The sequence below is a fragment of the Myotis yumanensis genome, unplaced genomic scaffold, assembly GCF_028538775.1.
Source record: "Myotis yumanensis isolate MYYU_CA2020_CCGP unplaced genomic scaffold, mMyoYum1.0.hap1 SCAF_9, whole genome shotgun sequence".
Classification (NCBI taxonomy): domain Eukaryota; kingdom Metazoa; phylum Chordata; class Mammalia; order Chiroptera; family Vespertilionidae; genus Myotis; species Myotis yumanensis.
The window spans coordinates 61601909-61746087 of record NW_027223760.1 but is presented as its reverse complement, the minus strand read 5'-3'; the positions used below and the strand labels follow the sequence as shown (position 1 = coordinate 61746087).

At 40.1% G+C, this 144179-nt stretch overlaps 1 protein-coding gene across 2 annotated transcripts; it reads right to left on the bottom strand.

Moving 5' to 3' along the window:
- Positions 1-77796: 77796 nt before the first annotated feature.
- STK31 (serine/threonine kinase 31) lies at positions 77797-143420 on the bottom strand. 2 transcript variants are annotated; one of them, XM_070425162.1, is made up of 23 exons: positions 143339-143420; positions 143198-143250; positions 137283-137381; positions 128217-128291; positions 126731-126889; positions 124634-124992; positions 122209-122383; positions 115921-116036; positions 113353-113512; positions 111280-111402; positions 110047-110226; positions 104980-105096; positions 103863-103982; positions 101565-101696; positions 100269-100370; positions 92870-92950; positions 91039-91164; positions 88674-88799; positions 88407-88493; positions 87597-87746; positions 85936-86058; positions 81553-81621; positions 77797-78026 (listed from the first exon to the last, which is right to left on the bottom strand). In XM_070425162.1, the coding sequence occupies exons 1-23, from the start codon at positions 143364-143366 to the stop codon at positions 77799-77801; spliced, it is 2988 nt and encodes a 995-aa protein (XP_070281263.1). In that variant the 5' UTR covers positions 143367-143420; the 3' UTR covers positions 77797-77798. The 2 variants fall into 2 exon arrangements, with proteins under 2 accessions (XP_070281263.1, XP_070281264.1); XM_070425163.1 differs by lacking the exon at positions 81553-81621 and having other exon boundaries at positions 143339-143378.
- Between the last annotated feature and the right edge of the window lie 759 nt (positions 143421-144179).

The window sequence follows — 144179 nt, the reverse complement described above, 5'->3', positions numbered from 1 at the left end:
GGTGTTAAACCGGTCACAGAGTCACGCTTGGTGACAAGTAAGAACATAATAATTATTGTTGCTTTTGAACCCCTCAAGGCTTTCTGCACCAGGGTTCACCTCTTCAATGAACATGAAATGTCTGGGTTTGCCCCGGTGTTGGGTGAAGTTACTGAGTTGCACTTTAGTTCCCAATGCTTTGAACAGAGAAATACATTTAAAATACGTTTTCCCCTTCCTTTCTCTGTACTTCTTATGGTTCCTCTATTCCTGAGAATTTTACCATATCTGTGAAGCTGAATATTATTCTTTTTATTTTTCAGGGTGGTCTCAAGGTCTCAGTTCTCATTAGCTATTAAAACAATTCATTCTTATGCCTGTTGACCATTTAGCAACACTAAATCTTGCTAGGTACTTCATATTATATTAGCATTCTGTACTGCATATAGGACAGGAAACTCATATATGCAAGGTACTGAACCAAGACACCTAACATTGTACAGAGCAAAATTAAAAACGCATTGTTGCACCAAAAACAAAAAGGCAATAAATGCTAATTGCAGTTTAAGCTCAGTTTTATAAGCTCCGACAACTGCTAAGTTGATAACTTTGATACAGATGAAAGAAAGGAAGTGTTTTCTCCTCTCCATGGAGAGGAAAATGCATTATCTTGTCTTTACAGCTTTCATGCATCTGACAGCTAAACTTGGCCTTGGTCCAGTGAGCACCTCACTTGTTCGGTTAATGTCACTGTAATGAAAGGATCTTCTGCCCCATCGGCTGCAAGTTTTTGTCAAGATATTGGACAGAAGGGGGCGTTGTCACCCCTACCACTGGATTGAACATGTGTGAGTCTGAGGGGGTGTCCTATGCAACAGGTTCAGAAGAGCCAGAGGGCAGGACACTAGGTATGTGTCACAAGCCTGCAGTGTGGTAAAATTCCAGATGGAGCCCGGATGGTGTGGCTCAGTGGTTGAGCATCAACCTAGGAACCAGGAGGTTAAAGTTCAATTTCTGGTCAGGGCTCCATCCCCAGTGTGGAGTGTGCAGGAGGCAGCTAATCAATGATTCTCTCTCATCATTGATATTCCTATCTCTCTCTCCCTCTCCCTTCCTCTCTGACATCAATAAAAATATATTTTTTAAAAGTTGAAATCAATATAAGAGCTTAAGACTCCATTAGGTGCAATCACTACAAAGAAATATGACTGCATTTATAAAACAATGGATGTGATTTTCCAAAGGTGTACATAGACAAGGAAAATTATTTTGTCCTAAAGTTCAATCCTATAAGAATGTGAAAAGTAACAGAAAAAAAATGAGAGTATACAATGAGTTGTAGAAGGTCAGAGGGGAAATAAATTATATTATCTTTTGTTTTATAATGAGTTTGAAAGAAGTACTAAGAAGTATTAAAATGCTAACCAAAGTTGACTTAATTTTTATAGATTTATTTATAAGGTAGAATTCAGGGACTGGCAACTTTTTCCATAAAGAGCCACATAGTAAATATTTCCATTTGTGTGGGCCACTGGTCTTTGTTTCAACTATTTAATTCCTCTGTTGTAGCTTCAAAAACAGCCACAACCACAGGTAAGAGGCCATATTTGACCCATGGGTCCTAGCTTGTAGTCCCCAGGGACAGATACAAGGCTATGAATTCTTAAAAAAAAAAAAAATGTTACACAGGTGGCACAGAAAAAGAGTAGAACTAGAGTTTAGTTTTCTTCCTGTGAAAATGAAAAATTGATCTTTGAGTCACCGTCTGCTGTTAACAAGAAAAAGTAAAGATCATTCTATACCTTCTCTATACTCAGCAGCCTCTTAACTCCCTATACTTGATTTGTTTGTGAAATCAATTTTAACAAAAGTCCACTTTTGGAAAAGCTAGCATTTCTAATCATACAGTTATAGGTCACTGTGGTTATTTTCTTTCTTGTCTGAGACTTAATCTTTTCTTGCCTTTAGGCACCTTTGACTTTAGCTCATACCTTATTTCCTTTGACAAATATTTTGGATATTGCCTTTCCCAATTTAGGCCCTACATTCAACATAATTCATCCTTTATCATCTAATTTGGGGGATTTCCAGATTGGATAAATCAGAGATTTCTCCCCCCTCTTTATAAAAGAATAATTACTAAAAGCAATTGGATATATTGAAAAGTCTTCCCTTTTTTCCATACCTCCACATTGTAAAGCCCACAATAATGAAAGAGCTGGCATATCAGAAGGGAAGCTCCTCATCCCTAAGTTAATTACATACAAGTAAAATCTTGTTAACATGAATATGTTTTAGAATTGAACATCGTTCAGACTGGACAGAAATATACTGATGGCCATGTACAAAGACTGGCACAATAACTCCCAACAAATGAATTGTTTTCATTGACATTTTGTTTCTGGTTTTAAATACCCTTGCCAATTAGGAACAATGATAACACTCGTATTATGGTATGACTTCAAAGGCCCTGAAAACTTGTCAATGCCCACCTTGTCCACAATATATTTTTGCTCTAGGGGGAATTAATAACGCCTTGTAAATTCTATAATGTTTACAGATCAAGAAAGGAGTCTACCATCCCCCTTTCTGATGTTGTTATTTGTTAAAATAAATTAACTTGAGGCATTCAATCTTATCACTGACAGGTGTTTTCTGCTCTTCCCTCAAAATTGCCTAAAGATTCCTGCTAATAAACTACAGATCATAAATGTGAGTCTTCTAGAAGAAATATCAAAAGAGCCTCAGTAAGTCCCAGGTTCTCTTAACTAGTAACATCAAAGGAATAGATTAAGGGTGTAGGCTTGCCAGGGTCAGCTGGCACTGCCATCACCAACAAACACCTGTCAGTCTGTACCAGGGGCCTGCGGCAGTAATTCCACAACTCTTAGTCCAGAATCAGATGAACTCATGAAAATAGGCTGCTAACTAACCTAAGATCAGCAAAACAAGAAGTAATTGCCTAGGAACAAAATAAAACTGACTCAGGTGTATTAATGGTGTATTTTTAATGGGCATATGAGAAAATCCTTTTATTTCTTCTTGATCTGTCTGTAAACCTCAATATAATAGGTTGTGCATATATTACATTAGAATGAAATACTCTTAAGTGGTAGCTTGTTTCAACTGAATTCTCAAAATTCGGATGGGAGGGGGGAAATCTATTAAAGATCTTAATAAAATTATAAGTTAAGCCCGGCCGGTGTGGCTCAGTGGTTGAATGTCAACCTATGAACCAGGAGGTCATGGTTCGATTCCCGGTCAGGGCACATGCCCGGGTTGCAGGCTCTATCCCCAGTGTGGGGCATGCAGGAGGCAGTCGATCCATGATTCTCTCTCATCATGGATGTTTCTCTCTCTCTCTCCCTCTCCCTTCCTCTCTGAAATCAATAAAAATATTTTTTTTAATTATAAGCTAATAAATAAAAATCTAAGATATATGATTCCGGGAAAAGTGATATAAATAGAACAGCCTTTTCTAACAAAATAACTCAAAATAACCATGATTAAATATTATGCAAAGTGCTTTAATAAATCTTTTACTTTCCAAGACCATATTATTTACATAGATTTAGTAAGAATTTGTCCTCCTTTTCCCCAGAATATAATTGGAATATTCAAATTCATAACCTTGACCATGCTAGAAATGTCACATAGAAAAACAAATCTCATTTAATTGGCTATGATAAATGTATGATTAGGGAGCAGGAACTATACATCACATATGATAATGATGCCTATAAATTTTGTACCAAGAAAAATTGGCTTGGCACCTGCTTAATGGCTTATGAAACCCTAGCTTTGTGGGTGGCAAAGAATGCCATGTCCTGCCTGGTCAGCAACAGTGAGAACTGTAGGAGCCCCTGTGGTTACAGTACTGCAGGTGAAACCTGGGCGATCCCTGAAGGCTTTCTATAACTTTCAGACAGAAACCAACTCTCAAGCCTAGTATCCTAAGGCTCTGGCTTTATTAACCCCATCAGAAGGAGGTATTTGTGCATTAACCAATATCCCTTGTTATACCTATGTTTGTAAAACCAGCCAAATAAAAAGAAAATATCAAATTAATGATATGAGTCATAAAAGTGACTGAACCTGCACCTTTGTGGATAAGTAAGCACAAGGAGGGTCTGTGAAAGCAAAACTGACACCTTGCTCTGCCTCGTTTACGAGCAAACTGTGCCCCTCGCCAGCAGGCACTGTGCCCCTGAGAACAATAAAAACAAAACTAGAAATGAACCATGATTGCCTTGTCTAGTTCTGATTCTCAAAGTAAATAAGACCTTGAGCCATTAGATGATGATCTTAAAAAAAATAACAAAAAAATAGCCCAGCCGGCGTGGTTCAGCATCAACCTATGTACCAGGAAGTCAGGGTTCAATTCCTGGTCAGGGCACATGCCCGGGTTGCGGGCTCAATCCCCAGTCGGGGGTGTGCAGGAGGCAGCTGATCAATTATTCCCCCTCACCATTGATGTTTCTATCTCTCTCTCCCTCTCCCTTCCTCTCAGAAACAACAAAAAAAAATTAATAAAATAAAATAAAAGTACTTTATTACTAAGTTCTTTAGTCCTGATATCTCCAAATATAGAATCCCCTCTGAGTATAAGACAATGGAGTGAGAAAACTGCTGTTTTCCCACCATGAACATACAGTAGTCTTGGAAACTCTTCTTTCTTTTCTTTCAATGACTATGTATTTTATTTCGAGTGGAGTCTTGAAAAGCCTGGACCTCCTTGCGAAAATCTCTTTGCAAGTAAGCTCCCTTTTGTTCTCAGTGCCCTTGTCTCTGTGGCTTCCTTCCACATGTACAACCCTGCCTTCTACATGCAGCCCCTGCAAAGTAGCTTGGACAAATTCCTTAAGAACCTGTTTGACATACCCTGACCCTGGCTCCGATGCACCTGGCAGGCAGCTGCCCTTTTACTGCCCACAGGGATGTCGCCCTCAATGTCCTAAAAAGCCTTGAACAGCTCTGAGCCTCTGTTGTTTGCAGCTGGCAGTGACATGCAGCCATCTCTCTGGCACCACCAGGTTATCATCCGTTTTCAGCCCCACGGGCTTCCTTCAACATAAGTGCTCCCCCTCCAGCTCAACAATGACCCTGTGAGGGAGCAAAGAGAAGCAGGCTCAGAGGAGGTCTCTGGATATTAAATGAGCCCAAGCGTGGAGAATCCGCAGCGGATTCATCTATTTCCTTTCCATTAAGAGCCTGTCTATATGAACAGAGTCACCCTGCCTCTCAGCTGTTACCTGCCTCTTCAAAAAGTTAATGCAGCTTCCAATTAGATTTTTTTTTTCTCTCCTGTTAATCTTGGTTCTGAAACCAGATGACTGCTCTACCTCGGCTGTCAATCCAGTAAGCCAAGTCTCAATTAGCCAGCCTGGAGGTGATTGCCATCTTGTCGTTTCACTCTCCAGACATTCTGCAATTTCCTGGGCATGCCAGCCCCCTTCCTCCCCTCTTCCCTCCATCCAAAGTGCTTTTGCTAAAACTGCAGCCCACGAGGTCTCAATGTGTATTATTCTGCAGAGGTCACAGGGCTGACAGGACATCTCTCCTGTAGGTCCGGACACGTGAATGTTAGGAATCTTAGTAGATGAGAGTCTTCTGCTGGTGCCACCAGGAGTCTACAACTCACCCTGTGAGACCCTCTTGTGAACTGTGGGCCACAGGAGTTTAGATGGAACTGGAAAGCCCCAATGCAGACTTTCATTTTAAAAATAAAATTTTAAAAAGAAGGAAGAGGAATCTGTTTCCCTCTTGTAATAATGAGAGATGAATGGTTGAACTCTCTTTTCAGTAAACCTCACCTAAGAAGTTAACTCAAACTTTTGGAGAGGGTGGATAGGTAGGAAGAGATCAACCAAAGAACTTATATGCATATATGCATAACCCATGGACACAGGGAAGAGGGTGGTGAAGGCCTGGGGCAGGAGGTGGGGGTGGGCTAGAAGAGGTCGGTGGGGGATGAGAGAGGACATATGCAATACTTTCAACAATAAAGATTTTATTTTAAAAATAATAATTAATTAATTAATTAAAACTATTATAGTTCTAATAAGATAATGTAGATGAATATACAGTGAAATCATAAGGTACAATATAAACATATGTTAAAATTTTAAAAAGAAACTTTTAGAGTTCTATTCCAGGTCTGCCAGTAACTGGGTGACCTTGAGTAGAACCAGTGTGACCATTGTTGGCTTATAAGATTGGGGATTTTCTGTTAGACTTGGAGTTAAAAGATATAAATTTATTCTCCTTATTCTATTCTAAAACCAGACTAAAATGGATACAGGAGAGAAAAGACCAAAAAAAAAATAGGGGATGGGCAGGTATATTTTGGGATGGCCTCTATGATACTCTAGATAAACCATAAAATGATCCATAAGTGCTGAGTATTTGGGTTTCCCAAAGAGATAGCCAATCATTCCACATGAATCTATCAAATGACAAGTACACATACACACAGCTTTCAGTCAACTTTTTAGCTCGTTGCTACCAAATATGAATACATCAAAAACATCCTCAGATAATTGAGGAGAGCCTCACACACAAGTTTAAGAACCAAACATACAAAGAGAAGAAACTCAAAGAACACAGACATACTGTAGGCAATAGCCAAAAAACTAAAAATAAATAACAAAGCAACATAAAATATAATTAATATCATCATCAGTAAGAGACGATATTGTACCCTAAAACAAGATCAGTATATGGAAGGAAAAGAAAGAGGGAGGGAAGGAAGTGGAGGAAGGTAAATATAGGAGAGAAGAACAGCCAAGAATAAAAAAGAGCTCTGGCAAAAATAATAATAACAATTATTATTATTAAAATTCAAAAGAAGAGCTGATAAATGAAGTGGGGAAAATCTCCAAGAAAGTAGACCCAAAAGGCAAAGAAAAGGAAAAGGAGACAGAAAAGATTAGAAAATCAGAGAATTATTCCCATGACTGAATCTGATTAATCATTCTCAAAAGAGAAAATGAAATTGTTATTACATAAATAATACAAAGCAAGAACTAAAGAACATGAATGTCCAGCTATGAAAGAAAGATCCTCCTAAGAATCAGAATGGCACTGGGCTTCCCAACAGAAGCAGTAATGTTCGACGGTAATGACACACCTTCAGAAGTCTTGCAGAGAGTGATTTCTACGACTCATGCCTACGCAAACCATCAGTCAGTTTGCACAGGGAAGTAAAATCATTCAGACATACAATATCTGTAAAAGGCTATCTCAATGCTCCTTTTCTCAGGAAGCAATTTTATCCATTAGGAATTGTATAGTTACAGAGCCAATTGAAGTCAGCTTAAACACGTGAATGTCTATTCTTTGTCTCTCTAGTAATAATAAGCCTAGAGGTAGGGCATCAAGGCAGCACGTGGCTCCAAGAAATCCTCAGGGACATAGTTCATCCTATGCTCTGATTGCTGTTATTAGTACATTCATCCTCATGGTCACGGTAGAGCTTTCAGAGGACCAGCCACCACATCCATATTTCATGCAGAAGAGAGGGAGAAAGAAGAAAGCACAGCGGGCAAAAGAGCTCTCTGAACTCCCATGCATTTATACACCATTGACCACGTCTTTCCACAAAGGAGCCTAGGAAGCATAGCTTTTATTTGCTGGCCCAATAATAGAATGATTCCAATAAGTAGGAAGAAGAGGATAATGGCTATTGGTTAGGCAAGTAGCTGTGTAATGAAAGATGTGCTCCACCAAAACAAGGGGACAAACCAAGACAAAAGGCGACAGGTTATATGAGATGGAGATGAGCTAACACAGGGGGGGTGGGAGGGGGGCGGTGGAGAGTCCTGCACAGCAGGCTCACAGGCCCATCTAGATAGAGGCCTCCTAGAGAGATGTGGCTACAGTGACTGGAATTTCTGATGTGTCTAACCAGGCATAAGAAGCTTTAAAGGTTTTAAATTCTGTTAGATAATGTGCTAGAAAGCCAAGTACAGAGGAAAATAAAGTTGCACAAGGAAAGAAATGTAATCGTAGCATATACCTTGGTTCATCAGTAAACAATACATTTTCATACTAAGATATTCAATAAATATAATTTTAAAAAACTAGGATGAAAGGCGGGACAGATGACACAGATGGAGCTGCCAGTCTTGAAGGGCCCTGTGGGAAGGAGGAACCGGTGGTCATTCGGTCCCAAATGTCGAGGCTGGGTTCGCCCTGAGCCCAGGCCCCTCTTCTTTCAACCCCTGGAGGGTTGGAGGAGAAGGGTCAGAGCACAGCACTTAATTCTTTTCTTCAGTCCAAACTTTGTCTTCCTCTCCGAGTCGCGATCCCTCTCCTCCAGACCTCAGAGTACACCCACCACCAGTCTCCTGTCTGTCTGTCCGTGCTGGTGAGTAAATGCATATTGTTCTACATCAAAGAGAAGGGCTTATTTTTTAACTTTAAAGCTAATGGATTAAGTGTCCTTGCCCCTGCTGTAAGCTGTAAACTTCCTGGAGTCAGTGTCCTCCAGCCAAAGACCACCAGGGATACACTTGTAGTGAAACAGCTGAGTTTATTGCTTGTTGCAATTTAAAAAAAAAAAAAAAAAAAAAAAAAAAAAAAAAAAAAGCCACTCTGTGAGGAACTGGAGTGCCTCTCAGTAAAAGGAGTTATAGAGAATTTAGTATAAGATTGTGGCTTGTGTTAGGTGATTAGGGGAAGGGTTTAAAGAAGCAGAGTTTTGCTCTGAATCGGCTGCTGCAGGAAGAAACAGTGAGTTAATTCTAACTTTGGGTGTCTTAACAACTCTTGTCTGGAAGGAGGGAAGACTACACCAATGCCAAAGCCGTACTTGGTAAAGAACAGCCATCACTCACATTAGCCAGGAGAGGGGATGGTGGATGTTTGGTGGTCTGGACACTGTTCACATTTTACCAGGAGGCAGGTTTTACCAGGAGGCAGACATGGTTGTAGAGTGGTCTCAGTTTTGTCTTGGTCCATCACGACCAGAGTGGGCTGGCCCAAGTAGATGTCCTGTGACATTGCTCACATTCAGCAAGCAACAAGGGCCCAGCCTGTGAGGTGTCATGCTCTCTGTGAAGCAGCAGCAGCTGGGGCTTCGTGCACCTTTGGGCCCCTCTGGTCCTGGGGACTGTGGCTCTGGTACTGCAATCTCAGCCAATCAGGTGTATTCCTGGGAGAGAGTTTCTTCATTCCAGGGAAGGCTTGCCTCCAAACAGGCAAAGCTTTAATAAACGGGCTTTTTAGCTGTAGGTACATGGAATAATTTTTTGCAACTAGGGCAAGTTTTCTTTCCTTTAAGTGTGCCTTAACCAGACCTACTAGAAATTACAAAGAGCATCTAAGCTCCGCATGAGCCACAGATCCCTAAACCCTCTGTGCTGGGCATCATAGGAAGCACTAGACCAGCTGCCCCAAATTAGGTTCCTCTGTGTTAGTTCCCGGAGGTCTACTACAAGTGGCAGCTTTTATCAATGAGCAAACACAGAGGAAGCGGGTGGCTAGCATGAGAACGGTGGAGTGGTTTGTCACAGAGGAAATGCAGTCACCTTCTTAGAATGAAAATCAGAAAAAAATGTCCATGCAATTTATTTTAAAGCCAGTCTTAGAAAGGAATTAAAAGGACTTTAGCAGGAGCATGCTGTCTCTACAAATTAGGTTTCCTCAGTGACTTGAGGGAGAGCAGACCAGCTTAAGAAACGCATTTTAGTCTTTCAGTCAGAACCCTCGCAGTGGGAAAGGAAAGGAAAACAAAAAATAAATAAACAAGACATACTCATTGAACTCCTGGGATAAATGCTTGTCTTAGGAGAAAAGTCAGGGGTCACAAAGATTAGAGAGCTGATGAGGCCAAGCTGATCCAACAGAGGGAGACGGGAGACACAGAGAGTGAGGGAATGATGGCCCGTGGACCCAGGGCTCAGAAACTCTCAGGGCCTCCCTCTCGCAGTGGCAGGTGGCAAGGTAATGAGAACAATGAGGAAACTACCCTTGGATGACAGGACACTTGCAGGAAATGTGCAGAACATTTGCAGTGATTTAGAAGGGAAGACCAGGAAAACCTGGATGGAACACTTCAGGAATTAGGAAGTGAACCTGCAGCTTTGCAGGCAGATATAGCCTCCCAGTGAGCAATGTGTCCGGGGTGTGAAGACGATTAGGGGTCGGGAAGGAAAGATGCCGGGATAAGGCTTGGCCTGGCGGGAAAGGACAGATTGCCTCCTGGCTTGGGTGAGAGGGGGGATGCCCTGACATGGGGAGGGAGTGTGGTAGGACTTGCTTAAACAGCGGAGAACCCAGTGGGGCCCCGGGAGGCCGAAACTGAGCCCACCTGAAAGGAGAGAAGTTCTTGTTGGCAGAAAGAGAAGTTTCAGCTCCTGTGTATGTTTCCTTGGCCTGATGAGCTTAGGGGTGGGGCCATGAGAATGTGTGAGTCCTACCGCCCAGGAATAGGTCAGTTCTGAGGAGGATGGGGCACTCTATGTGCCCAGGGTGTTGGGGTGCAGAGGGAAGCCAGACGTCACAGAAGGAGGCCCTCTTACTATAGAGAGAGCAAAACATGAAAGGGAGAATTGGGGCTTTAATCTTTGAACTCCAATGAACAAGCCATAGGTTTCAGTTTTGAAGTCTTTTTGGATTTTAAGAAAGTCTTGTTGGCCTGGGGCAGAAGGCAAGGCGGGCTAGATGGGGTCAATGGGGGTGGGGGGAGGGGGGGGAGGGACATATGTAATAGTACTTTCAACAATAAAGAATTTTTTACTATGTTTTAACCAAAAAAAGGAATAAGGGAAAGTGCATGTTCACATTTAAAGACACTGGCATATAGCTGGCACTGTGTGATTTGAGCTATGGTTCAGTTGGCTGACGTTTAAGTCATTTAATCATCTCTGGTGAGTTATGCTGAACTGCGTGGCTGGTCATAAGTGGATTTATGATATAGAAAAGGGAATACGTTTTGGACTTAGGGTACAGTATGGCCTTGGAGCCACTTTAAGTGAAGTCCCATCCCCCTTGCTGGTGTTTTCTACACCTTCAAATCCCTGCTTCCTGGGTCTGGTTGTTTGTTTGTTTTTTCAGAAACCTACTTAAGACAGCCACCGTGCTCAGAGCTGCTAGGAAACCAACTCAATGAGATTTGCCTACTAATTGACTAGCTGTCTTAGCAGAACTGCTTCTTTCCACCGAGAGAGAAGAAAATATTTGAGAGCCTGAGCGGAGTTGGAGAGGCCTTTGAAATGAGAATGCAAACTTACAGAGCACTGGATAGTCTATTTTTAATGTGTATTCAATTCTAACCTAGAAACCCTGGAGTTTATAAGATCTTGTGGGGAAGGAGGGGTTTCTAAATAGTTTATAATCAAAATTTTCTCGCCTTTGCCCTCTCCTCTCTTTCCTTCTTAGTCCCTTCTTCCAGAAAAAAGAGGATTTCTCCCTTTTCCTGTGAGCAAAGCAGCCACTCCTCTGAGGAAATGGCACCTGTGCCCTTATGAACTTCATGGAGTTCAAACTCAAGGACCTTTTTTTGACATCAGAGAGAGCCTGAATGTAAATGGTCTCAGTGTGCCTATCTGAGGGGCGGCTTTCCTGAGTTGCAGGCTTGAGTTTGAAGGCAAAAAAAGATACATTAATTAGCATAAATACTTGCTTCAGCTTTTCCCCCATTTATTCTACCTGAACAGGTGCACAGTTCTTTAATCATAGCTGTCAAGAACGGAAAGCTTGCAATTTCCACCCTTTAAAAAGAGAGAAAGATGAAAGAGAGAGAGGAAGCAAAGAAGAGGGAGGGTGTGAGAAACAGACACATACACTGAAAGACAGGGAGTGAGGGACAGAGTGAGGCGGGGGGAAATTAACACAAGATTTTACATTTTTCTCTGGGCTTTTTGTGAATAATTGAGAACTCTTGTTGAGTAGAAAAAGGTAGTTTTTAAAAGATTTATCTTACAAGTGGGGTGAGAAGCTAAAGACCTTTCAGAATTTCAAAAAATAAAGGAAGAACATTCAGGGGATAGAATTAAATTACATTACTAATTATTTGCATTTATCCTTCCTCACCTTCCTAGGGAGAGGAATATTGTAGAGAGGATTTTTTGAATGAGCACATATAGGGAGAAATCCAGGAAGAGACAAATTGCTTTACTAAGAAAAGAAACAGAGGGATAGAAAGACCTAGAAAAAGAAATATAGAAAGAGGTACCTGGAAAAATACAGGAAGGTGTGGAGAAGGCATGGGAGAGGAAGCATGAAGAAAAGGTATATACATACGTTTATTTATAAATATACATATACACTCATATGTACACATACACACATATATACACATACACAGAACCTGAAAGAAAGAAACTGAAACCTCAAGGCAGACATGGGTAAAAGCATTCAGGGACAGGTACTTTGGGTGTGTAGGAGGAATAAAGTACAGAAACCCCCACACTCAATAAGTACAAAAACCCATAAAGACCTATAGGAAGATGTGCCAACACTTTCTCTTGTGTCACCATGCATAGGCTAGAGCATATTCTATCAGAACGAGGGGGCTAAGGAGCATCAGAGAGAAATCTGATCTCTTAGTGAGAAAGTAATTGTAATTTTCTGCTATGCTCACTCAAACCCTCAAGGCAGCTGAACAACCACTGGTTGGGTTGTCACGAGTTGTGAGCTTATCTAAACAATTATCAACATCAAAATTACAAAAATCACAATTTAGCCAATGAGTCATCCGTGGGTTAAGCAGCTGCCACTGAAAATTTAGCTCCATTCTTAACTCACTTCCTGTAGTTTGATAAAGAGGGGTTTCTACTTGACTCATTGAACACTTGAGCAATCAGAACTATATTAACCCTCTGATACCACAAGACATCTCCATTAAAAAAAAAAAATCAATGCACAGGAAAGTGACTCTCCATGTCAGTTACAATAGAAGGCAGCGCATCGTTGAGCCCAGGTGTTATTTGTTTGGCTCTCGGGACGAGTTAGTTTACGACGGCCCAGCTACTTGGTTCAACACACCAAAACCTTACCTGGCACCTGGCATCTCCACTAAAATGTCCTTAATACCCTTTGTTGTAACTTACAGCACTAAATCAAAAGGAATGAGGGTATTTTTAAAGTCCTTATGACTGATGCCTATATCAAATAACCTACTTGGAAATATAGTCACAAATGTTTCTCCCAACATTCAAAAGGAATCATGCTACAAATAAGAGAACATAAATATGACAAATTGCTACCAAAGTGAAATATATTAGAAACAAATACAAATACAGTAGAAAATTCTCTCTAGAAAACAGTGCCTGTGCCTATTTATTTATTTTACTTCTAAAAACTATGCCAAGGAGATTATAATAATAATCATACATACAAAAAATTGTGTAAAAAAGGAGATTAGTTAATATATTAAATGTATAATCTATTGCTAAACAATTCTGTTGAACATTACTAGACTTCTTATACCACACAAAAGGATAAACTCAAAATGGATTAAAGACTTAAATGTTAGACTAGAAACCATAAAAATCCTAGAGGAAAACATAGGCAGTAAAATCTCAGACATTCCTTGGAGCAAGATTTTTTCCTGATATATCTCCTCCAGCAAGGGAAACAAAATAAATAAATAAATAAATGAGATTACATCAAACTAAAAAGGTTTTGCACAGCAAAAGAAACCATCAACAAAATGAAAAGACAACCCACTGAATGGGAGAACATATTCTCCAATGATACATCTGATAAGAGGTTAATACCCAAAATTTATAAAGAACTGATAAAACTCAACATCAAATAAATTCAATTAAAATCAAATAATTCAATTTAAAAATGGGCAACGGGCTTGCCTGAATGGACACTTTTCCAAAGAGGACACTCCGATGGCCGATAGACATATGAAAAAATGCTCAATGTCACTAATCATCAGAAATGCAAATAAAAACCACAATGAGATATCACCTTAACCTGTCAGAATGGCTATCATCAATAAATCAATAAAGTGTTGTCGAGGATGTAGAGAAGAAGGACCCCTGTGCACTGTTGGTGGGAATGCAGACTGGTGCAGCCACTATGGAACAATATGGAGGTTCCTCAAAATCTTCAAAATGGAACTGCCTTATGATCCAGTGATTTCTTTTTTCTTTTTTTAAATACTCCTTCCTTTTTCTTTCTTTTTCTTTTTTTAAAATATATTTTATTGATTTTTTACAGAGAGGAAAGGAGAGGAATAGAGAGTTAGAAACATCGATGAGAGAGAAACATTGATCAGCTGCCTCCTGCACAACCCCTATTGGGGATGTGCCCGCAACCAAGGTACATGCCCTTGATCGGAATTGAACCCAGGACCCTTGAGTCCGCAGGCCGATGCTCTATCCACTGAGCCAAACTGATTAGGGCATGACCCAGTGATTTCACTTCTGGGAATTTATCTGAAGAAACCCAAAACACTAATTTGAAAAATTATATACACCCCTATGTTCATTGCACTGTTATTTACAATAACCAAGATTTGGAAGCAGCCCAAGTGCCCATCAGTAGATGAGTGGATAATAAAGCTATGGAACATTTACACAGTGGAATACTACTCAGCCATAAAAAAGAAGAAAATCTTATCTTTTGTGACAGCATGGATGGACCTGGAGAGTATAATGCTAAGTGAAATAAGCCAATCAGAAAAGACAAACACCATATGATTTCATTCATATGTGGAATCTAATGAAGAAAATAAACTAGTAAACTAAATAGAAACAGACTTGTAGATATAAAGAACAGACTGACAGCTGTCAGAGGGGAAAGGGGAGGGGACTGGGTGAAAAAAAAACCCTATTGACATATATATATATTTGTGTAAAAAAAAAGAGATAAATTAATATATTAAATATGTATTGCTAAACAATTCTGTTGAATATTACATATGATATTAATAGCAAAGGATAAAAGAGAATAAGATGGCTTACAAATGACTCACTTCCTAACACCAAAAAGAAAGTATTAAGTAAATAAATAAATAAATCTTTGCAAAAATAATATAAGATCCTCGGGAAGAGAGGCCATTTTCCTTGTGTAAAATCCTAAACGACATTTACCACATACATTCTCATACAAAGGCCATGAAACAACATAATATCTTCAACATCCATCTTACTGGATCCAATGTCTGGGGGGAGGGGCTTTGTCTATAAGAACAGTCATTACTACTGGGGCATAAAGAAAATTACTGAAATATTTATAACCCCCAAACTTCAGTTTGGGAAAATATGTCAAGTATCCTTTTTGCAACAATGAAATGCTCACAGGTTTCAAAAAAGAACTACCCCCCAGCTTTCCCTACATCTTCATAGAAGGATCTCAGTTGGTAGTGACATGGCTCACAAACTAGGGGGTAGGGTAGTGAGAGAAACAGCAGCAACACCAGGAGTCTAGGTGCTGCAAATACTAAAATCCATCCGCATAAAGTAAAAAATGAGCTAAACCTTCCCTACAGGAGCTTTCTAAGATCCTAGAAAATCAGTATTATACAAATAGTCAAATGAAGGTATTAGAGCTGATTTTCCTGGGGGTGGGCCGGGGGAGGTGGTAAGCAAGTGTTCGCTATCTTTTGCCATGGAGGTTCATTTGCTAGAGCACACACCTTTCATCTTTACCACTGCTCCATTCAGACACCGTTTAATTAGGTTAATAGAAACATTGAGAATTTTGATAGTCTTTCCATTCATCTGCACAAACAGAGACAGCTGGAATTCAATTTTTGGAAAGAATAATACAGCCATTTGAAAAAAGTTTCCCCTTTATTCTCTCCCTGAACACATTTTTGGTATCTTATTAACATTTTCCAAATTGAATGAATCTGTCTCTTTGTATTAGCAGATAACTGAAGAATAGGGAAAGGCCAGCAGTCATTAGCAATTTATCGTCCTTGCTGATAAATTGGAACCTGGGCTGCCCAGAACATTAAGTTATAAGGGCAGCAGAGCCATCCGAAGCGTCAGTGAGGCGACCCAAATGTCACACACACTACACTTCCTCCGAGTGCATCAGCCAGCTGAGTCTCCTTCCTCCCGTTCAACTCTGCACAAGTTGACAATCACATGCATTTTTCCCAACAGCTCTGCTAAGCCACCATGGTTGTAGTCTTAAATCATTAAAACAAAATAAGAAAGAAAAATAGCTATGAAAACCAACAAAGCAAAGGATCAAGAGAGGAATCACTTTCTCACACAAAATTCATTCACATGTACCAGAAAACAACTTGTCACACATATCTAGGAATCTCCTGGACATCTATTTATCAGTATGAGCCTTACCATGACCTTATTATCTCTCCAGTTTCATTTTATACCCCTTCCCCTTCCCATTGGTCACAGTGCTCCGATCACAATGGACTTCTTTCTGCTCCTCCAACATACCAGCCTCACTCTCTGCCCAGGGCCTTTGCACTCACTGTTCCCATACATGGAACATTATCTCTGCAGATCCCCACACAGGCTTCCTTCTCATCACTCCAGTCTCAGATCAAATGCCCACTTTTCAGAAAATCTATCCTTGACCCCTTCTCTCACCCCACCACCACCTCCTGCCACTATTTTGTTTTGTTTCCTTACAGGCACTTACAATTATACAAAATTATCTATGTTTACTTTTTAAAATTTGTCTTTACACATGTATTTTTAGATGTACAGAATTAGATTAGCCATATCATAATTTATGACACACCCTCATCATTGGTCCATGCACGACCAACTTTATTTCATTAATTGGTTTTTCCTAGTAGTGAGTTCTCTTATTTGTAGCATGATTCCTTCTGAATGGTGGGAGCAACATTTCCAAGTAGGTTATTGGATATAGGCATCAGTCATTAGCGAGAAGGTTCTATACCAGGCCTCACTAGGTGGTGTAAATGGCTACCTTCTCCTTCTCTTCACAGGGTCTTCCCTCTGTGTCTGCCTGCAAAGTTCCCCTTTTTATAAGGGCACTGGTCATAATGGATTAGGGCCACCCTAATGACCTCATTGTAACTTAGTTATCTCTGTAAAGACCTTACTTCCAAATAAGTCCCCATTCTGAGGTCCTGAGGGTTAGGACTTTAGCAGGTGAATTTTGTGAAGACACAATCTAATAATCTCAAGCATTTGAGGTCAACAATGTGTCTCAGTAAACAAAAGTTCCTACAGCTCCACATCCCTACCCATGTTTCACATTACCCACCTTTTAGTTATCGCCATCCTGTTACAAGTAAAGCAGTACCTCATTATTTTCCTTTGCTTTTCCCTAAATACTAGGTTTGAGCATCTCCTTGTGTTTCAGCCATTTGTGGTTCATCTTCTATGAATTACATGTTTATAATCTTTGTACCTCTGACCATTGAGATTACACTGTTTTTTCTTGTTAATTTACACAATTCTTTATTTCAGATAATAGTTCCTGTCACTTTTAGACATTGTAAATATCTTCACCAAATCTGTCACTTGTGAACATTGTCTTTATTTTTTAATATAACCAAACCTATGGAAACACTGCCTTGCCTTGAGCTTCCCCTCCTCCTTTGTCCTCCCTCCTCTAGACACAGGAAATAAGTCCCATTGGTTGAGTTCTTCATGACAGGCGCTGTACTAAGTCTTTAAACTTGTCATCTCCTATAGCAGCCCTGTACGATAGTCATTAATGTTCCACTGTGTCAAGAGAGGAAACTGAGGGTCAAAAAACTTGCCCCAAATCACAGAGCTGGTGAGTGGCCGCACTAGATTTCAAACCACTGAGCAGCACTGATTCTACTGCAACGTTGCAGTTTGTTGTGACAAAGACATAGAACTACATACAATGAGTACTGAAGAGCTGCTTACTTCTTTTACAAATATAATTGGTTTGCAAATGAAAACATACACTGTGCTCAAAGACGCCTGTAACTACGTGCTTGATTTTTCTATAACTGTACAGTACAGTGGAAATAGTACGGTTTTTGGAGTCAAAAACCTAAATTCAATCTCAGCTTTGCCACTTTCTGGAGAGCTGACTCTTAGACAAGTCACATACACCATCTAAGCCTCATTTCTTAATTTCCAAATAAGGATAATGATAGTATCTACCTCACAGAGTTCTTGCAAAAGCACATTTATGGGCATGTTTTTTTAAAGTATATATCTAGCCCTGACTGGTTTGGCTCAGTGGATAGAGCATCGACCTGCCAACTGAAGGGTCCCAGGTTCGATTCCGGTCAAGGGCATGTACTTTGGTTGCGGGCACATCCCCAGTGGGGGGTGTGCAGGAGGCAGCTGATCAATGTTTCTCTCTCATCGATGTTTCTAACTCTCTATCCCTCTCCCCTCCTCTCTGTAAAAAAATCAATAAAATGTATTAAAGAAAAAAAAAAGAATGAGATGGAGCCCGGCCGGCGTGACTCAATTGTTGAGCATCTACCTATGAACCAGGATGTCATGGTTGGATTCCCGGTCGGGGCACATGCCTGGGTTGCTGGCTCAATCCCCAGTGTGGGGTGAGTGCAGGAGGCAGCTGATCAATGATTCTGATCAATGTTTCCATCAATCCCTCTCCCTCTATAAAAATTAATAAAAACATGATTTTTTAAAAAAAGGATATATCTATTTAAAGCTTATCTATTTATTAAACTAAATGAAGCACCAAAAATATACATGAAGTCCTTGATATATTAGAAATATTGTTAGACTGACAATCAGAAAAAATATGGGTTTTAATTTTATTTTTGCCGTGGTGTCCTCGTCAAGTGAGGAAACTCAACCAGAGGATTCCTAAGGTCCCGTTAAATACAATCCTCTCTGAGTTACATGGATGATAGGACTGAAGCTGGCGTTGCAGGTTTGGTTTTGTGTTGTAACACCCAGAGAGAATATTTTTGGAGATGAATAAAAACAGTGGAAGGTTGCGTTTTTGTCCTATTTTCCTTGACATGAGAATAATAGCCACAGTGAAATATTATATTAAACTCTGTCATCAGGGCGCTGCCCACTGATCAGAGAGCAGCTCCTAGGAAAAGCACTGAGATGATGTGAGTTGAAATATTACCTTTTAGTTCAGCCAAACAAGGCAAGTGGAAGTGTCTTGCTTAAGTCTTCATTGCACTGAACTGCTGGTGCTTGTGTTCGCAGAAGCTACAACAAACCCAAAGCTAAGAGCCTCAATTGTAATCTTTAGAGCTGCATCAAATGGCACATGCAATATTATCATAACATATTAGGTCTGAAAAAATGAAAAACCTACTCTTTTTATAATAGAAACAATAGAATCTTCTTGGCAGGTGGGGAAGGGAGAGAGGGGGAGTGGTTCATATCAGATTTAGGTGGATGCAGGAGGAAGTAGTTTTTTATGATTATTACAAGGAAATATGAATTAAAAGGGTTGAGAAAACACTGCTTTCAAGAGAGAAAATAAACTATTTCTTAAAGAGTTTTATGCTTACTTAGGCTACGTCTTTCACCAACCACAGGTTCAAAACTGACAAACCAGAGACACGCAAAGTTGCGAGTCAGCTCACAAACATGAGAATCCGGGCTTGATTACTAACAACGCCACCCCTGCATCCACAGTCCATGAGCTCCCCCAGCATTTTTTTTTTATTTCCTGTGTTGGAAATTTATTTTCAATGTTCCCATCCTTTCAATGTTCCGAACAAGTCATACTAGGTACCTGAAGAAAGGCCATTTGCAAACATTCAATTTCCGTCTCCCTTCGTGGCAGGCCACAGCAGAACATCGCAACAAGCTGCTGGCTGGACCTGCACACAGTCTCTGCAGTAGCCACTTACCCGTGTGCTCACAGCATAACTGAGTGGGCCAACCGCTCTGTTCCTGTCCTACCCTTTGATGACAATAACGAATGCCACCCAAAGGTGAAGATAGTTATTCTTCTATCAGTGTTTACACCTGCTTTGGGCCACAGTGAACAGTTTGTTACTTCTCTGAGGGGGAAAAATGATTCTGCGCTCTGTTTGCCATCCCATGTTATGCTTTGATATTGAGCGGAACATGGTGATTTAGGCCTTTTGGACAATGTGTACCGTTTTGAGGCTCAGGGCATCCTTGCTGATCACTGTTTATCAAGCACGTGTGTCATGCCTGCCCAGGGGGGATTTCAGCTTGAGAGTGAGCTGACGTTTGTGAAGTGCCTTCTCCACGTCGGCACTTTTCTAAGCACTTTCACGATCAATTGTGGATCAATAATGGGACTGTTTGATGGTCAACTTAGTGGAGCTAGTTAGACCTGGAACCAGTCCAGGGAAGTGAGCCTTGTTTTTCTGTGTCGGTCCCAGGGCTTTTAAATGCACATTATCACAGCTGAAATTAGAGAAATCTCATCAGTGGATTGTATGAATGTCAATATCTGGTTGGAATATAGCACCATAGTTTTATAAGATGTTACCGATGGGGAAAACTGAATACACGACGTCTCTGTATTATTTCTTACAATTGCATATGGATTCTCTAAGTCAAACTTTCAACTAAATAAAAACCTACGTTACTTATGTGGTTATTTACATGATATTCATTATGTAATACAGTGGGGCCTTGACTTATGAGTTTAATTCGTTCCGTGATGGAGCTCGTAACTCAAATTACTCGTATGTCAAATCAACAGTGAACGAGTGAGACACGTGATGCTGGGCTGATGTTGTGGCGTTCACTGTGACGTTTGCTGCGCCAACTAGCGGTGGGGTATCTGAAGCTGGCTTGTAACCTGAATTTTAGCTTGCAACTCAAAGCAAAAAATCGGCGGAGAGACGGCTCGTATCTCGAAAAACTGGTTAGTCGGGACACTCGTAAGTCAAGGCCACACTGCACTTGCTAATACATACAGACAGGTCAATCCTTCTCTCTCTGAGCCCAGCGTCTCAGAGGCTCTGGGTGTTTCCCTCATTACAGAAGGTTATCTCCCACTCATTCCTGCCTCCGCACATCCAGCACTGTCCCAAGCACCACTGCGTCACTGGCAGCATCCAGGTGATAAATGTGTCCCTGGACATAAACTGAGATGGTATGACCATTGTAACAGGATTTTGCTTTCTAGAAGGTCTATTCTGCTCTTTTAAATTGCTTCCATTGCCATTTTAAATTCTACAAATGATACTACTTCCTTAAATTATTTTCTTAGCTTTAAAGGTTCCCTTTGTATCTACAGCTTTGGTTTTGTCAATCATTTTTACCTCTTATTCAATTACTTAAGTAAATTATTTAGTACTTCCTTTATCTCTTACTTAGTTGCCTATTTCTTTGCTCCTTGTGATTTGATTCTATTTAAAGTCTCCTTCAAAATCGTGCAGTCATCTACCTTTGTGCAAATGTCTAACATATTTCCTCTGTGCGCCCTTTTTAAACTCATATTTGCACAAGAGTGGGTCTATTATTAGCACCTGCCTCCCCCTTCCCAAAGGCATTGGCTGACTGACTGGCTTTCCTCTCTGTTAATCTGGGAACCATTCTGCACCCTTGGCCTTTAAATTGGAGGGCTGGAGAGGGTTGGTTTGAGCGATCAGCACTTAGTAGTGTGAACACAGAACAGAGGCTGTGGACAGTGAAGGTGATTTACCTTTTTTTCTCTGTTTTTCTTGAGCCACTGAATAGGATCAGCTCTTACAAATTCGGAAGGGAGTGCCCTGTCATTTGCAAAGGGGCAAAGTGGGTAATGTGGTCTGGCTCAAGATGCCTTTCCTGCTTTGGGACTACCTGACCATATTATTGAGAAGCCATTCAATAGACTAGCCCCACCAGCTATGAGTACTATCTTATATAATCAAAGGCTAATATGCAAATTGTCCCCTCAACTGGGAGTTCGACCAGGGGCGGGGCTGGCCGGACAACCACCCACAGCCCCTCCCCCTGGCCAAATTCATGCACCGGGCCTCTAGTGTTTTATAAAGTCCTATGTGTTTTTGAAACATGAACACCTTTGCTGTTATCTGCGAAAATATCCCTGAGTAGATTTATCACTGTTTCTGATGACTGTTCCCAAATTTCCTCCTTGCTAATTCCTACTGGTCCTTTGGTGATCAGTTTCAATCCCTTTGCCTTAAAGAAGCATTCACCAATCATTCCATGAAATGAAAGTTTCTCTTTGTTATGTTCCATTAGGAGTCTTTGTTCTTTTCTTTCTTGGACTCACAGTTTGTAATTATATTTATTTGGGTTTATTTGTTTAATGTCAGTCTGTTTCACAAGGCCATAAATTCTATGAAAGCACAGATTACATTTATTTCGTTCACCATTGTCTACCCAACACTTAGCTTCACAATGCTAAGCACACAGTAAATATTTGTAGATTGAATGAATAGACAAGCTAAGGAACAAGAGACTGTGTTGTGTTTGGTTTCTTCTGCAATTGCCTGTTCCCAAAGTCCCAAGGAGATAAGGTAGCAAGTGCTGTGCAGATGTTGATTATTATCATTACTATTTTATCTGAATGTTTGGAACAAAATCTCCTCAAAAGTCAGGAGATGTCTATATTTGATGGTGTGATTTGGTCCAGAAGCCATATAACCTGTCTTTAGATGAGATATGTATAGGTAGTACAAACAGCATGGAAATTATGTCTGAATTTAGGCAAGTTGAGTGTGAGTGGGTAACTTACATAATTTTAGCTTCAATTTGCACCACTGTATGGAATAGTATGGACTGCTTGAATTTCTGTTGCAAGGATTAAATTAAAGAACAAATACTAAATGCCTACCACTGGGATGACAAAGGAGTTTCATCTTCTGTCTAATTCAGACCAGTTGCTGGTTTCCTGGAGTGCTATGCTGAGAAGGATTGTGAGGTCTTACCCAGGGTCAGTGAGAGAGTGCTATGATTGATTAGCAATGTCTGCCAAGGACAAATAAAAGAAAGTGGTAAGTACCTGGCTGGTGTGGCTTGGTGGTTGAGCATTGACCTATGAACTAGGAAATCACAGTTTGATTCCCAGTCAGGGCACATGGCTGGGTTGTGAGCTTGATAACCAGTAAGGGGAATGCAGGAGACAGTCGATCAATGATTCTGTCATCATTGATGTTTCTATCTCTCCCTCTCCCTTCCTCTCTGAAATATATATATATTTTAAAGAAAGTGATAAGAAGTATGCCCTGTATTTACCAACTATGGACTAGCAAATGGCAGAGACTCAATGATGGCTCATTTCCTTCCTTCTTGGCTGCTATAAATTAAAAATAAATCTGAAAGAAAGATTACCATAAAACACTTCAAAAGCTAACGCTAAAAATAAGAGCAATTGAGGCCTGATAAATCAGGCCACAATGAAAACATGACCTTTAGAACATGGGTAGAACTATTTATAAATTCCAGTAACGTGAATTCATAGAAGTCCAGGTACAATTCAACACACGGTCCCTGTGTGCCGACGGCCAACTTCCCTCCCGCTGTGGAATGGTACAAGTGCCTCATGATTGTTAGCACCCCCAGCGCATGCAGCACAAATCTGAAGAGCCCTCTCTTGGCCAGTGGAGCACAAAACTCTAAGCTTTAAGGTATCCTGTGCTCACACTGCATCCGTGGGCATAACTGATGGGCTTCATAAATAGGTTAGTAAGTAGCTCATCTGAACTTGGCACAGGTATTTTCATGTCAGTGTAGCAATGATCAGCTCAGATAAAGTGAGGGGGAAAGATCTCACTTAGAAACAAGCATTCAGTCGCTGAAGCAAAGGGCAGCTAAACCCAAATCTGATTGGAGAGTGAAAAGGCAGGTCATTGGGAGTCACAGGAACCACAAAACTGTTGAAACAATGTTCAAAAGTATTCTGGAGGGTCCTCAAAGGACTCAGCATGTTCAAATACTTTAATTTTTATAATTATGCACTCTTTCCAACCATCCCAAATAAACACAGTGTGAAAGAGGAAAACATTTGTTTTTCTTTCCTGAATCTTTCTGAGCATTTCCTAGCATTAGTTGCTAAAAAGTTGTGTTGTGATGAGCTGAATCAGAACACTCACTTGGTTGTCTTATTTTCCCAGTGAGAGCAGTGTGCACCCAACAGGAGGTGCCAAGTGGATCCCATCACCCGTGCCGCCCAGCACCGCCCTTTGGGAGGTCATTCTAGTGATCATGTCCTTGGCAGTAGGCAGTTTGACTACAACAATTCAATGCTGTTTGTAACACCTTGTTATAATGCCAAGGAGAAGAGGTGATTTGAGGGAGTTTCAGCAAAAGGCAGCCCTGAAATAACCTCCTTGTCCCCTATTTGATTCCGAAAGTCAAACAGACCCCACCTTCATGCCAAGGCCTAGCCAGAAGCGGCTGAGTAAGAACCTGACCCAAGTTCTCTCATCTTATTCCCATACTCGTTCCTCTCTAATCCCTGCCATGATCAACTTTAAAAGAGCAGAAAAGCCTTGGGCTTTCAAAGGAGCCACCTATGTCTCCAGTCCCAGGTCTGCCGCTGTCTAGACAGTGTCAGGCAAGTCACTTCATCTCTCTGGTTAATGAAAAGGTTAGGATAGGGCGATCTCTGATATCCCTTCTAAATCACATGCTCTATTCTATAAAGATCGATCCAGGTTTCCTCCTTAACCTTTTAAGAGAGCTCCATAGCTTCCAGGGGTTAGTAGTCACACAAATTCACTACTGTTTGTGGTTTCCAAAAGGCCACCTCGAGGAAGCCCTGCCTGGTCCCTCTGAATAAACAGCCCTGAAATTTGCTCCTCAGATGCATTTCACTAAGACCCAGTCAGCATCACCCAGAGCCTTAAGAGACAGCACCAATGATCTACCTACTGAGTGTGCTCCAGGGAACCGGATCTGAGCTCCATTGCCCATGCTCTCTGACTGTGTAACCTGCATACAGTGAGTGGTCTTGGTATTAGAAGTGCCCTTGAATTTCTACAAGACATCGAGATATCATTTGGGAGGCTTTCCTAAAGGGCTCGCTTGGAACTCACTGGCGGACCATCTCATGAACTTCAGGTGGTATCCTCATGGCAGCAAATGAAAACTTTGGTGCACCAATTTAAATCCCAAACAACGCTGTGGTCTGGATAATCATCCATAATTCGACAGCTTCACCTGAGGTCTTCCCCTGGCTGGTTGGTGTCAGGGCACTGGGTAGTGTCAGGACCTCGGGATGCTTTTGTCAGGTCTACTATAAGCTTCACATCATGTGAATCACGGGAAACAGGTTGACCTCAAACTCTTAACACACCCCAAAGCCGTCTTTCCTTTTCCTTTGAAAACACACTGAGTGCACTTCAATTCCAAGATGGAGAGAGGAGAATTCAGTTGTTTGTCACTGGTACTTAGGAGAGGATTTTCCCTTGCAACTGTGGTGCAGCTTTGTGGGCTGTTTAAGATGTGATGCCATGATCCTCTCCAGAAGTTGATGCCTGTAGAAATGCTTTTACACACCGTGCTCAGATAGCCCATGAGCATGTGAATGCAGACTCTCAGCACCGGTCTGCATGCATGAAAAGGACAATACAGCCCCAAATCAGGAGGGAAATGGCTCTCTCCAGGAACAGCATTGTCATAAGACAATTATTCCACAGATGCAGCCTCAGTCCCCAGAGGGTTCCAATGTGATGTGGACTTCACAGGCTCTCACTAGCCAGGGGCTGTGCTGGCTGAATCATTAGTTCTGTTGCCATCAAGCACCCTAGTCTCTGCTGCACCCTTGTCTCTGCTGTTGATTGTTTTTAGCTTATTTGTTTCTCTGTTTCCTCTTTGGGGGAATCGCTATAGCTGGAGACAGGAGGGGGGAAATTTGGGAGCATTGCCACCATCTTAGGAAGCCACTCCAGTGGCAATCATTTGGAACATGGTTATTTCATTGATCCACCTTTACCCTGGTGACTCCTAAACCTTTCTCTCTCACCCCCATTTTCTGCTGTTTTCTAGATGGTCATTTCCATCTGATGGTCATGTGTTGCCTAATGTCCCATAGTCACATCAAAATCAAAACCCCTCTCCTACACTGGCTCTACTCTGTACTCGACATCTCGGCTACAAAGCTCAACTGACTCCCCTTCTCTTTTAACTTCTCATTTAGCGAATCACCACGTCTGTTGAGTCTACCCCCAAAATGTCCATCAGGCAGCTCCAGCACCCACCCCTCCTGCTGCTGCGTTAATCCAAAGCAGTTCATTCTTGCCTCTGACGCAGTCTTCATGGTCCTGTGCTCACCTCTATTCCAGGGCGACCTTTCTGAAATGCAGGTCTCATCGTGAACTCTACCATTGGAAAACCCTCACTGGATGGTTGTCCATTACTAACAGGCTTGGATATTTGTTGGTTTCACCCAACAATATTGATCATTTCTAGAGTTGGCGTTTTGTGTCACTTTCCTCTCCCAAAAATTGTTTTATGCCTAGAAGGTGGTCAATAAATATGATGAATTTGCTTGACCTATGCCTCACAAACAAGTGGAAAGAGAATATAATATCTAGGGTCTAAGTTACAGATAGTGGGTTATAAAGTCCTGAACAGAATGTTTTAAATCTCTTCTCCTGCCACCCTGTCCTGGCCTGCTCTGGTTAGTCAGTTTGCAGCCCTGTGAGCCAGGGACTTAATGTCCCCATTCTGTTTCCTGCTGCGAGAGAGCAAAGAAATGGAGCTGGATTGGAACTTCCTAGACTGTGACAGTTGAGAAACCTGTTATTATTGAGTTCATTTTACCAAAAAATGCAATTCTACTGCCTTGAATACTCAGCAACAAAGACAGGCATTTGGGTTTACTCCTAGGAGATTATTTTCTAACATTAACCTTACATGGTCCTCCACCCCTCTTGTCTTTCCCTTTTGCCACGTATTTCCTGTTTTTCTACTCAGTGCTCAAAAGGTATATCTGGAATATTCCAAGTTTGGAAACAACCTACACAATTATATTAAGGAACCCATTCTGCAAATGTTGACATTGAAATAAGGGGGTATTGAAAAGAAGGATATACATTGCGAGACATCAGACAGAGCATCAATAGACATTATTCCTCCTCTGGGAAAAGCATAGCCTACTAACTATGTGCTAGCAAAGTCCACAGCGATGGCTCTGATTGAGAGTTCCTGATGCTGCTGGTTTGGAGGTAGATCTTAGGAAGTCGGGGGCAGCCTTTATGTCTCTCCCCAGTCATGGCCATGCTCATTATTTGCTCCTTTAAAAAAATAAAGTGGTGGCTGGGGTTCAAGTTCAGTCCCTGTGGACATCCACGTGATCAGAGCTGACAAGGTCCATTTGCTAATTACATATAGCTACTATTCAATTTCATTGGAACTTGAACTAAAAGACCAAAAGCTAAGCCATTAGTCATTTGAGAAAATAAATGGAATTTCATGTTCCTATGACTGATTGGTCTTAATTTATGAAAAAAGAAGGACTCTGTGAGGACAAACAACAAGAATCAAATATATATCTTTGCCAGGGCTCATAAAATGATCTATAATTGGTCTGGGCCTCTGCTGTTTTAGTGCTTTAAGCAATATTAATATCTTTAAGAAACTAAAAGCTTCTTTTGTAAACCTGTTTGGACTTAGTTGATGATCTCAAGGTCAAAGTCAATGTATTTATGCTTCATTTTTCCTTTTACAGACAAAACAATAGCACAAGTGCATGGGCTCACACATATATCAAATGCCACATAAAATAGAATGGAAGTAGCGTCCTGGAGTATTAGTGGGTGAGGGCAGGTGCAGAAGCCAAGGGCTCTGACACACACATGTTCAGTGAAGTGGGCTGAGGCTGGGACATGTATATTTTAATTTTCTTATCTTAAAAATGTACCACAGAATCATGGTGTGTCTTTATGTACTCAGGTCGGGTATTGTTTTTAAATAGCAAATTAACACAGGGGTGGGCAAACTTTTTGACTCGAGGGCCACAATGGGTTCTTAAACTGGACCAGAGGGCCGGAACAAAAGCATGGATGGAGTGTTTGTATGAACTAATATAAATTCAAAGTAAACATCATTACATAAAAGGGTATGGTCTTTTTTTTTTAGTTTTATTCATTTCAAACGGGCCGGATCCGGCCCGCAGGCCGTAGTTTGCCCACGGCTGAATTAACATCACTGCTAAGCAGTACTATGTGTGCCAGAAAGTATTAAGATCATGGACATAGAAGAGTCTGCCCACAAACCTCCAGAGAAATTATAGATCCTCTTCATTGGACAAACAACCATGTTCATTATTCATGAAATCATTATTGAACATCTACTCTGTGCTGAGCATTAGCTAGACAGCAACAGTGGACAAAACAATCATGGCCTCTACCTCCATGGAACTTAACATTCAAGTGAGTACAGTAAAGCAAACATTAAATAAAAGAAGCAAACAAATAAAATAATCACAAGTTATGACGAGTGCCTCCAAAGAAGTGAGGAAGGGGTTCAGAAGTCAGAAGCAGCATTAGATCACTTGGCTCCTCCCTCTACAGATAAGGAAACAGATATCTAGCAGTGAGATGACTTACCCAGGGTCATACAGTTCCCATCCAATCCCCTCATTTGACAAGGAATGTATCAAAACTAACATTCCATTGAAATACAGAATTTTATCATAAACCAAATTACTGAGTCCTGATGTAAACACATGATAGTGACATTCTTGTGAAATGGCACAATGATGTTCTAATATGATTCTTGTGTACTATCCCAGTACATGACATGGGAAGCAGTCAGGGTCCGGGCACTGTCACCATCAATTGGTTTCATTTATGTAGCTAATGGGCTATTCCAGACTGCTGCTTATTAATTGTGCTTAATGAACCTGCTGGTGAGCACATTACGACCACCAGAACTCTCCTTAAAAATACCTGCCTCACCCTGGCCGGGTGGCTTAGCTGATTGGAGAATCATCCCATACACCAAAAGGTTGCTAGTTCAGTTCCCAGTCAGAGCACATACCTAGGTTGTTGGTTCGGTCCCTCTCTCTTGCTCTCTCCTCCCTCCCTCGCTCCCTCTCTGTGTCTCAAAAAATAAATTAAAAAAAAAATACTCAGGTGAGGATTAAAAAATTCTATATACCAACCTCCTGGGCTGTATCCACTTGGAATGCCCCAAACATCTGCAGTCTACTACACCTATTCAGAAATGGTTTCTTCTGTGGGAACAACCTCATATGGAAAGACAATTTTCCACCTGACAGTGTCTGTCACAGTCAGGATTAGGACACCTACCATGTGTATATTGTTTTACAGTTTACATACGTCTCCTATGCATTACCTCCATTTAAACCTCACAACAACCTTGTGAGAAGAGCAGTATTATCCCCATTTTACAGATGAGGAAACTCAAGATCAGAAATGTTAACTAATCGGCCCAAGTCAGTGAATAAACAAGTGCCAGGACAAGTATTAGACCTTTACATAAATGTATTAAGTAATATGTTTCATTCTACAACTTTCGTTTCTCCTTCAACAATATGCCTACGAGATTCTCCATGTCAGGAACCTAAGCTCCACCAAATTCTTTCCTAGCTGCTATAAGATACTCATTGCTAAGAAGGCTCCAAGTGGTCCTTTAGCCACTCCTTTTCCAATTCTTCATTGTTATAAACCGTGCTGCAGTGGGGGCATCCTGACCCACTCCCTTCTCCCCACATAGGTCGGGATTCAGGTGGGGCACAGGATGGGGGACACAGAGGACCGGAGAGGAAGGGGCTGAACTGCCAGGGATCACAGGAAATCATGTGCCCCCCACCCACCCCCGCCGCAGCCTGCTGCTGCCAGCTCATGTCACTGCCTGCTTTCCTGAACAGAAGTGGCCACTTCATGCCACAAGCTTTTACAAAGGAGCAGTGTGAGTTCTGAGACCCGTTTGTTAGACATTCCCCCGCTGTTCTCCTAAGGTGAGTGAAGGGCTCAGGGGAATCATTTACACCACGTGCCTGCCTTCCAGGCCTCTCCAGCACTGCTGGGAGTTTCTGACACACCTCTTTGAAACTACTCACATGTCAACACATCACTCAACAAAACAAACCCCCTACATTTTCTAAGCATGCAGTACCCTTATACCCAAAGAACAAGAACCAGAAGAAACCTCTGCTTTTCCACAGTCAGTGTAAGGGCATTCATTAGAAAACTACATGTGGTCTGGTCAGAGAAAAAAAGACACCCCTCCCCACACATTCAGAGAGAACAGCATATTGTCATCTAAGAGTAATTTATTTCTACATAATTGGGTCTATAAAGGGCATCTTCAGTGTCTAATTCCCTAAATAACTCTGGGCCTACTGTTGCCAGCACCGACCCCAGGGGGGAGGAGCACTGTAATTAATCGGCTCATTTATGATTAATGCACCGGCTTTTCTTTGCTGCCACTCTTCGAGGAGGAAACTGGCCAGCCCTGTGGTTCTGTTTCCAAGGACCTAATTCATTTAAAATAAAGAAAGAAATGAGGGTGACAAGCAAGGAGTTGGTTGCTAATGGGAGAGCCTTGGAGGCAGCACCTTCCCTGTGTGTTCTGTCCATCTCAGGACGTCCGTCTGCCAGAGGGGCTTGGCTTGGCTCTCAGCAACAGGCCCTCAACGTAGATGTCTATTTTTTTTCAGTGTCCTGATTTATTTAACCACCAGGGTACCTAAGGGAGGGTAAGAAAGAAAGAAAAAAAAGCCCACAAAGGCATTTTTTAGTGGCCCTACCTTTCCACATAGCATAAAGGCTACCAATCATAGATGGCACCCACCCAATGTGTTTTGATGATGTAACATAAGCTGCAAACATTTTTTTCTGGTTGTCTGTGAATATCCTATTGTGTCCTTTTAATTGCTCTTATTTGAGCTCAAATTCATAAAATAGAGTAACTTGGAAACCTAAACATAGGTTTTCACTCATCCAACACCATTTTTTTAAGCAATGCTAGATACCAGGCATGCCTTCATTTTCCTTATTTACCCTGTTTCTCTATTATAATAAAATTGTTCCATGTGCCTCATTCTCTCAGACAATTGAATACATACTTCGAAAACTGTGATAACTACACCTCTAATAAATCCTCTATTATTACCCTACTAGTAGCCCGGTGCACGAAATTTGTGCACATTAAAAGGGAATTAATTGCCCTAACCGGTTTGGCTCAGTGGATAGAGCATTGGCCTGTGGACTCAAGGGTCCCGGGTTTGATTCTGGTCAAGGGCATGTACCTTGGTTGCGGGCACATCCCCAGTGGGGAGTGTGCAGGAGGCAGCTGATCAATGTTTCTCTCTCATCAATGTTTCTAACTCTCTATCCCTCTCCCTTCCTCTCTGTAAAAAATCAATAAAATATATATTTTTTTAAAAAGGGAATTAATCAGTGGAAGTATTTTAATATTGCTATTTGCCCTTTCTCTATAATAGAAGTGTGAGAGATGAAAGGAAATTAGTAAAATGTATATGAAAATAATATATACATTTATTAATAAATAAACAGTAACAAAAGGATATAACAACAACAGAGGCATGATATAAAAACAACAAAAACATGATATGAGCCCTGGCTGGTTTGGCTCAGTGGATAGAGCATTGGCCTGCAGACTCAAGGGTCCCAGGTTCGATTCCGGTCAAGGGCATGTACCTTGGTTGCGGGCACATGCCCAGTGGGGGGTGTGTGGGAGGCAGCTGATCGATGTTTCTGGTTCTCTGTCCTTCTCCCTTTCTCTCTGTAGAAAACCAATAAAATATATATTTTTTAAAAAGTGAAGATCCAAAGCTAAAAAAAAAAAATGAAAACAAAAACATGATATAAAAACAACAGTGATGCAAACAATGACTGATAAAGTGATTAAACTTATTCTAATATCTCCCTGTACACCACATTAAGAGTGAAAACACTTTCAGAGTGCTTGACTAATTTCCCTTGTGATGAAGTACTTAGAACTTTAACTGTAATATCACATGCTCTTCAAATTCGAGAGAAAGCAACATATAACTGACCATGTGCAAAAACGGGTTCAGGTAGGAATATGCCTACTTTGTCTAGAATTTGTTCTTGTGATTTATCAATAGTCATCACAAATGCTGGCATCACGGGAAACCGTCGTCGAATCAATTTAAATGGGAGGCTGGTGTCAGATGGGGACAAATTAATTCTTGGAATCAGAACAGCCTCTCCCTCTGCAGATCCTGTTAATTCTTCAGCTTCGATAATGTTAGGTCATAAACTTTTGATAATAAATCTGGTACCATCACAAAGACCCCATTTACTATTGAGATTTCTCAATAGCATGATGATTGCACCCACTTTCTTTTTTTTTTTTTTTTTTTTTTTCGCTTAAAGTATTACAAAGGGTATTACATAAGTGTCCTTTTTTCCCCCCCGCCCTTGACAAACCCCTACCCTCCCTTACCCCCCAGTGTCTTATGTCCATTAGTTATGCTTATATGCATGCATACAAGTCCTTCGGTTGATCTCTTACTCCCCTCCCTCCTGCCCCCCAACTCTCTCTGGCCTTCCCACTGCAGTTTGACAATCAGTTTGAGGCAGCTCTGCCTCTGTATCTATTATTATTCAAAAGTTTGTAATGGTCTTTATTATCCATGAATGTGTGAGATCATGTGGTATTTTTCCTTCATTGACTGGCTTGTTTCACTTAGCATAATGCTCTCCAGTTCCATCCATGATGTTGCAAATGGTAGGAGTTCCTTCTTTTTAACAGCAGCATAGTATTCCATCGTGTAGATGTACCACAGTTTTCTAATCCATTCATCTACTGATGGGCACTTAGGCTGTTTCCAGATCTTAGCTATGGTGAATTGTGCTGCTATGAACATCTGGGTGCATATATCCTTTCTGATTGGTGTTTCTGGTTTCTTGGGATATATTCCTAGAAGTGGGATCACAGGGTCAAATGGGAGTTCCATTTCCAATTTTTTGAGGAACCTCCATACTGCCTTCCATAGTGGCTGCACCAGTCTGCATTCCCACCAGCAGTGCACAAGTGTTCCTTTTTCTCCACATCCTCTCCAGCACTTGTCGTTTGTTGATTTGTTGATGATGGCCATTCTGACAGGTGTGAGATGGTACCTCATTGTTGTTTTGATTTGCATCTCTCGGATGATTAGTGACTTTGAGCATGTTTTCATATGTCTCTTGGCTTTCTGAATGTCCTCTTTTGAAAGGTGTCTATTTAGATCCTTTGCCCATTTTTTGATTGGATTGTTTATCTTCTTTTTGTTAAGTTGTATGAGTTCCCTATAAATTTTGGAGATTAAGCCCTTATCAGATATGACGTTGGCAAATATGTTTTCCCACGAGGTGGGTTTTCTTGTTGTTTTGTTGATGGTTTCTTTTGCTGTGCAGAAGCTTTTTATTTTGATGTAGTCCCATTTGTTCATTTTCTCTTTAGTTTCAACTGCCCTAGGAGCTGTATCAGTGAAGAAATTGTTTTGGCATATGTCTGAGATTTTGTTGCCTTTGTATTCTTCTAGAATTTTTATGGTTTCCTGTCGTACATTTAAGTCCTTTATCCATTTTGAGTTTATTCTTGTGTATGGTGTAAGTTGGTGGTCTAGTTTCATTTTCTTGCATATGTCTGTCCAATTTTCCCAACACCATTTATTGAAGAGACTATCTTGGCTCCATTGTATGTTCATGCCTCCTTTGTCAAAAATTAATTGAGCATATTGGTTCGGGCTAATTTCTGGACTCTCTATTCTATTCCACTGATCTATATGTCTGTTCTTGTGCCAGTACCAGGCAGTTTTGAGAACAGTGGCTTTGTAATACAGCTTGATATCTGGCATTGAGATCCCACCTACTTTGTTCTTTCTCAGGATCGTTGCAGCTATTCGGGGTCTTTTTTTATTCCAGATGAATTTTTGGAGAGTTCGTTCTAGATCTTTGAAGAAGGCCATTGGTATTTTAATGGGAAGTGCGTTGAATGTATAGATTGCTTTGGGTAGTATGGACATTTTAATGATGTTGATTCTACCAATCCAAGAACATGGTATGTTCTTCCATCTGTTTATGTCTTCCTCTATCTCTTTTTTCAACGTCCTGTAGTTTTCTGAGTAGAGGTCTTTAACCTCTTTAGTTAAGTTTATTCCTAGGTATCTTAATTTTTTTGGTGCGATGGTAAATGGGATTGTTTTTCTGATCTCCCTTTCTGAAAGTTCACTATTGGTGTATAGAAATGCCTCAGATTTCTTGGGGTTAATTTTGTATCCTGCTACATTGCCAAATTCATGTATTAAGTCTAGTAGCTTTTTGATGGAGTCTCTAGGGTTTTGTATGTATAATATCATGTCATCTGCAAATAAGGACAGTTTTACTTCCTCTTTTCCAATTTGGATGCCTTTTATTTCTTCTTCTTGCCGAATTGCAATGGCTAATACTCCAGTACTATGTTGAACAGGAGTGGTGAGAGTGGGCATCCCTGTCTTGTTCCTGTTCTTAGGGGAAATGGTGTTAGTTTTTGTCCATTGAGTATGATGTTGGCTGTGGGCCTGTCATATATGGCTTTTATTATGTTGAGGTATGATCCTTCTATTCCCACCTTTCTGAGAGTTTTTATCAAAAATGGGTGTTGGATTTTGTCGAATGCTTTTTCTGCATCAATTGATATGACCATGTGGTTTTTTTCTTTCAATTTGTTTATGTGATGTATCACATTTATTGATTTACGGATGTTGTACCATCCTTGCATCTCTGGGATAAATCCTACTTGGTCATGGTGTATGATCCTTCTGATGTACTGCTGGATCCGATTTGCTAAGATTTTGTTGAGGATTTTGGCATCTATGTTCATGAGGGATATTGGCCTGTAATTCTCTTTCATTGTGATGTCTTTACCTGGTTTTGGTATTAGGGTGATGCTGGCTTCATAGAATGAGCTTGGAAGCGTTCCTTCCTCTTGAATTTTTTGTAGTAGTCTGAGGAGGGTAGGTTTTAGTTCTTCCTTGAATGTTTGGTAAAACTCCCCTGTGAAGCCGTCTGGCCCTGGGCTTTTGTTTGCTGGAAGCTTTCTGATGACTGCTTCAATTTCTTCCATAGTTATTGGCCTATTGAGGTTTTTAGATTCTTCCTGATTTAGTTTTGGAATGTTGTATTTTTCTAGGAATTTGTCCATTTCCTCCAGGTTGTCTAGTTTGTTGGAGTAGAGTTGCCCGTAGTATTGTTTAACAATCATTTGTATTTCTGTGGGGTCTGTTGTTATTTCGCCTCTATCATTTCTGATTTGGTTTATTTGGGACCTCTCTCTTTGCTTCTTGGTGAGCTTGGCTAGGGGTTTGTCAATCTTGTTTATCCTTTCAAAGAACCAGCTCTTGGTTTCATTGATTTTCTGTATTGTTTTTTTGGTCTCTAGTTCATTGATTTCTGCTCTAATCTTTATTATCTCCTTCCTTCTGCTCACTCTGGGGTTTTCTTGTTGCTCTCTTTCTAATTCTTTGAGTTGTAGAGTTAGATGATTGACTACCATTTTTTCTTGTTTTTTGAGATAGGCCTGTAGAGCTATAAACTTTCCTCTCAGGACTGCTTTCATTGTGTCCCAGAGGTTTTGGATTGTTGTGTTTTCATTGTCATTAGTGTCCAGGATGTTTTTAATTTCTTCTTTGATGTCATCGGTAACCCAATCAATATTTAATAACATGCTATTCAGCTTCCAAGTGTTTGAGTATTTTGGGTTGTTTTTATTGTAGTTTATTTCTAACATTATGCCATCGTGGTCTGAGAAGAAGCTTTTTTGATTTCAATCTTCTTGAATTTGTGGAGACTTTGCTTGTGACCCAATATGTGGTCTATTTTTGAATATGTCCCATGAGCACCTGAGAGGAATGTATATTCCGCAGCTGTGGGGTGAAGTGTTCTGAAGATGTCAATTAAGTCCATCTGATCTAGTGAGTCATTTAGGATTGCTGTTTCTTTGCTGAGTTTTTGTGTAGCGGATTTATCCAGTGATGTCAGTGGTGTATTAAAGTCCCCTACTATGATTGTATTGTTGTCGATCTCTCCCCTGATATCTTCCAGAAGTTTTCTTATGTATGTGGGTGCTCCTGCATTGGGTGCATATATGTTTACCAGGGTTATATCTTCTTGTTGTATTGATCCCTTTAGTATTATGAAGTGGCCTTCCTTATCTCTGGTTATGGCCTTCACTTTGAGATGTATTTTGTCAGATATAAGTATTGCTACCCCAGCTTTCTTTTCCTTTCCATTTGCGTGAAAGATATTTTTCCATCCCTTCACTTTCAGTCTGTGTGAGTCCCTTCTAATGAGGTGGGTCTCCTGTAGACAGCAGATGTATGGGTCATGTTTTTTTATCCATTCAGCCACTCGATGTCTTTTGGTTGGAGCATTTAGTCCATTTACATTTAAAGTTATTATTGAAAGGTACTTTTTTTTAGCCATTTCTTTTTTTGTGTGTGTGTGTGTGGCTGTTTTCTTTCTGAGCTTGATATTTCTTCTTTTTACACCAGTCCCTTTAGCATTTCTTGCATGGCTGGCTTGGTGGTGATAAACTCCCTTAGCCCTTTTTTGTCTGTGAAGCTTCTTATTTCCCCTTCAATTTTGAATGATAGCCTTGCTGGATAGAGTATTCTTGGATTCAGTCCTTTGCTTTGCATCACTTTGTAGATTTCCGTCCATTCTTTTCTGGCCTGATGTGTTTCTGTTGAGAAATCATTTGATAATCTAATGGGAGATCCCTTGTATGTTACTTTCCGTCTCTCTCTTGCAGCCTGTAAGATTCTCTCTTTATCCTGAACATTTGCCATGGTAATTATGATGTGTCTTGGTGTGGGTCTTTTCGGGTTCACCTTGTTTGGGACTCTCTGGGCTTGTGTGACTTTTTTCTTCCCCACCTCAGGGAAGTTTTCTGATATTATTTCTTCGAATAGGTTTTCTAATCCATGTTCATCTTTCTGTTGTTCTGGCACCCCTATTATTCGTATGTTGTTTCGTTTCATGTTGTCCCATAGCTCCCTTAGGCTCTCCTCCTGTCTTTTAATTTTTTTCTCCATTTGCCGTACAGTTTGAGTGTGTTTTGCTTCCTTGTCTTCTAATTCACTAATTCGGTCCTCCGCTTCTCCCAGTCTACTGTTGATACTTTCAATGGAGTTTTTTATTGAAGCTATGTCACTCTTCATTTCTTCTTGGGACTTACTTAAGTTGTTGATTTTTTCATCTGTTTCTTCTAGCTTCTTGCATAAGTAGTTGAGTTTTTCATCTGTTTCTTCTTGCTTCTTGAACATCTGGTGCATGTACTCTAGGAACCTTATTCTGAATTCTTTTTCCGTCATGTTGCATATCTCTGTCTCACTTAGCTGCTTTTCTGGCGAGTCCTCCTTTTCTTTCCTTTGGGGGTTTCTTTGCCTACCCATGTTTGATCTCGCTGACATATGTAGATGTTGAGATGTTCAGTGGCTGCTCCCTGGGTGGCAGGAGCTCCTTGGGTTGTGGTTGCTGCTCAGACGGTTGCGGTAGCAGCTGCTTTCCAGTTGGCAGCAGCTCCTCTGGTGGGTGTTGTTCACAGCTGTGTTGGCTCTTCTGGCTGGTGGGGGGAGGCTTCACGTACAGCTGCTGTTCCACAGACAGAGGGTGTGGTGATCAGGAGGCTGTGGTGATCAGGAGGCTGCGGTGATCAGGGGGCTGCTGTTGCTTGGATCTGCGGTCTGGGAAACGCTCCTCTCTTACCAGCACTGCATGGTCTGGGAAACGCTCCTCTCTTATGGGCACTGCATGGTCTGATCAGTTCCTCAGGATGCCCCCTTTAGTCTCAGTTCTCCGCAATCACAAAATCCAAATCTCAAATCTCCTGGCGCCAGCAAACCCGCGGAACTCCTTACCCTGGTCAGGGTCTGTGTCTGTCCCAAGAGACGCGGCTGTCTGCCATGCGGTCTCCCTCCGACCCTCTGGGCTCAGGTCTGGCAAACTTTCCTGCCCAGATCCCTGGTTTTTAACCTTTCCAGGGGAGGTCTGCCCTTCCCGGCTGCAAACCGTCTCACCAGCTGAGTAAATTTGCCAATTCGGGGTGGGTGTTATTAGTTTCAGCTGCTTACTCCGTTTGCTCCGGGACAAGACCTGGGACGCGTCTGCCTATATCGCCGCCATCTTGCTTCTCGATTGCACCCACTTTCAATTTTAATTTATGACACGACATTCCCAAAGGAGTAATACTATTAAGAAATTCAATGGGAAAATTTTCCTTTTCAGCATCATCTGTGGAATCAATGGAATCATCACTCAAATATGTGTGAAAATCTCCATCAAGTATATCCAAATTTTCTTCATTTAATTTTTGAACATGCTCATTTTTTGGACAAAGAATTGCATGTTTAGATATATGTTTAATATTATCTATAGCAGTGGTTCTCAACCTTGGCTGCACATTAGAATCACCTGGGAATCTTTTTAAAATCCTGATTCCTGGGCCCCATCCTCCAGAAATTGTTTCTTTGTTATGGGATGGGGCCACCACATCAGTAACAAAGAAACAGAATTAAAACTTTATTGTGGGGAGCCGCTACAGTGTTTTGGACAGGTTCTAGCCTTGGACTGATGAGAGGGCACAGTCCTCTCATTGCCAAGTGCAAGTCCCAGCTTGAAGGGCAGGGCCCTCCCAGCACAATTATAGCCAACAGCTGTAGTTGTAAGCTTGAACCTATGGTCTGAACACGTGGCCCCACGTGCCTGAGTGATGTAGGCTTGATAGAGTTCAGGTGCATGTAGTTGAGTAGGATTGAAACCCAGGAGAATGTTGTAAACATCTTGGTCACACCCTTACTTTGCCTCATTGCTTCTGCTATAAAATAAAGGCATGGCTGTGGGCGTGGTTGCTGTCTCTCAGAGAAGCACTGTCCCATCGAGACCCGGCTTTCATTCTCTTGTCTGTCTTTTCTAAGCCTTTCAGCCGCCCCCACTCAAGTTCACCCTTGGCTGTGCTGGCACGGCACACTTTATAAGGATCTGCCTCCACGCTCCCAGGGCAGGTTCCTGCCTCAAACCCCACCCTTACAGGAAACAACTCTGGGAAACAGCTCGGGGGAGGGTGCAGCCGTTGCCAAGACAACCCCTGCAGGACTGATTTCCTTCCACTTGGTTGCGGTTCTGGTGGTCGTGATGAACACCACCCAGGGTTTTTATATAAGTAGATTATTCTTTCTCCAAAGTCATCACTCTATTCCCCATCCCAACTCTGACTTTCTCAGGTGTGCTGACTGGGTTGAACTTTTAGCTTCTCTACATTTCCTTACACATTCTCCTGACCAACCCCAGTGTGATCCCAGCTTCTGCAGAAGCAGTGGATGGCTCTTCAATGTAAAGACATAGCTACAGCCTGTCAGGACCTCCTACACTAATGACAGCCTCCAAATGAATAGAGCTCATGTCTCAGTGGAAACCTACAGTCCCAGCAAGGAAAGTGTCGGTGGGGAGGTCATTTACAACTGACTTCCAGAGTTTTACTTAGATGTATTATTATTTACATTTTAATAATACAAATGAGAAAATTGGGGGCAAGGGGTAAGTACGTATTTACCTTCAGGCAACCCGTCAATGACACAGATGCTTACTGATCACCAAATTTATACTTCTCTTTTTTGTCAATACTGATTTTCATCTTAAAAAATGAAATGTGCAACTTCAGGAATCAGGAAGGTAAGGGGGCGAGGCATGAATTGCACACAGTGGGCAGAGCTCCAGACTGATAACAATGCTCTGGGAACCCATTCAATTGGGCCCAAGGGTTCTCAGGTGCTCACCTTGGCAAGATCCCTAACACTCAAGGTTTCAAAAACCTGAACTCCTGGTAGATCCCCAAACCTGTGACACAGCCATTATCATCTCTCTACAGCAGAAACTCACAAACTCAGACTGCACATGAGGATCGCCTGGGATCCATTTGAACAACTACAAATGTCTAGTTACCCAAGAGACTCCAACTTAGTTAGACTGGCATAGGGCCCTGGCATCCGTGTTAGTTAAAAAGCCCCTCAGGTGACCCTCCTGGTTAGCCAGAGCTGAGAACGACTGGCCCACAGCCACCATTAGTGGTCAGGATTGCTGTTCCCTCTCTTCCCTACCTCTCCTGGGGCCTCATTCTCTCAAGTTCCCCCGACAATTCTTCCTGTGAAGGCCTTCCAAAACAGCCTGCTCAAGATTCTTTCTAATTAATAAATATGAGCTTTTTCACAGGGAGTGAGGAGCAGAGAGAGGTTGTGACAAAGGGAAGTTTGCATTATTATTTATTACTGAAGATTTATTTAGCAGCCAGGATGTGCTGAAATAAAGGACTTTGAGATTGCCTTATCTGGTGTTCAGCTGCTATGAGCAGTTAGTCATGCGGTTGTTTATACTTCTCTATTTAACTGCCTGTGAAGTTAATAGGTAGATGCAATGCTGGAGTTGAGCTGGTTCAACTCTGAACTCAATATGCAGCTTCTAAAGAAAAGAGCAATTGTCGCCTCAAAAATCCAATTAAGTGCCACTTTCCCCTGCTGCTAGATAGACGTAGACCCTGGAAGTAATGTTAAGGACACCACAGAGCATCCAGGACAATCACTGTGCCCCTTTTACTAAATCACACCCCAGCTAGCAATTAGCAAGTGCAAGCATTTTAATGCAACCCCCTAGCTGTTAGTTGTCAAACAAAATACTATGAGAGGCAGAGGGTGATTAGGGCCAGACAATGAATTCAAAAAGAAATATGTACCATTATTCTTTTTCTTTTTCAAAGAAGAAGTATTCAAGGTCAGCAAAACAGATTACACAGATATTTTCCCAAAAGATGTGTCTGGGGACCCAGTGCCCCAGCCTCTGTGCCCATCCATGCATTCTTCACTGTAATTAAGATATATGTGCTTTTCTGGCCTTTGGGAGTTGCTGACAGACAGACAGCTCAGCGGCCAACAAAGTGTAAATTGCCTAATGCAGACTCTCAGTGTTAGATGGTGCCCGGGGCAATGCGAGGCTGTGTGGCTACCTAAGCAGACTGCAAAGCAAGGTGTTCAACAGTTTGAAGACACAGAAGAACTGGTACTGAGTTTGGATTGCAGCCTTTCCTTTATAAGATGGGGATGAGAGGGCATTCCCAAGGCTGAGCAACTTCAGCTGGTTCTCGCCACTTGTCCCACCAAGCCCTAAAGTCAACCCCCAACTTCCCCCAGGAGCTCTTTCTTCCTCTGACTGACTTCACATGGGCCTGGTTCCATTTCTGCTTCAACACATGAGCCTGACTGCCCCCTCACACTGTGGATAAAAGAAGACAGTGGCTGTAATGTGCTAAATTATGTTTCCCCAAAATTCGTATGTTGAAGCCCAATGCATCGAAATGTGATTGTTTAGAGATGGGGCCTTTAAAGAAGTGATTACATTAAAATGAGGTCATATTGGTGGGCCCTAATCCAACTGACTGGTGTTCTTATAAGAAGAAAATCGGACACAAAAGAGACACCAGGGACAGACACACACACACACACACACACACACACACAGAGGAACGTGCATGTGAGGATATATTGAAATGGTGGCCATCTGTAAGCCAAGGAGAAAGGTGTCAGGAGAAGCTAAACCTTTGGACACCTTGATCTTGGTCTTCCAGCCTCCAGAACTTGGAGGAAATACATTTCTGTTGTTTCCGTCATCTCCTTCAGTATTTTGTTATGACAGCCTTAGCAAACCAATACAGTGGCCCCTATTTTGATATAATTGAGCATTGTTTTGACATACAAATCAAAGCATACTGATCTTTTTGTTGGTGATCTGGCCATCTGTACTATGCAAACAGCGCTGAGCTTTGGCATCTAAGTCAAGGAAAAACTTCAAGAGTGCTCCCTGTGAGGAGAGCTGGTGCGTCTACAGTGACCTCTTCCACACCTGCTCATGCACACAGCAAGGAGCCCAGCCAGCCTTGGAAAGTGTTCTTGGGGGTTGTTAGACTTCGAAGGACCTGAACTGAATCACAAAAGTGACAGCTATGCTCACTTTGGACTAGTGGGGAGCTAGGGAGGTGTCCATAATCCTCACCTCATCAGTGGTTAAAAATACTTAAGAACTTTAAAGTAAATACACACAGTTAAAAAACAGCAGTAACTCTACACTTGAGATATATGTACTGACTGTGTGTGGGGGGGGGGGGGGGGGGAGAGAGAGAGAGAGATAGAGAATGAATTTGTGCATGTGTGTGTAGGCAGAAACATGGTGAATCCTGTGTGCCCAAATCTGTTTGCTCAAAAGAATCCTGCAGTATTTAAGAAACACAGCCCAGGATTCTGAGCTTGGTTCTACAGGGATCAACGTGTGACTTCGTGTCCAGAAAAAGCCAGAAAAGTTCACAGTCCACTAATGAGAGACTTAAGAGAAAGGCCAAATTGACTTGAGTTGCCCCGGTGCTGATCTAGAGCTTTCTCTAGATGACTTGGGAAGTTTTAAGAATATTGAGGTCTGCCTCCTCTCCCAGAGATTCTCATTTAATTGGTGCAGTGTGGCCAGAGCACAGGGAGGTTTTAAAGCTTCCCAGTGGTTGTAATGGACAGCATGGGAGAGAAACACAAGGAGTCCTTCCCATTCCTTCATCAAGGTCAAGATTGGCCTCCGGGAACTGAGAGAGGATGTCCTCAGTCCAGGGGCTCCAACAGCTGGAAGGGGAAGGGTTGATGGGACAGGGAATTAAACTAGTCAAAAACAAAGGGTTTATTGACCAGATCTCTTACTTACCTTCCTTCCAAAAATCTTAACAGGAGTGGCAAGAACTGTTGATTAAACGGAGGGAGATATCATGTTTGCCTACCAAACTGACAATGTCATCATACCACCCATTAGCACTGCTGAGAAAGGAGTAGAGAGGGTTCTCTCACTGACTGAAGATTGAAGTCAGACTCTACAGCCTTTAGGAAAGGAGTCTAGACCAGTGGTCGGCAAACCACAGCTCACGAGCCACATGCGGCTCTTTGGCCTCTTGAGTGTGGCTCTTCCACAAAATACCATGTGCGGGCGCGCACGTACAGTGCGATTGAAACTTCGTGGCCCATGCGCAGAAATCTGTTTTCGGAAAGGAGATAGACGAAACAAGTATACAAGACGAGTGTGGATGGGAGAGTTGGAAGGGGTCAACCTCAGTGAACATACCTCAATCAGATTGAGGACGTTTTTAGCAAAGGCCAGCTTAGGAGTACCCTAATTAAGTTAATAACAATGTACTTACCTATATAGTTTAAGTTTAAAAAATTTGGCTCTCAAAAGAAATTTCAATTGTTGTACTGTTGATATTTGGCTCTGTTGACTAATGAGTTTGCCAACCACTGGTCTAGACAATATCTACCAAGAGCGTTAACAATGCCTGCAGCCGGTATATATAGCAGAGAGCGATGGGAGGATACGCACCAAATTAACGGTAGTTTTCTCTGGGTTGTGAGACTTCAGGTGAATTTTATTCCCTTCTGTTTTCATATACCTATGTTTACTGTCTTTTATACAATGAGTGGCCTTGGAGGGGTAAACAAAATGTAAAAACAATGTTTTATTAAAAGTTTTGCATCTCTGTGGCTCAATCCTGGGTTTCCACACCAAAAAAAAAAGTTTTGCATCTTTAACAAGACTTTTTTACTCACGTATTTCTCACCATACCTTCCCTACCACTCCAATTTTTCTTGTTTGGACTCATAAATCATATGCCACCAGGCGTAACTGCATTAATCCCTATAGAACTGAGCACCGAACCCAAGGCTGTTTTTTTCAAATACTGCAGGATTCTCTCAAACTAACAGACAGGGAGCACAGGATACTCCATTTCTCTCCCTACAGATACACACACACTACACACACACACACACACACACACACACACACACACACAAGTCAGGACATTGCAAATGTCTTGTTCAATGGGATTGCTCCATTCCAAAGCCCAAGCATTGACTAAGAGCTTGGACTCCGGAGTCAGAAATCTTGTTGGCATCCAAGTGGTGTGAATTTGGACAAATTAATATGTCTGTGCCTCATGGTCCTAAAATGTAAAGTGGGGTGAAAATGAAAAGCTATCCAGGGGGCAGATATGATTCACAATGAGCTTAGTAGGGCTCAGACCTTGTTCTGCCACTTGGGACACTCCTTAGCCTCTCAGAGCTTCAGATTCCTCATCAATAAAAGTGGGATTATAGCAATAAACCTGCCCTCTTTCCCACCATAGTTCGAGCACCAAACTATGTATGAAAACTCTAAAGGGCGTGCAAATGCCAGTCATTATTTTTACAGAAGTTCTGATTACGTCCTGTCACGTCTGATCGGTTCACCTCCCCGTGACTGCATGAGAGCCCAGAACAAGGTGGTGCTACATGCATTTTTCAGAAAAGCTAAGAGGCCCAGAGCCCTCAAATCCCCTCATCACAGTCAAGACAAAGGAGCGACTTGGCAGCATTTTGGCCCCATGACATGTGCTGAGCCCCAGGACCCGACAAGCCACAGCCATCCACACACAGCCCCGAGGTGACTGCTGAACTCAGGATTTTAGATAGAACCCCACGCAGTTCTGCCCGGACAAGCTATGCTGTCCTAGCAGGCTTGGATAGATTTTCTTAAGTGTCACCTTTCTCCAGATCAGATATAAACTGCAAGGAACACTCTGCCACCAGGCACAGGCAGGAATTTGGTCTCGGTCACTAACATGGTGCCTGCTCCCCTCTCCGGAATCTCACAAGATTCCCAACTATCAGAGCATCCAGTGCAAGTCTCAGTCAAGGTAGCCCTCCCACACACCCCACACACCCCACCCACACCCCACCTCCGAAGCTGGGCCACGCCCTCAGTCCTCAGCTTTGAGCTGGATTCTGCTCTGCGTTGACTCAGGAAACTCCTGGCCTGGGTGTTGTGGAGAACAGGACCACAGACGCGGCATTGCAAACAAACGTCATTTTCTAAAAAGCGGTTGTGCAGAAAGAAGATCAGGAGGCCTCCCAGCGACAGGCTGGGCAACTACCACAGCCAGTTCCTTAACAGAAAAATGACAGACTTGCTCTTCATCCCCGTACAACCTAATGCCTGCCGGAGGATCGCCGGTGGTCAGCAGAGGCGAGCCTTGTTGTTGCCTATGATCTCACTCAGTCCTCAAGACAACCCTATGGAGGAGTTGGTCACCCCATTTCACACACAAAGAAACGGGCCTTGAGAAAAGCGAAGGACTCACAAGAAATTATTCAACAAGGGAATGCAAACACCACGATACAAAACCAGGCTTGTCTGTCCCCAATACCCTGCTCCCAAGCAGGCAACAAGCTTCCAGGAAGTTAACCTGGCAGATGGTCTGTTTCTTTCCCTGAGGCTTAGGAAACCATTTCCAAGGCAAAAGAACTAATCATTTTTTCTGATTATCCTGGCCATACTGTCATCTCACTGAGAAATGGGGTCTGGAAAGACGCCATTAGCACAGAAAGGGTTTTCCACATAAATCAAAGTTTGCCATCCAACTACTGTGAGTGATCCTATGGAGCTCAGATCCAAAAACAAGTTTGCGTCACGTATATTTCAAATCCTCCGATACCGAAGGGCATTGTGGGCAGACAACATATTCACAGCAATGGGAGAGCATGTCAATTCCAGTAGGTAACCTTGGGCAAATGATTTCATTTAAATGTTATTTTTCTCATGTGTTCAGTGGGGCTGAGTAGTGGTATTACTTCATATCGATGATGGGTTAGGAATTATATAGGGCTTAATACACACCAGGCACTGCTCTGAGCATCCTGCATATAGTAACTCATTTAATCCTTTCCACAGTCCCATGGGAGAGGCGGAGTGGGACCTGTTACTATCCCCACATTACAGAAGAGTATAGGAGACACAGAGAAGTTAAGTAACTTGCCCAGCATCACACAGAGCTGAGACTCAAACTTGAGCAATCTGAGAAACCACCAAACCATACAGCTTCTTCATGTTGTGAGGATTAAATGAGATGGTGTGTGGAAAGCATTTCTAGCATAGTACCTGGTCCATAGTAAGTGCTTAGTTGATGCTATGCCATTATTTTTATTATAATCATCATCATTTAAAAACTGAAGCAGAAGATAGCATTTTAAACTGAGGCATAAAAGCACATCTCCAAAGAGCAAGCAGATTTCCAGTCTTTTTAGAATTGTCTTATTAAAACAGGAAAAGAAAAAGAAAGACTTTGCAAGAAAGGATCTAAATCCCCATCTTTGAGGTACTGCACTTTTTTAAGCATCCCATTTACACAAGCAATTCAATAAATGCCCAGGGAGCGGAATAGCTCTGCAGACTAACCACAGAGGGAATCCCCCCGCCTCCCCCGTGAAAGCCCCTGAAACCATTAGGAACTCAGGCAGCGGGATTGGCAGTGCTCTCATTCCTGCCATCTCTGCCTCCCTGCTGACGAGCTGGAGAAACTGCCACGTCCTTTTTTAAAAGAAGAAAATAAAACTAATTAGTAAAGCCTTACACTGCAATGAGAAGCCTGGATTTAATGCTAGGCTCACTCGGAGATGGGAAGGAGTGGAGGGCTGTGAGTAGGGGCTTTGATGCTCTCCCCACAGTGGTTCCTCCTCAAAACCTAATGGCACCTCTTCTGAGAGGCCTTCCCCGACAGCCCCATTTAAATCAGGTCCCCACCCTGGCCAGGTGGCTCAATTGGTTAGAGCGTCGTCCCATACACCGAAAGGTTGCGGGTTTGATTCCCGGTCAGGGCATATATCTAGGTTGTAGGTTAGATCCCCAGTCAGGGCAGGAAGCAACTGATCATTCACCTTGTTTTTCTCCATCATGTAACAGAATCCCTAATTATCTCATGTAACTTGTTTCTGGTCACAGAGAAGTCTCTGTATAAAAGCACATATCCCCAACACCTACTACATGTTCAAAAAACACTTGTTAAATAAAAGAGATAAAAAGTTCAGTCTCTACTTGCAACTTGTCTCTTATTCATTAGTACAGCCCAGAGCAAGAGATGAGGACTGACGTACATAGGAGGCCAATCGCAGACATGCTTCCCAGCGTCAGAACAGATCGCTGGTCACATGTCCCATCTCACAGCAGGCCAGTCCCAGCCCTCCCTGCATCCTTGCTCACCCAGGGGATTAGGAGGAAAAGTCCCTTTGTTTCACAAAGTGATGACAATTAAAATGTCAGGGGGAAAGTGACTGAATTGTCACTGTATTTTGGATGACCAGGTTATTTTTAGTTTTTCAATTTCCCTCCCCTGACTTTTGGGATCCTTGTAACCAGTGATAGTTGAAAGCCCTAAGCATACATGCAATCCATTCATTATTCGTTAGTAAAGTTCATTTCCAAGTTCTCTTTTCCCTTGGAGATATAAATAGGAAGGTATGAGTGCCGAGTGGTAAAGACGAGGCTTGATTTTGCTCTCTTACTCCAACCAGAGTCCTGGGAAGCTCAATGAATAATACTTCTTCTTTCTTTTTTTTTTTTTTTTTTTTTTTTTTTTTTTTTTTTTTAAATATATTTTATTGATTTTTTACAGAGAGAAAGGGAGAGGGATAGAGAGTTAGAAACATCGATGAGAGAGAAACATCGACCAGCTGCCTCCTGCACACTCCTACTGGGGATGTGCCCGCAACCAACGTACATGCCCTTGACCGGAATCGAACCCGGGACCTTTCAGTCCGCAGGCCGACGCTCTATCCACTGAGCCAGACCGGTTTCGGCTACTTCTTCTTTCTTATATTTTTGCCTACTACCTGCATCTTCCCCTTCGCTGACGTCACACACCCTATTTTCCTCCCAAGACTGTATGCTGCCTGCCAGGATTCTTTGAAGGAGCCAGGCCTAGAACCCACAGTAACAAAGAAAGGAAGATGGAGAGGTGACATTAGCTCCAGTCATGTGCAGGGCACCAGCCCAGATACTGGGAAAAAAAGATATCACTGGCCCGCTAGATACCTGCTGTCTAATTATTCTACACAGTGAAGTCAATTGTCCTTGCTTCACTCAGAACACAGGGCTCCCACAGTTCATCTCCAACTCTCCCTTCCAGCCCCAGTCTTCATCCCTGTTGCTACAACCATGCAAACTAGAACCCAGGACCAACTCCAGGTCCTGGTTCTTTACATGCAGCTGGCCTACATCTGAAAATGTAGGACAAAGGTGAGTTTAAATCCAGCACTACTAATACAGGCTGGTGACTTAGGTAAATGGGTAAAATTCTTAACCTCTCTGGACCTGTTTTCTTATTGCATAATGTGAACAATATTTTTTTCATAGGATCACATGAAGATGACACATGGCCAGTGCCTGAATTATATGAATGACAGAAAATTCCCACTAGATGCTCGCTAGGTTAGATGTAGGTAGGAACAAAGGAGGAAGAAAGAAACTCCCTACTTTAAAAAAATTTTTTTTCTCCCATATTAATATACCAACAGAGATTTGCTTGTGTCAATAATCATGTTATTATACATGCAAATCACAACTGTGAGTGCTAAGCTTACCAATTCCCATCTTTGTATAAATTATTTAAATCAGATCAGTACCCGGCAGAGTTGGAGATTTCAGTGCTGTGATCATCGTGCATAAAAAGCTTTTTATGAAGGAAGCAGATAGTGAGAAAGAATGTTAGGCATTCAGGACACAGCAACCGGGTGGCTGAAGGTTAGGGTTGGTTTGGGGGGAAGGAAAATGGAAGAACAGAAGAGGGTAGAGGAAGGACAAGGACCTTGAAAAGAAAGGCATAGGATTCTCAAAAGTCATGGTTTAAATGAATCTTAACTTAAAAGGTAAAATACTTACTCACGATACTCCAAAGGTGTAAACCATCCAAATGCCTACCAATGGATAAACAAAACATGCTACACACATACAATGAACACTGTTTAGGCATAAAAAGGAATGAAATTCTAACACATGCTATAACATGGCTGAATCTTGAGGGTATTATGTTAAGTGAAATAAGCCAGATATCTAAGAACACATATTCTATTATTCTATTTATACGAGGTACCTGGAATAAGCAAATTCAGAGACAGAAAGTAGAATAGCGGTTACCAGGAGCTAGGAAGAGGACTAGAGAGCTATTGTGTAATGGATACAAAGTTTCTGCTTGGAATGATGAAAAAGTTCTAGAAATGGACAGCAGTGATGGTTGCATAGCAGTGTGAATATTCTTAATGCTACGGATTGTACACGTAGAAATGGTTCCAATGATGAACATGATGTCATGTCTATTTTGCCACAATGAAAAAAAGATAAACTGCTTCTGAATACCTTCCAGGCTTTCTGGAGGAGAATGCTAACGAAGAAGGAAGGTAGAGCCCAAAATCAAAGTTCCAAAATGTCCTCCCATCTCCAAAAAGTCTGGAGACGGTTCTCTAAGGGAAGTTGTCTATATCAGCATCCGCCCAAGCGTCATCACTGTCCTCTGCCCTCTTCATTTGCACCTTGTCCTTTAACAAAGGGGTCTGCATTTACATCAATTGGTTCTTCTTCCTCTGCTGTTCCCTACCACAATACCTTAAGTGGAAGATAAACAGCCACGTGAAAACCACCCCACGGCTGATGCTAACTAAACATCCCATTGTGGGAAACTTCAATGCCTAGCATTAGAATTACCTATGGGATGGCGCTTCTTTTTAATTTTCAGCTTTTATGGCTTTTAAAATTAAATGAACCCTCAACACCCACACTCCTGCTCAGTAGGTGTGGAGATTTTTACTGGCACTCAGAAAATGATGACACATTGCAGATGTGACTACTGCAGCAATTACCCCTTTGTTTCTTCAAAATGGCCACACGCCATGTTTAGCCAGGGTGGGAAATGAGGCCATCGTCTAATTAATTTTTATCTCAATTATCTGGGCAGCAGCCTGAATTCTGATCTTCCCTTTGCCAGTGGAAATTGGACATGATCGAAGGAGCTAGACAGGACAAGAATGGGCTAGGAAACTGGTAAACTGCCTGCAGTGAACAGGTCATGTGTTACCTTTATACTCTTCGACCTGCTCCTGCAAGTGCGGCCCGCAGACCTGCACCATCAGCACCATCCAGGGGCCTCCTTAGAAAGGCGGCCACGTGGAGGGCACCATAATAGACCCACTGGATATGGCCCCCAGTGGCACCCAGTTCTTAGGGTAACCATACACCTAGGACTGTAAAGTTTAAGAAGCCCGGTGTTTGGCCCAGGCAACATGGCACAGTGTTTGAGCATCGACGTATGAACCAGGAGGTCACAGTTCCCCAGTCAGGGCACATGCCAGGGTTGCAGGCTCGATCCCCAGTGGTAGACGTGCAGGAGGCAGCCAATCAATGATTCTCTCTCATCATTCATGTTTCTATCGATCTCTTCCTCTCCTTTCCTCTCTGAAATTAATAAAAATATAATTTTTTTAAAAAAGAAGTCTGGTGTTAGTTTCCTGTGGCTGTGCTAACAGATCACCACAAACTTCATTGCTTAAAACAACAGATACGTAATCTCACAGTTTGGAGCTTAGGGAGAAATCAGAGACCAGGTTCAAACCCTGTCTTTGCCATTTATTAGCTTCTGTGACTATGGACAGGCACTTAGCTTCTCCCAGCCTTAGCTTCTTCATCTCTAACATGCAAATAATAACTAGCTTGCAAGGTTCTATAAACATGAGAGAGAGCATGTAAAGTTACCATGCACTCAACAAATATGCATTGAGTATGTGCTGTGTGACAGGAACTATTCTAGGGTCTGGAGATAAAGCCTGGGACAGAGCAAACAAAAGCCCAGCCTTTATGACTCTACATTCCAACGGGAAAGGCAGAAAATAAGCAAATCAATGAGAAAACACATACTATGCGGTAGATGGTGCTACAGAAAAAGATCAGCGGGAAAGGATACGTCAGGGTTGGACAATGTGTTGTCTCAAATAGGATAATGAAGAAAGGCCTGGCTGAGAAGGGGACATTCGAGCAGAGGCCTGAGGAGGTGAGGGAGAGCAGGCAGATGTCTGGGCAGAGTGTGCCAGGCAGTGGAAGAAGCAAGCTCGGCAGCCCTGAGGTGGAAGCTTGCCTGATGTGTGGTGTGTGCCAGCCTAGCAAGGAGGCCAGAGTGACCAGAGGCGACTTACTGAAAAGTGACAGCCCCTGCTCAGAATTCCAATTGTGTCCATGGCTAGGATGGTCCATTTGGCCCCATCCTTTTCAGATGTGCATTGTTTTAACTCCCCAATTGCATTCTAATTTTTAATTATTTTCTGCTGATTAACTCATTGGGAGCAGAGCCCAGAATACTATTGCAGTGCCATTCCTGTCCCAACCAAAGGCCTCAGACATGAATGGACAATTGTCATCTGGAACCTGACCAGACACACACACACACACACACACACACACACAAGCAAATTGCCAATTCATCCTACTTACTAAATTACTAGTCTCTTTGCCCAACTTTTCTCATCTCCACATTATGACTAAACTAGAGGCCCGATGCATGAAATTCATGCAAGAGTAGGCCTTCCTTCCCCCAGCTGCTGGCACCGGCTTTCCTCTGGCACCCGGGACCCAGGCTTCCCTCCCAGCCCCGGCTTGTCTGGAAGGTCATCTGGAAGAACGTCTAGTCTAATTAGCATATTATGCTTTTATTATTATAGATTATTTTAAATTTATTTGCATTGAGAAGAGTTCCCTCTTGGGAATTCACTTTTAATATGGCAATCTCTGCCAAGCCTGGCGTCCTGAAATTCCTTCAACAAGGGTATTGCTTACATTGGCCATATCGACAGCTAAACTGACCCTGACAAGATCGAACTTGAATCTCATCCACCTACACACTTTTCAGGATGCAGGATGCCTCATTAGCCACACACGTCTTCTCTGAAGCTCATAAACACCTGCTGAACCAAGGACCATAATTTGAGGAATAAGCTTCCAGAGGGCTAGAAATGCATGTGGACCACGTTAGGAAGAAATCATTAGTCTTCAATTGCTCCCTAAGGAAGGGATAGGCACTTCAGTTAAAGCATCACTACCATTTATTGAGCATTTACTATTAGCCTCGTACTGTGCTAAGTGCTTCACTTACCTGCCCTGGTTGAGTGAAATCTTCACAATAGCCTGCAAGGTAAGTATTAGCTCCACATTACAGATAAAGAGGTTAAGTCATTGGCCCACAATCCCATCACTATTGAGGGACAGAGCTAGGATTTGAACCCAGATCAACCAGTAGTGAAAACAGTACACCAAGTGTACATGCAACAAAGATCCAAGAGGTGATCTCATCCTGAGGCTCAGGGCAAAGTGCTTTTCGCAGAGGTAGAAGGTTTGTCCTTACTGGTAGCTGTGAGAAGCTAGGGCTGCATACCTAGCTGAATTGTGACCAGTCCCCAAGACAAGAGGGAGGGGTATGCTGAGCGCCTGGACCCCTTTCACAGGAGTGAACGGATGAGCAAGTTGTACTTGGGCCCACAGTGCTGGAGCCTTTCCCCACAAAGCAGCTGTGGGTGCTGGATGTTGACAACTGAGAGCAATTACACCACTCACAGCAGATGGGAGCAGATGGTGCCAGCCCACACGAATCAATGTGTCACAGCAGCAAGGTCCTTGGTGAAGACTTAGAACATGTTGTCAAACAGTGATTCTAATATCACCGGGGGGATGGGGCCAGCAATGACATCTTTCAGCCAATAATATCTAGCACTTTTTTTCACCCTTATCCAGTGGCCTCCAGTTTACAGATGGAGAAATAGAGATGCAAAGTAGTTTGCCCAATTTACAGAGTAAGTCATTGGCAGGACTTGTGGGGTTTTGAGAGAGCCTAATAGAATCCCCTTTCCTGTCTTGAATCCAGGAAGAAATAAAATAGCCCGAGCAGTATGGCTCAGTTGGTTGAGCATCTTCCCATGCACCAGGAGGTGGCTGGTTCGATTACCCAGTCAGGTCATATGCCCAGGTGGCGGGTTCAATCCCCAGTAGGGGGCATTCAGGAGGCAGCTAATCAATGTTTCTCGTAGATGTTTTCATATCTCCTTCCCTCTCCAAAACCAATAAAAACATTTAAATTTTTTAAAAAAGAAAGAAACAACAAAATAGCAGAGGCAGAGGTGGAGCACTAAGTAATACCATCTTTATTACAAATAAAGCTAGGCTGGAAGACAAATGCCCTGGCTAACTCCCACTCAAGGACAGACAACTTGACGGACAGACAACTCAGTCACTGCTCTAGTACTGGCTTGAACAGAGGAGGAGGGAGAAATCCCCTGCTCGCAAAACCTTGGCTAGATATATTAGCTCCCCAGTTGAAAAGCATGGACCGAAGGCTGTTGTCAGCCAAACAGGTAACTCACTTCATCCTGAATGATGTGAGCCTGGGGAGTCCGTCTATGCAGGGGTGTCTCTTCTGTGATTTTTCTCAGCAGAGTCTTGGGTAAAACTATATTGCTGTCCATGGGAGAAGGGCTTCCCCTGAAGAAAATAGGTGTTACCGCTGCCAATCATCCTGGGAAGAGGATGGCCCAGGCAAGAAATTAGAATCCAGAGAGACAAACCCTTGATTGAGGTGAGGACGGGAGGTGGCACCCCAGCAGAAGGTCCTGTCTCGTATTGACACAAAAGAAAGTGTCCATGCTGCCACTTTGATCACTCCTGGGACTTGTTTTCCAGGCCACGGCTGCCAATCTGCAGGCCCACCCAGCACCCAGGTGAGAATGGGAAACAAAAGTCTCACTGAGGGCTGGGCAGCACCGAGCAGATACCATCCGTCTGAACATTGCATCCGGGTGCCCCAGCTCCACAGGCCAAACCTCACCAACGCTGAGCACACTTCTCTTGGTCTCTGACCCGCAGCCTGCAGCCAAGACCCCCACCAAGGTCTCGTGGCCCAAATCCCCTCCCCCAGGGTCCTTTCAGAGGAAAATTCATTGTCTGCGCCTTTCCCACCCAAAAATTCTGCCATTTCATCCAGCTGCAGATGACATTTATTTTCAGTTTTCTTTAGACATTTACCTTAAACAGACACAGCTTATTTATACAGACGTAGCTTAGCTTCCGGTTGCCTTACAACTTCCCTCTCCAGAAGAGATTCTTGCCTTTATCTGTACATCGAAGTGTTGCTCTTGTTGTTACAGGAGAAACTGTCTGTCTCTCAATAGTCAAGCCAGACTCCATCTCTGGAAAAGAGGGAAAAAAATGCTGGCAAGGTTTAAATAGCGGTTTTCCACCTGCATCCCAACCACTGCTTCCAGCCCTCCAGGCTTAAGAAAATGACTCGGGTTCCATCTAGTGCCATCACACACGTTCCCATGCTGCCTCCAGGCAGAGTGACAGACACAGATGCTTCCCTGCTTCCTCTGACCTTGACTGAATCTTCATATTTTTAGAGCTCTATCTGTCCACATTGTTTTCTGCCCCAGTATACCCAAGGAAGATGATAAACTCTGTCACTCACAGCATCTCACTGACAATAGCGGGGATTCTCAGATTGAAGGTGGAGCAGGCAGACCTCACAGAGACACAGTAGAGTCTTCGAGGGGAAAAATTGTGTAGTTTGTAAAGGTAATTAAAACACCCCATCCCCTCTCAACCCCACCATCCCCCTACACAGAGAAAACCTAGGTGTTTGCATGCACTGTTTCCTTTCCTGAAATGCGTGGGCCTTGGTCTCTGCATGGCTGTCTCTTTCTTGTCATTCACTTTAAATGTCTTGCCCTAAATGTCACTTCCTAAGAGATAACTTAGGAAACCCGAACATGCTCTCCAAATAAGATGTGGTGCATTCTTTCACTTGCATGGGCAGCTCTTATAGGGGAGCTCTTGGTTGTACTTGTGTTAACTCAAGCTGGCCTAGGATGGAGTCTGATATTCTCTATGTAAATGATTACTTTCTGGAATACAACACAGTCAAAGGCACCCTCATAAACTTACACAGATAGGAAACACTTAAAGCATGCTTACTGTGCAGCAACTGATTTTCTCAATTATGCTGGGTGACCAAGTGGGAATCTGGCAGAGGGAAGAACGAGGAAACCCTCAGAACTTCTGCTGCAACCCAGTAAATCCCTGCTCCAGCCCAGCCCCTCCTAACGGATCTACCCTGAGGCTGAGGCCCAGGAGATAATGCTGAAAGTATCTTCATCTACAACATCAATTCTTAAATAATTGTATCTCTATCTGTAACACTAAGCCCGCTGCAGCTCTACATGACCCTTGTTGGTCATCGCCAGCCTTCGGGTCCCAGCCACTTCCCATGTAAAACCAGGTGCCCTTCCTGGAAAACGACCTTCTTTTTCTGGCCACTCCCTTTCTCTCTCAATTCCCTCTTCCTCCCGCCCTATGCCACTCCCTCCTTCCAGTACCCACCTCCAAAATTACTCTCCTTTATCTGACAGAACAGGGATGGGTTACATTGCCAAACATATCATGTGAAGCCTCATCCCATCATATTAATTTGGGGGGTGGGTCATAAATATTTAGTCCATAGCAACAACAATCTTTCCTAATTTACCCGGTAGAGGGCAAACAAAAATTCCAAGGGAAGACATTTTTTAATGATTAGTTTGTTTTAAATATTTTTTTATTTAAAAAAGAAAGAAAGTTTCCCAGGGGCAAAAAAAAAAAAAAAAAATCACATTTCATTGGAAAACCCAGTCAGGAGGGTGGATCCTAACATTAGCTCTGTAACAATCTATGTTGGACTTGGACCAGGTCACTGCACCCCCTTGTTCCTGGGAGGGAAGGAGCTGGATGGAGTGATCCCGGGACCTTCTCCCGTTCTCCAAACTGGGATTCTTGTGGGAGTAGCCTCCCTGCACATTACGTTTTAATTTGTGCATCCCTATTGTTGCCTTTCCTCATCAATCCCTGATACAGTTTACACAGAATCCACAAATGAAAGAGTTTGCCCAGGAGAAACCAAGATGGCGGCATAGGTTAACGCCGGAGTTTGCTGCCTCGAACAACCACTTCAAAAATACAACTAAAAGACGGAACGGACATCATCTAGAACCACAGGAAGGTTGGCTGAATGGAAGTTCTACAACTAGGAGGAACCGAGAATCAGAGGAGGCGCAGTGCTGAAGTAAAATACTAAGGTGCGGAGTGTGCGCAGCGCGGGCTGGTGGCTGAGGGCGCGGTTGTCTGTTTCAATCCGGAGGGAGCCTCAGACTCAGAGCTCCAGATCCGATCTGGGCGAGTCTCTAGGGACCCAGACTCAAACGGGAGAAGCAGGACTGTCTGGCTTCGGTCCCTCCGAGGTTTGCAGCTGTTGCTGGGACAGAGAGGCAGAGCCCCTGGGGACAGACTGAGAGCAGCCATAACTGCTCCCTCCTCCGCCCTGTTGATCCCGTGGGACCCACCCCGCCCAAGCCCTGCACAGAGGCATTTGCCAGATAGCCTCAGGCAAAGGCTAGATTAGCACCTCCCTAGAGGACACAAGTTCTTCCACTGCAAACACAGCTGATTATCACAGCCAGTCAGCCTGGAGGTCAAATCCCTCTAGTATTAACTATAACAATCAAGGCTTAACTACAACAAGACTGCGCACAAAGACCACTAGGGGGTGTACCAAGAAAGCGTAAAAAATGCGGAGACAAAGAAACAGGACAAAACTATCAAGGGAGGATATTGAGTTCAGAACCACACTTTTGAGGTCTCTCAAGAGGCTTCTAGAGTCTGTCGATAAACTTGATGAGATGTACAGGAAATCTAATGAGACCCTCGATGGTGTGATAAAGGACCATCTAGAAAGTAAGCATACACTGACTGAAATAAAGAATATTATACAGACTCCCAACAGCAGACCAGAGGAGTGCAAGAATCAAATCAAAGATTTGAAATGCGAAGAAGCGAGAAACACCCAACCGGAAAAGCAAAATGAAAAAAGAACCCAAAAATACGAAGATAGTGTAAGGAGCCTCTGGGACAGCTTCAAACGTACCAACATCAGAATTATAGGAGTACCAGAAGATGACAGAGAGCAAGATATTGAAAACATATTTGAAGAAATAATGACAGAAAACTTCCCCCACCTGGTGAAAGAAATGGACTTCCAAGTCCAGGAAGCGCAGAGAACCCCAAACAAAAGGAATCCAAAGAGGACCATACCAAGACACATCATCATTAAAATGCCAAGAGCAAAAGACAAAGAGAGAATCTTAAAAGCAGCAAGAGAAAGAAACTCAGTTACTTACAAGGGAATACCCATACGACTGTCAGCTGATTTCTCAACAGAAACTTTGCAGGCCAGAAGGGAGTGGCAAGAAATATTCAAAGAGATGAATAGCAAGAACCTACAACCAAGATTACTTTATCCAGCAAAGCTATCATTCAGAATTGAAGGTCAGATAAAGAGCTTCACAGATAAGGAAAAGCTAAAGGAGTTCATCACTACCAAACCAGTATTATATGAAATGCTGAAAGGTATCCTTTAAGAAGAGGAAGAAGAAGAAAAAGGTAAAGATACAAACTATGAACAACAAATATGCATCTATCAACAAATGAATCTAAGAATCAAGTGAATAAATAACCTGATGTACAGAATGAACTGGTGATTATAATAGAATCAGGGACATAGAAAGGGAATGGACTGACTATTCTTGGGGGGAAAAGGGGTGTGGGAGATGCGGGAAGAGACTGGACAAAAATCGTGCACCTATGGATGAACACAGTGGGTGGGGAGTGAGGGTGGGGTGGGAGCTGGAAAGAGGGGAGTTATGGGGGGAAAAAAGAGGAACAAATGTAATAATCTGAACAATAAAGATTTAATTAAAAACAAAAAAAGAATCCACAAATGAAATGACAGCTGTTCTCACTCAAGACTGCACCATCCATCGGGAAGTAACTACCCTCCAGTCCCTCCCCGACACGTGGCATCAGGACTCTGATGACAGCACCCTGAGCCCTACTGCAGGCAGTCTGCACTCACTTTATTTAGCAAAAAGACTGCTCTTTTGGAGGGTGCCTTGAACTTGAAAAAATACCTAATTCCACTTACATAAGAGATGCTCCTCAGGAGTTTGTAAATGCTTATATTCAAGCTTAATGCAATCTAACCAATAATGACTCTACACAAAAACCCTATTACTTCTCACTTCTCAAAAAGACTGAGACTGGTGTAGTGCTGCTTTTGACATGCTCTTTTCTATTCTGAATTCTGCAAATACATGATTGCAGTAAAAAAAAAGTGTACCCACAGAATCCTCAGCAAACGAAAGCCCCGTTTGAAGACCTACCACATGGAATGTTCACATGGCTAGTTCAGGTTTCCTCTCTGTGTTCTTCCCAGATAACCTTAATCTCAATTGGGAATGTTAATAGAGGTAGATGAGAAATAAATATTCAAAGGACTGCCCTGACCAGTTTGGCTCAGTGGCTAGAGCTTTGGCCTGTGGACTGGGGAGTCCCAGGTTTGATTCCGGTCAAGGGCATGTACCTTGGTTGTGGGCACATCCCCAGTGGGGGGTGTGCAGGAGGCAGCTGATGGATGTTTCTCTCTCATCGATGTTTCTGACTCTCTATCCCTCTCCCTTCCTTTGTAAAAAATCAATAAAATATATTTTTTTTTAAATTCAAAGGACTTCTCTCTTTCCCCTGCTGTTTTCTATTAGCAGTGCATTGTGTTGTATTATTTTCCAGTGTTTACTTACAACATCTCATAAATATTAGAGAAATAGGCTAGCAAGACCCAGTCAGTGGGCGTGGCTCAGTGGTTGAGCACTTAGGGATAAAAAGATACCCTATCAAAAAATGGGCAACGGACCTAGATACTTTTTGAAAGAGGACATACAGAAAGCCAAGAGACATATGAAAACATGCTCAAAGTCACTAATAATCTGAGAGATGCAAATCAAAATGACAATGAGGTACCATCTCATACCTATCAGAATGGCTATCATCAACAAATCAACAAACAAAAAGTGCTGGTGAGGATGTGGAGAAAAAGGAACCCTCCTGCACTGCTGGTGGGAATGCAGACTGGTGCAGCCACTGTGGAGAACAGTATGGAGTTTCCTCAAAAAAACTAAAAATAGAACTGCCATTTGACCCAGTGATCCCACTTCTAGGAATATATCCCAAGGAACTAGAAACACCAATCAGAAAGGATATATTGCACCCCTATATTCACAGCAGTGCAATTTACAATAGTTAAGATTTGGAAACAGCCTAAGTGCCCATCAGCAGATGAGTGGATTAGAAAACTGTGGTACATTACACAATGGAATGCTACGCTACTGTATAAAGGAAGGAACTCCTACCATTTGCAACAGCATGGATGGACCTGGAGAGCATTATGCTAAGTGAAATAAGTCAGAGAAAGATAAATATCACATGATCTCACTCATTTGTGGAATATAATGAACAACATAAACTGATGAACAAAAACAGAGACAGAGACAAGGTACCACTGAACAGACCGTCCAACCTCAGAGAGAAGGCAGGGGAGGGTGGGGGAAAGGGGGAAAGATCAACCAAAGGACTTATATGCATGCATAAAAGCATAACCAATGGGCATAACCAATGGACACAGACACTAGGGGGGCGGGGGAAATTGGGGACAAGGACACATATGTAATATCTTAATATGTAATATCTTAATCGATAAAGAAAAAATAAAATAAATAAAAAATAAAGATATCCTATGCTATGGACTGAATTGTGTCCACACCTGCCTCCTACCCCCCAACCCCCCAAAAAATTCATGTGTTGAAGTCCTAATCCCAGTGTAACTGTATTTGCAGATAGGGTCTTTCTGGGGGCAATTAAAGTTAAATGAGTTCATAAGAATGGGGCCCTGATCAAATAGGCTTAGTGTCCTTATTTAAAAAGACACTGAAGAGTCCCCATTCCCCACCCTGCACCTGCATCCCCAACCCCCAGTCCCTCTCTCCAAGGATGCACAAAATAAGAGGTCTTGGGAGCATGCAGCAACAAGGCAGCCATCTGCAAGCCAGGAAGTGGACCTAACCAGAAATCCCTTTGGCCGGAATCTTGATCATGGATTGCTAGCCTCCAGAACTGTGAGAAAATCAATTTCTGTTTAAGCCACCCAGTCTATAATATTTTGTTATGGCAGCCTCCGCAGACCAAGATAACTACAGATCCTGTGAACCCACTCAACCTTCTCTAATCCTCCCATTTCTTCTCATCTGTTGTATTCTCCTTGGTCCACCCTTCTGTCCTACCACTGACATCTTTCCAAAAGGCAAACCTTATCCTCATTTTCACTGAAACACCTCCTTTTATTGATCAGTTAGGTTGTTTGCAGGCTTTTTCTATTACAAACAAAGCTTCAGTGAAGTTGCATCATTTCACACATGCAACACTTAACCTATTCTCGTCCATTGCACAGGCATGACAGGTGCATGTTATAGAATTTGCTCTTGGGCCTTCAGTATTCATCCTACTGTTAAACAATTCTTCCATGTGCCCACTTGTTACCATTGCACTCATTTTCTTTTTTTCATTTCCATCCTAATCACATGCCTTTTAACTAACAATATTCTTTGTTTTGCCCTTAAGAAACATGATTAGGTTAATAATGTTCATTTATGACCTCAAAACTAGATGCAAACATTCAGAAAACTGATAAGCAATGTAGAGATTGCACATAGCGCTGCTGCCACCATCTCCTTGTGAAGAAGGGAAGAGATTATATGCTTTGGCTCTGCAGTGTAGCTTTGTTCCTGATGTGGTGAAACTGTGAGTAAAGGCATTTCTACAGTAATAACAAAGACCATGCATTCTTTTTTTAATATTTTTAATATTTGTATTGATTTCAGAGAGAAAGAGAGAGGGAAAGAGAGATAGAAACACCAATAATGGAGAGAGAATCATTGATCATCTGCCTTCTGCATGCCTCCCACTGGGGATCCAGCCCACAACCCAGTCATGGGCCCTGACTGGGAATCGAACCGTGACCTCCTAGTTCATAGGTTGACACTCAACCACTAAGCCGGGCAACCATGCATTCTTCATGATGGAGCCTCTAAATCCTCAGAGCCTGTCTATGTTTGACGTATAGGAAATTCTAATGAATAAAGTCCTCTGGGTTCTCACCCTAGAAGATTAAGATTAGCACCTAATAAAGCTAGAACTAACCACTAATAACAGCCACAAGTGATGCTTTAGAGTGAAGGTGAGGCATCCAAACTGTAAAAACATAAAATAACACTCTTAGACCATTCAGAGTAGAAGAAATAGCCCAATATATGTAAACTGCTCCCGAGGGCACACTTACCATATTCCAACACAAGTAGCTGATGAAGCAGAGTCACAAAATACTAAGTCCTGGTTACTCTGTTCTTTTTAAGAAAACAGAAAACGGGTGAGGGTTGTCAATATGTAAAAAGATAGGGAACACCTTGAGAAGGATTTTCATATTATATTATCTCATTTAATGTCTACCAATCACTTTGGGGTAGACATTATAATTATCAAGTTACAGAAGAGATTCAGAGAACTTAAGTAATTCAGGGTTAGTCAACTACTCAAATTCAGGTCTGATTCCAAAATCCTTGTTTTTCATACTATATCACACTCTCTCTTGCCACGTTCACTGCTACATTAAGAATTAAAGTGCTATGGGCCAACCCAGGAACCTAATCCCTGTTCATATCATCATTTCTGTGGGAAGAATAGGTGACCTGTGTTGAGCAACCTACACATGAATTTTTAAAACCTAACTTATTCATTCCTTGGGTTCTTCCTGTAGGACATTTGTTAACCCTAATGTCCTACCTAGCACAATGCAGATGAATAAGTTAATTCCCTACTCATATGAAGCTTACATTTTTCATGACTCCTTAGTTTCCTTTTTTATGAAAATAAGACATTTTTATCAATTATGTATTCTATACAATGGATGAAAACACTTCCTTCCACAGATCTACTGACAGAAAGTTCTCACCTAGAACAGTGCCAGACACACAGAAGGTGCTTTTAAAGTCTGCCAGTGAATAATTGCATACATTAATGAATGAGAGTGTGGCTTTCAAAAGGCAACTCAACTTTGGCAAACTATTTTGACTGGAAGGAGAAAACCAATTCACTGAAAACCAATTCACTGAATGAGCAACTTTTCAATATTACAGTACAAGTTAAATGAATCAATTAACTGAACGAATTAATCATTTGGTATATTGATGTTGGCAAACTAATAGGTAAATTGGTCACTTGAAAAATCAGTTGTTCTTAAAGCACTTCTTGAGCAACAGCTGGGCCTTGCAGTTCAATAGCAGGGATGTGGCCTGGGCTCTCTGTGGCAATGCCCCTCTGATCAAGCATATGTCACAGTCCATCTATTGCAGTCCTCCTCTCCCTCACCTAGGTGGCCCTTCCCTCCCCTCTTCTGTGTCCTTCTACTCCTCTAGCTATTGTCTTCTGTCACAATAGATTTTCCTTTCTCTCCTCTCTGATATATGCCTCCATCATTCCTGTCAGCTCTATAGCTCTGGGCACAAACTATTGAGTATTTTTGTCTTTCCTGCTCTCACTCCTTCTCACCCTAGTTCTACCCTAACCCTCCAGGCACATTATGGTCTATTTAAGGCAAACACTGGGTGAGGAAAGAAAGTAAGAAAGAAAAGGAAGGGAGGAAGGGAGAGAAGGAGGGAGGGCGGGAGGGAGGGAGGGAGGGAGGGGAAAAGAAAGGAAGGAAGGAAGGAAGGAAGGAAGGAAGGAAGGAAGGAAGGAAGGAAGGAAGGAAGGAAGGGAGAGAGAGAGAGAGAGAGAGAGGGAGGGAGGGAGGGAGGGAGGGAGGGAGGGAGGGAGGGAGGGAGGGAGGAAGGAAGGAAGGAAGGAAGGAAGGAAGGAAGGAAGGAAGGAAGAAAGAAAGTTCGTTAATAGAAAACTCTGCATTGTCTACAGCAGGGGTCCTCAAACTACGGCCCGCGGGCCACATGCAAATACAAATATTGTATTTGTTCCGTTTTGTTTTTTTACTTCAAAGTAAGATATGTGCAGTGTGCATAGGAATTTATTCATAGTTTTTTTTTAAACTATAGTCCGGCCCTCCAACGGTCTGAGGGACAGTGAACTGGCCCACTGTTTAAAAAGTTTGAGGACCCCTGGTCTACAGGATACCCCTCCAGGTCATGTGATTCTAGCTCTTTGGTGTTGAGCACCACTTACCTACAGCGCACACAGCCAGGTCATCTGATTCTAGCCCTGTTCACTGTCTTTATTTCACAACTCTGTATAAATGCCTGTTCTTCGAATTCCCTTTTGAACCAGTTATAACATCTGCCTAGTTTCCTCACTGAATAAGCTAAACAAAATCGTTAACATATGTTCATTTTTATATCTGTACTAGAGGCCTGATGCACAAAATTCGTACAAGAGTAGGCCTTCCTTCCCCCGGCTGACAGCACTGGCTTCCCTCTGGCACCCAGGACCTGGGCTTCCGTTGCAGCACCGGCTTCATCTGGAAGGATGTCCAGTCTAATTAGCATATTATACTTTTATTATTATAGATGAGAACTATGATTTAATCTTTTTTGGATAATTATCTTTGAACACATTCCTTTTTCTCTAGTTTACTTGCATTTACACAGTATTAAGAGTAGCATCACCACCCAGCCAGTGTGGCTCAGTGGTTGAGCACGGACCCATGCACAAGAGCTTGCTGGTTCAATTTCCAGTCAAGGGCACATGTTCAGGTTGTAGTCTGGTCCCCAGGAGAGGGCATGCAGGAGGCAGCCAATCGATGCTTCTCCCACATCAATGTTTCTATCTCTCTATACCTCTCCCTTCTTCTCTCTCTAAAAATCAATAAAAACATACTTTTTAAAAAAAGAGTAGCATCACTGAAATGGGAGTGGGAGTAAAACCTATGGTTTATCTGTGGTCTTGAGTAGCCATTACAAGCCAGAGTACCTTGGTTCACTGGCAGCCTTTGGCCAATTACCTCTAATGCTCATAGTGTTTTGCTTGCCTTTACTGTTTATCATAATAAAAATATTTGGAAATATTTGAAATGGAACCATGAGTTACTTTCAATAGCTTTATTGATACGTAACTTATATGCCATAAAGTTCACCCATTTAAAGTATATAATTCAATAGTTTTCAGCATATTCACAATGTTGTGCAACTACTACCACAACCAATTTTAGAACATTCTCATTACTCCAAAAAGATTATCAGTTGCTCTTGATTTACCCACAACTTCCTGAGCCCCTGGCAACCACTAATCTACTTTCCATCCCTATAGATTTATTTATTTCAGATATTTCATACAAATGGAATCATAAAATATGTGGTCTTTTGAAACTGGCTTATTTCACTTAGCACAATGTTTTCAAGGTTAGTCCATATGTGTTCAATATTTCATTTCTTTTTATAAGCAAATTACCATATTATATCCCATTATATGGATATATCACATTTTATTTATCCATTTAACAATTGATGGATACTTGGGTTGTTCTAATTTTTAGCTATTATAAATAATGCTGATATAAACATTCTTTTTAGGGGGGGGGGGCGGTTAAGCCTCACCCATGGATATTTTTTCCATTGCTTTCCAGAGAGAGTGGAAGCAAGGGAAGGGGAGAGCCAGAAACATCAATGTGAGAGAAAACACATTGATTGGTTGCTTCTTGAATGAGCCCCAACTGGGGGCTTGCGAACCCACAACTCAGGTATATGCCCTTGACCAGGAATCAAACCTGAGACCTTTTAGTGTGTGGGCCAATGCTCTAACCATTTAGCACACCAGCAAGGGCTGATATAAACATTCTTTACAAGTTTTGATGGAGATGTGCGTTTTTATTTCTCTTTGGGATAGACCTTGGCAGGGTCATATGATCGCTCTATATTGAACATTTTTAGGAACTGCCAGGCTGCCTTCCAAGGCACCATTTTACATTCCTACCAGCATTGTGTGAGGTTTCCTTTCTCTCAAGCTCTGATAATAAAGAGTAAAAGCAAAAACTATTTCACATGTTAATTTTCCCTCAGGTTGCGAGACAGTTCCTTCAAATTGGTGTGAAGTTAATAAACTCACTTTAATCTCTTACTCAAATCAGAACTGGCAATTTTGTATTCCATATTACAGTCACTTATCAGTTCTACATAGATGGTCCCAAGCAATGTCTTTGGCCTTAAAAATGAGCTATAAACTTTTTATATTAAAGGGGTCATATCTCCTACAATAGAGTATTTTACAAAAAAATTAAACATGCACAGAAATTAAAACTTATCTCTTTACATGTAAAGTGAATCATTCTGCCAGCCATTCAAGAAAGTGATCTTCACATTTAAAAATTACAAAGCTTCTAATTTACCAAAGTTAAATAATGTATGGCTTGATATCTAACATAATAACATTTTATTTATTATACAGAAGCTATCCTGCTACTAGTATGTCACTTCAAGAAAATAATCAGCAGAAATACATTTTAATTCTATCAAAAATGTAAGGGCAGTAAACAGATTTATGCAGAAAAGGTGTCATTGCACTTAATTTTGGACTCTGCTAGGACAGAGTCTTAGAGAGGTTTGCTGACCCCAAGATCAATTCACTTTTGCTAGGAGACACCACTTCAGGATTAATGGCATTTAGCAAGCAATTCTTGTCTCACTTTTCCTCACAAATATGCTTTGTCTCAACAATCATATTGAAGGCTTTCTAGAACAAAGACTCACACATCTTAGTGTCTTCAGCATCTATCCTGGTGTCCACACATAATTTTAATGATGATGATCCTTGCCAAGAACTTAGTCTCTCACACCTCACTTTCCTTCCTCCTGGGTAAAAGAGGAATAATACTTGCATTTTATAGGGTTGTTGTGAAGATTAAATGAGATACTGTAGATGAAATGCCTAGCACCCACCCTAACTCATGCACTGTAGTAATTTATTCTACCATAGCCTTTAATTATAAAACAAATAACATTTCCAGATTTCAGAAATTTTTAACACAAAGGGAGGTGAGAATTGAAAGCAGTAGGTTAAACTAACAACCAAGGTACATTTTAAAATCAACTGTTGTATCAGGGTCTGAGGATGCACTTAACTACATTGAAGTCATCTATGGCTAGCCTGGCTCAGGTGTTTACTCTGTATATGCTCCCATCATGTTACAGAAAACATCCCTTCCCAACTTGCAAAATACAATGAAATGATTTTGTCAATCATATTAATCAGTAAAGAATGAAATTGAAAACAACCTGTAGCATGACTTTAAACACCATGAAGCAAAAAATAAAAATTAGTCAATGGGGCATGAAGTTTATTGTTTGCTTTAAAGACAAAGCTGAAGATTCTTACAGCAGCCTAAAAGGAATGATCTGATCCAGGTTTTCCTACTTAAGCAAACTGTCATCTGCTATGGCTGATGATTATGTGGGGTCGAAAAGGATATAGTGGAAATAAAATTCTGTGAATCATAAATCGGATTGCAGAAGATGATGCAAGCCATGACTCAGGTGAGCACAATAATCATGATCAAAACTATGTTTGCATTTTTCATAAAATTTCTCATAGCAATGGTAATTTGTAGGTTACCAGTTGATTGCCATAAATGGAGCTGATATCAGATAAAAAGGAGTCATGATGTTCAAGGGAAAGCAAGTAAATGTTAAAATATTAACCTGCATAATATTTTGGGCAGTTATAAAATCATAATGGTAAGAACCTAACTCTGTACCTTAGTATGAAGTCGTTCAAGAAATAATTTGTTTTTAGAACATCTGTTGTAAATAATTTAATTCTTCCAGCAGTAACTAATCTTTCTCTAAAGGAATTAGTAATGATTAAAAATGGGGAAAGAGGAGGGAGGAGAGGAAAGAGGAGGAAGAAGCAGTGGTTCTCAACCTTCTGGCCCTTTAAATACAGTTCCTCATGTTGTGACCCAACCATAAAATTATTTTCATTGCTACTTCATAACTGTTATGTTGCTACTGTTATGAATCGCAATGTAAATATCTGATATGCAGGATGGTCTTAGGCGACCCCTATGAAAGGGTCGTTCGACCGCCAAATGGGTCGCGACCCACAGGTTGAGAACTGCTGGGAGAAGGTATACCAGACAAGTATGCAATATAGACATTACTTACCTTTCAAGAAAATGAAAGATAGGAAAGACCTTCGAAGTTCCCGCCCTTCGGGCAACATGTATAATGGCTCTTTCTTGTCAAGTACAACTGAAAGAATACATGTGAAGACAGAATAGAGTGATAAAACTAGAAGTTTGTCTGTAACTTAACTCTTTTTTAATTTTATTTTATTGCTTAAAGCATTACAAAGAGTAGTACATATGTCTCCTTTTTTTCTCCATTGACCTTCCCCTGGTCTCCCCTACCCCCCAGTATCTTGCGTCCATTGGTTATGCTTATATGCATGCATACAAGTTGTAACTTAATTCTTGAGCTAAGTAATTCTGTGTGATCTTGTTTCTCTGGAATTTCCCCTTTCTGTAAAATAAGAGTCCTTCTTTTAAAAAAACACAACTCGCCGAAACCGGTTTGGCTCAGTGGATAGAGCGTCGGCCTGCGGACTTAAAGGTCCCAGGTTCGATTCCGGTCAAGGGCATGTACCTGGGTTGCGGGCACATCCCCAGTAGGAGATGTGCAGGAGGCAGCTGATCGATGTTTCTCTCTCATCGATGTTTCTAACTCTCTATCTCCCTCCCTTCCTCTCTGTAAAAAATCAATAAAATATATTAAAAAAAACAAAAACAAACAAAAAAAAACAAAACACAACTCAATGTTTGTTCTTGTCTTCTCTCTGGATGAATCCTTCTACCATACTATCAGAAATTCAAAATCATGACACTAAATTCTTTGAGAAAGACATCTCCTCTACTTAAGCTAAAATTCTCCCAACATCTTTTACTCTGAACAGCTTCATTTTAGGGGGAGGGGGGGTGATACAGGGGGGAGCTACTATGTTTCATAGACAGCTTATCAAATTTTCTTACCTTAAAAGAAAAAGACTTTATATTGGAAAAATTTCCCCCCAGCTATTCCAGTAGACAGTTTAATTTACTTGGCTATACTATTAGATTCTTGCTCCATAATTTTATTCTCTGGTATGTAGAAGCAAATTGATAGTTGATGACATCTAACATAGAGTACCTGAGAATTCTTTTAAGGGAAAGAAGAGAATGTATTAAGATTAAAATGGATTTTAACATAAGTAAGCTTTACTTTCCTTTAAAAATGACTTATTATTATTTTTTTTTTTTTTGCCCTAACTGGTTTGGCTCAGTGGATAGAGCATCAGCCTGCGGACTGAAAGGTCCCAGGTTTGATTCCGGCCAAGGGCATGTACCTTGGTTGCGGGCACATCCCCAATAGGAGTTGTGCAAGAGGCAGATGATCAATGTTTCTCTCTCATCGATGTTTCTAACTCTCTATCCCCTCTCCCTTCCTCTCTGTAAAAAATCCATAAAATATATAAAAATAAAATAACAAATGAATAAATAAATAAATAAATAAAATGACTTATTTTTCACAACTAAAAACAAAAGAGTATTTTTATCTAGGAGCTATTTTAATACTATGAAAGGTACTTAAACTTGAGCCCTTTATCATTAAAAGAAAATTAAAATGGAGGAAGCATACTTCTTATAGATTTACAAATTCCTACAAATTAGCCTTCAGTAAAAGTTTCAAATCATTCCTTATATTTTTTCATTCAACAAATACTTATTGAATGCCTGTCATTGTGTTAGGTACAGTCCCAAACTTTAAGGTGTTTGTTTAAAAAGATACAGACATTAATCAATCACACTAAAGAAAAATTATAGTTGCAATAAGTTTTCATTGTACAAAAAAAGTCTGAACATTTCCATTTCCATGACTAATTTAAAACCTTCTTAAAATTATCATTTCAAACATTAGTAACATAAATAACTCAAAACTTTTCAAAAATTATTTCAGAGATGAAGGGAGAAATAGAAACATCAATGATGAGGGAGAATCATTGATCTGCTGCCTCCTGTACGCCCCCTACTGGGGATCAAGCCCACAACCCCGAGCATGTGCCCTGACTGGGAATCGAACCATGACCTCCTGGTTCATAGGTCGATGCTCAACCACGGAGCCACGCCAGCTGGGCCCAAAAACTTTTTACATGGAGGCTATCGAGTAAGAAGGTCAAATTCTCGGTAAGTGAAATAGTGGCAAAATATTGTTCAAAAGAACAATAAAATATATAACCTAAATTGCTTTAGACTTCAATTAAGGAGAAATTTACTATATCTTCATCCAAATAGCAAGTTTGATGGCATTTAAAACATTCCTTTACTAAAACCTTCCTTGTGTATGTTTATCCCAGGATGCCATAGGCCCAGAGCTACACCTGGTGGCCATACACAAACTTACAAAAAATTGTTCTAAACCTTTTTTTGTAATCTTTGTTGAGTATTACAGATGTCCCCCTCCTTTTTTCCTCTTTGCCCCCCATCACCTGGTTCCCACCCCACCCCAGCCTATTGTCTGCCTATTAATCAAAAATAAGCATCTCTCAAGAAATAGCACATTATTGATAGCTGAGGGAAACTTTAAACTTTAATGAAATACAAAAAGATTAAGGTAGATAATTATATAATAAAGTATAACAATATGTTATAGTAAAATTTAAGTGATAATATTCGTTGTGCAATTCTTTTAACTTTGCTGTATGTTAGAGACATGTTCACAATAAAATGTTGAAAAAATTAGGAATTTTTAAAAATGTCACCCATATTTTTACAACAAACACCTTTTTTGGTATTTGTTTCCCTTATGTATAAATATAATGTGTGTCTTCATAATTCATGCTAAGTCTATTATATTGATATATAATTAATTATAAAATAATTCACTGTTCTGCATTTAGTCAATTTCTAGTTGAACATTTACATGTGTGTTTTCGTATGCTGTGTTTTCATTTCATTCACCTCAAAGTATTCTAATTTATGCTATTTCTTTCTTTGATCCATCAGTTATTTGGGAGTGTGCTTTTTAATTTCCATATATTTGTGAATTTTCCAAATTTCCTTATTATTAATTTCTAATGTCATTCCATGTGGTTGCAATACATTACTTATTTAAATTCTTTTAAATATCTTGAGGCGTGTTTTATGATCTCACATATGGTCCATCCTGGAGAATGTTCTTTGTGCACTCGAGGAGAATGTATTTTCTGCTATTGGGGGATATCATTTTCTAAAAAGTGACCCTTGGTTTAGTGTTGTTCGTGTTTTCTATTTGCTTGTTGATTTTCTGCCTAGTGTTCTTTCCATTATTAAACATGAGGTAATAAAATCTATAGTTGTTTTTGTTGAATTGTCTATTTCTCCCTTTAATTCTCAGTTTTTACTTCTTTACTGCTTTAAGGAAGCAGTAATAGAAGACCTATCAGCTCAAGAAGGGCATTCTACACCAAGTATGTATGTCACAGGTGGTCCCAGTGCTAGCTCTATGATGGAATGAATGGTAAGGATAAAATTATAAGGCTCTGCTACATAAGTGGAGATAGTAGGAGCTGGATATCAGCGAGCTACAATTTATTCATCCTGCTATAGTTTATCAAGTCACTCCATTAAGATAGATGCAAATCCTGATACAATGCCTCCTGCAAAGCTTCAGAAAATCAAAAATCTGAAGTCCAATGCACTGTTCTGCCAATTTTTGGATATTCTGTAGTTCACAGTCAACAATCCTGGACAAGAGATCAACCAACGAACTTATATGCATACTAGAGGCCCAGTGCATGAAAATTCATGCACTCAGGGGGATCCCTCAGCCCAGCTTGCGTCCTCTCGCAGTCCAGGACCCTTCGGGGGAGTCCACCTGCCAGCTTAGGCCCACTCCCTAGGGGATCGGGCCTAAATTGGCAGACAGACATCCCTATGGCAGCCCAGGAGCCACGGGGAGTGGGCCTAAGCCACAGACATCCTTAGCGCTGCTGAGGAGGCGGGAGAGTCTCCCACCACCGCCACTGTGCTTGCAGCTCTCAGCCCTGCTTATGGCTGAGTGGAGCTCCCCCTGTGGGAGCACACTGACCACCAGGGGCAGCTCCTGCATTGAGCATCTTCCCCCTGGTGGTCAGTGCATGTCATAGTGACTGGTCATTCCTGGTGGTTCTGCCGTCTGGTTAAATTTGCATATTACCCTTTTATTATATAGGATATTCAAAACCCATGGACACAAAGGGGTGTTGAGAGCCTGGGATGGGGGAGGGGGAGCTAGAAAAGGTCAATGGGGGGGGGAGGGAACATATGTAATACTTTCAACAATAAAGTTTTTTTAAAAACAATCTTGGACCTGCCCAGAGTGGTGACCTTGAGAGCATAGTTGTGTGCAGCATTCTTTCTGCTAACAAGTTGCTCTGGTTGAATGAGTGAATGAATACTTCCCTATTTGAATCCCATCTATAGCAGATGGTTCTAGGTCTGGAAAGAGTATTTTGGGCACATGCTTCCCAGCTCTTGTCTCAAAAAATGGGCATCTAAAGATGCATTCAGCCCTAGCTGGTTTGGCTCAGTGGATAGAGCATCAGCCCACGGACTGAAGGGTCATGGGTTCGATTCTAGTCAAGGGCACATACTTTGGTTTCAGGTTCCCTGTCCCTGGTCAGGATGTGTGCAGGAGGCAATCAACCGATCTCTCACATCGATGTTTCTCTGTCTCTCCTTCTCCCTTTCACTCTCTCTAAAAATAAATGGAAAAATATCCTCAGGTAAGGATTAACAACAACAAAAATACATTCAGATGCTCCATTTTATTATTTTCCAACATCCTTTTTTCTGTCAAGAATGATGACATCTGGCTGGATTCCAGGCAAGAGAGTTCCCAACAACTGTCCCCAATCTGGATATCAACTTAGCCAATGTGAAAGGCAAGGCACTCTCATGCTGATCTGAAGATGTTAACACTGCCCTGTGGAAATGATTGCATTTTAAGTATATTTTTCCACTTTGATTGGAAAGTTATTATATTTGTATTTAGTAATTACTACAGTAGGACATATCTTCCATTTTGTTTTCTGTATGTCTTATGTCTTTGTCTCTCTGTATCTCTATTATTGTCTTCTTTAGTGTCAGATATTTCTAGTGTACCATCCTCTTTTTGTTTCCTTTACCATATTTTTTTAAATTTTCTTAATAGTTGCCCTGATAATTACAATTAAAACCTTAAAACAATCCAGTTTGGGTTAATACTAATTTAATTTCAAAGCAAATCTTTGCCCCAAGTCCATTTGTTCTCCTCTCCTTTGAACTATCATTATCATACAAATTACATTCCTATAAGTCCATTAATACAGTTTTATAATTCTTTATGAAGTTTTTTATCAGATTGAAAAAAAACTTACAAAAATACATTTATATTGTCTTTTATATTTGCTTATGTAGTTATAACTTTACCTTTTTTGTAGGGCAGGCAAGTGTTCTAGTAACAAAATCAGTTTTTGTTTATCTAGGAATGTCTTAATGTCATAAAGTGTTAATTTCTTTCATTTTTGCAAGATGTATAATTATTGGTGGGCAATTTTCTTTCAGCTCTTTGAAAATGGCATCCAGCTGAATTCTAGCCCCCATTATTTCTGATGAAAAATCAGCTATTAATCTTATTGAGCATGACTTGTACTTGAGTCTTTTCTCTCTTGCTTCAAGATTCCATCTTTGGCATTAGCATTCTATAGTTTATGACATCTAGTTGTCAATCTCTTCAAATTTATCCTACTTGGGATTTGCTGAGTTCCTTGAATATGCTGATTCATGTTTTTCATCAAATTTGGAAATTTGCGATCATTATTTCTTCAAATACTGTTTCCTCCTCTTTCTTGCCTTGCCTGGGATTTCTATTATGCTGTTGCTACACTTGATACTGCACAGACCTCTTAGTCTATTCACAGTTTTAATTTTTTTTCTTTTGTTTCTAAGTTTAAATAATGTCAATCTTTAAATTCATCAATCTTTTTTTTTTTTTTGTCAATCCAAATCTACAGGTGAGCTCCTCTAATGAATTTTTCATTTCAGCTATTATACTTTTCAACTCCCTAATTTCTATTTGGCTCCTTCTTATAATTTCTACCTCTTTATGGATATCCTTTATGTGGTGAAACACTGTTTTCATAACTTCCTTTAATTCTTTAGATATGGTTTCCCTTAGTCCTTTGAACATATTTAAAACAGTTGATATCAAGTCTTTGTGTACTAAACCCAATATCTAGGCTTCCTCTTGGACAGTTTTTATTGATTGCTTATTTTTTCTTGTATATGGAACATACTTTTGTTTCTTTACATCTTACCTTTTTTATTTTTGCTCAAAACTGGACATTTTAAATATACTAATTTCCAACTCTGGAAATCAGATTTCCTCCCTCAACCCAGAGTTTGTTGTTACTGCTAATTATTGGTGGTGATGACGATGTTTGCTAGTGACTGTGTCTGGGATTAATATTGTGAAGTCTGTACTGTTTTTATGTGCAACTTAGCTGAGTGGTCAGCTGATAACTGAACAGACAATTCCTTAAATGCCTGGAATCAGTAAATCTCCCCACCTTTGCTGAGCGATTTGTATGTTCGGGCACATCTTCATCACTCTGGCAGTTACAAATCTACCTGAGACTTTACATACTGTTTTCTAGAGCCTGAAGGTCACCCAGAGATGAAAGATTAGGGCCTTCTGAAGGTCTTCCCTGGGAATGCACACAGCTCTGAACTTATGTGCATGGCCTTTTAGAACCCTAGGAATTTGTTGAAGCTTTTCAATGTATCCTAGGAACATAATAATATCATTCCCAGATTTTTCTATTAAATTGTTTACCCCAACAGTATCACTACCTCAGGAAGCTGTAATGTTAAAGAACTGCCATGATTTTTTTTTAAATAAGTACCCTTGGGAAAGTATCTTTTCCACTGAGCAAGCTCTGAGTCACATCAAATAGAAACAAGCCCTGTGAATGGGTTTTTCCAGGTAGCTTCCAGACAGGTCAAATAGTGACAATTCTCTGGCAGTGGAGCGTTTTGAGGAGCTCCAAACACTCTGCCATTTCCACTGGCTGTTAGGGCACTGGTCGTCATAGCTAACATCATTGTGAGGCTGCTGATTTACAAGGCTACAACAGAGCTGGAGACAAGGGATGGAATAGGGCAAAGCTTGTAATTCTTACCAAGATTCAGTTGCTTTTCTTGAATAAATGTTCTTCGAATTGTTCCAAGTCCTTGGTTAATTCCAAGAGTTCTAAAAAAGTTCATTTTGACAATTTTTGTCAATGTTCTTACTGCTTTTATGGAGATTTTCAGAGACCATTACTCCACCACTCTGGAACTGCTTATGCATGTAATTTTAATGGCAGAAGATATGGTTATAGCAAAAACTAAGAAATGATAAAGCATGTCATTTGATGAGTTAAAAGATATCCCAGGAAATTTTACCAATGTTAACATTTAAATACACTCTGAAATGACTTAGCACACTGAAATGACTTGGCTGCCCATTAATTTCTTTTGAGAAGAGTTTTTGCTCTTAATTCTCTCCTTTTCAATACCTGGTTCTAGCCCTGGCCAGGTAGCTAAGTTGGTTGGAACATCATCCCAATATTCCAAGGTTGTGTGTTCAATCCCCAGTTGGGGCACAAATATCAACCAATGAATGTATAAGTGGAACAACAAACCAATGTGTCTCTGTCTCTCATCCTATATAATAATAGAGTAATATGCAAATTGACCCTAACAGCAGAACCACCGGTCGCTATGACGTGCACTGACCACCAGGGGGCAGATGCTCAATGTAAGAGCTGCCCCCTGGTGGTCAGTGCACTCCCAAAGGGGAAGCTCCGCTCAGCCACAAACCAGGCTGATGGCTGCAAGCGCAGCAGCAGTGGCGGGAGCCTCTCCTGCCTCCTCAACAGCGCTAAGAGTGTCCATCTGACAGCTTAAGTGGGGAGCAGGCCTAAGCCATCAGTCGGACATCCCCTGAGGCTTCTGGGCTGCCAGAGGGATATCTAACTGCCAGCTTAGACCCAATCCCCCGGGGAGCGGGCCTAAGCCGGCAGGTGGACATCCCCTAAGGGATCCCAGACTGCAAGAGGGTGCAGCCGGGCAGAGGGATTCCCCCCACCCCCGCCGAGTGCAAGAATTTTCATGCACTGGGCCTCTAGTAAATAAATAATTGTCTTGATCTAAAACAGGATGTTTTCTTTGCCTCAACTACTTTAGTGAAATGTGCTATCCTTGACTGTTCCTAACCAAATTATCCTCTCCAGGATAACAAACAGGACTGTGTGAGTCAACTGCTTCTGAGTTTTTAATAAAGTCCAATTTCTTACAGAGCAACTCACAACCTTCTATGGTATGTCCCCAAAATACTTTTCCAAGTTTATTTCTCTGCTCCCCCATGAATGTCCTATACTCCAGCCAAATTCTTGTCCTTTCCTTCCCCAAGTCTACCCTTTGAGCTCTAATTTGCTTGGCCTGGAGTAACTTCTTCCAGTTCCAAAGTGGAACCCTACCACTCCTCTAAAATGAGTTAAATGTCTGTTCCTCAACTTCTTCATTCCTTTTTCCTTCCTCTTCTCTGTGGTGACATACATTATTTCTCTTTTTATAGTTTATTACATACTGCATTGCATCATTACTCCCCAGGCAGTAAACCCATATGTTTGCCTTTGCATTTCTCTTACACACATATATACCTATTTCAAGAAACATTTATGGCATTGAAGAGATACTCAGTAATTTGTCTCTTTACACCACACATTAGTATTTTCAATTTTGAAACAAAAAATAAAAATACTCAGTATGCCACAAAATCTGATTCTCTCCCTACTTTCACAGAACAGAAATTGCTAGGTATAATGTGGAAAAGGGGGATTTTCATTGTTGATTTTGGCAAATGCTGGGCTAAAAACTAAACAGGTTTTTCTTCTAGAGAACTTCTTAGAACCTTTCCCGTTTAATATAAAAGATCAACCTCCAATTTAGTATTCATTACTTTCCAAATAACTAATCACAGAATTCTTTTTTGTACTGAACCTCTCAAGGGACTTGTTCAGAACACATTTGGAAAATACTGGTCTAATTCTTTATTTAAAATAGTGAGCATAAATAGTGTTCTATTCTTTGTTCCCTTTAATTATCCAAGTTTGCTGTAACCTTAATTACTGTGTCTTTATTACTGAATCAGCTAAAGTTAAGTTCTATTATAAAACAGGAAACCCAAAAGGTAGCAATGACTTTAATGTATAGCAATGATTCTTTTTTGTACATTAGAATAATTTAAAGCACTTGTTAAAGTACAGATTGCCAGGCTCCACCCCAGAGATTCTCATTTAGTGAGTCTGGAGTAGAGCCAGAATCTGCATTTCAATAGGGATCCTCAGGTGACATGGAGGCTGTAATATGAAAGCTTGAGGCTAGCACAGAAGCTCCAGAATATTACGGACACCAGCTCCTTTGACTTGCTGCTCCATCATCCTAGTTCATGGGTTTCATCCTAAGGACGCTACTCAAATTCTAACCTAGTGGTTCTCAACCTGTGGGTCGCGACCCCTTTGGCGGTCGAACGACCCTTTCACAAGGGTCGCCTAAGACCATCCTGTATATCAGATATTTACATTACGATTCATAACAGTAGCAACATTACAGTTATGAAGTAGCAACGAAAATAATTTTATGGTTGGGGTCACAACATGAGGAACTGTATTTAAAGGGCCAGAAGGTTGAGAACCACTGTTCTAACCCATCATGTTAAAGTCTAGGCCAGGGGTGGGCAAACTTTTTGACTCGAGGGCCACAATGGGTTCTGAAACTGGACCAGAGGGCCGGAACAAAAGCATGGATGGAGTGTTTGTGTGAACTAATATAAATTCAAAGTAAACATCATTACATAAAAGGGTACGGTCCTCGGGCCGTAGTTTGCCCAAGGCTGGTCTAGGCAATAGGAAAGGGGTAAAGGCAAAGGGGCACATTTCCCAGCTAAGTTACCTCCTTTTAAGGAAACTTATTTGCAAGAACCTGGTCAAAAGGCCTCAATTAAGAGAAAATGGTGAATGTAATATTTTAGTCAAGTACACTGCCACCCCAAATAAAATTGGAATCTATTACTAAGAAAAAAGGAAGACTAGATTTTGCATAGGCGACTAGAAATTCTACCATACTTTACATATATTTCAATCACCAAGTCCAAATGATCTGCCTAATTACTTTATAATTATGTCTCATGTTTCATCACTATTTCTACTTCCCTAGATCTGTTTTCATCATTTGTCACCTACTTTTTTTATAATATCCTTCTAACCAATCTCCCTACCATCTATCCAGTAGTGGGTAGGAGATGGATTTTGAGGGAACTAAAGCTATTTAATATTCTTCAATGACTCCACATTTCCTATAGAATGATTAGGTGTAAGCCTTTTATTATTCCATACAAAGCTCTCATCTACCTGTAAGACTATTCCAAGCCTCAGATTTTATACTATTAAATGCAACAAACTGTTTCTCCCTTCAGTGCTTTCATCATGTTTTCTCTGCTACTTAAGACACTCTTGCCCCACCTTGACTTTTACTACTCATCCTTTAAGATTTAACTAAAGTACTACCTTCCTCCATAGTATAAGTGCCCCTCCTCTTCAATCCCAAAAGGCTTTGTCCAGAGCTATCACTGGATGTTCCATATTGTATTATGAAGATATGTTTATATTTCCGACTTTCTCAATAGATGGTATGCTTTGTAAGTGTAAAGACCATGTTTTACTTACTTTCTATCCCCAGAACTAGGTACAAAGCAGAAGCAACTATCATTTATTGAACAAAAGCATCACCCTTCATCATCAGCTGGCCAACATACTAAAAATCCGCCTAGGATCTGTCCAACAATCTAATAACTTTTTCTATTACAAGTATATTAGTCTAATTATGTAATTTCAAAAAATAATAGACAGAAAATCTTTCCTTAACACCTCCAGTTAAATGAAACTTCAAAATATACAACCTTTTGCAAAGCCAAATATCTTTTATTTTTCAAAACTGGAATACCAAAGACCTAACCCAACTAGCTATAGAACACTTGCAGGCTTTTTCCTGTTTATTTAACCAACCAAATTAAGTTTTTAAAGAGAACATCTGCAACAACAAAGGAATCCTCATCTATCAATCAAAGGTGGCTTCACCACTTCTTGTCTTTTCTTTATATTTATCCAAGTTCTCCAACTTTAATTCTTCTTCCTCTTTATACTGCACATATTCAGTATCTTTTTCTGGATTTGAAGTTGATTTCCCTTTTGGTAGCAAGAAACATTCAGCATTCAAAACTTGCTCAGCAGTCATTGAACTTCTCCGATAGATCAAACTACATAGGAGGGATTTGACATTATCACCCTGCAAGGAAAAAGAGATGTGGCAAAACAAAAATCAAATCAAAACAAACAAAAAGACAAACCTGCAATAAGGAAGGAGGATCAAATTCAAAAACACTTTTAACCAATGTTACAGATCTAAAATCACTTTTTCCTACTTAGATTTTTTAAGATTTCTACAAAATTCAACCAGTTTTTACCAGAAATGAATTACTCAATAATTAAACAATGAAACTGAATTACAAAAGAAACACAGCTGAAATGTCTCAAGAAACAAGTGCAATTCCAAAACAGGACATTTTATGACTTCCCCTTTCCCCTCATTTTTAGCGCAATGGTCAGAGCTTGTCATGATAAAAATGTACACTGAAGCTCCTCTGTCTGCGTGGGGATCCCACTTTACTTGGTCAACTGCTTCTGGTTTCACTTTTGAAGTGATCTCCTCTGGGAACTCTTCTACTACCACTATCAGTGTCATTATCATTATGGGAGTCAATATTTCTGTGCCACTATTTCAAAGAACGTTTTTTAGTATTATCACATGTAAACAACACCATAATGTTGATCCTCCATTATTTCTACCTCCCAAATCACCTGGATATGCCTTTTTTTGGCCCCCTATCATGATGCCAATTAGAACCTATTTCAAGTGAATGAAAATCACCTGTTTACTGTTGGTGTCCTCATTAGATACAAATATCTTTACGGTCAGAAACTTTAGCTTATCACTTCATCCCCAACAATTAGTACAGTGTCAGGAATATAGCAGACATTCATTTGCTAAATGAATGAATGTCAATGCCCATAATGCACTCTACAGAATATCTTTTTAAACATATTTAAAGAGACAGGTATAAACTTAACTAAAATTTACAAAATCTAAATTATAAAAATAGTACATGCTCTTGAAAACCAAAAAAGTAGGTTTAGAACAAGTAGAAAATCCTATCATGTTTTTAGACAAAAAGACTCTCACCTCAAATGTGTCCCTAAGTTAACTTATAAACTTAAATGATTCCAAGGAAATATAATCATTACCACCACCCCCCCTTGAAACTAAATAACTATAAAGATCTTTTACAGTGGTTCTCAACCTTCTGGCCCTTTAAATACAGTTCCTCATGCTATGACCCAACCATAAAATTATTTTCGTTGCTACTTCATAACTGTAATGTTGCTACTGTTATGAATCGTAATGTAAATATCTAATAAGCAGGACGGTCTTAGGTGACCCCTGTGAAAGGGTCGTTCGACCACCAAAGGGGTCGAGACCCACAGGTTGAGAACCACTGTTTTAGAGGAAGAGACATGAAAGTCCTGATAAAAATAGCAGAAACTAGCCTTCCCAAGTATTAAAAAGTTCACACTGAAGACAAACCTGCATTAAAGTCTGTTAATTGAAAGAATATTGCACTATAATTTGAATAAACAAAAAAAAAAACAGAATAAAATAGAAAAATTAACAATATACTCCTACACAAATGAAATTTCAGTAAATGAAATGATGGCATTTTCCAATGAAGGGAGGGGATAGCTTTTTAATAAAAGGTATTGGGACAAATAGCTACCCACTGGAAAAAGATCAGATATATTTCTCCAACCAAACACTAGGATAATTCCACATGTATCAAAAATCTAAATTTAAAAAATAAAATTACGTAAGTACTAGAAAAAAATGGTTTAATTACTCAAGTCCCCAAAATCATGAAAAACAAAAAAATTTTCCTTAAGCTTTCCCTCTCATAGATTATAAACTTTTACAAAATCATAAAACACAATTAGAGAACAAGTAGAAAAGCAATCTCTAAAAGTCAAAACCAAAAGGAAACAAGTTAACTATCTGACATTCTGGAAAAAGCCAAACTATGGAGTCAGTAAAGAGATCAGTGGTTACCCAGACCTGGGGAAGGTAGAGATGAACAGTCAGAGCACAGAGGATTTTTAGGGCAGTGAAAATATTCTGTATAATACTATAATGGTGGCTACATGTCATCATACATTTGTCCAAATCCATAAGAATGTACACCAAGAGTGAACCTTAATGTAAACTTTAAACTTTAGGTAATAAAGATGTGCCAAAGTAGGTTCAGAGGTTCATCAGTTGTAATAAATGTACCACTCTTGTGGGGGATGTTGATAATGGATAGACTATGCATATGTGAGAGAAGGAAGTATATGAGAACTCTCTGTACCTTCATCTCAATTTTGTTTGTGAATTTAAAAACTGCTCTTAAAAAAAGTAAGTTCATAAAAAACAGTGGTAAAACATTATAAAATATTTTCTTCATTTAAAAAATAGCGTAAGAACTTTTAGAGCCTGATCACTTACTCTTGTAGACTCATTTACTGCAATATTTAACCTCTTGATATTTAGTCATATTATAGTATTCCATTTCAAAATAATTTAATATTTTCATACCTTAGTGCAGGCTTTGGTCTTTATCAGAAATGCCTACCATCTCACTCTACCGCATGTAAATTTTTAATTCAGTCTTAAGGATTCACCTCAAATAACTAATTGCTTCCCCCTTTCTCTACAGAATTAAAAATTGGCTTCCTCCAAAGTACTTTCTTAATACTCTATGTATAGCCCTTTTGGCATGGCTCAATAGATAAGCATTGACCCATGAACCAGGACACTGCGGTTCAATTCCAGGTCAGGGCACATGCCCAGGTTGCAGGTTTGATCCCCAGTGGGAGGCATGCAGGAGGCAACCAATCAATGATTCACTTTCATCATTGATATTTCTATCTCTCTTTCTCTCTGAAATCAATAAAAATATATTTTTTAAAAATACTCTATTTATAGATCTTGGTTGTTTACTTGTTCACATTTCCAAATTATTAATTTTTTCAATGCTGCAATCCTAGTAACCCAGCCCCTAGTTCAATTTCTGGTATAGAATAGATACTCAAAATATGTTGGCTGAATACACATATGAATGGCAAAGCAATATGAATGACATAGATGTGTGACAAAGAAAAGATACAGCTAGGTATTTATAAAAAAAGTAAAACAGCCCCAGCCGGTTTGGCTCAGTGGATAGAGTGCTGGCCGGCAGACTGAAGGGTCCCAGGTTCGATTCTATTCAGGGGAACATGCCCAGTTTGCGGGCTCGATTTCCAGTAGGAAGCATGCAGGAGGCAGCCGATCAATGATTCTCTCTCATCATTGATGTTTCTATCTCTCTCTCCCTCTCCCTTCCTCTCTGAAATCAATAAAAAAATTTTTTTTAAGTAAAACATTAATTTTAATAAAATATCATTTTGGAAGATACAGAAAAGACTATTTTTCCTTAATTGTTACTTAGATAATTTATATAATTTGTGTGAAAAACATAGACTCCAGCAGTCTTCTCTAGCAGTAATTCTCTGGCAGTAATTTAAGCAGGGTACCTAAATTTTTTTTTCAGTATTTCTTTATTGTGAATGCTATTTGGCATTCTTACAATAATTAGAGGGCACTTTCAGTCAAATATTTAAGTTTACATTACTACTACACATCTATATCCCATTTGCAACAAGTAAATGACAAAAAAGTCACATACCAAACGAAACTGATCCACTTTCGGGATTCCCTCTTCATTTGTCTCAAATTCCTGATTTTGAACAGAAAGCTATAAAGAAAAATCAGAAAGAATAAATTCCCAATGTACCAATACTGACCCTATAACAAAGTCAAATCTGGAACTCTTCAGATTCTGGTGAGAAGAGAAGAGAAGAGCTAACTCAAAGAAAGCACATTAACCCTTGCAGGATAAAAATACTTTCATTATAATAAGAACTTGTTCACAAACAACCAAATAGTTCCTGGGGGCCCCCCTAAAGTATCAATCAGAGTGGTTGCACACAGTATAGCCTCTTTTAATACTTCCTCACCTTACAAGCACTATTCCCAACGGGAGACTGGATCAGCTCTGCCAAGTCCCACATAACCCTGTAGTTCCATGGCAGGAAGGGAGAGCAGCTCAGAACTGGGCATTCAAAGTGTACAACCTTTAGAAGGAGGCTATTGTCTGGGACCAGAGAAATGCTTAGCCCCCTCCTGCTGGCTGGACTGGCATCATCCTCAACAAGAGACTGTTTTGATCTATCATCCTGAGCCCAGGCAGGCTAAGCTTGCTCCTGTACCCAACCTGAACCTACAGTGAGCCTCCACAGAGGAAACTAGAGTTGCAGACTGTCAGAGAGACCGAGGGGTTTGGCTTTGAACCAGGGGCTACTTTCCCTAACCCTATCTCAGCTAGCCTGAATTCATCCTACAGTCTCTCTTCGGAAGGCTCTGGAGGGAGAGCAGGCAACCTCAGGGGAAGACAGAGTAGCTGACAGGTAGAATTGGACATCAGGAAGCTTCTGTCCTTTTATGGATCTGCTCCTAGCTCAAAGCTGGAAGAAGGCAACCCTTTTGCACAGACTGGCCCCTCCCACACACACTCAGGTCCAGTCAATACAGACACAAACTGAACAGAGTAGTAGTTAAAGACAGGCAGCCCAAGGTCGGTTACTCAGAACGTCTGACAGTGACCTGTACCTGAACCCAACACAGGTAGACCCAGAACTAACACAACCAGTGGTGGCTTTTAGACTACATCAGAGCTTGACCCAACTAGCCACACAAGTGGCACACCCAAAGGGGGATTCTGGAAGGCGCCATATCTTGCTGGAAACAACGCTGCCTCGGGGGGCAGCCCCTACACAGCATTTCATGCATGGTGATCCAAGTTTACCTTAGAGTCACCCAGTGAAGTTTTAACTCCACCCACGAAAGGGCCAACAGCATTCAAGTTCAACCATAGCAGGGGGTGTACATAACCCACAAGAAACATTCCTGGAGAACAGAAGTCAGGTGATCTGGAAGATTGTTCTACTGAATCCAACAAGACACCTCAAAACTGCACCAGCACAGCAGATTGCACAGTGTGGTCAGAGTTGAGCCTCATATGTCAGCCAGCCTGAGGGTTGATCCCAACCATGAATGGGCCAATAGCAATCAAGACCCAATTACAACAGGAGGGCCCACAAAGCCACACAAGGGACATTCCTAGGGCACCCAGCTCAGGAAATCAAGGAGAGTACAACCACTGGGTCCCACAGCACACCTACTATATAAGACCACCCCATCGCAGTTCTATCTAATACACAGCTGAAGAAACAAGTCCCAAATGAAAGAACAGGAGGAATCTCCAGAAAAAAAGAGTGAAATGAAATGAAGGCAAGCAATTTATCAGAGTTCAAAGTAATGGTTATAAGGATGCTCAAAGAACTTAGAACTATTGAAAAAGAACATAGAAACCATGAAAAAGAACTAGCCAGAAATGAAGAATACCATATCTGACATCAATACAAAGTGGGTTGGATGAAACAGAGGATCAAATCAGTGATTTGGAAGCCAAGGTAGGAAAAAACACCTAATCAGAGCAGTAAAAAGAAAAAAAGAATTTAAAATAATGTGAATAGTTTAAGGAACCTCTGGGACAACTTCAAAAGTACCAACATTTACATGATGGGGGTGCCAGAAGGAGAAGAGAGAGAGCAAGGAATTAAAGACTTATTTGAAAACATAATGACAAAAAACTTCCCTAACCTGGTGAAGGAAACAGACATACAAGTCCAAGAAGCACAGAGTCCCAATCAAGATGAGCCCAAAGAGTCCCACACAAAGACACTTCATAATTAAAATGCCAAAGGTTAAAGACAAAGAGAGAATCTTAAAAGCAGCAAGAAAAAGCAGAATAACAACTGACACCACACTAAATCAAAAACATATGCATCCACATTCTCGCTGCAGCATTGAATAAGACGTGGTGCATATACACAATGAAATGATTCAGCCATGAAAAACAGAATGAAATCCTGCCATCTGCAATAACATGGATGGACCTAGAGGTTATTATGCTAAGTGCAATAAGTCAGACAGAGAGACAAATGCAATATGATTTCACTTACATGTGGATTCTAAAAAATTAAAATAAATGAACAAGCAGATTGGAAACAGACTCATAGATACAAAAAAACAGAGTTGCCAAATGGGAGGGGGGGTGAGGGAATGGGTGAAAAAAGGTATAGGGATTAGGAAGTACAAAGTGGTAGTTATAGAACAGTCATGGGAATATAAAGTACAGCATAGAGAATGTAGTCAATAATATTGTATTAACCATGTTAGATGGGTACTAGATTTATCAGGGTTATCACTTAAGTTCTATAAATGTCTAATAACTGGGTTTTACACCTGGAATTAATATAATATTGTATGTCAATTGTAATAAAAAATAAAATACTATTTTTAATCAACCAACCACATATAATTGTCTATTCCTACTGTGTCTATTCTGCCCCACTGATCTGTATGTCTAAGTGTACACCAACATCACACTTTCCTGATTTTTAATTTCATTAAGTCTTAAATTCAGGTAGTTTAAGTCCTCCAATTATATGTTTTGAAATTATTTTAGCTATCTCAGATCCTATGTATTGTCATATAAATTATAGAATTTGATTGACAATTACTGAAAGCCTAGAAGTATTGTTGATGAAATTGTATTGACTCTGTAGACCAATTTGAGAAGAATTCAGATCCATTCAACATTGAGTCTTATAGTCCACGAGCATGGTACATTTTTCCACTTATTTATGTCTCCTTTCATTTCTCGAAACAACACTTAATAATTTTCAGTGTATAGCTGTCACTACTGTAAGTGATTTATTTCCATTTCCTATTTTACTTTGCTAATATATGAAAACACAATTATTATATACTGACGTTTTTTCCTGCAACCTCACTAAACTTCTTAGTTCTAGTAGCTCTTAGGTACATTCCTACTCATTTTCTACATAATACAGACAGCTTTACTTCTTTCTTTTCAAACAGTATGTTTTTTATTTCTTTTTGTTGCCTTATTACACTGGCTAGACCAGGATCAGCAAATTATGGCCTACATGCCAAATCTATTCCACTGCTTATTTTTTTACAGCCTGGAAGCCATTTTTTAACAACAGGATATTTCTTTTTTTTAAATATATATATATATATTCTATTTTTTACAGAGAGGAAGGGAGAGGGACAGAGAATTAGAAACATCAATGAGAGAGAAACATTGATCAGCTGCCTCCTGCACACTCCCTACTGGGGATGTGCCGGCAACCAAGGTACATGCCCTTGACCGGCATCAAACCTGGGACCCTTGAGTCCGCAGGCTGACGCTCTATCCACTGAGCCAAACCGGTTAGGGCTGGAAGCCATTTTCTAATGTTTAAAATAAAATAAAAAAATACTATCTCTTGACATATTAAAATTATAAGAAATTCCAATTTCAATGTCCATAACACTCATTCATTTACTTACTGTCTATGGCTGCTTTCATACTACAGAGATCTTAAATACTTATCATCTAGCCTTTTGCAGAACCCTGGGTTAGAACCTCTAGTACAATGGTAAGCAGAAGTGAGAACAGATACCCTTCCCTGATTAATACTTAACCCCTCATAATTCACAGGAAGAATGGTTTTAAACCCTGAATTAAAAATCGCTATTTGATTTACACTGAAATCAGGAATATTTACTCAAGGTTCACTCAGCATTTATTTTCCACATATGGATAAACTGCTTCCAAATAATATAGGACAAAATCATTTTCACTGTTAATCTTGACTTTAATAAAACTAAGGCAACAGTGTGATATGTAAATATATAGCAAGCCAATTTGTAGAAAGTACATAATCAGTGATAGAAAGTATGTCAACAGTTTGTCATAAAACTTTTCTAAAAGGAAAACAAACAACTTTCTACTGAAAATCTATCACTGCTTTTTGTGCTGAGGAAAATCCCTACAAAATCATCACTTTATATACTGAAATACACACACAAACACACACACACACACACACACACACATATATAAATGAATGACCTATTTCAATAAAAAATAACATACCCACAATAAAATGCAGCCATACGCATATAAGTCAGAACTTGGAGAAGCAGGTTTTCCCATTTTCACTTCAGGTGCTATCAAACTCAAGTCACCAACCATCATGTTCACTGAGGCTCGCTGACTCTAGGAAAACAGCAGGTTAAATATCTTAGAGGCAACACAGTTGAGGTGGCTCTCTGTGAAGTACTCTACAGCTATTCAACAACAACAAAAACTAATTTGTAATACTTCATTCTCTTCTGTTATCACGTATTTTTACCTAATTTCTGCTATTATAAACTGCTCCTAAAATTAATGTCATAAAATTAAACAGTGAGACTTCGGTTACATTTCACACTGTAGACCAGGGGTGGGCAAACTTTTTGACTGGAGGGCCACAATGGGTTCTTAAACTGGACCGGAGGGCCGGAACAAAAGCATGGATGGAGTGTTTGTGTGAACTAATATAAATTCAAAGTAAACATCATTACATAAAAGGGTACGGTCTTTTTTTTTTTTTTAGTTTTATTCATTTCAAACGGGCCGGATCCGACCCGCGGGCTGTAATTTGCCCACGGCTGCTGTAGACTCAAGTAGATTTAAAACTAAGAACCACTACTTATTTAAACATTTGGTACATTTTTAAAATAAATGTCATAACGGTAAAGAAGACGTGCTATTTTCTAATTCTAAAATATTCTAGGTAACTTTAAAAAAAACTGAAAGTCTACAAAGTACTTTCCTTTTTTACTGACCATTTCTAAGTATACCATTTCTGATGTGTCAAAAGATATCTAGTAACAAGAAAAGATATCTAGTTGACTGAACCACTCTGTGGCTCAGTGGTTGAGCGCCGACCTATGAACCAGGAGGTCACGGTTCAATTACTGGTCAGGGAACATGCTGGGTTGCAGGCTCAATCCCCAGTGTGGAGCATGCAGGAGGCAGCTTATCAATGATTCTCTTTCATCAGTGATGTTTCTCTCTCTCTCCCCCCACCCCCTTCCTCTCTGAAATCAATAAAAATGTATCTTTTTTAAAAAAAGAACATGAAACCTGGATTTAGACAGACCTTGGCTGCAATTCTCCTCTCCATTTATTTGCTGTGTGACCTTGGGCTTTAACTAATTCTTTGAGCCTAAATTAACTTATAAAATGGAAATAATATCTACCTTACAGAGTCATGGGAAAGCTAAAAATAATTAGTAATCACCTAGCACAAATTACTGTTAATTATGTCTTCTCCTCCTCCTATCTTCATCTTTGGTTCCCAAGTTTCTAAAAAATGCCCATTAATTTAAAAATAGCAAATATATATATATATAAAATCTATTAGGAGGAAGGGTATTAATAGGAGAAAATAGCCACCTAGCTTTCCCTGTGTATTTTCTAGCAATTAAATGTATCTTGATGATGACACAATAATATTTAGTGTTGTCAATGCCATTGACTACAATGTCAGCTTGCTCTTAAGACTGATAGTTACAAAATGTAATGCAAAAATTTAGAAACTCTGTTCTAGCATCTAGCTGATAACAGCAAATTGCTTATACTACATGACACAACTTAAACTAAAGGCAAAGATCTTACAATAAATTATCATATCATGTAAAAGTGTTGAAATACTGCCTAATAATATTAAATGAAGTCTAGGACCTATTTGTAAAATCATGATATTTTACCACAGATTTGGTGAAGTCAAAATCTCCAACAATTCCTTGTTCACGGTTTAAAGCAAATACATTGTTTTGATGAAGTGATCCATGAATTATGTCAGCCTTGTGCAATGTATGCAGGCCTTGGGCAACACCTTTCATGACCTTTAAAGCTTCCTATAGATAAGTACACACAAAAGAAGTCAGGAAGTAGGCAAATCATTTTAATACATAATTAAAAGACTATTCCAGAAATGAGTAAAGCTTCCTCCAAATGAATCTTTAATAAGAATACAACATAGAGAAAGAATTAAAGACAGAAGCTTTGATTATGTAACTGGTGACATCGTCTATACATGACTTAAAGACTTCAGTCTCTAAAAAGACTTAGATTACAAATAATTACTATATAAGGCATCTGGGAGAGAAAAAGAGACTGAAATAGTGTTACCAGGCAGGAAAAATCAGGATGTCCTTTATTGGTATTACTAACTCAAATTTATGACAGAAATTAAAGTTGTCACTCAAATACTTCTAATACCAAGTGCTATATATACTATGCAATTTACAGTACAGCTTAAGTTTTAAGCACGAGCCCTTTACCACTGGGTAAGGGACCCTGTGCAAGCCATTTAATCTCTGTGAGCCTCACATTTTTTCATCTGTATTTAATGGGATAACTCATATCACAGGGTAGATGTGACAAATACAGTAATATGAGTAAAAATTTTACATAGTGTAAAGCAAGTAGTATGCCCTCAACACACATTAGCTGTTATTTTCTCATTCAATACATCCATGGAAATAGATTTTTTTTTTTTTTTTTTTTTTACTTACCTCTGAAGTTAGAGGCATACTGGCTTGAATAGCACTCAAGTTTGCCCTAGGATAGTAGGGGACCATCAGATAAGCCATAGGATCGGACTAAGAAGCAAAACAGAAAATAAGACTCAAAGCAAAAAATCCTTCAATATATTTTTAGTATATATTGATTTACAAGATACCTTTATTTTAAAAGGAATGAATAACTGCCTCACTAAAACTGGAAGCTAAAATTTTTTTTTAAATGCAACATTTTCTGTGAGATTAGTATAAGAACTTTACCTTACACAGAAATAGGAATATCAATGGTAGCAACCCAGACTCTTCCTTAGCTTCTCTCCAAGCTCTGTGATAGGCAGCTGTTCTCTGAACCACCCTGGCTTCTGTATCAACATCCACAGAATAGCCCTTGTACCAAAAAGAGAGACACTGGTAATTCCAAGATTAAAAATCCCACTCTAATGATACATCATTCCAACTTCAACATCATGATTTTTACATAAGTTAAATTACATCTAATTTTATTTTTAAACTTTTTAAGTACCTTTTTATCTGCTTTGAGTGCTATAATTTAGAAAGGAAAGAAAAATTCTACTTGTGACTTAACACATTTCGTACCGCTCAGGAGTTTTCTCGTGTTTCGCGCGCCATCTGTTAAGGACCGCTCACGGTCCATGGAAAAAGGAGCGAATCTAGATACTTATGTAAATTTTGTTTGGTCCCTCTTCATAGAGGAAAATGTTTTACGCAGTACCATACGTAAAAAAAGTACTAGGAACTTTAATTGTTTTTGTAAATAAAAATGTTATAATTATTGAAAAACAGAGTCGGCCTGGTGGTCAAATCCCTCTAGTGTTAACTACAACAATTAAGGCTTGGCTAGAACAAGACTGCGCACAGAGACCACAAGGGGGTGCACCAAGAAAGCATAAAAGATGCGGAGACAAAAAAACATGACAGAAATGGAGGATATGGAGCTAAGAATCGCAATTTTGAGGGCTTGCCATAAATTTGTGCAGAGCCTCACGAAAACTAATGAGACCCTCGATGCTACGATAAAGAAATTAGAAAGTAAGCATACACGGACTGAAATAAAGAATATTATACCCAATAGCAGACCAGAGGAGCACAAGAATCAAAACAAAGATTCGACAAAAAACACCCAATTGGAAAAGCAAAATGAAAAAAGAATCCGAAAGTGTGAAGATAGTGTAAGGAGCCTCTGGGACAGCTTCAAGCGGACTAATATCAGAGTCATTGGAGTGCCAGAAGATGAGAGACAGCAAGATATTGAAAACCTATTTCAAGAAATAATGGCAGAAAACTTCCCCCACCTGGAGAAAGAAATGGACTTACAGGTCCAAGAAGCGCAGAGAACCCCAAACAAAAGGAATCCAAAGAGGACCACACCAAGACACATCATCATTAAAATGCCAAGAGCAAAAGACAAAGAGAAAATCTTAAAAGCAGCAAGAGAAAGAGGCTCAATTACCTACAAGGGAATACCCATACGACTGTCAGCTGATTTCTCAACAGAAACTTTGCAGGCCAGAAGGGAATGGCAAGAAATATTCAAAGTGCTGAATACCAAGAACCTACAACCAAGATTACTTTATCCAGCAAAGCTATCATTCAGAATTGAAGGTCAGATAAAGAGCTTCACAGATAAGAAAAAACTAAAGGAGTTCATCACTGCCAAACCAGTATTATATGAAATGCTGAAAGGTATCCTTTAAGAAGAGGAAGAAGAAGAAAAAGGTAAAGATACAAACTATGAACAACAAACATGCATCTATCAACAAATGAATCTAAGAATCAAGTGAATAAATAACCTGATGTACAGAATGAACTGGTGACTATAATGAATCAGGGACATAGAAAGGGAATGGACTGACTATTCTTGGGGGAAAAGGGGTGTGGGAGATGCGGGAAGTGACTGGACAAAAATCATGCACCTATGGATGAACTCAGTGGGTGGGGAGTGAGGGTGGAGGGTGGGATGGGAGCTGGAAGGAGGGGAGTTATGGGGGGAAAAAAGAGGAACAAATGTAATAATCTGAACAATAAAGATTTAAAAAAAAAAAATAAAGAAAAAAAAAATTATTGAAAAACAACACCTAAAGTGCATTATGATGATTTAAGTAACGTGCAGTTTGCCCAAAAACGTGCGGTCCCTGGCGTATGTCTTAGAGATTTCTACGCGGTACGCAATGTGTTAACATACATCCACAATGCATAGCCACTAAGGCCAAATTAATTATCCTATTATCATGATAACAGTTTCCCAGATCAATGAAGAGAAGAAATCTAAGAATAGAAGATTGAGTTGGCAAAACAGGTAAAATTTTATAATAACTCATTTCAAAGAGAAGTATAAGAAAAACAAAAAATTTTTAAAGCTACTGGATAGAATGTAGTAAATTCACTTGAAAAAGGAAAGCAAGTGTATCCTATTAAGGAACATATATTACTTAGGGAAGCTTTAAATTCAAAATTAGTTTTGGTTATCAAACCAGAAGCATAATCATCAAACTGGTCAACTAGTAAAATTTAGAAAACAAACAGTGCGTTTTTACTTTCCTAAAAAGTAACACCACAGCCCATTACATTTCTGAATCTCCCATAAGTCAGAAGAACTTAAACTTACCTTTAAAAGAATTATCTGCCCATTAACCTCAGAACATAACAAAGGACGCTTGCTGCTAAGTTCTTTCATGGGCTCAGCGTCAAGAAGATCCCGTTCCAAGCTCATGGTAAGAAGGCCACCAGAGTTCTAGGCACAAGTTTTTGTTAAAGTAATAATCCAAACAATCCCAACAATTAAGTGATCAACATAGTTACATGCTATTAGCTGTAACCCTACTGGAGAACCCAAAGAAATAAAAATATTTAAAGTTTCATATTTTTTTCCTAGTTCCTGGCTCTTGAACCACAACCCAAAGTATTATCATCATCATTTTAATTGCTACTACAGTTATAGAACAGACTCTGAAAAGACTGGAATAAACCAGACATGCTTCCAAGGAACCCGTATGTTTACTTGTAAAACTTCTTGTGTTTCCTAAAAATATTAAAGTGACAATAAAAAGGAGGTTGTAAAACGGGAATGAGAAGCCTAAAAATGATGACTACTATGAAGTAGTCATCTGTTTGAAGTGGTATCCTCAAGAATGAAAATGATTTTCAAATATTTTCATTCTACTAAATTATTTCTGCTACTTTTAAAAAGAAATAATGTTTTGCACTAAAACTTGAATATCAACAACACAGGCCAAGCAAGTTTCATTGTTGTACAATTTTAGTAACAAGGACTGTAAAACTGCTTTGGGTTTTTCTTAAATGTTGTCAATACCCACAACCTATAATCAATCCACAGAGGTTTCCTAAGTATACATCTCAGTTAAACTTCTTAAAACCATTAAAGAAGTTCATAATCCCTGATTAAACCTTTTATATTCTTCCACAATGAAATAGGTTAGCATATTTTTTAATTAATTTTCAAGTCCTACATGGCACCACATATTCACTCACCCATTCTGCATGAGATAGTCTCTACGCTACAGTTAAATAATTGCATGGAAAACCCCACTTTATTTTAAAGTTTCATCTGCAAAGATTTTACAGTAATTTCTTTAACAATTTAAGAAGCTTTAGTCTTCACATTTATGAGTTCACAAATATGTGAATATCCCTTTGTGCCCCATATTTGAGCTATTATCATGGACTTAATGTCAATCTTTAAGAATATATATCGTGCCCTAGCTAGTTTGGCTCAATGGATGGAGCATTGGCTTGCAATCCTGGGTTCAATTCCAGTCAGGGGCACATGCTCGGGTTGCGGGTTCGACCCCCAGTGGGGGTTGTGCAGGCGGCAACCGATCAGTGTTTCTCTCCCATCACTGATATTTCTCTCACTCTTTCCCCTCTCCCTTCCTCTCTGAAATCAATAAAAATATTTTTTTTTAAAAAAAGAATAACTATTGTATCTAGCCCCCCCATCACTACCAGGCAAAATAAACACAGAGCTAACAAATTCTGCCTCAGTCTACCATCCTGCTCCACACTGCCCTTCTGTCTAGTACCCTGATTTTCCAGGCTTTGAATCCTATCAGCCTAGAAAACTATACCCACATGAACATCTCTAACTTAACCAACATCTCCACAATTTTCTCCAGTCTACTTTAACATAAAAGATAGATTTGGCATAAATTTCTCATGACTATAAGTGTCCTGCTTTTTTTCTAACTCTTGGGCCAGCAGCTAAAACTGCTATCATTTAAAAAAATAAGACACCTAGAATGCACTGGGCCAGTATTAAAGCCAGTTTTGAGAAAAAGTTCTCATAATACCCAGAAACTACTCATCAGAAACATTTTTATAGTATGGATATTATAAATTTAACATTGACACACAATTTTAACATCGTTAGTTTCAACACTGTCTTCAGAGTAGTAATTCTCAGGGGAAATAAAGCTTACCATATACTTAAGTAATCCTATTTCAGGATGAAGCAGAGGTAGCTCAGGGAACCATTTCTGTACCAAGTTATTCAGCTTCTCCTAAGTTTAAAAAATATAGATATATATTCAATTGTGGCATGTTGGCTTTTGGGAAAAAATAATATACCAGTATTTCCCTTATTATATATCTAACAAGATATATGTATGACCTAAGATACATAATCACTGATTTTGCCTTCTACTACAAAAAAAATAGCAGATCCAATTCTTAACCTTATTTCCTGTATATCAACTCAGCCTCTACCGATTCTGCCCCCACCCTCTTTACTGGGTGTTTGGTGTTTATATTTGTTTGGTTTATCTATTGGTTCTGTGGTGTTTTCTCCATATATATATTCTCCTTTCCTTTTCTCTCCTATCTTTTTTTTCTTCTTTTCTCTCTCTCTCTCTCTCTCTCTCTCTCTCTCTCTCTTAGATATCATTTGTACTCTCTTTTCTCTCCCCTAATTCTCTTTTCTCAGGTGGTCACTTATATTGGGGTTATCGGTGTCGTGAGTACATTCATGCTTTGTTCCCCTTGAGTCATGTCTTGTTAAGGTGAATTTTATCCTGTCTGGCTAAAGTGCTAGAGAGCAAGCCACATAACCAGACACCTTGAGAGGAGGAGCAGCGACGCGTGCAGCTCACTCCTGTCCAAAGAGCAGCAGCCGTGCAAGCAGCCCACCCCCATCCGAGGAGCAGCAGACTTGCAATCAACCTGTCCAAGTCCAAGGAGCAGTAGCCCCACAAGCAGCCCACCACATCAGAGGAACAACAGCAGCGTGCAGCCAGCCCCCATTCAAGGAATAGCAGCCATGTGAGCAGTCCACCACAGTTCAAGGAGTAGAAGCTGCGTGTGTAGCCCACCCCCATCCAAGGAACAGCAGCCTCGTGATCACCACACCCTCTGTCTGAGAAACAGCAGCTGTGTGAGAAGCCTCCCCTCACCAGCCAGAGGAGCCACCATGGCTGTGAACAGCACCCACCAGAGGAGCTGCTGACAACTGAGGAGCAACTGCTACCACAACCACCCGAGGAGCAACCGCAGCCCGAGGAGCCACAGCCAACCAAGGAGCAGCCCTGAACCACTCAACATCTAGACCTGTCGGTGAGATCAAACATGGGTAGACAAAGAAACCCCCAAAGGAAAGAAGAGGAGGACTCGCCAGAAAAGCAGCTAAGTGAAACAGAGGCATGCAACATGTCAAAAAAGAATTCAAATTAAGGGTCCTAGAGTGCATAAACCGGATGGAGGAAAAAATCAACAACTTATGCAAGAATCAAGAAGAAACAGATGAAAAAATCAACAACTTATGTAAGAATCAAAAAGAAATGGATGAAAAAAATCAATAACTTATGCAAGAACCAAGAAGAAATGAAGAGTGATATAGCTGCAATAAAAAACACCATTGAAAGTTTCAACAGTAGACTAGGAGAAGCAGAGGACCGAATTAGCGAATTAGAAGACAGGGAAACAAAACACATGCAAACTGAACTGCAATTGGAGAAAAAAATTAAAAGACAGGAGGAGAGCCTAAGGGAGCTATGGGACAACATGAAACAAAACAACATATGAATAATAGGGGTGCCAGAACAACAGAAAGAGGAACAAGGGTTAGAAAACCTATTGAAAGAAATAAAATTAGAAAACTTCCCTGAGGTGGGGAAGAAAAAAGTCACACAAGCACAGAGAGTCCCAAACAAGATGAACTCGAAAAGACCCACGCCAAGACACATCATAATTACCATGGCAAATGTTCATGACAAAGAGAGAATCTTAAAGGCTGCAAGTGAGAGACGGAAAGTTACATACAAGGGATCTCCCATTATATTATCAAATGACTTCTCAGCAGAAACACATCAGGCCAGAAAAGAATGGATGGAAATTTACAAAGTGATGCAAAGCAAAGGACTGAATCCAAGAATACTCTATCCAGCAAGGCTATCATTCAAAATTGAGGGGAAATAAGAAGGTTCACAGATAAAAAAAGGTTAAGGGAGTTTATAACCACCAAGTCGGCAATGCAAGAAATGCTAAAGGGACTGGTGTAAAAAGAAGAAATAAAAAGCTCAGAAAGAAAACTGGCACAAAAAAATAGAAATGGCTACAAACAAGTACCTTTCAATAATAACTTTAAACGTAAATGGACTAAATGCTCCAATCAAAATACACCGAGTGGCTGCATGGATAAAACAACATGACCCATGTATTTGCTGTCTACAAGAGACCCACCTCAGAATAAGGGACTCACACAGAAAGTGAAGGGATGGAAAAATATCTTTCAGGCAAATGGAAATGAAAAAAAAGCTGGGGTAGCAATACTTATATCAGACAAAATAGACATCAAAGTGAAGGCCATAACAAGAGATAAGGAAGGCCACTTCATAATACTAAAGGGATCGATACAACAAGAAGATATAAACCTGATAAACATATATGCACCCAATGCAGGAGCACCCAAATACATAAAAAAACTCCTGGAAGATATCAAGGGAGAGATCAACAACAATACAATCATAGTAGGGGACTTTAATACACCACTGACATCACTGGATAAATCCTCTAGACAAAAAATCAGCAAAGAAACAGCAATCCTAAATGACTCACTAGATCAGATGGACTTAATTGACATCTTCAGAACATTTCACCCCAAAGCCACGGAATATACGTTCTTCTCAAGTGCACATGGGACATTTTCAAAAATAGACCACATATTGGGTCACAAGCAAAGTCTCCACAAATTCAAGAAGACTGAAATCATACCAAGCATCTTCTCAGATCACAATGGCATAATATTAGAAATAAACTACAATACAAACAACCCAAAATACTCAAACACTTGAAAGCTGAATAGCATGTCATTAAATATTGATTGGGTTACCAAGGAGATCAAAGAAGAAATTAAAAACATCCTGGAAACTAATGACAATGAAAACACAACAATCCAAAACCTCTGGGACACAATGAAAGCAGTCCTGAGAGGGAAGTTTATAGCTCTACAGGCCTATCTCAAAAAACAAGAAAAAATGGTAGTCAATCATCTAACTCTACAACTCAAAGAATTAGAAAGAGAGCAACAAGAAAAGCCCAGAGTGAGCAGAAGGAAGGAGATAATAAAGATTAGAGCAGAAATAAATGACATAGAGACCAAAAAAACAATACAGAAAATCAATGAAACCAAGAGCTGGTTCTTTGAAAGGATAAACAAGATTGACAAACCTCTAGCCAGGCTCACCAAGAAGCAAAGAGAGAGGACCCAAATAAACAAAATCAGAAACGATAGAGGCGAAATAACAACAGACCCCACAGAAATACAAATGATTGTTAAAAAATACTATGGACAGCTCTACTCCAACAAACTAGAGAACCTAGAGGAAATGGACAAATTCCTAGAAAAATACATTCCAGCACTCAATCAAGAAGAATCTAAAAATCTCAATAGGCCAATAACTATGGAAGAAATTGAAGCAGTCATCAAAAAGCTTCCAGCAAACAAAACCCCAGGACCAGACGGCTTCACAGGGGAGTTTTACCAAACATTCAAGGAAGAACTAAAACCTATCCTCCTCAGACTACTACAAAAAATTCAAGAGAAAGGAACACTTCCAAGCTCAGTCTATGAAGCCAGCATCACCCTAATACCAAAACGAGGGAAAGACAACACAATGAAAAAGAATTACAGGCCAATATCCCTCATGAACATAGATGCCAAAATCCTCAACAAAATCTTAGCAAATCGGATGCAGCAGTACATCAGAAAGATCATACACCATGACCAAGTAGGTTTATCCCAGGGATGCAAGGATGGTACAATATCCGTAAATCAATAAACGTGATACACCACATAAACAAATTGAAAGAAAAAAACCACATGGCCACATGGTCATATCAATTGATGCAGAAAAAGCATTCGACAAAATCCAACACCCATTTTTGATAAAAACTCTCAGCAAGGTGGGAATAGAAGGATCATACCTCAACATAATAAAAGCCATATATGACAGGCCCACAGCCAACATCATACTCAATGGACAAAAACTAACACCATTTCCCCTAAGAACAGGAACAAGACAGGAATGCCCACTCTCACCACTCCTGTTCAACATAGTCCTGGAAGTATTAGCCATTACAATTAGACAAGAAGAAGAAATAAAAGGCATCCAAATTGGAAAAGAGGAAGTAAAACTGTCCTTATTTGCAGACGACATGATATTATACATACAAAACCCTAGAGACCCCATCAAAAAACTGCTAGACTTAATACATGAATTTGGCAGTGTAGCAGGATACAAAATTAACCCCAAGAAATCTGAGGCATTTCTATACACCAATAGTGAATTTTCAGAAAGGGAGATCAGAAAAACAATCCCATTTACCATCGCACCAAAAAAATTAAGCTACCTAGGAATAAACTTAACTAAAGAGGTAAAAGACCTCTATTCAGAAAACTACAGGACGTTGAAAAAAGAGATAGAGGTTGACATAAACAGATGGAAGAACATACCGTGTTCATGGATTGGTAGAATCAACATCATTAAAATGTCCATACTACCCAAAGCAATCTATAAATTCAACGCACTTACCATTAAAATACCAACGGCCCACTTCACGGATCTAGAACGAACTCTCCAGAAATCGACCCGAACCAATATGCTCAATTAATATTTGACAAAGGAGGTAAGAACATACAATGGAGTCAAGACAGTCTCTTCAATAAATGGTGTTGGGAAAATTGGACAGATACATGCAAAAAAATGAAACTAGACCACCAACTTACACCATACACAAGAATAAACTCAAAATGGATAAAGGACTTAAATGTAAGACAGGAAACCATAAAAATTCTAGAGGAATCCAAAGGCAACAAAATCTCAGACATATGCCAAAGCAATTTCTTCACTGATACAGCTCCTAGGGCATTAGAAACTAAAGAGAAAATAAACAAATGGGACTACATCAAAATAAAAAGCTTCTGCACAGCAAAAGAAACCATCAACAAAACAACAAGAAAGCCCACTGCATGGGAAAACATATTTGCCAATGTTATCACCGATAAGGGTTTAATCTCCAACATTTATAGGGAACTCATACAACTTAACAAAAGCAAGATAAACAATCCAATCAAAAAATGGGCAAAGAACCTAAATAGACACTTTTCAAAAGAGGACATTCAGAAAGCCAAGAGACATATGAAAACATGCTCAAAGTCACTAATCATCCGAGAAATGCAAATCAAAACAACACTGAGGAACCATCTCACACCTGTCAGAATGGCTATTATCAACAAACGACAAGTGCCGGAGAGGATGTGGAGAAAAAGGAACACTTGTGCACTGCTGGTGGGAATGCAGACTGGTGCAGCCACTATGGAAGACAGTATGGAGTTCCTCAAAAAGTTAAAAATGGAACTCCCATTTGACCCAGTGATCCCACTTCTAGGAATATATCCCAAGAAATCAGAAACACCAATCAGAAAGGATATATGCACCCCTATGTTCATAGCAGCACAATTCACCATAGCTAAGATCTGGAAACAGCCTAAGCGCCCATCAGCAGATGAATGGATTAGAAAACTGTGGTACATCTACACGATGGAATACTATGCTGCTGTAAAAAAGAAGGAATTCTTACCATTTGCAACAGCATGGATGGAACTGGAGAGCATTATGCTAAGTGAAATAAGCCAGTCAATGAAGGAAAAATACCACATGATCTCACACATTCATGGATAATAGAGACCATTATAAACTTTTGAACAATAATAGATACAGAGGCAGAGCAACATCGAACAGACTGTCAAACTACAACGGGAAGGCTGGGGAGGGTTGCAGGGTGGGAGGGGGAGGTAAGAGATCAACCGAAGGACTTGTATGCATGCATACGAGCATAACCAATGGACACAAGACACTGGGAGGCATGGGAGGCTAGGGTAGGGTCAAGGGGAGAAAAAAAAAAAGGAGACATATATAATACTCTTTGTAATACTTTAAGCAATAAAACAATTTAAAAAAATAGCAAATGAAAGCCAAGAATCATCTTAGATCTAAAATACCATCTTTACTAAGAGAAGAAAAACTTAATTACCAATTTTAGGTTTGGTATACATATATAGACACAGAACCTTGCCTAAGGTCAAGCTCTGCACTCACTTCCAAGCTAAAATGAAAAAGTGTGGTAATACACCAATTTGAATTATGAAATTGTCATTATTTCTAAAAAAAAAAAAAAAGAACACAGTGATATGTTTAAAATAATAGCTATGTCATTTAGGAGGAAACACACATAAAAAGCCTTGGAAAAAATATGTAGCCCTAACCGGTTTGGCTCAGTGGATAGAGCGTCAGCCTGCAGACTCAAGGGTCCCAGGTTCAATTCCAGTCAAGGGCATGTACCTTGGTTGCGGGCACATCCCCAGCAGGGAGTGTGCAGGAGGCAGCTGATCGATGTTTCTTTCTCATTGATGTTTCTAACTCTCTATCCCTCTCCCTTCCTCTCTGTAAAAAATCAATAAAATATATTTAAAAAATATGTAGCTCTACAAAAGCCACTTGAAGCAAATGTGAAAATTGAGGATTCTTAGAAAAGTTATTTATCACATGTTCATTAAGTGAAACTTCTAGACACTTATCAAGTCGCTGGGAGATAGCTATTTTATTCCAGGTGACTACTAAAGTACACAGTCATGTGAGTTTGCTAAATGAAATATAACCTTAAAATGTCTATTATTTCACAATTTTTTTATTTTTCAAAGCAATGTTCTTAACTTAGTTCACATAACATTCCTAATACATAAAATACAATACTCTTTGCATTTTAAAGAGAAAATACGCTCTCACAAAAATTAGTGGTAGATTAGAGACTTAAAGATGCAACATCTCCTCCACCCCAAAACCAGGTAGTTTTATTTTGTTATATTCTTCAACTAATTTATGCTGCCCTATTAATGCTGTCATTGCAGTATTATACCAAAATGATGTTCATATGAATTTTAATAAAGAAAAAAATCTTCAGGCTTTCTGTTAAGAATATAAGCAGTGTGCAAATTGTGTTTATGCTATCATCTCGATTCTTGTAAAAATAAGCAAAAAAAGATGAAAGTTAACATCAAAAATTAACAATGATCACTATTATTACCACAAGTAGGAAAATTACGGTGATGTTTTTTCTTCTTTATAATTTTGTGTAATTTCCACATTTGGTACAATGGTAATAAATTATTTTGTCATCAGAAATTAATATCTAAATTCACATAAACATCATTATGCCAACACATAACTATACCAATATAATCTCTATACTTGTTATTATAGTCCACTTCATAAAATGGATATATTAATTCAATTTCTAGTACAAACTAATTCAAAACTTTATACTTACATATTCCTCTCGCTCACGATAAATTTCCTGAAAGACACTATTACGTAACTGAGTTATTTCTTGTTTTATTTTCTCAATTTCAGATCCATCATGGTCATCAGACTTTAATCAGAAAGAAAAAAAAGTGACCTTACAGGCTTGTTAAAGTAGACTGAAAATAAGTCCTCCTAGTAAGAATTATTTACAACTTCTAAGCAAATCACTCCATCTGATTTCTATATATCCTTCTGTATCTAGCACATATTAGCACTTGCTGAATTAATATTCTAACACTAATTTTCTAAAACCTATGAAAAGGAATTATAAAAAATAAAGACAAAGTCAATTACGTAGATTTTTTTTCTCACCTCTTAAAATCTGAAGAATTTATCTACAATAAAGATGACCAACTGCCATCAGAAAGTGTCAAGAATAAGAACCAGAATATAATTAAATGCCCTGGAATTGTTTTCTACATGAGATTTGGGTATGTTTTTTTAAATGAGTAAATGTGTGGCATGTCTACCAGAGGAAAGACTCCAGTGACAATAAGCCATCTTAAATGGCACATTTTCAAAGTTAGATATATTTCTCCAAAAGTTAAAAAAATTAAACTAAAAAAGAGACCATTCCCCACAGCCCAGAATACAAAAAAACTGGAAAAATCTTAAACCGTTATATTCCACTGAAGTGCTCCAAAGAGAAACAGAGCTCATTAAAATTGAATTAAGACATAATATAAATCTCTTTTATACGTAAATCAAATTCTCAAGGGAAAACTAAGGATTCCCAAAATTTCACAAAGTTTTAAACCTAAGGAAGAAAGTTAATGAAGATTAGAATATCCTAATTCTTCTAGTTCTATTATCATATAAAAACAACTTAAAATATTTCCAAGAAACAATATGTACAGCTATTAAAAAGAAGTAAACAGAAGATCAGAAAAATAGTTTATAACAAAATTCTATCTTTGGGGAACACCCATCGCCTTGCATGTAGTAGGCTTGTATTATAATAGACATTATATAACAGTCCAAACCAAAGAGTTTTCAAATAATTCAAAAATACTTATGTTACTGAAAACCAAGGCAGCCATGTAAACTGTTTTCAAAAAGCATTTAGTGACATGGAAAAATGTTTACACTATTAATGTAATAATTTTATTTACATACACAGAGGGGGAAAGATAAAATATATAAAGCAAAATCTAAGTAATTATTCTATTTAAAGAGAACACTTATGCATGACTTCTATAAAGCAGAGCCCAAGTAAAATGAGGCACACAAAGAGTTCAGTGACAACCAACTATTTGCTTACTTCTTCCAAATTATTCTTTTCAACCAATTTCCATCTCAGTCGAGCTTTTAAGTTTTTCAGTGTCTTTTTAATGGACAGCAAGTGATCCAGATTGGGGCTCTTATTTAAACTTTCGATAATCTGCTTCTTAAACTAAGTAAGAGAAAGAATTATCCCATTTTTAAAACAGACAGCATAGTCACTTACAGACCATTTATTACTTATGTATTAAGATTCAACAAGTATTTACTGAATACAGGTTAAAATAAAGTCTACAAGAAATTCTACCACTTGATTTCTAATTATCCATATTTCTATTAGAAGAATATCTGTTCCTGTATTGAAAGTAGCAAAGGTAAAAGAAATATCTCAAGCTAATACATACAGTAAGGCATACTTTGCTAGAGAAGATGCAAATTGGAATTTCTAATGAGGATGTAAATCAAAATTACCTTTCCCAAAAGTAGTTTGATAATATGTATCAAGTTTTAAGAATGTTCATTCCTTTTGACTTAATAATTAATAATTTTTAGGAATCTATCTGGGTGAGGGCATGTGCTGGGGGGGTGGGAATGAGCGGGGAGAGGTCATGGGAGAAAAAGGATTCATATGTAATACTTTAAACAATAAAGAATTCTTTTAAAAAAAATAAATATACCATAAAAGGAAAAAATTAAGTACAAAGTTATGTACAGTATTATTGATGGTAAAAAAAAATTCAAAGTAACCTTAATGTCTAATGCAGAGGAACAGTTAAATGTACATCTGTACAAGGAATGATGTTTCAGTCACTCAAAATGACTTATCAGCCCTGGCCGGGTGGCTCAGTTAGTTACAGCGTTGTCCTGTACAACAAATAATGTTGCGGGTTCAGTTCCCGGTCAGGACACATACCTAGGTTGCAGGTTTGGTCCCCAGTCAGAGCGAGTATAGGAGGCAAATGGTTGATGTTTCTCCTTCTCTCTCCCCCTTTTCCCTCCTTCCTCTCTCTCTAAAAATCAATGGAAATATAACCTTGGATCAGAATTTTTTGAAAAATGACTTATCATATGGGAAAATGTTCATACTACGCCATTAATGAAGAAAACATTTTCAAAATAGTTCACAAAATGATATAATGTACATAATATACACACATACATACAAGTCACCATACCAAAAAAAAAAAAAGGCACACGTTATTTTATTGTGCTTTCCTTTATTGCACTTTGCCGTACTGTTTTTTTTACTAATTGAAGGTTTGTGGCAACCCTGGTCAAGCAAGTCTATCAGCACCATTTTTCCAACAGCATTTGCTCATTCCTTATCTTTGTGTCACATTTTGGTACTTCTCACAGTATTTCAAACATTTTCATTATTATTATATTTGTTATGGTGATCTGTGATTAGTGATCTCTGATATTACCATGGTAATTGTTCTGGGAACCACAAACCACACCCATATAAGATAGCAAATTAACCAATAAATGCTATGTGTGACTGCTCCACCAATCAGCCCTTCCCCCATCTCTCTCCTTCTCTTTGGGCCTCCCTATTTCCTGAGACACAACAATAATTAAATTGGGCCAATTAATAATCCCATAATGGCCTCGAGGAAGAGTCATACATCTCTCACTTAAAAGCTAGAAATGAGTAAGCTTAGTGAAGAACATTGAAAGCTGACATAGGCCAGAAGCTAGGCCTCTTGCGTCAGCTAGCCAAGTTGTGAATGCAAAAGAAAAGTTTTAAATTAAGGTTGCTACTCCAGTGAACACACAAATAATAAGAAAGTATAACAGCCTTATTGCTAATATGGAAAAAGTTTAGTGATCTGGCTAGATCAAACCAGCCACATTTCCTTAAGCCAAAACCTAATCCAGAGCAAGGCCCTAACCCTCTTAAATTCTACGAAGGCTGAGAGGTGACAAAGCTGCAGGGAGAATTTAATCACATACCTGCTTACAGCAGGACAGTGCTTTACTAGTAATAACAATTTACCTACACACAGATAATTTACCTACACACAGGGTATTAAACTACCTGAGAAAAGTTTAAGTATTAAAAAATACAAAGCATCTGCCCTGCCTGGTTTGGCTCAGTGGATAGAGCATCGGCCTGTGGACCGAAGGGCCCCAGGTTCGATTCCGGTCAAGGGCACATGCCTGGGTTGCAGGCTCGGTCCAACGTGCAGGAGGCAGCCAATCAATGATTCCTTCTCATCATTGATGTTTCTATCTCTCTTCCTCTCCCTTCCTCTCTGAAGTCAATAAAAAAAATATTTTTTAAAAAAAAATACAAAGCATCAACACAGAAGACAAATAGAATAAAGCATAATCCAACCTCAATACTGTTCTTGTACTTGGATTGTACTGCGGCAATAAGTCTTTGCTCTGAATGGATCTTCTGTAGTACTTGACTATATGTACTTAAAATGATCTCCTTGTCTGCATCACCTTGCTCCTAAATGAAATCACACACATGGAATTATAGACAAAAGAGTATCCAAAACAGTTAAAACTTTCAATAACAATGGAAAACTTCAAAATGATGCCTTTAACAAATTTCTATATCCATTTCAAAATACTTCTTAAACACAAATCTTTTTCTAGACAGAATAAAGAATGATGTCAAAGATGTATATATGGGAATTTTACTCCCATTATACATTTATTCTTACAGCTGTCTGGAGTAGAGGAACATTAAAGGAAATCAGGGATACTACAATGCTAAATGTAGGAACTACACAATATATAGAACTTCAACACAAAGCTATTTTTAGAAATCATCTATTAACAACCATTTCTAAAGTCAAGTCTAACAAAACCATCTAAATGAGGACTATCTGACAAAAGAGAATACAGTTAAGTATATATTTTAATACTTATCTAAATAAAATCACAAACGGTAAAAAGAAATAAGTAAAATGAAGAACATTACTACTGAGACTTTGGTAAACAGCTGAAAAACTGGGAAAGAATCCTAGTGAACAATATTAACATTAAAAAATATTCTTTTGAGGAGTTACACTAATTTTTAACTTGATATAGCAACAGAGAATATACACAATAGAGAAATGGAGCTATTAATCAACCGTGTGTATCTGCTTCCAAAGCTCTCACAGATTTATTTCAAATTTTCACAAATTCTACGAGTTTTTTATTTCAGTCATTGAGTATGATGGACTAAAGAATCAAATGCTTCAGAAAGTGGTCACACTTAGATTTCCTAGAATTAAACATTACATTTTATTTATTTTTAATGTTAAATGTCCTATTAAAAATGAAAATACCATGCCTGGGGAAGAATGAGATTTTGCTTTGTATTTGGATTAGAACTTGACAGTGTTACTCTTTCAATCAAGCCTATAAGAGCAAAGACCAGTCTTGATACTTCCTAACCAGCAAGAGAAACAAACCATATTGCTTCAAAGGAAGCAATAATAAATATCAATACTCACAATCAGAGATATCTCCAGCTCTTTGCAGACACTTGACTCAGCCTTCTCTAGGATTTCATCAATATTATCAATTGTGTCTTCAGAAGTCAGTGATTCTTCCACCGATAGATCAAAAGCCTCATTTATAAAAAATAAAAGCATGAAATATCTCATTTAATTATTTCAATAAGTATTGTATCCTTATAACTGGAGCAGAGCATTAGCCTAGTCCAGTGGTTCTCAACCTTCTGGCCCTTTAAATACAGTTCCTCATGTTGTGACCCAACCATAAAATTATTTTCGTTGCAACTTCATAACTGTAATGTTGCTACTGTTATGAATCGTAATGTAAATATCTGATATGCAGGATGGTCTTAGGCGACCCCTGTGAAAGGGTTGTTCAACCGCTAAAGGGGTCGCGAACCGCTGGCCTAGTTACTGAGCAATGTGGGGGAAATAAGGATACACATAAAGAAAGTACTACCCTCATATAACTTAAGCATGGCGGGGGGGGGGGGGGGGGGGGGGGGTTCAGATGCATCACACACCTAAAAATGACAACAACAGATTTTTTATAGTTAGTGGTTAACAGAGGTAAGAGAATACAGAGGAAAAGTGTGGGCGGGGCGGGGGGACAGACAAGACCGAGATGTTTGGGGAATAGTAAGAGTTAGTCTTAGTAAAACTGGTTAAAGAAACCTTGAATGTGCAGGTGGCAACATTAAATCTGAAAGTATTAGGCAGGCAATGTTAGGTCTTGAACAAGGAAGGAATATGATTATAACTGGTAATGACTTACTAGTATTTAGGAATCTGGAAACTAAAAGTTACAGACTAAACTCAAATGGTCCCATTCATTAGAAAAACAAAGGTATTTTCTATCAGGAAATAAACTTAATAGTAAAATATTAAATAGAATAAAATCAGGGGCCTAAATTATAATATAGAACTAAAGATCACAAATGGTAACTTTGGTTTCAAATAATCAGACTATGGAAATGAAAGAAAAAGATAACGAATAATAAACCTAAACAGAAAAATAATTGTGATCAATAACAAAAGAGAATAAAGCAATAATTTACTTATATTAATTATCCATAAGAAAATACCAAAAAGGAAACATCCTAAGTGCCCACCAGCAGATGAATAGATTAAAAACCTGTGGTACATCTACATAATGAAATACTATGCTGCTGTAAAAAAGAAGGAACTCTTATCATTTGCAACAGCATGGATGGACCTGGAGAGCATTATGCTAAGTGAAATAAGCCAGTTGGAGAAAGATTAAGTATCACATGATCTCACTCATTTGTGGAATATTATGAACAACATAAACTGATGAACAAAAATAGATCCAGAGACATAGAAGCATCAAACAGACCATCCAACCTCAGAGGGAAGGCGGGGGTGCGGGGGGTAAGAGATCAGCCAAAGCACTTTTATGCATGCACACAGACAGTAGGGGGTGAGGGCATGTGCTGGGGGGTGGGAACAGCTGGGGAGAGGTCAAGGGGTGGGGAGAAGAAGGAGACATATGTCAGACTTTCAACAATAAAGAAGTTAAAAAAATAATCATCTGGCAAGAGCCAAATGGAAAAAAAGAAAGAAAGTACAAACAAAACAAAACAAAAAACAGTTATGGAAGTAGCTGGAGATCAACTTGTGTTTTTTCCAAAACAAAGAAATTCATATTTGGACATCATTCACACAGATTGCCCTTGCTAAGGAAGTTGTAAAGCAAACAGAAGAACAGAGAATCAATAACAAAATTAGGCTAAAATTTAATTAGCATTCTGAGTATATTATATAGAACCACATGTCCCCACACCTTTTGGAAAATTACATGCTGTTTTTATAATAGTAAACAAGAACTAAAAAGAATGATACACCAAACATCTTCTCTAATATCTAATAAAGGGTGTCCCAAAATTCACGCAAGAAGTAATTTTGATAGAAAACACAGGTTTATAATTAAAAATTGTAAATTTTTTATTGATTCATAAAGTATACAGTATAGGGTTATGTATGGAATAGCATATCAGGTAAATGGATTATCATGTCGCGATAGCGAGCACCATTAATTGTTATTGCCTGAGCAGCCACATTTTCGAAGAAGAATGGTCCGATGATGCCTCCAGCCCCAAATCCGCACCAAACAGTGACACGTTGTGGATGCATTTGTTTCTCAACAATCACTCGTGGATTTTCTGAACCCCAAATGCGACAATTTTGTCGATTAACCAAGCCATCCACAACGTGTCACTGTTTGGTGCGGATTTTGGGCTGGAGGCATCATCGGACCATTCTTCTTCGAAAATGCGGCTGCTCAGGCAATAACAGTTAATGGTGCTCGCTATCGCGACATGATAATCCATTTACCTGATATGCTATTCCATACATAACCCTATACTGTATACTTTATGAATCAATAAAAAATTTACAATTTTTAATTATAAACCTGTGTTTTCTATCAAAATTACTTCTTGCGTGAATTTTGGGACACGCTTTATCAACTAAGACTAAGAGTCTCGGAGAGACCAAGATGGCGGCGTAGGTAAACACCGGAGACCGCTGCCGCAAACAACCATTTCAAAAATACAACTAAAAGACTGAACGGACATCACCCAGAACCACAGGAAGGCTGGCTGAAGAGAGACTCTACAACTAGAAGGAAAGAGAACAGCAAATCGAGGCTCAGAGGCGGCGCAGTGTGGAAAATACAAAGGTACCGAGGTGCGCGTGAAAGCGGGCTGGTGGCTGAGGGCGCGGTTGTCGTTTTCTGTCGGGAGTGAGTCTCAGACTCTGGGCTCCAGATCCGGGCGAGTCTCTAGGGACCCAGACTCAAACGGGAGAAGCGGGATTATCCGGCATCAGTTGGAACCTGAGGGCAGCTTTCTCTCCGAGGTTTGCAGCGGCTGCCGGGGTTCTGAGAAGCAGAGCCTCTGGGAACGGGACTGAGCGTGGCCATAACTGCTCCCTCCGCCCGCCCTGTTGAGCCCGCCCCGCCCAAACCCTGCGCACAGCCATTTGCTGATCGCCTCAGGCAAAGGCTGGATTAGCGCCTCCCCAGAAGGCAGACGTTTTCCTTACAGCTGATTCCTATAGCCAGTCGGCCTGGGGGTCAAATCCCTCTAGTGTTAACTACAACAATTAAGGCTTGGCTAGAACAAGACTGCGCACAGAGACCACAAGGGGGTGCACCAAGAAAGCATAAAAGATGCGGAGACAAAAAAACATGACAGAAATGGAGGATATGGAGCTAAGAATCGCAATTTTGAGGGCTTGCCATAAATTTGTGCAGAGCCTCACGAAAACTAATGAGACCCTCGATGCTACGATAAAGAAATTAGAAAGTAAGCATACACGGACTGAAATAAAGAATATTATACCCAATAGCAGACCAGAGGAGCACAAGAATCAAAACAAAGATTCGACAAAAAACACCCAATTGGAAAAGCAAAATGAAAAAAGAATCCGAAAGTGTGAAGATAGTGTAAGGAGCCTCTGGGACAGCTTTAAGCGGTCTAATATCAGAGTCATTGGAGTGCCAGAAGATGAGAGACAGCAAGATATTGAAAACCTATTTCAAGAAATAATGGCAGAAAACTTCCCCCACCTGGAGAAAGAAATGGACTTACAGGTCCAAGAAGCGCAGAGAACCCCAAACAAAAGGAATCCAAAGAGGACCACACCAAGACACATCATCATTAAAATGCCAAGAGCAAAAGACAAAGAGAAAATCTTAAAAGCAGCAAGAGAAAGAGGCTCAATTACCTACAAGGGAATACCCATACGACTGTCAGCTGATTTCTCAACAGAAACTTTGCAGGCCAGAAGGGAATGGCAAGAAATATTCAAAGTGCTGAATACCAAGAACCTACAACCAAGATTACTTTATCCAGCAAAGCTATCATTCAGAATTGAAGGTCAGATAAAGAGCTTCACAGATAAGGAAAAGCTAAAGGAGTTCATCACCGCCAAACCAGTATTATATGAAATGCTGAAAGGTATCCTTTAAGAAGAGGAAGAAGAAGAAAAAGGTAAAGATACAAATTATGAACAACAAACATGCATCTATCAACAAATGAATCTAAGAATCAAGTGAATAAATAACCTGATGTACAGAATGAACTGGTGATTATAATAGAATCAGGGACATAGAAAGGGAATAGACTGACTATTCTTGGGGGAAAAAGGGGTGTGGGAGATGCGGGAAGTGACTGGACAAAAATCATGCACCTATGGATGAACACAGTGGGTGGGGAGTGAGGGTGGAGGGTGGGGTGGGAACTGGAAGGAGGGGAGTTATGGGGGGAAAAAAGAGGAACAAATGTAATAATCTGAACAATAAAGATTTAATTTAAAAAAAAAAAAAAGACTAAGAGTCTCTATTTAATTTAGTTATCTTTTAGATCTTTAAGATATCTAAAACTCAAAAGATTTAAACAACATGAATTAGCATATTATTTTAAGCATGACCAGTTAGTTAACCAACTAATGTTAAAATTCACCTTGCTAAAAAAAAAATAGGAAAGCTGTACTATCCTCTAAATCACATGTATTTTTACATACCCTTATCTCCACACTACTATAGCTGCAAAATACACGCTACTTGTAATAAACTCCAGTGATATTATCTTACACCTATAGCTTGAAGTTGTTTTTATATAGGTCCTAAACAGACTACAAATATTGTAAATTCCTCACTCCTCCATCCCAGCACACACATTCTCATTCATATTCATTCTCATCCTCCCGCACCCCTCATTCTCAGAAAAGAGGTAAATTACATTTGGAAATTTTTCTTTTTTTTTTTTTAAATATATTTTATTGATTTTTTTACAGAGAGGAAGGGAGAGAGATAGAGAGTTAGAAACATTGATGAGAGAGAAACATCGATCAGCTGCCTCCTGCACATCTCCCACTGGGGATGTGCCCGCAACCCAGGTACATGCCCTTGACCGGAATCGAACCTGGGACCTTTCAGTCCGCAGGCCGACGCTCTATCCACTGAGCCAAACCGGTTTCGGCTGGAAATTTTTCTTTTAAATTCCCTGGTTTGTGCCACTGGGCAAGAGCTCTTATTACCTTTAAGGTGCTCTGGAACCACGCTACAAGACATTGTAGAGAAACTTCTGTTTCACTCCTAACACTGGTGAGCTCCTCCCTTTTATCACACTTCCAGTCATAAAATTTCTTAAGTATTTCTTCAGAGTTTGTTCCTTCGTTGGCCTGTCCATATACTGCTTCTAAAGAGGTTGACAAATCCTGCAGAGATATATTTCTGTTTATTAACTTCCTACTAGGATTAAAGCACTGTATTAGAACCTGAGAGACAGAAATGTAGTATGTGGACTCTCTATCCTTGAGAATTTTATAAATAGAACAAAACAATTAGACATGAAAGCATACAACTATTTAGAAGCTGACTTGTTTGGACTCTAACAGTGAAAGTTTACTAAGTGAATTATGGTTACATATAGAAAGCTTTATAATCTTGGGCTTGCTATTAAGAAGAAAGCCCCCTCTTTTCTCTGGCTTTAAATTAGAATCACTACTGTTTTATCCTAACACGGAAGTTTTCAACACCTACTACTTAACAAAAATAAACTACACATCAAAATATATAAATAATTCCAATTAAGGCAAGACACCAAACATGTATGTGTACTTAAAGCATTTTTAAAAGGACTGGAAGAAACAAGAGAGCCTGCTGGCTCTCTCAAGGAATCAAACTCTAGAAATGTCACAGAGACACGAAAAAACTTAACAGAGCCTGAAATTTCCATCATAAAACTCTGAGAAAGCCTTGGGAAGACAGAGAATAGCACTAAGTGAATACAATCTGTGCAAGTGGGAGAGGACTGTACCACCTGTGGGAAAAGAGAACTTTCTTCACATGCAGAACAGATACACATGTATACATAAACATATTAAATACATTTATATGAAATTTTTTTAATGTTTTTATTGATTTTAGAGAGGAAGGGAGAGAGAGAAATATCAGTGATGAGAGAGAACCACTGATTGGCTGTCTCTTGCACACCCCCTACTGGGGATCGAGCCTACAACCCCGGCATGTGCCCCTGACCAGAATCAAACCTGGGACCCTTCAGTCTGCAGACCGACACTCTATCCACTGAGCCAAACTGGTTAGGGCCATTCATATGAAATTTTAATTCCATTAAGAAGAAATTAGAGTCAAAGAGAAGAAAAACTTTTGCAACCCTTAGTACTATCTGAAGTCTCCAGGTAAATGCCAATTTCATATCTCAAATGATAAATGTGTATTTAATGCTATGTATCCTTTTAAATTCCAACCTGCAATGTTTTCAAGCGTTTATTAAGAGGTAACTCATCTACTTCCAAAATAAAAACTTCTACTGCCGTGCACAGTTTCTGTTGCACTTCATTTCTTCTGGCAATCAAAATATCCCCTTCATTCTGAAGGAAGAGAAAAAAGAATAACCATCATTAACAAATACATCCAGTGTTTTTTTATACATTGACTTACATTAAAAAACTCATCTTTAACCCAGCTGGTGTGGCTCCAGTGGTTGTGGGCAGGGCACATGGCTGGGTTGCGAGCTTGATCCCCAGAAGGGGGCAGCTGATCAATGATTCCCTCTCATCACTGATGTTTCTATCTCTCCCCCCTTTTCCCTTCCTTTCTCTGAAATCAATGAAAAAAATTTTTTTTGATTGATCTCTTCAAAAAACAGTAAAATTTAAATTACATTCTCCAAACACAGTAGCAAATAAGACAAACACCTCTCCTTAGATCAGGGATGGGAACCTTTTTTCTACCAAGAGCCATTTTGATATTTATAAATCAAATGGCCATAAAAAATCGTCAACTTAAAAATTAGCCTACTATATTTGGTCAAACATTTTATTAACTCACCCCTAATGCTTCATATGGCCCTCAGGCAGGACGTTCCCACCCCGCCCTAGATCAACAAACTGACAAAGAGTTTTCTTTCTCTTAATTAAAAATAAGACATTTAAATTGAACAATCCTGCTCTGCTAATCTTTATTTTTTTTCCCATTATTTCTGCAACAATGCAATTTTTGTTTTCCTTAGGAAAAATATTCAAGTTCCTATTATTAATTACACACTTTCTCCTCCTATTCCCATCCTACCCTCAATGGACGCAGACTTGACTTGGGGTGGTGAACATACAATATACAGATGATGGACTGTATTATACAACTGTACACCTGAAACCTATATAATTTTATTAACCAATGTCACCCCAATAAATTTAATAAAAAAGAGGAAAAAATTTAGTGTAAGGAAAAGTTTATAAAGTACCTATAGCATTGCCAGTGTTTCACTGAGATTCAAAAATTAATACTTCTGTCACTTTCTTCCTTCCATAATCAGAAGTGACCAGTTAGGGTCTAATATGTAAAATAACCCAAATCTAACCTTTCTCCAAATTAAATATTCCTGACATTTCCAGAGGCCTAGTTATCCTGTTCACTCTGCTCATTCAGAGTCAGTTAGTTGCCAACTGACCAACCTAAGTATGAATAGGGAATAAGACTTTCAGAGAATACTCCTCAGAGGCAGAAACCACCAACACTTAAAAGTGGACAGTTCCAAACACAAGCGTAGAACTCACAAGTACTAAGGAAAACAATGACTGTTGTGCCAAATATCTTTATATAAAAAAAACAAGTTCTGCCCAGCAGCTCAATATAATAAACTAAAGAAAATTGGAAGAGGAAATAAATATACTTGTACCTATACTAATAAAGAATTCATGTGAAATATTCCATTCTTCATATGCCTCCCCTTGCCACAAATAACCACCTCTCAACAATGGGTGGTTTAGATAGCATTTAATAATAAGGCAGAGTCCAAAGCTGAAGCATAAAACACACCTCAGACCAAAAGACAAGATCCTTGGTAGCAGGTGTGGTAGCCACACTGACTTAGTCTCCTGCCCCTCAACAACTACTATCTCTTACAGGTATAGCATCCAGGGTCCCTCAGGGGGTATGCCCAGTTGCAAGAGTTCTACCAAGTACTTGTAGTCTATAGTTCCTCCCTGTCCAGATACAATTTACCAATCAGGGGTTTTATTTTCCTAAACAATGTTGCCTAGTAACATGACAAAAATATGTTATCACATTACCAAGGGAACTAACCAAAGAGCAAATTCTCATGCAAAAGTGGAAAAGATTTTGTTAACCCTTTATCTACAACCACTATTCCCTACCTTTCTTATAAGCAATAAAAGGAATCAAATAATGATAAAGATACTGTAAAAATTAAAATTTCATGCAAAGTATCATTGCAGTATCTGTAGTCCTGTTTTCTCAAAAGATATCTCCTTATATTAAACACACAAAAAAATCATAATAGAGAGAAATTCTTCACCCACCACATTTTGACAAGTTTTAATCTTCTCCTGAGCCAGATTGTATTCTGCCCAAATTATCTCTAATTCATTCAAAGAAACTGGGGTAGTAAAGCACTCTTCATCCAACATTTGTATAGCATCTGAAAGGTCATTTCCCAAACGAACATTGATGTTAACACGTCTATTTGTTTTTTAAAAAAGAAAAAGGAAAAGATAGTAAAAATTTTTAAGTTGGTATGAGAAAAAGTTGGGCTTAAATACTATGGTCTAAAGTTACCATTTATAAAATTGGCTATAAAGAGGTACTTTTTTAAACTTTATATAAAACCATAAATAACTTTGGTAGAAACTTTTAATTAAAAAATATATGTGACTGAAAAAAATTAAGTATTTTTTAAAAACTTTATATAAAAGGACAACTTCAAGTCTGCAGAATTTAAATTATATCAAATGGACCCTCAATTCTTGTTGACAATTAGATTTGTAAATATATTCTTACAAATTTTAGACTTAAATTACCAAGACTACAGGCATACAGCTCTTATACCCTAAATAAGCAGACCAGCATTTGTAGACTTTTAAAAAGAAATGTAAAAAGAAAAGGCAATTAGAAAGGGAGGTCAACTATCAAAACTAACAAGGTCCATTCATATTCTTTTTTCTAGCTTCCAGCTAGACTGCCACCATTCAAGTAGCACATTATGTCTTCAAATATAGATTGAAATATATTGGATTGTTTTGGTCTGAAGTCTGTTTCACATCTTTGCAATGTAGCCACTTAATTTTTCAAGGTATGTCAAAGGTTGATTAGCCACAGGGACCAAAATACTCAAACTATAAACTAGACTAGAGGCCCAGTGCACGAAATTCATGCACTCAGGGGGTGGGTCCCTCCGCCAGGATTGTGAGAGGGTGCAGGCCAGGCCAAGGGACACCACTGATGCACAATCGGGGCTGGGGAGGGACGCGAGAGGTTGGCCAGCCAGGGAAGGACCATGGGAGGACTCCAGGGTGTGTCCAGCCCGTCTCACTCAGTCCTGATCGGCCGGACCCCAGCAGCAAACTAACCTACCAGTTGGAGCATCTGCCCCCTGGTGGTCAGTGCACGTCATAGCAACTGGTCGACTGGTTGACTGTCTGCCCCCTGGTGGTCAGTGCATGTCATAGCGAGCGGTTGAGCGGCCTTAGCATATCATTAGCATATTACACTTTGGTTGAACAGATGACCAGACAACTGGACACTTGACATATTAGGCTTTTATTATATAGGATGCCAATTTATGGATTTATAATGGAGAATGTTTTCACTGGACAGACGACCAACATGCAGCATTCATTCAGGGCAACTTCTTAGTGTTTCAAAGTACATGAGAAAATGAATTACTGGTTTAAGTTCTATGTGTAGCATAGCATGAAAGGGAACTAGGTTATTTTGAGAACTATTTTTTCCACATTCCAGAAAAGTGTAACAAATTATTCCTGCCAAAACCGGTTTGGCTCAGTGGATAGAGCGTCAGCCTGCGGACTGAAAGGTCCCGGGTTCGATTCCGGTCAAGGGCACGTACATTGGTTGCGGGCACATCCCTAGTAGGAGATGTGCAGGAGGCAGCTGGTCGATGTTTCTCTCTCATCGATGTTTCTAACTCTCTATCCCTCTCCCTTCCTCTCTGTAAAAAATCAATAAAATATATTTTTAAAAAAAGAAAAAAATTATTCCTAACCAGCAATAAAGCAATACTCTATTAGATAAAATACCTACACAATTCACAAAGTCTGAGAAATGCTAAATAAACTCTGTACAAGACTTGCTAATCCATTTCTTTTCTTTTGACTCCATGATGACCACTTTTTTCTTTCCTTAGACAGAGTATAATCCTATATAATAAAGAGGTAATATGCAAAATAACCCTCATATCCTCACAAGATGGCTGCCTACCACCAAGCCGCCAAGGGGGTTAGTGAGGGACAACCAAATGACTGAACAAGCAGGCTGCATGGGGCAACCAGGCAGGCAGGGAGGTTAGTGAGGGACAACCAAACGACTGAACAGCAGGCTGCGTGGGGTGACCAGGCAGCGGGGAGAGGGAGGTAGTTAGGGGCAACTAGGCCGGCAGGGGGGGGGCAGTCGGGGGAGACCAGGCAGGCTGGCAGGCGAGCGATTAGGAGCCAGTGGTCCAGGATTGTGAAAGGGATCCCACATTGGAGAGAGTACAGGCTGGGCTGAGGGTATGCCCCACCCCCCTTGTGCACAAATTTCGTGCACCAGGCCTCTAGTTAATTTAGATTACTGAAATCTTTAGCTTCAGTATAGGCCTGAAAGTAACATCAAGCAAAAAAACTGGAGGTAGTTCTCCATGTGTTGAACTTTTAATTTCACTCTCACAGATGACTTTAGGACAATATAACTCCTTCTATTAACAATGTAACACTACAAAATTTGTTTAATCAGGAATAACTATTTTTACTTTCTCTCTTTAAAGTTATAAAAATACAAAGTTAAATTTCAAAGCAAAAATGGTGGGCATACAGAGCACCAACTAATTAACAATTATTTTAAATTATCCTTCTCAAAAATATGCTCTTACCTACCTAATTTCTTTCAATCTTTCGACCTTAGCTGCTAGATTTTTCATTCTGGTACCTACATGAGTCTTCAGAGTGCTTTTTAAATGTTTAGTTAAATCCATGATGGTTGTTTTCTCTTGCTGAAACAAAGAACAAGCATATCATACTGAGATTGAAATAGGAAACTGTATTTTTACTGTTATTTAAATGATTTTTAGAAATAATTAAAATTTTAAAGGTTAAAAAACGTTAGGCCACAGGGTAATAAACAATGAGTTTTCTACTAGTTGGGATCTGAAAAATATAATCTATTCCAGTCTTCTGCCTTCATACAGACTAGACCAGAGGTGGGCAAACTTTTTGACTCGAGGGCCACAATGGGTTCTTAAACTGGACCGGAGGGCCAGAACAAAAGCATGGATGGAGTGTTTGTGTGAACTAATATAAATTCAAAGTAAACATCATTACATAAAAGGGTACGGTCTTTTTTTTTTTTTTAGTTTTATTCATTTCAAACGGGCCGGATCCGGCCCGCGGGCCATAGTTTGCCCACGGCTGGACTAGACTCATACAGTGGAACTTCAGTTCTCAAACTTAATTCTTTCTGGAAGGCTGTTCAAGAAGTGATTTGTTCCAAAACCAAATCAATTTTTCCCATTAGAAATAATATAAATTAATCCATTCTAGACCCATAAATGATTCCGTTTTAATCTTACATGTCTAATAAACACTTATTTTCTTAAATTTAGTGGACCACCCCCTATCAGCTTTAAATGAATCACTTTCAGCACTTGTTCCAGGGGTGTCTTTTAGGAGGTCAGTATACAGCACCTTCACTTTTTCACATATCATTGCCTCTGAAATGCTATCACTGGCCAACTGTTTTGCATTTATCCAAATCAACAATAATTTTTCTACCTCTTCAATTGCCTGTGATTGTTGCTTTGTGAACACTCCGTACCCTTAGCAAAATTAGCACTTTTGATGGCTTCTTTATGTTTTAAAATTGTTCTAATCATTTATTTCACCAGCAACAAAATTCTCTCCTTTGTGGTCTGAGAGATGCTTTTTGTCATGCTGAGGAACCAGCACGAAAAGGTTGTCGCTCGAAAACTAAAGTTGTGTTCGAAAACCAAGTCATTTTTTCCATGAACAACTTGGTCGAGAACCGAATTGCTTAAGATAGAGACATTCTAGAACAGGGGTGGGCAAACTTTTTGACTCGAGAGCCCCAATGGGTTCTTAAACTGGACCGGAGGGCCGGAACAAAAGCATGGATGGAGTGTTTGTGTGAACTAATATAAATTCAAAGTAAACGTCATTACATAAAAGGGTACGGTCTTTTTTTTTTTTAGTTTTATTCATTTCAAATGGGCCGGATCCGGCCCGCGGGCCGTAGTTTGCCCACGGCTGTTCTAGAACCAAGTTTTGACTGTATTTCAGAAGCCAAATAGAAACAAAATTTCACACACTGTATGCCTTAATACTTACATTTTAAAAAGATAAATGAAAGATCCTAGAAACAAAATGATTATCAATGACAATTTCTTTTCTCAAAAGTCTTATGTCATTCTGCATTACTAAAGAACCAAAAATATCATTTCCCAGACCCAAGCTAGATTAAACTCCCTGATTCTAAGCGGTATCTCAAAGATATGTCTACCATGATTATCCATAATATATAGAGCTGTAATATGGATAAAGACCTGGTAATTTTATTCTAACACTAATACAAACTAAGTATTTATATAAACATAGAACATTTATTCAATATTTAAACAACATGCTCTCCAGTCCTCACATTCTTTCAGTTAAATAAAGACAGAGTGCCAGCCCTGACCGATATGGCTCAGTTGGTTGGATATCATGCCATGCATCAAAAGGTTGCTGGTTCAATTCAGTCAGGACACATGCCCAGGTTTTGGGCTCAATCCCAGGTAGGGGGTGTGCAGGAGGCAGCTGATTGATGTTTCACTCTCACATTGATGTTTTTCCCTCTCCCTTTCTCTCTCTCTAAAAATCAATTTAAAATATTTGTTTAAGAGAGAGAGAAAATAGTGATGTTTGTTCTTAACTCTGTTTCTATCCACTGTGATTGTTAGAATAATTAAATTACATAAATCTAAAAAATGGGAGGGAGAAAATAAAAAGTTAATCTTTGAAAATGTGTTTAATGCTTTCCAGAGACTCTATGAAAGCTTATATTTAACTAGAGGCCCGGTGCACAAAAATTTGTGCACTCGGGGGGAGGGGGGTCCCCCAGCCCATCCTGTGCCCTCTCGCAGTCTGGGACCCCTCGGGAGATAACGACCTGCTGGCTTAGGCCTGCTTGCGGGTGGCAGAGGGCAGGCCCAATCCCTAGGTGGAGCCCCTGGTCAGGCTCAGAGCAGGGCCGATTGGGGAGTTGGGGCACCGCCCCGTCATGCACAGAGCAAGGCGGATCAGGAGGTTGCGATGCCACCCTCAGTCACGCTCAGGGTAGGCGCCCCAACCCCCTGTCACTAACAGAGCAGGGTCCATCAGGGGGTTGAGGAGCTCCCCGCTGTCACTCACAGAGTAGGGCCGATAGGGGAGTTGGGGCACCGCCCCCTGTTACACTCAAGGCAGGGTCAATGGGGAGGTTGCGGCGCCACCCCCTGTCACGCACAGAGCAGGGCCAATCAGGGGGTTGGGGCGCTGCCCCCTGTCACACTCAGGGCAGGGCCAATGGGGAGGTTATGGCTCTATCCTGTCACACACAGAGCAAGGCCCGTGGAGGGGGATTGGGGCGCCACCCTCTATTACCCACAGAACAGGGCCGATCAGGGGGTTGGGGCGCCACCACTGTCACACTCGGGGCAGGGCCGATGGAGTGGTCATGGCTCTACCCTGTCACACACAGAGCAGGGCCCGTGTGGGCGGGGGGTTGGGGCGCCTCACCCTGTCACACACAGAGCAGGGCCGATCAGGGGGTTGGTGTGCTGCACCCTGTCACACACAGAGCCGCAGGGCGATCGGGTGATTGGGGAGCTCCCCCCTATCAGGCACAGAGCAGGGCTGATCAGGAGGTTTGGGCACTGCCCCCTGTCACGCTGATCCCGGTGCCGGGAGCCTCACTGTTCCGCTGATCCAGGTGCCGAGAGGCATATTACCCTTTTACTATGTAGGATAGAGGCCTGGTGCATGGGTGGGGGCCGGCTGGTTTGCCCTGAAGGGTGTCCTGGATCAGGGTGGGGGTCCCCACTGGGGTGCCTGGCCAGGCTGGCTGAGGGGCTGAGGGCTGTTTTCCCGCTGGCAGTTGACTAAAAGCTCCCAACCGCTCCGTTTTCTTTTTTTTTTTTTTATTCTGGGCCAGCTTTAGCTCTGAGGCCTCACTGCTGAAAACATGGATACAATGTTGCGGTCCGGGGCAGACTGAAAGCCGCTTTTGTTTAGCTTCTTATTTGCAACATAGTAATAGTTGCTTAGAGTTGCAGTTGAGAGGCGGGGAACATTGGAGTCTGCAGTCCCTGGAGGAAGCAAACCTCCCTGCTCGCTTCAGTGCATGGCTGCCGGCCGCCATCTTGGCTGACAGTTAATTTGCATAAGGATACGCTGATTAGCCAATGGGAAGGGTAGCGGTCGTACGCCAATTACCATGTTTCTCTTTTATTAGTGTAGATGCAAACTGCTAATGAATTACATGTAGATAAGAACTAGTCCCACACCAGGCCCCCCAACCCAGGGTTTCAGTGCCAGGAAGAAAAGTCCCCATAACTTCTGACTGTAAAAAGCAGTGGAATTGAAGCTGAGGGAGACGGAGAGCTACTGGAGTCCTCTTAAAGGGCCCTCACGTGGACTTACTGAGACTCACTCCCTTTGAGTTCCGGTGCTGGGGCAACTCAACTGAAACTGTCAAATTGTGTGTGTGGGGGGGGGGGGGGGGTGGTCGGGAGCCTGGTGTGAACTACTCCGAGAATAAATACTCCAGGGGGATTCACTCCTCAGGAAGCCTATTTTGATCAGTTTTACATCCTGAGTCTCTACCAAATTCTCACCATAAATAACAGAGAAAAATCCCCTCAAGCTTCCAGCAAGGGGAGGAGAAAAGAAACCATTTTGAAATATGCTAGAACTTTCTGTAATTCTTAACATGACCTGCCCTCAGGGAAAACTTATTTAAACAGTGCCTAACTAACCTGGGGAAAGGGAAATAACCAACTCCCACTTTAGCCATCTGTCCTACTTAAAAGGGTTTGGATGGAAATGAGAAGCATGTGTGAAGTTCACAGTCCAGAGGCACAGGCTAATTAAAAGACTGAAATCTTCTAAGTCGTTTAGGACTATAAAACACTTCTCTTCCCTTCATACCTTATCACCACATTACTAAAAGCCTAGTTATAGCAGTTCCTTTTACCTAGTACATCATGCCCAGCTATCAAGAAAAAATCACAAGACATTAAAAGACAGAAAACTCAGCTGGAAAAGACAAAGCAAACCTAAGAATCAGACCAGGAATTTAAAACATGATATGATTAACACGGTAAAGACTTAATGGGTAAGGCAGACAGCATGCCAGAACAGATAAGCAATGTAAGCAGAGAGAAGAAAATTCTAAGAAATGCCAGAGATCAAAAACACTATAGCAGAAATGATCTAATATTTTAACAGGCTTACCAATAGACTGAATATAGCTGAGGAAAAAATTTCTATAATCCAGGATATGTAAAATCATATGTCCACTAAAGGACTTGTACAAGAATATCCACTGTTTTATTCATAATAGCCAAAAAGTGGAAACTACCTAACTGCCCATCAACAAAAGAATGGGTAAACATACTGTGGTACACTTTCACAATGGAACACTACTCAGCAATAAAAATGAACTAACTTCTGATACACACAACACAGATAAATCTCACAGACATTAAGCGACTGAAGCGAGACACAACACAGCATGTATCAGAGGATTCTCTTTATATAGAGTACAGGACCAGGAAAACTGTACTACAATGATATAAATCACAACACTGGTTGCCCTGGGTGGAATGGAGGATAGGCTGGAAAGAGGCACCAAGGAACTTCCTGGGGTTGAAGGAAATGTTTTATATCTTCAGTACATAAGGCAGATGACTTGTAATCTACTTATTCTCTTCATGGAAGGGGACCGAAGAACATCCCCAGAAAAAAGAATAAAGGCAGGTGACTAGGTTAACCTCCTTGTCAACTAGACCTCTCAAGAAAACAATTTTCTAAGAAGAGACTGTATCTCTGAAATGACCTTAGCAGGATGTCCCTAGCTAAAGAACTAGTTATAGTGGATAGAACCCAAGATTTATTGATTTCTGAGACAGAGCACCCTGGAGAATGTCACATATGGATTTAAGGGCTAAGGGTTGAATTCAATTATCAATGGACTTAATATGAGGTGGCAGGAGAAAACTTGACTTTGGGTGGTAGGCACACGGTGTGATATACAGATCTTGTAACATAGAAACCCACACCTGAAAACTGTATGTTCATGCTGACCAATGTCACCCCAATCAATTTAATAAATATTTTTTTAATTACCAATGGTCAATGATTTAACCAATCAGGCCTATGTAATGAAACCTTGATTTTTTTTAAAAACAAAAACAAAAAAGTCAGGATGAGGTTTTGAGGAACTTCCAGACTGGTGACCAAATCCATGTGCTAGGAAAATGCCAAGCAAGAGACATCCCTATCCCCTACTCCCAACCCCACCACCACCTCCCCATACCTTCCATCTCTTCCTTTCACTCGGCTATTCAATTCTCTCTCTTTTAGGAATGTTTGAAATTTTCCATTGTTAAAAGTTTTGTTTTATTTAATCCTCACCTGAGGACATGCTTAGAAAGAGGAAGGGAGGGAGAAAGCAGAGGAAGGAGGTGAGGGGAACACCTATGTAAGAGAGAAACACCAATCAGTTGCCTTCTGTATGCGCCCCAAGCAGGGATCAAACCCGAAACCCAGGCATATGCTCTGACAGGAAATAAAACTGGCAACTCTTTGGTCACAGGACAATGATCAACCAGCTGAGTCACGTGAGCTAGGCATAGTTAAAAGTTTTTTTAAAAAAAAAAACATAAAAGGAAATGTAAATGTGAAAATATTAATCTTTTAAATATCCAATGAAATCCAAAGATGATCAGTTTGGGGTATAAGGAAAAAAAATTCATCTATAAACCAATATAAAGTAAGAAGGAGAGAAATAAGAGGGGGGAGAGGAAGGGAAGGAAAGGAAAAGTGACAGAAATTTTAACAAGTAAGAGTAGATGAATATAGAGATCCCAGTTGGTCATTTTTTACCTTAAACCACTGAACATACCATACCTGAAGTTCCTGGGCAGTCTGTTCTACTTTCAATTCTAATGCCTTATAACTTTCGAGAAGAACCTCTTTCTCTGTTTTAAGCTTTTCATTTTCTTCAATCAGTTTCTGGTCCTGCTTAATTTTTGCCAGGCTGACATTAGTCCCTAAATTAAAGTCACCAATAGCCAAACATTCCCTGTTAAAAACAAATTCATTCATTTTAAAAACCAAACAGTGTAAGGCTGACAGAGATCAGAAATCTAAACTAATTTATGTTAGTTTTTTTATACCTTAATGTATCTTAAAGTTAATTTTGAAAACTATTCTAAAACTTTACCTAGACCAACACTAAAAAATATCTTAATGCAAATTAGATTTTATAACTAAAATCATACTTCCGAAACAATGCTTCCAACTCTCAAAGAAAATATATTCCAACTTTTCACAGCAATATCAACTCCAGCAAATACTGTAAACAGCACTCTGTATCAGTTTCTTGCAATCCCTCACCATCACCCCCACTCCATTTGACAGTTTCATTCCTAAAGCACTGAGAATATCCCAACAAACAGCTACATCACCTAACATATGGCATCATGACTTGGATCATGATACAGAAGTACTTATAAACATCAAATGTGGCTTTCCGCTTCAAGTTTATGATTCAAAATTATCTAAAAAGTGAACTGCTTTTGTAATAATCAAGTTCCATCACAGTTTTCACAGGAAGAACAAAGAGCCTCTCTTTTGATTTAAAAATAAAACAAGTCAATTCCCTAAAACTCATTAAAATATTTTTAAAGCCACAAGAAAAACTTCAAAGTTTATTTGAAATTCTAGCTTTCCCTGAATAATTCAGATTTAGGGGTAGGTTCTATTTTTGATCAACGTATTCAAGAGAGTCGGTATGCTTATAACCCAGCAATTCAACTTCTAGGTATATATTCAAAGAAACCCAAAACACTAATTTTTGTGTGTGTAATTATAATCAGTATTTAATATTATGTAAGCATATTGTACAGAAAAGAAAGAAAAAAAACACCACTTCATCTAAAAGACTCTTCTCGGACGCAGACCCTGGAGGGCTGAGTTTGGAGAGGTGGCTTAGTGGACAGTGCTAAGGTGTATGGAGTCTGCTTACTTTTCTCCTCCAGGTTTTTCCTTTCATCCCCACTTGCAGAGCAGCCCAAGGTAGCCGGCCCCTCGCCGGTCTGGCCGGCTGGGAGCATCCTGCCTTCGTGCGCGTTCTCTGCCCAGAGCGCAGACCCAAAACACTAATTTAAAAAAAATATGCACCCCTATGTTCATCTGGCTATTTACAAAAGCCAGATATGGAAGCAATCCAAGCGCCCATCAATAGAAGAGTGGATTTTAAAAGTTGTGGTACATATGGAATATGTACTTGGTCATAAAAATAGAATATCTTACTATTTGTAATAGCATAGATGAACCTAGAGCAGTGGTTCTCAACCTTCCTAATGCCGCGACCCTTTAATACAGTTCCTCATGTTGTGGTGACCCCAACCATAAAATTATTTTCGTTGATAACTGTAATTTTGCTACTGTTATGAATCATAATGTAAATATTGATATGCAGGATGTATTTTCATTGTTACAAATTGAACATAATTAAAGCATAGTGATTCATCACAAAAACAATATGTAATTATATATGTGTTTTCTGATGGTCTTAGGTGACCCCTGTGAAAGGGTCATTCGACCCCCAAAGGGGTCGAGACCCACAGGTTGAGAACCGCTGACCTAGAGGGTATTATGCTAAGTGAAAGAAGTCAGTCAGATAAAGAGAAACAATATATGAATTCACTTATATGTGGAATCTAAAGAATAAAATAACTATCTAAACAAACAAAACTAAAACAGACTCATAGATACAGAGAATAGACTGTTGCCAAAAGGGAGGGGACTTAGGGGACTGGGTAAACAAGGTGAAGGAATTAAGAAGTACAAACTGGTAGTTACAAAATAGTCATGGAGATGTAAAGTAGAGCATAGGAAGTATACTCAATAATACTGTAATAACTCTGCATGGTACCAGTAGAAATATCAGGGGGAACACTTTTAAAGTGTATGATTGTCTCTAACCACTATGCTGTACACCTGAAACTAATGCAAAAATGATAAAGAATGTAAACTGTAATCGAAAAATATAAAACAAAAAATAAGAATTTTAAAAAAGGAATTGGCATGAATAGTTGGTATATGAACTTTGAACAATTCAGTAATGATTTTCTTTCAAAATGGCTTTTAACAAAAGTATTCCTGCCAAAGAGAATAATACATGTTTGAGAAAAACAATTATTATCATTCCTCAAAATCAATGACATAGCTGAGGACTCCAAAAACATAACCATTGACTTCTACTATGACAAGGGCTTCTACCATGAATTAAATATTAGGTAAGACTAAAACCCCACCACAGTCTTACTTTGGAAATGGCACATGATTTCCTACATCACTTTCATCCTTCGAGTCAAGTGTCTGCCTCCCACTTAATCGCCCCTTTGGCCTGCTGAAGGTTGACTGGTTTGATCTATGCCCCCACAGAGGAATGGGGCCTTTGAGGTTCCTGAGAGCAAGCTGACCAGGATCTGGTTTTTGTTCCTCACAGATGTTAGTGCTGGAAGTGAGTTTGCATTTTTCTGCAAATCCTTTCTTAGCCACCTCTTCCCCTATGTCCACAGTGCCATACTCAGCCTGAGCAATAACTGTTCCATCTTGATAGGTTGCTTTAATTCTCATTTTTATTTCCTTTTCAAAAATCAAGCTCCCCAAAAAGGTTCTACCCTAAGAAAGACAGGGGAAAAAAAGGCATAAACCAGCTACACCAACATGTTTTTCTTCACTTGTTTCCACCCAATTTTTCTAATGATCGTATTTCTCATTCTCAAATCTCTATAAAAGTGGTCTTACCTTGTTATGCAAACATACTCCACATGTGCATGAATATATTCTATTTATACACTTGCTGAAGCAGAATACCTGAAGTATAGGCACCCATATTTATATGTTTTTAATGTGTATCAATTAAATATCCTCAAATAATTTTTTTAAGCAATCAGACTGCTGACTATTTTTGCCCAACTAAATATGGTGGTGCACCTCGGAAGCTACAGCACATAAAAATAGATTTTGATACCTAGAAAAGGTGCTAAAATCCAACAAAACGTTGAAAATATTTTAAAGGCAAAACCAGGTACTCTGGTTTTAAACACAAACAAGAAAAGGGGCAAAAAACAGAACTAAGAGCACAAAATATCAACAATTTTCTTTAAATCAACAAATTGAAATTACAGAATATGAGATGTTAGAAATTCCTAAATTCAAAACCCTCTTAAACTGAATTTTGTTTAAGGCATAACACTTGTACAACTAGTATATGAGAAGCCATATGAGTAATTATGTATTTTCTAACTTTTAATTATTAATTATCCATCCTGTGCACTAAGCACAAATATACCTAAAACATATTTTGGAATGGAGGATATTTTGAGATTTAATTTTAATAAGGACTTGCTTATAGCTCAAAAATATTAAAATTCTTAAAATTACTTTGATACACTCTAACCACCAAGACAGAACCCTGAACTTGGAATACAATTTAATTAAATTGTAAGACTACCCCTGAAATTACCAGATGTCTTCCAGAATTAGATTACTAACCCAAAATTTAATGGAAATGAATACAAACTAGAATCTAGATTAGCAGAACATCACTAGCAATTACCACATCAAACAGTATGAGCCTCTGCCAAAATGATAAAATTGGATTAATTTACAACTTCACTAATTTCAAATGCCTGATATTTATGACCAGGACTAGGTTAAAGTTCACTTTTACTTATATACTCTCTCAAAAGCCAAAGACAAAATCATTTTCTCCATCGTATATGAGACTCTCCTGTTAAGTTTTCATAACAGAAAAAACTATTCATATTTATTATAGAAATACTAGAGGCCCAGTGCACGCATTTGTGCACCAGTGGGGTCCCTCGGCCTGGCCTGCAGGGATCGGGACGAAATCAGCTCTCCTACATCCCCCGAGGGGTCCCAGATTGCGAGAGGGCAGTTCTCAGGTGACGCACCCCAGAATCGGGCTCCCTCCTCTCTGGTTCCAGGTGCGTCACCTGAGAACCACAGCTGCCAAGTCACCGCAGCTTGGCAGCTCCTGCGTTGTGCATCTGCCCCCTGGTGGTCAGTGTGCATCACAGCTCTGGGTCGGAGCGTCTGCCACCTGGTGGTCATTGCGCGTCATAGCTACCAATTTGACGGTTGGACAGTCGCTTAGGCTTTTATACATATAGATATACACATATATACCACTTTTATCAGAATACCAACAAATTCACCTAGCAAAAGATGAGCACAAACATGTTATTATGTAATTGCTTTTGAATCATTCTATAATTCATACTTTTCCATTATTTATACAAGTTTTTATATTAAAGAAAATTAGTGAAATTTAACTATACTTATATTTTGTTTTACTTCCATTAACAAAAAATATTTAAAATCTGTGACTTGCCTGATCAAACTGGTTAACTTCTTGGCCAGAAGGAATCTGTAGTCCCCAAAGTCTATACTTTTTGGCAACACTAGAAAATTGCAGATCCAAAGGAATCTCAACTATATCAGATCGATTTAGAATTTCAGTATTTCCATAGTCAATGTATCTCACCAGACACTGGGAGGAAAAAAATGAAACAAATGCTAATAAGGAACTAGATTAAATATCTCAAAGAAACCACCAAAATTTGCTTTCTATTAATTAGCTATAAATCAAGATAGCATTTTACCTCAAATTGGCAAACAAGAGCTCCAGCAATATCCTCAAAATAAGGAAAATCCATAGTCCAGTGAGAACCCAGTGATTTCTATATTTGGTATCAAACAATACTACTTCCAACAGTACCATTTCTCATTTTGGATTTTTTTTTAAACAACTGGTATTAAGTAAATATAAATCTATGAAGCTTATGGCCCTATCCTACCTGGAATGTTAAAATCAATCAAGATTCTTAAATTCAAGCTGAAAAGACAGACAAAGTTATCAAATTTTCTGTAAAATTAAACCCACTCCAGCTATTAGACCTTGAAAATGAAGCAAATTCACCTTTACCTCCAGTTCTATATCTATTTAAAAAGAAAAATACATTATCACAAGGTCAAAGGCCGTCTTGCTTCTTAATTTAAAAAGTTAAAGCCAAATCAAAAGCAAATGCAAAATATCAACTACAGTTGTCAAATTATGGAGAAAAGCTCTATTAGAAAGGTCTATTTCATAAGATAAATCATTATCTTTGACAGTAATAAAATGTGAGATTTTTAAAAATATATTTGAAACATTACTCAACTTGTTTCATCTTAGCATCTCCTTGTTACAACAAGAAAAATATCTATAAAATATACATATTATAAAATACTTTAGATCCAGGAAACCACCACTGAAAAAAACAATAAAGGAAATCCCACAGAGATGCATTTACACAGCTTGCAAAGTGCACTTTATAAGTAAAATAAATAGCTAAACACAAAGAAAATTCATCACATTTAACAAAAACAGGAGAAAGCTTCAAGCCAATCTTCATTAACAATATGCACATGAACTAAGTTAAAAGATAAACATAACTTCAGGACCAATAAAATGTTATTTTACTACTTAATCCTAATAGAATGAACTTTTCAAAGCTGCTCAGCAAAAATCAAACATAATTATTAAGAACTGAGATACACAAAAAAAATCAAAAATTATTTCATCTATTCTTGGACAATCTGGACAACATAAATTCAGAGGAATAGTCCTGAATCTGACCTGGATTTTTTTTAAGCAATTCATTTCTTCCATATTCACTAGGTAAAAAAAAAAAAAAGCATGTTTTAATCAATTTATAAGCTCCCTGAACCAGATCTTATTACCACTATGAATAAGCAATGAGGGTTAAATAAGCATCAGATTTTAGAACCAGAATAAATATTCCTCAGGGAGGAAAAAAATGAACATTTATTCCTGCCTTTTCATCACTGATGAGTTTCAGTATTTTGCATCTGTACCAACATTTATCTTCAGAAAATAATCCACCATAAATCTACAAAGAGAAAAAAAAAGTACAATTATTTGGAATTTTAATTAATCAAAGCATGTTAAGTAGATTAAAATAGTGGTTACCACTTAACTACATGTCAATAAGTACTTTATTTATACCTTATTTTATTCTTACCACAACCTGAACAGGCAGGAACTATGTTTCACCATTATACAGCTAAAGTCATAAGCGAGTTACCAGCAGAACCAGGATTCAAACTTAAGATATCTGACTACAGAGTCCATCATGCTATTCTGCCTTTCAAAAAAAAGGGGGTGGGATTGGGGAGAAAAGGAAAGATAAAAAACAGACAATTGAAAAAGGCAGCACAAATTAGTGTTTTCATATTCTTTGGAGATAAATGCACCATGTTCATTGCAGCATTATTTACAAGAGCCAATAAATGGAAACAACCTAAGTATCCACTGATATATGAACAGATAAGGAAGATATGGTACATATATATATATACACAATGGAATATTACTATACCATAAAAAATGAAATCTTGCTATTTGCCAACAACATGGATGAACCTAGAGGGTATTATGCCAAATGAAATAAGTCAGACAGCCTGGCCACTATGGCTCAGTGGTTGAGCACTGACCCATGAACCAGGAAGTCACTGTTCGATTGCGTCAGGGGACATGCCCAGATTGTAGGCTCGATCTCCACTAAGGGGCATACAGGAGGCAGCCAATCGATGATTCTCATCATTGATATTTTTCCCTGTTTCCCTCTCTCTAAAACCAATAAAAAACATATTTAACAAAGAAACAAAATGTCAGACAGAGAAAGACAGATACCTATAATTTCACTTCTATGTGAAATCTAAAAATCCAAACCAAGCAACCAGGAACAGACTCATAGATACAGAGAACAAACTGATAGTTGCAGGGGTCAGGGAATGGGCAAAAAGGATGAAGGGAACTAAGAGGTACAAACTTCCAGTTATAAAATAAATAAATCATGGGGATGTAATGTACAGCATAGGAAATATAGTCAATAATATCATAACTATATACAGTGACAGATGGTTACTAGACTTAATGGTGATCACTTCAGAAGCAATATAAATGTTAGATGTCTACGTTGTACATCTGAAAATAATATTGATCGTATGTCAACTATAATTTAGTAAAAAACAAACCACAAGCATCAAACACTTGAAATTATGCTGTTTTAATATATGAAGACATAACTGACACAACCAATTGCTCTTTAAACATAAATATTCCAAGCACGTGCCACTTATGTCTAATTCTTAATTATGGTGGGATCCATATGTCGTACCAGCCAAGAATGGTTTTTATACTTTTTATTTTGTATATACTAGAGGCCCAGTGCACGGATTCGTGCACCAGTGGGGTTCCTCAGCCTGGCCTGTGCCCTTTCACAATCCAGGACCCCTCCGGGGATGTTGGATAGCCGGTTTCAGTCCAATCCAGACAGGAGGGAGCCCGATCCCTGCAGGCCCGATCCAGACAGGAGGGAGCCCGATCCCGGCAGGCCCGATCCAGACAGGAGGGAGCCCAATCCTGTGCATCAGTCGTTCAATCACTTAGGCTTTTATATATATAGACTAGAGGCCCGATGCACTAAAATTTGTACAAAAGTAGGCCTTCCTTCCCCCAGCTGCCAGCACTGGCCTCCCTCCAGCACCTGGGACCGGGCTTCGCTCCAGCCCCGGCTTTCATCCGGAAGGACGTCCGGAATGATGTCCAGTCTAATTAGCATATTACCCTTTTATTATTATAGATAAGAAGTTCAGAGCTATTGAGTAGATAAAATTAAATCAAGTAATATCCTTAACACCAAACTTTCATTTATTTTAAATTAATGTTTTAATTATCCTCCTATAAAATAAAAGGGTAATATGCAAATCAACCAAATGGCAGAATAAACCAGTCGCTATGATAAGCACTGATCACCAGGGGCAGACGCTCAATTCAGGAGCTGCCCCCTGGTCAGTGCACTCCCACAGGGGGAGCACCACTCAGCCACAAGCTGGGCTGAGAGCTGGCGAGCACAGCGGCTGGCCTCTGTAGCAGCACTAAGGATTTCTGACTGATGGCTTAGGCCCGCTGTGGGCCATCAGTCGAACATCCACCAAGGGCTCCCGGACTGCAAAAGGGCACAGGCTGGGCTGAGGAACCATGCCCCACCCCCCACCCCGGTGCACAAATGTCATGCACCAGGCCTCTAGTATTTAATAAAAGAACAAAGTTGACTTACATATTTTAAGTCAACTTCTCAACTCAGCACCACTGACATTTGAGACAGGATGATTCTTTACAGGGTGGGGGCAGGGGAGTGTTGGCTGTCCTGTCCATTGCAGGATGTTTAACAACATCCCCCTGGCCTCTACCTACAAGATACTAGTAACACCCCCTCAGTTGTGACAACCTAAAAGGTCTCCAGATACTGCCCAATGTCTCCTGGAAATGAAGAATACAAAATCACTCCAGGTTGAAAACCACTTCAAATTATTCATTCTCAATGGGGAAATTATCTCCAAGGAAGTTAAAACTGGTTCTTGGGGTATGGGGAGGCATCATAGATATTACAATGGTTTGTAGCCCTCCAAAGTTCAACCCTACCTGACAACATAAACAGCTATACAGTATATCTGTGATGTTCAAATGTCTTAGAGGGAAGAGAACCATAAGGAGGGAAAAATGCTTTAGAAGGGCATAATGAAAAAAAGGTTGAGTGACAGAGTAAGATTAATTTTAAGCGTATCGAAGAGACCAAGATGGCGGCGTAGGTAAACACCGGAGACCGCTGCCGCAAACAACCATTTCAAAAATACAACTAAAAGACGGAACGGACATCACCCAGAACCACAGGAAGGCTGGCTGAAGAGAGACTCTACAACTAGAAGGAAAGAGAACAGCAAACCGAGGCTCAGAGGAGGCGCAGTGTGGAAAATACAAAGGTACCGAGGTGCGCGTGAAAGCGGGCTGGTGGCTGAGGGCGCGGTTGTCGTTTTCAGTCGGGAGTGAGTCTCAGACTCTGGGCTCCAGATCCGGGCGAGTCTCTAGGGACCCAAACTCAAACGGGAGAAGCGGGATCCAGCATCAGTTGGAACCTGAGGGCAGCTTTCTCTCCGAGGTTTGCAGCGGCTGCCGGGGTTCTGAGAAGCAGAGCCTCTGGGAACGGGACTGAGCGTGGCCATAACTGCTCCCTCTGCCCGCCCTGTTGAGCCCGCCCCGCCCAAACCCTGCGCACAGCCATCTGCTGATCGCCTCAGGCAAAGGCTGGATTAGCGCCTCCCCAGAAGGCAGACGTTTTCTACACAGCTGATTCCTACAGCCAGTCGGCCTGGTGGTCAAATCCCTCTAGTGTTAACTACAGCAATTAAGGCTTGGCTAGAACAAGACTGCGCACAAAGACCACAAGGGGGTGCACCAAGAAAGCATAAAAGATGCGGAGACAAAAAAACATGACAGAAATGGAGGATATGGAGCTAAGAATCGCAATTTTGAGGGCTTGCTATAAACTTGTGCAGAGCCTCACGAAAACTAATGAGACCCTCGATGCTACGATAAAGAAATTAGAAAGTAAGCATACACGGACTGAAATAAAGAATATTATACCCAATAGCAGACCAGAGGAGCACAAGAATCAAACCAAAGATTTGACAAAAAACACCCAACTGGAAAAGCAAAATGAAAAAAGAATCCGAAAGTGTGAAGATAGTGTAAGGAGCCTCTGGGACAGTTTTAAGCGTACCAACATCAGAATAATAGGGGTGCCAGAAGATGAAAGACAGCAAGATATTGAAAACCTATTTCAAGAAATAATGGCAGAAAACTTCCCCCACCTGGTGAAAGAAATGGACTTACAGGTCCAAGAAGCAAAGAGAACCCCAAACAAAAGGAATCCAAAGAGGACCACACCAAGACACATCATCATTAAAATGCCAAGAGCAAAAGACAAAGAGAGAATCTTAAAAGCAGCAAGAGGCCGAAACCGGTTTGGCTCAGTGGATAGAGCGTCGGCCTGCGGACTGAAGGGTCCCGGGTTCGATTCCGGTCAAGGGCATGTACCTGGGTTGCGGGCACATCCCCAGTGGGAGATGTGCAGGAGGCAGCTGATCGATGTTTCTCTCTCATCGATGTTTCTAACTCTCTATCTCTCTCCCTTCCTCTCTGTAAAAAATCAATAAAATATATTTAAAAAAAAAAAAAAAGCAGCAAGAGAAAGAGACTCAATTACCTACAAGGGAATACCCATACGACTGTCAGCTGATTTCTCAACAGAAACTTTGCAGGCCAGAAGGGAATGGCAAGAAATATTCAAAGTACTGAATACCAAAAACCTACAACCAAGATTACTTTATCCAGCAAAGCTATCATTCAGAATTGAAGGCCAGATAAAGAGCTTCACAGATAAGGAAAAGCTAAAGGACTTCATCACCACTAAACCAGTACTATACGAAATGCTGAAAGGTATCCTTTAAGAAGAGGAAGAAGAAAAAGGTAAAGATACAAATTGTGAACAACAAACATGCATCTATCAACAAGTGAATCTAAGAATCAAGTGAATAAATAATCTGATGTACAGAATGAACTGGTGATTACAATGAATCAGGGACATAGAAGGGGAATGGACTGACTATTCTTGGGGGGGTGGGAAAGGGGAATGGGAGATGCGGGAAGAGAATGGACAAAAATCGTGCACCTATGGATGAGGACAGTGGGTGGGGAGTGACGGCGGAGGGTGGGGCGGGAACTGGGAGAAGGGGAGTTATGGGAAAAAAAGAGGAACAAATGTAATCAGAACAATAAAGATTTAATTTAAAAAAAAATAATTTAAAAAAAAATAATAATAATAATTTTAAGCGTATCACTCTGAACTAGGACAAATTCACAGATTTTTTTTTTATGTGATTTGCATATGAAACCAATAGGGTTTACTTTTTTTTTTTTTTTAAATTAAATCTTTATTGTTCAGATTATTACATTTGTTCCTCTTTTTTCCCCCCATAACTCCCCTCCTTCCAGCTCCCACCCCACCCTCCACCCTCACTCCCCACCCACTGTGTTCATCCATAGGTGCATGATTTTTGTCCAGTCACTTCCCGCATCTCCCACACCCCTTTTTCCCCCAAGAATAGTCAGTCTATTCCCTTTCTATGTCCCTGATTCTATTATAATCACCAGTTCATTCTGTACATCAGGTTATTTATTCACTTGATTCTTAGATTCATTTGTTGATAGATGCATGTTTGTTGTTCATAGTTTGTATCTTTACCTTTTTCTTCTTCTTCCTCTTCTTAAAGGATACCTTTCAGCATTTCATATAATACTGGTTTGGCGGTGATGAACTCCTTTAGCTTTTCCTTATCTGTGAAGCTCTTTATCTGACCTTCAATTCTGAATGATAGCTTTGCTGGATAAAGTAATCTTGGTTGTAGGTTCTTGGTATTCAGCACTTTGAATATTTCTTGCCATTCCCTTCTGGCCTGCAAAGTTTCTGTTGAGAAATCAGCTGACAGTCGTATGGGTATTCCCTTGTAGGTAATTGAGCCTCTTTCTCTTGCTGCTTTTAAGATTTTCTCTTTGTCTTTTGCTCTTGGCATTTTAATGATGATGTGTCTTGGTGTGGTCCTCTTTGGATTCCTTTTGTTTGGGGTTCTCTGCGCTTCTTGGACCTGTAAGTCCATTTCTTTCTCCAGGTGGGGGAAGTTTTCTGCCATTATTTCTTGAAATAGGTTTTCAATATCTTGCTGTCTCTCATCTTCTGGCACTCCAATGACTCTGATATTAGACCGCTTAAAGCTGTCCCAGAGGCTCCTTACACTATCTTCACACTTTCGGATTCTTTTTTCATTTTGCTTTTCCAATTGGGTGTTTTTTGTCGAATCTTTTGTTTGATTATTGTACTCCTCTGGTCTGCTATTGGGTATAATATTCTTTATTTCAGTCCGTGTATGCTTACTTTCTAATTTCTTTATCGTAGCATCGAGGGTCTCATTAGTTTTCGTGAGGCTCTGCACAAGTTTATGGCAAGCCCTCAAAATTGCGATTCTTAGCTCCATATCCTCCATTTCTGTCATGTTTTTTTATCTCCGCATCTTTTATGCTTTCTTGGTGCACCCCCTTGTGGTCTCTGTGCGCAGTCTTGTTCTAGCCAAGCCTTAATTGTTGTAGTTAACACTAGAGGGATTTGACCCCCAGGCCGACTGGCTATAGGAATCAGCTGTATGGAAAACGTCTGCCTTCTGGGGAGGCGCTAATCCAGCCTTTGCCTGAGGCGATCGGCAAATGGCTGTGCGCAGGCTTTGGGCGGGGCGGGCTCAACAGGGCAGGCGGAGGGAGCAGTTATGGCCACGCTCAGTCCCGTTCCCAGAGGCTCTGCTTCTCAGAACCCCGGCAGCCGCTGCAAACCCCGGAGAGAAAGCTGCCCTCAGGTTCCAACTGATGCCGGATAATCCCGCTTCTCCCGTTTGAGTCTGGGTCCCTAGAGACTCGCCCGGATCTGGAGCCCAGAGTCTGAGACTCACTCCCGACAGAAAACGACAACCGCGCCCTCAGCCACCAGCCCGCTTTGCGCGCGCACCTCGGTACCTTTGTATTTTCCACACTGCGCCGCCTCTGAGCCTCGATTTGCTGTTCTCTTTCCTTCTAGTTGTAGAGTCTCTCTTCAGCCAGCCTTCCTGTGGTTCTGGGTGATGTCCGTTCAGTCTTTTAGTTGTATTTTTGAAATGGTTGTTTGCGGCAGAGGTCTCTGGTGTTTACCTACGCCGCCATCTTGGTCTCCACCCAAATTCACAGATTTTAAAGCAAAAGGAATCCACCATGTGAAACTTAAAATTCTTAATTCCACAAGGCAACAAAGTATAAGTCAATTCAGACACATGACTATCTACCAAAGCAAAACTACAAAAAATAGGTGTGTTCAATTAGCACTTGACTGTGGTTCCCTCAACTAACATTCAACTAGAGGGCAAAAGAGGGCACGCATGGCATGGTACCCTCTCCCAACCATCTCACTTCATTTTCCAACAAGCAAACAGGCTTAGTAGCAAAAATAGTTGATAATCTACAGTCCTATTCAATTTCAAACTCTACAAAAGGTCACATTATCTTTAGTTAAGACTTTATAATCTATATATATAAAACCCTAATATGCAAATAGACCGAACGGTGGAACAACCGAAAAACCAATCGCTACGACGTGCACTGACCACCAGGGGGCGCACGCGAAACGTGGCGGGTGTCAACCACGGCAGGATGGTGGAGCAGGTGAGCAGGGGCGCCAGACCAAAGTGTAGTGCCAGTTGCTGTCACTGGGGCGAGCCTCTGGGGGTTACTGAAAATTCTTTGCTCCCCCATGCCATTCATGGTCCTACCTGGCGCTCACACCTGCTGCCAGCACTGGCCCCACTCACACCCGCTGCCAGCGCTGGAGCTGCTGCTCGCACCTGCTGCTGGCACTCAGCACCAGCCCCAATTGCTTAGCACCATCAGCGGGTACGAGCAGCAGCTGCCAGCCCTGATCACCCTTGAGGGCTTCTCCACCTCCCCCTGCTCCTGAGAGGCAATCAGGGCAGCAGCTGCCGGTCGCATCCACTGCTGGCGCCAGCCCCAATTGCAGTCAGCAGGTGCGAATGGGGCCAGTGCCCTCAGCACATGAGAGCAGTGGCGAAGGGAGCTGGGCTGCAGGCAGACAAGGGACTGGGGGCTGCGGCAGGAGGGGCCGGTGGAGGTGAGGAGGATGGGCCGAGACCCACCCCTGTGCCCACTGCAGCCTAGTGGCCCACAATTCCTTTCAAGGTGCACAAATTCGTCCACTGAACCCCTAGTTATACTAATAAAATAAACAATTGGATATAAGGCAGGTGACAGAAATGGTATGTCACTGCAACCCAGTCTAGGTAAAGGTGGGAACACTTTGTATCCAGGAATAGAGCTGGGACCCAACCAAATTTAGGAACCTGAAGTTTTCATCATAAATACAAGTCTATCCCAAACAGATTTATTTGTCTTTAAACATAGTCCCACTGTGCCTGGTTCCAAGCTTCTCTCCAACTCAACTATTCATAGCTCATGACCTGCTTACATAGTGAGACAGAGAGAGCCACTCAATCACTATAAAAAATTTACGAAGCATAATCCATTTATGGATAATCAGGGATGACTGAGTAATCATTTATAAGTCTATTATTGAAGTTTGTTTAAATTTTTTGTTAAGTAGTTGATTTTGCATTCAACAGAAAAGCAGCTGTGTCTTAATTTTTAACACTATCAAACATAGTCAGACTATAAGGATGCTTTAAAAAAAAACTAAAACTTTACAAATTGCATTTCCTTCTCCATTCTGATGCTCAACTCCAAGCTACATTGTTTCCTTCCTTCTAAATTTCTTCTTTTCGCACAGTTTTATATATGCCATTGGGGTTTAATAATTTTAAAATAAAACTATAGAGGCACATTATTAGAAGAAAATCAAAGTATATTGAAAAGGGTAAAGAATAAGATTTCCTTCCCAACACCCTTCAACACGAGCCACTTGAAAGTAATTTTACTTTTACACTAATGCTCCATATACACTAGGATATACATTTATACATTTTTTTACACAAATGGGCTAATTTTACATACGCTATTTTGCATCTAATTCCATATTAAAATACAGACATCTACCTCTCATTTAACTAAGCAAGGCACCCAGCACACAAAATTTAAAGAGGCACTCACTCTGAGGTACCATCTCTGTACTTGCATAAGTGCCTCCTTAAATTTCACACAAGGACTCTATTTTGTTCACCAATGTATACCCAATGGTTAACGCAGTGCCTGGCACATAGCAGATAGTCCATAAGTATTTTGAAAGAAAAAACTTACTATGACTACAGTTTATACATATTCTAAAATTTTGCCTCTTCCTTTCAAATATATCAAAATTTTCAAAAACTATAAAATTTAAGATATAGGAAAGATTAACATGACAGCTGGGGTAATTATATCCAAGAATATGACTCACCTTCTTTAGATCAAGATTCCCAAAAACTGAATTGGCATGAGGACAAACTTCAGACAGTGAGCAACCAATCTTCATAATATCCTCATTTCTACTGATACTCTAGAAAAATAGATATAGTACGATTCAGTAAAATATTATTTGATAGTGTTATCCAATTAAGGGTTCTACTAAGCATAATACTTAAAAGATTTTGGAGCATTGGAAATTAAATCAAATTCTTATGTCAGTATTTTTTCATGATTCAAATGAATTCTTTATAAAAAATGGGACTAGGCTATAGAAAATGTTTACTTCCCAATGAGTTCAAATTACTTGGAATTCAAACCAAGATACCAAATATTATTAATATGAAGAGGTAACTTTAAACAATTGTCTCTGGATTTTACTTTAAATCAAACTTTAATTGCTCAAGGTGGATAGCATATTTTGGTCTAAGGACTTAAGTCTTCTCACATATTTGTTGTGTAAAGGAAACATGCCAATATAATTTCAAAATGTATACATTCCCCTGTACACAAATACTGTAATCTAGTTAGTAAATTCATTTCTTACAGAGTCTTGGGATAACAGTTTGAAATTAGGTATATACTAGGATTGAACAAATAAGTAAATATATTGTAAATGAGAGCAGGAAGAAATTACAAATAAAGAAGGCTAAATAAACCTACAGCATTAGACTAGAACTGGAAGGTATCAGAATGAACTCATAATATACATGTTATTTATGCATGTGTGTGCATTATGTTTGTATATATTGTGCATATATGAAAGAGAGACACACACAGAGATAAACAGAAATATAGATGTGTATATGAGTAAGTGGGTTCTTATACATATAATTACTAAAGGCCCAATGCACGAAAATTCATGCAAGAGTAGGCCTTCCTTCCCCCAGCTGCCAGCACCAGCTTCCCTCTGGCACCCAGGACCCGGGCTGGCTTCCCCCGGGCCGCCTTCCCCCGGGCCGCCTGCAGGCACCAGGGACCCAGGCTGGCTTCCCTCCGCCCTGGCTTTGTCAGGAAGAACATCCAGAAGACATCTGGAAAACGTCTAGTCTAATTAGCACATTACCCTTTTATTATTATAGATATCTTTTCTAGCTCTGTCTGCTGAGAGGGCCTAGAAGCAATGACACTCCAGTAGCAATAAGGACATTTTGATTTCTAAACACCATTCTCCAATAAAAGGAACCAGTGTTCCTTGGAGAGAGGTTGATTCCAGGGCTGGAAAAGGGAAATAAAAGATGATCCTGTATTATCTGGTGGGGCCAGAAAGTAAAGAAATGCTTAAAAAAAAAAAAAAGAATGGGTATATATTTAAAGGATGCAATAGCCAATGAATGTGAAAATCTCCTAATGGCTGAAGCTGCAACAAATTCAATTATAAAATAAATTAAATATAGTATTGGATTATATTCCATGGACTATATAAATACCCACTGTCCATATTAATATAAATCATCAAATAAATGGAGAACAGACAACTCTTCCTTACAGAATTCCAAATAATAAATGTAGGAAGAATGAGGGAAATAGAAAATCATCATTTGGTAAGCACCATACTAATAAAAAATAAAATTTGTGGGTGCAACATTGAAGAGAAACAAGATTAGTCTCAATGTAGCTCCCTCTAAAACATTTATTAACTGCAAAAGGAAAAATAGTAACTTTACAGTGAAAAAACTTAGCAGTTACAACCATAACAAAATGGATCGAAGTGACTATCACCAATAATGAGATATATCAACATCATGAATTCCCAATATGATGCACTGAACAGGACACAACTTCACTTCTGCAATATTACTACCAATTTAAGAGAAGCCATGTGTCTGCTAAATTTTAAATTATTCATATTGTTCATATATTTCTACTGGCTAGCACTGGTTTAGAAAATCTTAAACTAATAAATGTTGTTCCTATATAGTGAGCTTAAACATAATTTATCATTCAACCAGAGACACTGTTGAGAATGACACAGATGCTATTAATACAAAGGGCAGAGAAACCAAGATGGTGGCATACGTAAACACCGGAGTTTGCTGCCTCGCACAACCACTTCAAAAATACAACTAAAAGACGGAACGGACATCACCCAGAACCACAGGAAGGCTGGCTGAGTGGAAATTCTACAACTAGAAGGAAAGAGAAAAGCATACCGAGACTCAGAGGAGGTGTGGTGTGGAAGTAAAATACTAAGGTACAGAGGCGCACGCAGAGCGGGCTGGCGGCTGAGGGCGCGGTTGTCTTTTTCAATCAGGAGGGAGTCTCAGGCTCTGAGCTCCAGTTCCGGGCGAGTCTCTGGGGACCTAGACTCATACGAGAGAAGCGGGACTGTCTGGCATCGGTCGGAACTCAGAACTCGAGGGCAGCTTTCTCTCGGAGGTACTTGCAGCAACTGCTGGGACACTGAGAAGCGAGGCCTCTGAAGGCAGGACTGAGAGCAGCCATAACTGCTCCCTCCGCCCGCCCTGTTGATCCCCTGGGACCCGCCCCGCCCAAGCTCAGGCAGAGGCTAGATTAGCACCTCCCTAGAGCTCCAGGACAGAAGTTCTCCCACTGCAGACACAGCTGATTCTCACAGCCAATTGGCCTGGAGGTCAATCCCTCCAAATGTTACTTACAACAATCAAGGCTTAACTACAACAAGACTGTGCACAAAGACCACAAGGGGGAGCACCAAGAGTGTTCTCCTCAGGTAATTGGGGAGGCTGAACCACTGGGCTCTAGAGGACACTTAGCACAGAAAACCACTTTATCAACACAAGGAAGCATAAAAAATGCGGAGACAAAGAAACAGGACACAAATGACAGAAATGGAGGAAAGCAAACTGCTGGATATAGAGTTCAAAACCACACTTTTAAGGTTTTTCAAGAACTGTCTAGAAGCCGCCGATAAATTTAGTAAGACCCTCGAAAAGACTGGTGAGACCGCCGATAAATGTAGTGAGATCCTCAAGAAATCTAGTGAGACCCTCGATGTTGTGATAAAGGACCAACTAGAAATTAAGCATACACTGACTGAAATAAAGAATATTACACAGACTCCCAACAGCAGACCAGAGGAGTGCAAGAATCAAGTCAAAGATTTGAAATACGAAGAAGCAAAAAACACCCAACTGGAAAAGCAAAATGAAAAAAGAATCCAAAAATAAGAAGATAGTGTAAGGAGCCTCTGGGACAACTTCAAGGGTACCAACATCCGAATTATAGGGGTGCCAGAAGAAGAGAGAGAGCAAGATATTAAAAACCTATTTGAAGAAATAATGACAGAAAACTTCCCCTACCTGGTGAAAGAAATAGACTTACAAGTCCAGGATGCACAGAGAACCCCAAACAAAAGGAATCCAAAGAGGACCACACCAAGACACATCATAATTAAAATGCCAAGAGCAAAAGACAAAGAGAGACTCTTAAAAGCAGCAAGAGAAAGAAAGTCAATTACCTACAAGGGAGTACCCATACGACTGTCAGCTGATTTCTCAACAGAAACTTTGCAGGCCAGAAGGGAGTGGCAAGAAATATTCAAAGTAATGAATGCCAAGAACCTACAACCAAGATTACTTTATCCAGCAAAGCTATCATTCAGAATTGAAGGTCAGGTAAAGAGCTTCACAGATAAGAAAAAGCTAAAGGAGTTCATCACCACCAAACCAGTATTATATGAAATGCTGAAAGGTATCCTTTAAGAAGAGGAAGAAGAAGAAAAAGGTAAAGATACAAATTATGAACAACAAATACACATCTATCAACAAGTGAATCTAAAAATCAAGTGAATAAATAATCTGATGAAAAAAAAATACAAAGGGCATAGAACCGGAACATGTGGACACTTAAGAAAATGCAGAGACAAATCTACCACAAGTTTTCTATGAATAGCACCCTTCTCCAATATGTTTTCTATACAGACTTAAAAACTCTGGGTTAATCAGATTTTTCTATAACTTTTCTTCTCATAAATTCTATTTCCCACATTACCAATTCACTCCACTCACACAAAAAAGGACTTCTCATGCTATAGGAAGTACAGATAAATGTCGTTCCCTTCCCTTCATGTGTAGTTCACAAAATTAAAAGTGAGTACTTAGTTCATTAGAGGGATTCACCATCTTAAATTCAGGAACACGTGCACTTTGGTGCCTGGCTTTTTATTTAAACCTGAATAAATGTATCTGACTTGAAGCCTTACTAGTACTTCATTACTGCTTCCAATTTTGCAATGAGAAAGATATTGTAACTCAAATTCAAAATTAAGACATTAGAAAAAAAATGACAGATTATCTTTCAAGAAACAATCTTATAAAATATCGCTAGATGGAGCTGTAACTTCACAAATAAAAATTCCTCCGCATCTCCAGTAACTTATGCAGCCTAGATCACTGCTGTTAAATTCAATGTAATTCTGAACCATGATTACACTCATTTGCTTATACTTAGTACTAGAGGCCCGGTGCACAAAAATTTGTGCACTCGGGGGGGAAAGGGGGGTCCCTCAGCCCGGCCTGTGCCCTCTCGCAGTCTGGGACCCCTCAGGAGATAACGACCTGCTGGTTTAGGCCTGCTCCGGGTGGCAGAGGGCAGGCCCAATCCCTAGGTGCAACCCCTGGTCGGGCTCAGAGCAGGGCCGATTGGGGAGTTGGGGAGCCGCCCCCTGTCATGCAGAGCAGGGTGGATTGGGAGGTTGTGATGCCACCCTCAGTCATGCTCAGGGTAGGGCTGATTGCGGGGTTGGGGCACCGCCCCCTATCACACTCAAGGCAGGGTCGATGGGGAGGTTGCGGCACCACCCCCTGTGATGCACAGAGCAGGGCCAATCAGGGGGTTGGGGAGCTGCCCCCTGTCACTCACAGAGCAGGGCCAATCAGGGGGTTGGGATGCCACACCCTGTCACACACAGGGCAGGGCCGATGGGGAGGTTATGGCTCTACCCCGTCACACACAGAGCAGGGCCCATGGGGGGGGGGGGGGTGTGGCCCCGCCCCCTGTCACACACAGAGTCGCAGGGCGATCAGGGGGTTTGGGCGCTGCCCCGTCACGCTGATTCGGTGCCAGGAGGCCTCGAGGCTCCGCTGATCCCGGTGCTGGGAGGCATATTACCCTTTTACTATATAGGATAGAGGCCTGGGGACCGGCTGATTTGCCCTGAAGGGTGTCCTGGATCAGGGTGGGGGTCCCCACTGGGGTGCCTGGCCAGCCTGGGTGAGGGGCTGATGGCTGTTTGCAGCTGGTCACACACCCTTCAGGGTGGGGGTCCCCACTGGGGTGCCTAGCCAGTCTGGGTGAGGGGCTGAGGGCTGCTTTCAGGCTGGCGGTTTTGACTGAAGCTCCCAACCACTCCTTTTTTTCTTTTTTTTTTTTTTTCTTCTGGGCCAGCTTTAGCTCTGGCTCTAGCTCTGAGGCTTCCGCTGCTGGTTTGTTTGCCATTCTATAATCGAAACAATGTATAACTTCAGCTCTGAGATCCCAGCTGGCTATATTTGTTACAAAGTTTCAAACTGCCAGCTCAGAGGCCTGCAAGCAGGCGGGGAACGTTGGAGTCTGCAGTCACTGGAGTAAGCAAGCCTCATGTTCGCTTCCAGCTGCCTGGCTGCCGGCCGCCATCTTGGCTGACAGTTAATTTGCATAAGGATATGCTGATTAGCCAATGGGAAGGGTAGCGGTCGTACGCCAATTACCATGTTTCTCTTTTATTAGTGTAGATATTATGAACATTCAACTCAGAACTCAGGTATTAAGCTCCATCTGTAGCCATTTGTCTTCTAATAATGCCCTGTGTTAAATGATTGTCAATAAAAATTAGAAACTGAGAATGACAATGATATATATATTGTGGGATTTTTATTTTTGTTTTTGTTGGGGAGGACCTGTGTTAGTGGAGGAAGGATGGGAAAGAAAATCAACCAGGCTGCTATTTACCTGGGCCCAAAATGTTACTGCATCTTCCACATGACTTCCAACCACATCTTCAACTAAAACCAAATCACAATGCGAAGAAAATTAGAAATTAATCAAGATCATCTAACTTTTACATCCAAAAATAATTTTTAGTGTCAGTACCTTTATTGTAATGTATATCTTCATCCATTTGGACAATTCCTGAAAAACTAAAACAATGCAATATCTTGAATTAGGTTCTAAGAATCTGTCCATTAGCAGTGAAAAAAAAAAGACTAAACCTAATGTTCAAATTCCGACAAATGTTTTGCACTAAATAAAGTTATCAAAATTCAACTCTATATTTAAAAGACCTCAAAAATATTTGTTCAATAATTATTTGTTTTTAGTATACTGTATTTTCCAAGGACACCATATACAAACGCCATCTTTGAAATTCTCTCTTTAGCCAAACTTTTACAAATTTACACCAAAGTGGACAATTTGTACACATTGTGATCAGTTACATAAATCAATACTTCATAGCAATGTGCATATTCTTTTAAACTAATTGATGTCCTCCCAAAACAAGAGCAGGCCTTCTGTAATTTAAACAAGAAGAAACACTACAAATATATAGAGAACAAATGCCTCAGACTGGTAATCAATTTTAAAAGGTATAGTGGCTTCTGTTTTTGAAGATACCTTGCAATTAGAGACTTGCAAAAAGAATCAAATTTTGCCCATTACTTCAAAAACAATTTTCAGCCCTGGCCGGGTGGCTCACTTTGTTGAAGCATCGGCTTGTACACCAAAAGGTTGAGGGTTCGATCCCTGGTCAGGGCGCTTACAGGAGGCAACCCACCCATGTTTCTCTCCTCTCTCCTCTCTTCCCCACACCCCCTTCCTTCCTCTCTAAAATCAATAAAGACATCCTTGGGTGAGGATTAAAATAATAATTTTTATTACATAACAAACTTTTCCAACTGCAAAATATTTCAAAATATTTATAATTTTACCCTTA

What these genes read in the sequence shown, in the direction of transcription:
- STK31 (XM_070425162.1), bottom strand. Translation starts at nt 143,366, where the DNA reads ATGGATGAAGATATACATTACAATAAAG. An exon ending in AGATATACATTACAATAAAG is followed by an intron (nt 143,251 to 143,338) that starts GTACTGACACTA and finishes ATTTGGTTTTAG; the next exon opens with TTGAAGATGTGGTTGGAAGT. An exon ending in TTAAAACTTGTCAAAATGTG is followed by an intron (nt 111,403 to 113,352) that starts GTGGGTGAAGAA and finishes CTCTTCCTTCAG; the next exon opens with AATGAAGGGGATATTTTGAT.